The following is a 144,179-nucleotide window of genomic DNA, read 5'->3' on the forward strand; positions in this document are numbered from 1 at the left end:
AAGCATATGAGGAGATCAAATCACATCACCACAAAGAGAAAACACAGGTAAGACAAAGAGTCACATTAAGATCCAGATAATGGCAATAAGGATCATGAACTTTGAATCAGGTCATCTCTATGGCTGCACATATATCAACAGGTTAGAGTAAAAACTTTCATGGAGAACTGGAAGCATTAAAAAGAAGCAAATGAAAATTTTATTGTGAAAAATAATATGTAAAACCTTGAAAGAAGAGCTCAAAAGATGGTGTAATAGCAGATTACACTTAGTTGAGGATAGAATTAGTTGCTCTACAGGTCAAAAGAAAATATTCAGATTGAATTACAGAGAGAAAAAAAGAATGAAATACTGAAACAGTATCATACATATCAAAAAATATAATACTAAAAATAAAAAAGTATGACTCCTAAAACATTTCATTGATATTTTACTAGACATTATAGCCAGTACCATAAAATTAAAAAAAAAAAAAAATTAAAGAAAAAGTTATAAAACTGTAATTTTCACATATGACATATTTCATAGAAAATACAAACAACCTATAAGAAAAATGTTAAGCTTAACACATACATTATAAAAGATATTAGTTGCAAGGCCAATTAAAAAAAAGGCATAAAAAATTTAAAATGTAATTTAAAATAGATGACTTTTAAATATCATAAAACACCAAATATCTAGGCACAAATGTAACCAACCGTAAACACACAATACTTCTATATTTCTATGGAAAAAATTTAAAATAGTATTGAGATAATTTTAAACGTGCATAAGTTGAAAGATACAATAGAATCATAGACTGAATACTCATTTTTCAAAGACATCAATTTTTCACAATCTGATCTATGACTTTAGTGTAATCTTAAAATTTCTTGTTATTTTAACACAAAAATCAACATTGATTCAAATTTTATGTAAAAATATAAAGTGTAACAGAGCAGGATATACTGAAAAAAGAATGAAGTGTGAGGACTTAATCTGCTAGATCTCAAGTTTTTACAGATATACACCCTAAAGCAAGTTTCTCAACCATGTCATGATGGATATTTTGGGGAGAATTTTGTGGATTGCTTTGGGGGGCTGTCTTATGACTGGAGGATGTTTCTCCACAGCCCTGTTCTCTACTCACTTATGCATCCACAGTAACCACTCTTTACAGTTGTAACATACATAAATGTCAACAGATGTCAAATGTCTTCTGAGGCAGGGGAGGAATCACCCCCGTTGAGAATCAGTAGAAAACTTCATGCCTGTATGTAACAAAAACCATGTAAAAGAACATTCATAAATTAATGTTTGTATTAGCCAAAAGCATAAACAATCCAAATACTTATAAACAATAGAGGAATCAAATAATTAGTATATTATTATAACTGTATTCAGAGTCACAGGGGAGATTAGAAGCCTTCTTAGCAGAGGAGAGAGTACAGTGTCCTGGTCACCAGCAAGCACTTTGGTGCTAAACAGTTTGACTTCATATTCCATGCACACTCTTTCTCACTGTATGTCTATGAATATGATCATTTTCTCAGTGTCTTCATCTTAAAAACATGAGTAGTGTTTTCACAGACAGGTGCTCATATACAATTAAATTACATAATGTGAACAAAGAACAAGACTTTCGAATAAGCATTGTCAATAAAAGTTAATTCTACTTCCCAAAATTCAGAACTGCCATTACTGAGTAACAGTTGAATATTAATCAAGCAAACATCACACGAACATTGGACACTTAACTTTTACAATCCTGTGAGATAAGCAGTGTCATCCCCACATTATGCATAGTGAGACTGATACTCAAAAATACTAAGTAATTTTTCAAGAGTATAAAGATGATAAGTGGCAGAGGCAAGTTTTGAAACTAAGCTTATTATACTATAGCTAGGAAACTTTTCAATATGCCCCACTGCCCTACCTGGTAGGAATGAGCTCATAATAAGATAGAAAAATATGAAAAGCAGTTTTTCTCGAGGTGATTATATTATTGTTTTATCTACCATGAGCAAAAAAAGATATTAGTCAGCGATGTCATTTGATTTTGAAGAAGAAAGAGAATGGAAAAAGGCTATAAACATAAAGATTATTAATTTGTAATCCATTTCAGATATGATCCTAGGATATATATATATATATATAAACTTACACAATAAATATATATAAATATATATTTAAATACTTATAGTGCAAGTTTACATATGTATATACCCTATATATGTATAAATATTTCAATATGTATATATTGTGTAAGTTTACATATGTATATATAGAATTTTTAAAATTCCAAGATCTATATATTTATATATTTAAATATATAAATTACACATTCATAAATATATAAATATATAATATATAATTATAAATATATACCATATATAATTATATATAATATATAATGATATATAAATATATATTTGTAAGCTTAATACTGCTTAATAAACTCCCATATATATACACACAATAGCATATACATATATAAAATAGGGTATATACACACATATGGGAGTTTATTAAGGAGTATTAAGTTTACACAATCAAAAGGTCCCACAATAGGCCATCTTACACAATCAAAGGTCCCGCAGTAGACCATCTGAAAGCTGAGGAGCAAGGAAGCCAGTCCGAGTTCCAAAGCTGAAGAACTTCAAGTACGATCAAGGGCAGGAAGCATGCAGAATGGGAGAAAGAGGTAGGCTGGGAGCCTAAGCCTGTCTGGTCTTTTCACATTATCCTGTCTGCTTTATATCCTAGCACCACTGGCAGCTGATTAGATGGTGCCCACCCAGATTAAGCGTGGGTCTGCCTTTCCCAACCTGCTGACTCAAATTTTAATATCCTTTGGCAATACCCTCACAGACACACCCAGGATCAATGCTTTGCAGCCTTCAAGTTGACATTATTACATAAAGTTAACAAAAATTAAATGCTGATATGAAGTAAATAAATCTTATATAACATGAAAAGGAAAAAGGAAATAAAATGAAAATATTTTCTAAGCACAAGTGTATACATGAACAAACATGTTTTTAACAAAAGGAGGAGAAAATACTTATGACAGTTACAGTCCTCGTTTCTGCAGCTGGTCATGTGGTATTGATGACTACCTTTTTCTACTTCCCATTCTGTATTCCCTTTGCTATCAGCAAGTACCTCAGCAAGTCACGTTTCTTTTTTCCTGGTAGAGTGACCCAAACCTTCCTTCCTGAAGGGTCTGGACCATCTGTAGTGCTGCCTGAACTGGGCTGTTGTAGTTTCCCATTGACCTTAATCACAGGGCATGATAATACTGAGAGATGCCCTAATGGATCTCCTGTATTCCATGCATACTTTTCCTTACCTCCCTTGTGATAGTAGACTGATTTCATCATGGTAGTTCAGGTCAATCATATCAACAAACACTTTAATTCCTTTCTTATCTTGTTGACTTAAAAGTAGGAGGATTCCAAAGTGTCCAGGTGGCAATCTTAACTCCAGGTTTAATGAAATTGTTGTGTCCCCTAGTGGCAGCATTTCTCCCTCTAGAACTAAGACCTCTAGGCCAGCAGAACATAATTTCATGGTAACAGGAAGCAAAATGTTTGCTAGTGGATCACTAGGGGTGACGGTGAGTTGTGCCACTTCTACTTCCACACTTTGATTCCTGGACTATAAATCTTGGCTATGGGAAAAACAGTATCATATATTGGATGCTGATTCAGAGCATACACAACCTTCTGGAAAACTTTGCCCCAACCCAAAAGGCTATTCCACTGTTCTATCAACCCAGCTGCTTCAGGATGATGGGGAACATGGTAAGTCTACTGAATTCCATGAGCATGAGCCCACTGCCTCACTTCTTTAGCCATAAAGTGAGTGCCTTTGTCAGAGGCAGTGCTGTGAGGAATACCATGTCGGTGAATTAGACATTCCGTGAGTCCACAGATGGTAGTCTTGGCAGAAGCATGGCGTGCAGAATAGACCAACCCGTATCCACAGTTAATGTCTATCCCAGTGATGACAAACCTCTGCCCTTTTCATGATGGAAAAGGTCTAATATAATCAACCTTCCACCAGGTAGCCGGCTGATCACCCTGAGGAAGGGTGTCATATCGAAGGCTCAGTGTTGGTCTCTGCTGCTGGAAAACTGAGCACTCACCCGTGACCATAACCAGGTTAGCCTTGGTGAGTGGAAGTCCATGTTGCTGAGCCCATGAATAACCTCCATCCCTGCCACCATGGCCACTTTGTTCACGGGCCCATTGGGTGATGACAGGGGTGACTGAGGAAAAAGGCTGAGTGGTGTCCACAGAATGGTTCATTCTATCCACTTGATTATTAAAATCCTCCTCTGCTGAGATAACTCACTGGTGAACACTCACTTGGGATACAAATATCTTCACAATTTTTGTTCACTCAGAAAGGTCCATCCACATACCTCTTCCCCAAATTTCTCTGTCACCAATTTTCCCATCATGCTTTTTCCAAGCCCCTGACCATCCAGTCAAACCGTTGGCTATAGCCCATGAATCAGCATATAATCACACTGCCGGACATTTCTCCTTCCTTGCAAAGTGCACAACCAGGTGCACTCCTCGAAGTTCCCCCTGGGAAGATTTTTCTTCACCACTGTCCTTCAGAGATGTCCTAGAAAGGGGCTGTAGTGTTGCAGCTGTCCACTTTCGGGTGGTGCCTGCATATCATGCCCAACCATCTGTGGACTCATCCCTAGTCTTCTTTTTCTCTGTCATCTGATCATAGGAAACTCCCATGAGGCCATTGTGCAGGCTGGCAGCGAGAAGGCAGGGTGGCAGTCATGGAGACCATGGGCATTTGAGCAATTTCCTCGTGTAACTTACTTGTGCCTTCAGGACCTACTCGAGCCTGATCATGTATATAACACTTTTATTTGATGAGGGAATGCTGCTGTACACAACCCACTTTATGGCTAGATAGATCAGAAAGCATCCAGTTCATGATAGGCAGTTCAGGTTGCATGTTGACTTGGTGACCCACAGTCAAACGTTCAGTTTCCACCAAAGCCCAATAGCAGCAAGAGTTGTCTGTCATCAAAATGAGAGTAGTTATGTGCAGAAGATGGCAGAGCCTTGCTCCAAAATCCTAGAGGCTTCCACTGTGATTCACCTATGGGTCCTGCCAAAGAATCCAAACAGCATCCCTATTTGCCACTTACATTTCAAGCACCACTCTATCTTCTGGGTCATATGGCCCAGGTGGCAGAGCAGCTTGCACAGCAGCCTGGACCTGTTGCAGAGACTTCTCCTGTTCTGCACCCCACTCAAAACTGGCAGTCTTTCAAGTCACTTAATAAATGGGCTTGAATAACACACCCAAATGAGGAAATTGTTGTCTTCAAAATCCATTTAGGCCCTCTAGATGTTGCGTCTCTTTCTTGGTTGTAGGATGGGCCAAATGCAGCAACATATTCTATACCTTAAAAGGAATACCTTGACAGGCCCCACACCACTGGACCCCTAGAAATTTTACTGAGGTAGAAGGTCCCTGAATTTTAGTCAGATTTATTTTTCATCCTCTGGCATGCAAATGTCTCACAATAAGTTTAGTATGTTTTCTACTTCTTGCTCACTGGAACCAATAACCATAATGTCATCAATGTAATGGACCAGTGTGTTATCTTGTGGAAGGGAAAAGTGATCAGTCTCTCAGAATAGGATTATGACACAATGCTGGACAGTTGATATATCCCTGAGGTAGGCCAGTAAAGGCATATTGCTGGCCTTGCCAGCAGAATGCAAATTGCTTCTGGTGGGCCTTATGTACGAGAATGGAGAAAGACATTTACCAAGTCAATGGCTGCATACCAGATACCAGGAAATGTGTTAATTTGGTCAATCAATGAAACCACATCTGGTACAGCAGCTACAGTTGGAGTCACCACTTGGTTAAGCTTATGATAATCCACTGTCATTCTTCAAGATCCATCTGAATTCTGCCTGGGCCAAATAGGAGAGTTGAACTGGGATGTGGTGGGAATCACCACATCTGCAACTTTCAGGTTCTTGATGGTGGTACCAATCTCTGCACTCCCTCCAGATTTGTGAAATTGTTTTTGGTTTACTATTTTTCCAGGTAGAGGCAGCTCTGATGACTTCCATTTGGCCTATCCCATCATAATAGCCCTCATCTTACCAGTCAGGGAGCCACTGTGAGGGTTCTTCTAATTGCTAAGTATGTCTATATGAATTGTGCATTCTGGCACTGGGGAAATGGACACAGGAAGAGTCTGGGGACCCACTGGACCCACAGTAAGTTGAACCTGAGCTAAAACTTCATTAATTACCCGATCTCCATAAGCCCCTACTGTAACTGGACGACCACAATGACGTTTTGGGTCCCCTGAAATCAACATCAGCTCAGAGTCAGTGGCCAGCAGCCCCCAAAATGTATGATCATTTTCCTTTTCCCAATGCTCAGTTACCCTGGTAGAAGTCCAGAAGTTTCCTTGGGGAAGAATTGGAGAAAGATTAACAGCAAAAATTGTCGGTAGTATAGTGTGTAGTGAGGTCCTTCCTTGAAAGAACCTGGCCTCTTTTTCATTCAAGGGGTTCTGGGTCTGTAAACTGGCTCAAGTCTGCAAATGATTGAGGGGCAGTGACTCTGTTTTTATAATTTAATTTGGCCTTTTGTCCATTTGACCTGGAAGTTTTCTGCTTATATAAATTAAGCAGGAATGCAGTAGGGTTCCTATCAATTTTACTTCTAGAACACAGTGATTAATTAGCCAATGTCAGAGCTCTACATGAGTCAGACTATTCTGCCTGCTGCTTTGCCTCTGCTATCCATTACGGTAGCTACATCCACCTTGCCTTTGACGTTTTGAGTGCTTCCACTTGGCCCCTGCCACCTCAGGATCCAGGATCTGATTATTCCCATTGTATTTAAATTTTGTAGTTGAGTGACTGTAGTTCCCCCTGGTAGGTGTGACATACAGAGAAGAGCAATTACAGGGCTCTTCAAAGATGAATGTGCTGCCCTCACAAATCTATTTTGCAAAGCACTGGCCAAGGGTAAATTCTCTGGACCCTCTCAGCTGGAATAAGTAGTTCTAAAGTGACTAGTCCACTCCACCATCTCAATCTCCCTAAGCCTTTGGATCCCTTCCTCTACATTAAACAAGGGAGATCAGGCATTTGCAGCTTGCTCACAGTGGTCTATCTTTTAGTCTATATTTCAGCTAACTAAGCAAATAATAAATAAACTATTAGAACTTCTTTTAACTCACCAAGCCCCAACATTAAATGCAGAATCCCTAGTTAGTGGGCCTAAATCAATAAATTCAGTCTGATTTAACTCTATGTTACTTCCACCATTACACCACACCCTTAATATTCATTCTCATGCCTATTCTCCAGATTTCTGCTTATATAAATTAGAAAATGTAAGCAATTGTTTTCAAATGTAGTGCCCCTCCTCATGGGTCACACTATTAACCTCACCTCTAGGGGCCCACCAGGACTTTAGTCTAGTTATAAATCTAGAAGCAAACAGCCGTGTTGGGGAGAATCAACATTATCTTGACTGGCAACTGCCTTGAGGGAGGCCATCACTGTTACCTCAGGCACCACAGGGTTTGCCTCCTAAAATCATCTGATATTTCTCCTATTTGCTTATGAAAGAGGAGAAATATAGCTCTGTTCCATCCGGCTCACCAGCGGCCAGTTCAAAGTTACCTCTCTTGTTCCCTGAACATCACTGTTACCCTGTTCTTTTTTTTTTTTAAGATGCCTAGATTTCATATTGTTCAAACACACATGTTCTACAAAAAATTTGTGCAGTTGACACAATCACAGGGTCCTGAGGCAACATTCATCCTCCTCAGTTTACTAAGGTGATGGGATTAAGAGATTAAAGACAGGCATAGGAAATCACAAGGGTATTGATTGGGGAAGTGATAAGTGTCCATGAAATCTTCATAATTTATGTTCAGAGATTACAGTAAAGACAGGTGTAAGAAATTATAAAAGTATTAATTTGGGGAACTAATTAATGTCCATGAAGCCTTCACAATTTATGTTCTTCTGCCGTGGCTTCAGCCGGTCCCTCTGTTAGGGGTCCCTGACTTCCCGCAACATCTCTCCCTTTCTTTTTATATAAATGTGCCACGGCGGGAGATACCCCATACTTTCAATATAAACCTGCAAGAAAACCATGCCCTAAAAATTTTGAAGGCCCATCGAAAACTTTAATTTAGGAACACTGTGTTAACTCACATGCAGTAATATTAAAAAAAAAAAATGACTCATATGGTTTAGTAATAGACTGAGCACCAAAAGGCTATTTAAAAAACAATTACTCCTCTGGCAGAAAGGAATGCCTAGAGGCTGCTTATTTTATTTCTTATCAGGAGAATGAGAATCATCATTCTACTTTGCATAGGAGGTTCAGCTCATTCTTTCCCTTAAAATAGGAAGATAAAGGCATTCCCCCCACTGCCCCCCCCCCCCGAGGCCACTTATGATACTCCCCATTCTGAGCCCAGAACACCCAGAACTTTGGAAATTGGCTATTGCCATGTCTGAACTACGAGTATGGGAAGGCGAAACTATTCTGTCTTTTGTCCCTACTGCTGCACCCATCTCTCAGTATCAACATAGATCCAGACATTCTGCTTTACTTACCTCCAACATGACTGTTCCCATACAGAGTTGTGTTAAGCCTCCTTACATGCTATTAGTGGGAAATATCAAAATTTGGACGAACAATCAAACTGTCCAATGTATTAATTGTCATGTATACACTTGTATTAACTCCCATTTTGATTCCAAGAAAAGTGTAATGTTAGTTCGAGCTCAAGAAGGAATCTGGATTCCAGTAACTTTGCCCAGACCTTGGGAATCCTCTCCCTCAATAAATTTAATTAATGAAGTGTTACAGCAAATTCTCAAAAGATCTAAGAGATTTGTTTTCACTTTAATCGCTGTGATCATAGGCCTAATTACAGTCACTGCACTGGTCACCACTGCCAGAATGGCATTACATCAATCTATTCAAACAGCTCATTTTGTCAATAATTGGCAAGCCAATTCCACCCAAATGTGGAATTCTCAACAAGGCATTGATCAAAAATTGGCTAATCAAATTAATGATTTAAGACAGCCTGTTATTTGGCTTAGATGTTAGATGTCAGGTAGTGAGTCTCAAACATCGCATGCAAATGCAGTGTGACTGGAACACCTCTGATTTCTGTATCACCCCATATTCCTATAACGAGACTGATCATTCATAGGAAATGGTCAAAGGACACCTTCTGGATAGGGAAGATAATTTATCATTAGACATACTAAATTAAAGAAACAAATTTTTGAAGCCTCTCAATCTCACTTATCCATTGTGCCTGGAGCTGAGGCATTATATCAGGAGGCAGAAAATCTTTATGGATTGAACCCCATGACTTAGATCAAGTCTACTGGGGGCTTTACTGTAGTAAATTTTAGAATTATGTTTCTCTGTTTAATAGGCTTGTTTTTAGTGTGCCAGACCATCAAATAATCCTGCATCAAAATCGAGAGAACGAACAAGCCTTCAACGCCATGGCATATTTATATAAAAAGAAAGGAAGAGATGTTGCGAGAAGTCAGCAACCCCGAATGGAGGGACTGACTGAAGCTGTGGCAGAAAAACATAAATTGTGAAGATTTCATGGACATTTATTTGTTTCCCAAATTAATACTTTCATAATTTCTTATGCCTGTCTTTACTGTAATCTCTGAACATAAATTGTGAAGATTTCATGGACACTTATCACTTCCCCAGTCAATATCCTTGTGTTTTCCTATGCTTGTCTTTACTTTAATCTCTTAATCTCATCATCTTCTTCATAAGCTGAAGAGGATAAATGTCGCTTCAGGACTCTGTGATTGTATCAACTGCACAAATTTTTTATAGAGCATGTGTGTTTGAACAATATGAAATCTGGGCATCTTAAAAAAAGAACAGAATAACAGCAATGTTCAGGGAACAAGAGAGGTAACTTTGAAATGACCATTGGTGAGCTGGATAGAACACAGCTATATTTCTCCTCTTTCTTGATAAAATAGGAGAAATATCACTGAATTATTTTTCTCAACAAGGAACATCCCTGAGAAAGAGAATGTGCCCTGAGGGTAGGCCTATAAACGGTCCCTTTAGAAGTGTGCAGTCTTTTATGGTCAAAGCCAAAAGGATGAAATAAGTTCCGGTCTCCTGTAGTACTCCTAGGCTTATAAGGAGGAGGAAAATTCCCGCCTAATAAATTTTGGTCAGACAGGTTGTCTGCTCTCAAATCCTGTTTCCTGATAAGATGTTATCAATGACAATGCGTGCCTGAAACTTCATTAGCAATTTTAATTTTGCCTCATCTGGTAGTCCTGTGATCTCGCCCTGCCTCCATTTGCTTTGTGATATTTTATTACTTTGTGAATTATGTGATCTCTGTGACCCACACCTTATTCGTGCACTCCCTCCCCTTTTGAAAATCACTAACAAAAACTTGCTGGTTTTAATGGCTCAGGGAACATCACGGATCCTGCCAACATGTGATGTCTCCCCAGGACACCTAGCTTTAAATTTTTCTGTCTTGTGCTCTTTCCCTTTATTTCTCAACCCAGTCGAGACACTTAGGAAAGAGAAAAGAACCCGTGTTAAACATCAGGAGCAAGTTATCCTGATATCTTCTGACAAAAAGGGTTCATCAGAGTTTACAAGCTCAGTGCCCCAGTTTCATCAGGATCTTCCCACACATCCCCATTCCAAGTTGCAGTGTTCCATTCTTTTCCAATCAATACCCTCACTTTTACATTAGACACCTAGTGAGGCTATGCATGTACCTTTTTTTGCAGATCAGCCACTCGCATGATAAAAGTTTGGGTCTGTTTTTCCACATTTTCAGCTTTTTCTCTATAGCAGATAAGACTCTCACTGAGGGAAATCTTAGTAGATTTGAGGCTCCGTATCCACTTTTGAAGCCAGGAGTTAGAATCCCTGAGTTCATAATTTCTTTCATCTCTTTGTCCAGTGAACTTAGGAGCAACCAACCAGCTTCATTATGTTCCTTGGTTCTGCACATATGGTCAAAGTTGTTATGCTTGGAGTCAATAAACTCCTTGCCTCTTATGAGCAGTGAATCAGGACTGTCAAATGAATTTATTTTGCATAACTCTCTAAATAATTCATGCCAAAGACTATCAGTGTTCTCCATACTATTAGAAGTAGAGGTCAAGAATGGTGGCTTATGCCTGTAATCCCAGCACTTGACTCCTCACGAGGTCAGGAGTTCAAAATGATCCCAACCAACGTGGTGAAACCCCATCTCTACTAAAAGTACAAAATTAGCCAGGTATGGTGACACGCACCTGTAGTACCAACTACTTGGGAGGCTGAGGCAGGAGAATTGCTTGAACCTGGGAGGTGGAGGTTTCAGTGAGCCAAGAGGGCACCATTGCACTTCAGCCTGGGCAACAGAGTGAAACACTGTCTCAAAAAAAAAAAAAAAAAAAAAAAAGGATACAGACCTTAGCATTTTTGGGTTTAATCATATTAAACAACCAACTACAAAAATCCCAAAACCAATGAAAGAACACCATTCCTAATATTATATTCCTCCCAAACCACTCCTGGTACCAAAAATCTGTATTTGTCAGGGTTCTGTAGAGGGCAGAACTAGGAGGATGTAGATAGATAGATAGATAGATAGATAGATAGATAGATAGATAGATAGATTGATAAGTTTATTACGAAGTATTAAACTCACACAATCACAAGGTCCCAAAATAGGTTGTCTGCAGGCTGAAGTGCAAGGAAGCCAGTCTAAGTCCCAAGATTGAAGAACTTTAAGTCCAATGTACAAGGGTAGGAAGCATCCAGCATGGGAGAGAGATGTAGGCTGGGAAGTTAATCCAGTCTAGTCTTTTCACGTTATTCTGCCTCCTTTATATCCTAGCTGTACTGGTAACGGGTTAGATGGTGCCCACCCAAATTAAGGGTGAATCTGCCTTTCCCAGCCCACTAACTCAAATTTTAATATCCTTTGGCAACACTATCACAGACACAACCAGGATCAATATTTTGATTCTTAAGTCCAATCAAATTTACCCTCAGGATTAACCATCACAACTTCCAATTCTGATATTTCAAATAGTAATCTGCATTTCATAAACTGTTTTTTATATCTATTCTGATACTTTCAGAATTTCACACCATAGAAATTAATATTATCAAATAATAATTCTTATGCTCAACATCACTAATTATCACAGAAATGCAAAGCAAAATCACAATGAGAGATCATCTTACCTGAGTCAGAATGGCTATTACTGAAAAGTCAAAAAGGAAAAACAAAAAAAACAAAAAAACATATGTTGGCAAGGATGTGGAGAAAAGGAAATTCTTAGACATTGCTGGAAGGAATGTAAACTAGTACAGCCACTATGAAAAAGAGTATGGATATTTTTGAAAAAAAACTAGAAGCTGAATAATTCAATTCAGCAATCCCACTACTAGGTATGTACCCAAAAGAGAAGAAATTGATATAACAAGGTGATACTTATACCCCATGTTTATTGCAGCACTATTCACAACAGCAAAGATATGGGATCAGCCTAAGTGTCCATCAAGGGATGAATGGATGAAGAAAACATAATATAAATACATAATGGAAAATTCTTTAGCTATTAAAAAAAGGATTAAAATAATGTCCTTTGCAGCAACATGGGTTAAACTGGAAGTCATTATCATTAGTGAAATAAACCATGCATGAAAAGTCAAGCATTGCATGTTATTGTAAGCAGCTTAACTCCAGAATGCATTTTGACACATTTTTTCCGTTTTCTCTTTTCTTCCTATTCTCCATCTAACACTGAAGCAAACTGCAGAAGCTTTTCTTCTTAACCTTAAAAGAGACTTCACATCCCTCCCTTGCCCACTGTATATTTCCTTCACATTCATCTAACTGTACACTAGTATCTAATCATGTGCTTACTTTGATGTTTCAGTTGCTAATCTTGAAATACACAGACTAAGCCCGGAGACCTAGCCTGCAAAAAGAGCAGCTAGTCAACAACCCAGCCACTCTTGAGATGATGCCAGCAGGCACTTCAGGTGAACTGAAGCCCAAGATAAGCCATCAAAATAAGACACACAGACCTTGTACTCAGCACAATTCCTGCATGCCTTCTATGTCATTTCCCTTTTTAAACCCTTGCCTTCTCCACAGAAATTCCAAATGGTTACTTTGGATGTAACTCTGGCCGCTTCCTCAATACTAGTTTTCATAAAGTCACTTTCTTCCTATGATACTTCATTCTTGCTATCTGGCTCTGCAAGTGCTGAGTGGCTGGACCTGCATTTGGTTACATTCTCATGTATATATGGGAGCTAAAAGGATTTGAACACATGGAGGTGGAGAGTGGAAAAGTAAATCAGATATTGAGAAGCCTGAGTAGAGGGGAGGGGAAAGGATGAAAATAAATGTGCTAAAAGGCACAAACATCCAGTAAGATAGAAGGAAAACATTCAATGTTTGATAGCACAGTAGGTTGACTATACTTAAAAATAAATTGTAGTTGGGTAATGACATTCTAAATAACCCCCTTGATCACTATGCATTCAACTCATCTAATATTGGGAACAAGCCCCCCAAAATCTGGCCATAAACTGGCTCCAAAACTGGCCATAAACAAAATCTCTGCAGCACTGTGACATGTTTGGGATGGCCATAACGCCTATGCTGGAAGGTTGTGGGTATATGGTAATGAGAGCAAGGAACCCCTGGCGCTCCTAGGGTGGAAAACTGCTTAAAGACATTCTTAAGCCACAAGCAATAGCATGAGCAATCTGTGCCTTAAAGACATGCTTCTGCTGCAGATAACTAGCCCAATATATTCCTTTAATCTGGCCCATCCTTTAATTTCCTATAAAGGATACTTTTAGTTAATTTAATATCTATAGAAACAATGCTAATGACTGGCTTGTTGTTAATAACTATGTGTGTGAATCTCTGTTTGGGGCTCTCAGCTCTGAAGGCTATGAGACCCCTGATTTCCCACTTCACACGTCTATATTCCTGTGTGTGTGCCTTTAATTCTTCTAATGCTGCTGGGTTAGGGTCTCCCTGACCGAGGTGATCTCAGCAAGTGGCATCCATTAACAGGGGCTGGAATCCAGGTTGAAAGGTCGCCGGGGCCGGCATGATGATTGGAATGGAAAATTAGCTGGAGGACACCCGAGTACTCCCAAAGAAATCCCTGTGGTGAGTAAGAAGGGGAGCTCAGAAGCATCAGGGAAACAATAGGAGAAGTGTGGGGTCTGATTCATTTCACCTTGGAACTTTTTCACACTGGTGATGAGGAGGAAGGAGAGTATAACGAAGTAACAGAAGAGATTACAGAGCAGGTTTATTTACCAGCTAAAGCTAAAGCGGCAAAGGAGGGAGAGGTTCATCCCTACCCTTCTGCACCCCGTCATTATTATTTTGAAGAAAAAGACCCTCCAGATCTTTCTTTTCTGGAGGACACTAGGCAAAAATAGTTGCCCCAGTGACTGTTTGAGCAGTGCCTCAAGCGACCGCTCTTAGTTCTATTCAGGCAGGAATTCAGCAAGCTACGCAAGAGGGTGATTTAGAGGCTTGGCTGTTCCCTGTTAGAATACACCTCCCAGATCAACAGGAAAATATTACAGCTACATCTGAGCCTTTTCCTTTTGAATTATTCAAATAATTTAAACAACCTATAAATCAGTATGGACTAGGTTCTCTTTTTGTAATGGGACTGTTAAAGAATGTTGCTGTTTCCAGTTGGATGATACCTACTAACTGGGACACTCCTACTTGAGCTTGTCTAACTCCTGCTCAGTTCTTACAATTTAAAACTTGGTGGGCAGATGAAGCCTCCATTCAGGCTGCTCACAATGCCCAGACCCAACCTCAAATTAATATAACTGCAGACCAACTTTTAGGGTTTGGCAGCTGGACTGGTTTAGATGCAAAACTGGTCAAGCAGGATGATGCCATAGAACAGCTTAGAGAAGTGTGCGTTAGAACTTGGGAAAAAATCACTTCAGGTGAAGAACAATACACTTGCTTTAGTGCTATAAAACAGGGACCACGAGAACCATACGTTGATTTCATAGCTCAGTTACAGGAGCAGGAGTTTCTTAAAAAGATGATTGCAGATTTGGCTACTCAGGATATAGTGTTGCAGTTATTAGCTTTCTACAATGCTAATCCCAATTGCCAGACTGCTCTGTGACCTATCAGAGGGAAATCACATTTAGTTGATTATATCAAGGCCTGTGATGGTATCGGAGGTAATCTGCATAAAGTTACTCTGCTAGCACAAGAAATGGTAGGACTAAGAGTAGATAAAGGAAATACTCCATTTCCTGGAGCTAGTTTTAACTGTGGGAAGCACGGTCATACTAAAAAAGAATGTAGAAAAAAATCAGTGAGTCAGGCCATCAGATAGGGGAAAAAAGAAACTGCTGATCCTGAAATATGTCCAAAATGCAAGAAAGGAAAACATTGGGCTAATCAGTGTCACTCTAAGTTTGATAAAGTAGGGAACCTGATTTTGGGAAACACCATGATGGGCCCATCTTGGGCCCCGTTCTAAACTGGGGCTTTTCCAGCTCAGGCCATTCCCTCACCCCTGTACAATGTCTGTCCCCCACCACAGCTGGTAGTGATGCAGTAGATTTATGCTGCACAAAAGCTGGGAGCCTTCTGCCTGGGGAACCCCTGCAAAAGGTCCCAACAAGAGTCTATGGACCCTTGCCAGCAGGCACAATAGGATTACTTTTAGGAAAGTCTAGTTTAAGTTTAAAAGGGGTACAAATACATACAGGAGTAATTGATTCAGATTACGATGGGGAAATTCAAATTGTTATATCTACTTCAGTTCCCTGGAAAGAAGAGCCAGGAGAGTGCATAGCACAGCTCCGGATTGTGCCATATGTGGGAATGGGAAAAAGTGAAATTTAATGAACAGGAGGATTTGGAAGCAAAAATAAACAAGGCAAAGCAGCTTATTGGGTAAATCAAATTACTGGTAAATGTCCTACCTGTGAAATAACTGTTCAGGGAAAAAAAAAAAAAAAAAAAATTCAAGGTTTGGTAGATACAGAAGTGGACATGTCAATCATTTCTCAACAGCACTGGACATCTGTGGCCAATTCAACCTGCTCAATTTAACATATTTGGAGTTGGTAAAGCCCCTGAAGTATATCAAAGTAGTTATATTTTGCATTGTGAAGTACCCGATGGACAACCTGGGACTATTCAACCAATTATAACTTCTGTACCTATAAATTTATGGGGAAGAGACTTATTACAACAATGGGGAGCACAAATTCTAATTCCAGAACAATTATATAGTCCTCAAAGTCAACATATGATGCATGAAATGGTGTGTGTCCCTGATATGGGACTAGGGAAAAAAAAAAAATTGCAAGGATTGAAAGTAATGCTTCAAGCAGAAAAACATAGTTCCCGCCAAACATTAGGAAAAAGTTTTTGATGGTGGTCATTGTTAAGCCTCCAGAACCTATACCTTTAAAACGGTTAACAGATAAGCCAATTTGGATTTAAAAGACTGTTTCTTTACTATCCCTTTAGCTGAGTAAGACTGTGAACGATTTGCATTTACAATTCCTGTGGTAAACAACCTACAACCTGCTAAGCATTTTCATTGTTTTACAGATGGGTTTAGTGATGGTAAAGCTTCTTATTCAGCTCAAAAAGTGGAGCTTGTAGCAGTAATTGAGGTATTGACTGCTTTTGATATGCCTATTAATGTGATTTCTGATTCTTCATACATGATTCATTCCACACAATTAATTGAAAATGCTCAGTTATGATTTCATACAGATGAACAACTGATGACTTTATTTACCCAATTGCAAACAGCAGTTAGGAGTAGAATACACCCTTTTTACATGACTCACATTAAGGCTCATATACCTCTTCCAGGACCTTTGACTGAAGGGAATCAAATGGCTGATCACCTATTTGCTAATGCAATATCTGACGCTAGACACTTTCACAATTTAAGCCATGTTAATGCCTCTGATCTCAAACAGAGATATGGCATCACCTGGAAAGAAGCTAAAGCTATTATCCAGTGATGCCCAACTTGCCAAATGGTACATTCCTCATCTTTTACAGGAAGAGTTAATCCTCGAGTACTGGAATCTAACTCACTTTGGCCAATGGATGTCACACATGTTCCCTCGTTTGGAAGACTAGCTTATATACATGGATGTGTGGACACCTTTTCTCACTTTGTCTAGGTTACATGTCAAACAGGGCAGTCTTCTGCCTGTGTTAAACGTCATCTTTTGCAGTGTTTTGTGGTGATGGGCATTCCAGCTTCTAGTAAAACAGATAATTCCCCAGGCTTTACTAGCCAAATCTAGCTACATTTTTCTCTATGTGGGATATAAAACACATTACTGGTATCCCATACAAGTCTCAAGGACAAGTCATAGTGGAAAGAATGAATCTCTCCCTAAAACAGCAGTCCCAAAAGCAGAAAAGGGGACATCGATAATATGGAACCCCACAGATGCAACTGAATCTAGCATTAGTAACTTCAATTTTTTTGAGCCTGCCCAAAAGCCGTATTTTATAAGCAGCTGAACAGCATCTACAGAAACCAGCTACAAAGACAGAAGCAGAACGACTGATTTGGTGGAGAGATTTGATAACAAAAAGCTGGGAAATAGGTAAAATAATAACTTGGGGTAGAGGTTATGCTTTTATTTATTCAGGCAAAAATCTACAGTCAATTTGGATACCATTGAGGTACCTAAAACCTTATCATGAGCCACATGATGAGGAAGAGATTCTGATAGGATCACAAGGACCCCCTGGTTGCAGCCATGTTGAGACTGACACTGAAGAGGACCCCAAATGTCATGAGCAACACCCGTCAAACACAGCCACCCACCTGGGGACAGATCAAGAAGTTGTCACAGATGACGGAAGAAAACCTGAGGAAAGCGGGACAGCCAGTTGCAATGAGTAATTTAATGGTAGCTATGATAGCAGTTATCACCACTGCCATGAGTATTCCTTCAACAATTGCTGACACAGAGAACAATTATACTTATTGGGCATATTTATCAATCTTGGCTGGTAATAATGCCTGGATATAAATCACTCTATGACACAGTTACACATGCTTTCTGATCTCAGTATTTACCATAATAAATCTGCTCCTATAATTGAGGCATACCACCCTCAAAAACCTATTTGTAAACAAAATAGAACATGGCCAGAAATAATGAATGTACTTCTTTAAGAAGATTGCATTGCAAAACAGGTAGAGGTGCTGCACAACGATTCCTATGGAATCCTTATTAATTGTTCCCCTAAGGGGATGTTTAGTTTAAATTGTACCTCTCAGTCTGCATGCCACAGCCACACTATATTCACCTGATCTGAACAAAATGGTCACATGGTAGATATAATAAGAAGCATGGTGAGAGTTCCTATTATCTGGAACCATGGTAGTATAGTGCCAACTCAACTTCAAATGAAATGGCCCGCCATAGGAGCTAAACATTAAGGATCTGTTGAAACTGTTAATATCTCTTAATAAGATCAAAATTCGGAAAGAATAAAAAAGCATCTAGAAGGACGCTCTACAAACTTGTTTTTGGATATTACAAAATTAAAAGAACAAATATTTAAAGCATCCCAGGCACACCTGACCTTAATGCCAGGAAATGGAATGCTTAAAGGAGCTGCAGACAGATTAGCAGCTAATGACCCATTGAAATGGATAAAAACACTTGGAAGCTCTGTAATTTCAATGATGATTGTGCTTTTAATTTGTGTTGTTTGTCTTTGTATAGTCTGCAGATGTGGATCCTGACTCCTGAGAGAAGTAGCTTGCCCTGACAAAGCGGCCTTTGCTTTTATTGCTTTGCAAATCAAAGAAGGGGAGCATGTTGGGAACAAGCCCCCCAAAATCTGGTCATAAACAGACCCCAAAACTGTCCATAAACAAAATCTCTGCAGCACTGTGACATGTTCACACCTAAACCACCCAGGGCAGAAAACCGCTTAAAGGTATTCTTAAGGCAAAAACAATAGCATGAGTGATCTGTGCCTTAAGGACATGCTTCTGCTGCAGATAACTAGCCCAACCTATACCTTTAATTTTGCCCATCCCTTCATTTTCCATAAAGGATACTTGTAGTTAATTTAATATCTATAGAAACAATGCTAATGACTGGCTTGCTCTTAATAAATATGTGGGTAAATCTCTGTTTGGGGCTCTCAGCTCTTAAGGATGTGAGACCCATGATTTCCCACTTCACACCTCTATGTTTCTTTGTTGTGTGTGTCTTTAATTCCTCTATCACCTTCTCCCCAACCAAGCTGGTCTTGGCAATCTAAAAGTCTTCTTATGCACCACAGAAATTTGCACAAATAAAAAAAGGAAATAAATAATTTTATCGTTCAATTTAATCTTAATGAATAATAGTTTTTAGCATTGAATTGCAGAGCTTGAAAACTCACTAGCCCCTAAAACTTCAACTGTTATACCACATAGTAATTTGCTTAGTGAATTGCTTGGTTTACAATCATTGTACTTCATGATTAAAATTAGGATTACTTAATCCATATCTTCATTCCATTTGTCATCACAACTTATTTCTATTTCCTTCCTCATGATGCATGGAAAACGATACTGGTCACAAACATATTCAGAATACAGAGTTCTGCATTCTGGTTTTACAAATAGATAATTCTGTTTCCTGATCACCAAACCATACACTGTTATAAGGATTAGAAGAGATCACATCTATTAAACTGTTCCTTGTCAATTATAACGTCTTTTAAGAGAACAGTTAATAACTTTTACAATCAGTATCTGTATCTTACTGAAGGAGTATTGCTGCCAAAAGCAGACTAGATTGGTTTATGCAGAAATGAAGGAATTGCATGGCATTGAACTATGACAGTATCCTTCTAGAATTTTAAAAATTATTTCTATTGTCAGATATTGATATTAAAAATTTTGAGACGTTAAATATGTTGCCAAGTGTCCAAAGATATCATTTCCTATTCACCACATTTATAACATAATAAATGTAGGAATTTAGTAAATTATGTCATGATAAAAAACAGAGTGGCAACTGGAATAAGGTTCGTTACTTTTAAATTTAAATTTGCTGATCTCTATTTACAATTAATACATGGAAATAGATATTTATATATCAAGATGAAATAATCCAACATGCATAGCTTCATCACTGAATACTCTGCCATCTTTCAGTAATGGCTATATTCACACAATGCTCGCTTCTTAGCCAAAACAGATAAATTACGAGTACTCTCCTTGTGCATAGAATACAACTACAGTTTAGGAAAACACTAGCCTATAGTATGAAATACAATTCTATGATACAAAATGCCACAATAAATTTCTCTAGAAAAACCTGCAGTTCTTTTAGCAATGCACAGTTAAATATTTCTTTGTATAACCCATTATCTCAAAAAATATTTCAAATTTTATAAAGCATTAAGGAAATAAACTAAAAGTCATTTTATTTGAAATAAATTGTATGTTAAATGAATGACCTGCTGGCTAATTGATCAATTTGTTTCTAAAGCTCAAATGAATCAGATGTACCAGTGATAGGGTACAGGGCTAAAAATTAGCAGAACTTATTATTTTATATTATTAAGTCTATTCTCAACTCTGCTCTTTGCTGCACCTTTTCTACCAATTTGTAGATGGAGAGAGAAGATAAGTGACTCCAAACTTTTTCAATTTATATTTTAAGTGTTTGGGACGCAGACACAGAAGTTTCTGTTGCCCTAGGAACAGTGTAAATAATGATAATAACAACTGAAGGCAGAAACTTGGGGAATTTTATGGTTACACAATCCTCCCTGTGGCATGAAAATTGGATCTGAAGAAAAGAAACATGAGGTGGATTCACACTTCAGCTATGACAGGAAATAGCCTCTCCATTTACATAGGGCGTTCCCTGAGTAAATTACTTTACTTCATCCTCTTCATTTGCATAGGGCATACACTAAGTAACCAAAGGAAACCTCTACAGTGTATTAAAACTCCCCAAAATTCTGTTCAGGGCCCTTGAGCCCCTACCCTTGGGCCCACTCCCATACTGTGGAGCATATTTTCATTTTCAATAACTTTCTGCTTTTGTTGCTTCATTCTTTCCTTGCTTTGTGTATTTTGTCTGATTCCTTGTTCAAGATGCCAAGAACCTGGTCACCCTCCACTGGTAACACTCCCAATGTGGTGTGAGTCAAGCAAAATCTCAGATAAATTTAGAGAGAGACTTTCACAAAACTTTACAAGCCAAATTTACTCTCCAAATTGTAACTCCATTCCAATGTAACTACACTAAGATGAAACTAAAGGACATAGTTCTTGGAATAACATTTAAAAATCATCTCCTTGTCAATGATTTATCTTTGATCCTGGTAACTCTTCACTTGTGTTACATTGGAATTTTATATTCTTTAGCATCTAATTGAAAGGAGGTGTTCACTGGGCTTCCTGGGTGGAGTAGGGGCTCAGAAAACTGTGAAACTCACTCATTTCCTGCATCAGGACTTACTTTGGTCCTGGATGAATAATATTGAAGATATATATTTAAAATATTCCTAACATCAGAATGTGTGCATGTGTTTCCTTCCCCAAGAAAGCTATAAACTGAAAATTTTGCGGTGAGCTTCCCTGTGTCCTCTCTCCCTCTTCGGCTTCCCCTGCCCAGAAACTAAAAGGAATGTTAATTGTCCATTTACCTATGCTTCCAATTCCAATTCCTTGTAAACATACTTTGTAAAATCCTGTGAGATTCCGTCTCCTTTGCCACTGCAAGGTCATAAAGTAGATAAAACCTAAATTGCAATTCCAGTTTTCCTCAAGATCTGAGACATGTTAATTGTCTTTGTTTCTGGCTCTGGTAACATCTCCCCATATCACATATTTCCCTCCTTGAAGAGTTTAAAAGGTGACTGAAGAATCTAACACTAGCTACCCACTCCGGACCCCTTCCATGCTTTGGAAGCTTTGTACTGTCACTCTGCTTAATAAAACCTATTATTTGTTTTTCATCTTGGTCCCTGTCTCCATCACTCACGGTGGGCAGCTGCCACACCAATTCTTTGGCATGGCTAAGGTGAGAGACTTTGGCGTTACATGATGAGAAGCAAATTCACTGTGCATTTCCTAAAAATTTCAGTCCAGTGAAACAGGACACACTTATCCACAAGGTACATGAAGCAAATTTACTAAGTACAAACAGCCAGCAAAGGACAATGGAAGCCTAGGACTCATTGTGAACTGGTCCTCCCATGGTCAGAAAACTGCCTAGGGTGGATGGAGTCTCAAATGCATGTGCCCCACTTGCACTGCCCATGAGAGACTCCAAAAGGCAGTCTGTTCAGGGTTACATGCCTCAGGAAAAAATGTGATTCACTGGGTAAAGCTTGGAAGGACATACTGCTTCCATGGGAGACAGGAACAAAGCCCAGTTGTTTTGGGCTCTTCTTCCCTATCTCAGGATAGGGAGATGGGGGATAGGGTGAACTGTCCTGGGCAGTTCTTCCCTGTCTCAGGATATTTCATTGTCAGCACATTCTACAATTACTCCCAGAACACTCTCCAAGAAGGAGAGGGGAGAGAAACATGGTGGGCGAAGGCTATCCAGAGATCAACCGACATCTGGATTTACAGAAATCGTGGCACATAGATCCTTTCCTCATATTCAACCTCCATAAGGCAACAGGAGGCTGAGCCATGACAAGAAAAGTCAAACAGAGAAACGTGAAAAACTATCTTTGTTCATCGGGCAAGGAAATACTGAAGGAAGAGCCAATGTTGTTTATTACAGAAGGAGAAGGAGCTGAAACTTTGCTGAATTTTGGAATACCTGTAATGGAGTCTATGTGCTTACCTGATGAGCCATGGGCATACTCTATATTATACGAAGTGCCCTATAAATTATAATAATGAAAATAACAACTTTTGAGCATAATGATATTTTATATTAGGCCCTTGTAGCATTGTATAATAGAACAAACACTGAGATAAAATGGGAGAACAGGTTCTATTACCAAACATATCTTTTATTATTATTTATTTATTTATTTATTTATTTATTTTTAAATATATACTTTAAGTTCCAGGATACGTGTGCAGAAAGTGGAAGTTTTTCACATAGGTATACACATGCCCCCCAACCCCCAACAGGCTCCAGAGTGTGATGTTCCCCTCCTTGTGTCCATGTGTTCTCACTGTTCAATTGCCACTTATGAGTGAGAACCTATGGTTTTTGGTTTTCTGTTTCTGTGTTAGTTTGCTAAGAATGATGGTTTCCAACTTTATCCATGTCCCTGCAAAAGACATGAACTCGTCCTTTTTTATGACTGCGTAGTATTCCATGGTGTATATGTGCCACATTTTCTTTATCCAGTCTATCATTTATCAGCATTTGGATTGGTTCCAAGTCTTTGCTGTTGTGAATAGTGCTGCAATAGGCATACATGTACATGTGTCTTTGTAGTAGAATGATTTATAATCTTTTGGGTATATAATCAGTAATAGGATTGCTGGGTCAAGTGGTATTTCTGGTTCTAGATCCTTGAGGAATCACCATGCTGTCTTCCACAATGGTTGATCTAATTTGCATTCCCACTAACGGTGTAAAAGTGTTCCTATTTCTCCCCATCCTCTCCAGCATCTGTTGTTTCCTGACTTTTTAATGATCACCATTCTAACTGGTGTGAGATGGTATTTCATTGTGATTTCAATTTGCATTTCTCTCAAGACCAGTGATGGTGAGCTTTTTTTCATATATTTGTTGGCCACATAAATGTCTTGTTTTGAGAAGTGTCTGTTCATATCTTTCAGCCACTTTTTGATGAGGTTGTTTGTTTTTTTCTTGTAAATGTTTTTAAGTTCCTTGTAGATTCTGGATATTAGCCATTTGTCAGATGGATAGATTGCAAAAATTTTCTCCCATCTATAGGTTGATTGTTCATTCTGATGATAGTTTCTTTTGCTGTGCAGAAGCTCTCTCATTTAATTAGATACCATTTGTCAATTTTGGCTTTTGTTGCCATTGCTTTTGATATAGCCAAAAGAATCCTAAGCAAAAGGAACAAAGCTGGAGGTATCATGCTATGTGGCTTCAAACTATACTACAAGGCTACAGTAACTAAAACTGCATGTTACTAGTACCAAAACAGATATATAGACCAATTGAACAGAACAGAGGCCTCAGATATAATGCCACACATCTACAACCATCTGATCTTTGACAAACCTGACAAAAACAAGTAATGGGGAAAGGATTCCCTATTTAATAAATGGTGTTGGGCAAACTGGCTAGCCACATGCAGAAACTGAAACTGGACCCCTTCCTTACATCTTATACAAAAATTAACTCAAGATTAATTAAAGACCTCAACGTAAGACCTAAAACCATAAAAACCCTAGAAGTACACCTAGGAAATACCATTCAGGACATAGGCACGGGCAAAGACTTCATGACTAAAATAGAAGCCTAATCTTAAACAGGCATATGACCTGGGAAAGTCAGTTAATCTTTATGGGCTATATCCATTCAATAAAATGAAGTCAGGAGAAAAACTGGGCAAATTATGAGACTTAAAGCTTAAAACATATAGCTCATTTTTCTTCCCCCCCACAGTTAGCATTCTATTTCACATTTTGTTTTCTCTACTTGCATACTGGGAAATTGTCAGAGCTTCATCACTGCATTTTCTCTATATTCATTTCCTCCTCATCCTGTGCAATTTGAATTATGCACTCCACTAAAACTGTTTCTTGATAGTGTTACCTGAATGTTTCCCCAGTATCCTTACATGCTCTTTATCCTGGGTTTCATAGGTATTTGAAAATTTTAATGATTAATTTTATGACATAGTATCCTTCCATCTATACATTTGTACCATTATATTGTAAGTAGTTTTGACTGCACCTTCTATTACTTTCCTTTATTACTCCTATATCTCCTTAAAAAGTGTGTGGGATATATTTGTGTGTTAGTAATTATTTGCTGAAACGCCAATGTTGTTGGACTTTGTGGGTCTCATTCTTTGGACCATTGGGTTTGAGTAGTACATTCAAAATCCTAATAATAATATCAATATTATTTGGTTCATATAATAAATATGTGCTTTTCACTCTAAATATGTTCTGTAGTTTATTCAAAGTTACTAATATTCTGGATATTTGGAAAAAATATAAATTGGTTATTGTGACATCACTAACTGTGCTATTATGGTACTGCATATTTTGGCTTTTACTTGAGATTCAAATATTCTATTTTATTTAATACACAAAGAATCAAAGAAATACTTAGCTGTATCAGTATCAGCAAATAAAAAAGGGAAAATTGCAAAGTACAAAAGAACAGCATAGACTTTTAATGTATTTACATGGTCAGAAATATATACCAATTAATTATCATAAATTAGTGGAATATTATAATTTTAAAAGGTGATAACTGTCCAAGTAATATCAACTCTTTCATCTTTCACTCAACACATTCCTATGCACATTTAGGAGGACAACAGGATGAGAGTTCGAATTAAGTATACTCACACTGAATTTACATTAAGTAGAAAGAATGATGGAGTTAAATTTAGAAACATAATCATGTTAAATATACATGCCAACCTGTGGGGCAACATGGACAGCAAGAAAAGAAACCGAAAGGCTTTTGATTCACTCTCGTTTTCAGCGTGAACCTTGGATCTTCATTCTCTACACTGAAGGGTTAGTCACAACTGAGTCATTTGAGAAGAATATGCCAAGAATAAAGTACTTCAGACAGTATTTCTTGGGGGAAAGGTCATTGAAGGTAAAAAAAAAAAAAAAAAAAAAAAAGGAGAGGGAGCTGGTAAAAGCCTCCCAAATTCAGGAATAAAGGAATAGCAAAGTGAATTTGGAAGGAGGAGCCTCAGAGTGCGCTGCAGCTCTGAGAAAGTCTCACCCAGGCTGATGGGAGCTTCAGAGTCAAATTGCTCATTAGGGGAGTCCACATTTGGCAGGAATAGCCACACTTAGTGCCCCTATTGTGCTCAGTCATTGACTGGCATCTGCTTGGGCATGTCTGGGCATGAACACTACAATGGATCTGAAGTTGCAGTAGTTGCAGACAACTTTTTTTTTTTACTTCAGATTTTATTTTAAAACCTACACCTGTAGAAGAGTTGAAAGAATCAGAAAACAAACAATATTAAATTGTACATCAATTATTAACATCTTTTGACATTTTATTTATCTCTTCTTGTATATTTTACTATGAACAACAACAAAGAATCAAAACCTAAGTATCACATGTGTCTGTGTGAAGAGACCACCAAACAGGTTTTGTGTGAGCAATAACGCTGTTTATTTCACCTGGGTGCAGGTGGGCTGAGTCCAAAAAGAGAGTCAGCAAAGGGAGATAGGAGTGGGGCCATTTATAAGATTTGGGGGATAATGGAAAATGACAGTCAAAGGAGGTTTTTCTCTTGTGGGCAGGGTCGGGGGTCACAAGGTGCTCAGTGGGGGAGTTTCTGAGCCAGGAGAAGGAATTTCTTTCTTTTTTCTTTTTATTATTATTATTATACTTTAAATTCTAGGGTACATGTGCACAACGTGCAGGATTGTTACATATGTATACATGTGCCATGTTGGTGGGCTGCACCCATTAACTCGTCATTTACATTAGGTATATCTCCTAATGCTATCCCTCCATTCTCTCTCCTCCCCACAATAGGACCCGGTGTGTGATGTTCCCTTTCCTGTGTCCAAGTGATCTCATTGTTCAATTCCCACCTATGAGTGAGAACATGTCACATTTGGTTTTCTGTTCTTACAATAGTTTGCTGAGAATGATGGTTTCCAACTGCATCCATGTCCCTACAAAGCACACAAACTCATCCTTTTATGGCTGCATAGTATTCCATGGTGTATATGTGCCACATTTTCTTAATCCAGTCTGTCATTGATGGACATTTGGGTTGATTCTAAGTCTTTGCTATTGTGAATAGTGCCACAATAAACATGCTTGTGCATGTGTCTTTATAACAGCATGACTTATAATCCTTTGGGTATATACCCAGTAATGGGATGGCTGGGTCATATGGTACATCTAGTTCCAGATCCTTGAGGAATCGCTACATTGTTTTCCACAATGGTTGAACTAGTTTATAGTCCCAGAAACAGTGTAAAAGTGTTCCTATTTCTCCACATCCTCTCCAGCACCTGTTGTTTCCTGATTTTTTAATGATTGCCATTCTAACTGGTGTTAGATGGTATCTCATTGTGGTTTTGATTTGCATTTCTCTGATGGCTAGTGATGATGAGCAGTTTTTCATGTGTCTGTTGGCTGTATGCATGTCTTCTTCTGGGAAGTGACTGTTCATATCCTTTGCCCACTTTTTGATGGGATTGTTTGTTTTTTTCTTGTAAATTTGATTGAGTTATTTGTAGGTTCTAGATATTAGTCCTTTGTCAGATGAGTAGATTGCAAAAATTTTCTTCCATTCTGTAGGTTGCCTGTTCACTCTGATGGCAGTTTCTTTTGCTGTGCAGAAGCTCTTTAGTTTAATTAGATCCTGTTAGTCGATTTTGGCTTTTGTTGCCATTGCTTTTGGTGTTTTAGACATGAAGTCCTTGCTCATGCCTATGTCCTGAATGGTATTACCTAGGTTTTCTTCTAGGGTTTTTATGGTTTTAAGTCTAACATTTAAGTCTCTAATCCATCTTGAATTAATTTTCGTATAAGGAATAAGGAAAGGATCCAGTTTCAGCTTTCTACTTATGGCTAGCCAATTTTCCCAGCACCATTTATTAAATAGGAAATCCTTTCCCCATTTCCTGTTTTTGTCAGGTTTGTGAAAGATCAAATGGCTGTAGATGCGTGGTATTATTTCTGAGGGCTCTGTTCTGTTCCATTGGTCTATATTTCTGTTTTGGTACCAGTACCAGGAATAGGCAAAAACTGGAAGCATTCCCTTTGAAAACTGGCACAAGACAGGGATTCCCTCTCTCTCCCTACTCCTATTCAACATAGTGTTGGAAGTTCTGGCTAGGGCAATCAGGAAAGAGAAAGAAATAAAGGGTATTCAGTTAGGAAAAGAAGAAATCAAATTGTCCCTGTTTGCAGATGACATGATTGTATATTTAGAAAACCCCATCATCTCAGCCCAAAATCTCCTTGAGCTGATAAGCAAATTCAGCAAAGTCTCAGGATACAAAATCAATGTGCAAAAATCACAAGCATTCTTATACACCAGTAACAGAACCTCTTCAAGGAGAGCTACAAACCACTGCTCAGTGAAATAAAAGAGGACACAAACCAATGGAAGAACATACCATGCTCATGGATAGGAAGAAGCAGCATCAGTCTTCAGCCGTTAAGCTGAGAAGATCTGGGAAGGAGTCAGTCAGAGCCTTAGGCAGGAGTTCCAGGGGCTCTGGGAGTGACTGCCAGGAGAGTTGGACAGTCTGATTTCCAGCGGGGTCCTGCACAGATGAGACACAGCTTAGGAGGAATCCTTGGCTGCTGGCATTCCTTGGCCCAGTGGCCAGATTTCGGCATTTGAAGCAAGATCCTGATGGAGGAGGTCCTGTAGGAATGTTTGACTGCTACAGCTTAGACATTTTTAAGTTCTTGTGTGCTGGAGATGTGGCTGGGGTTTCTGTCACAGTGGAGGCAAGGAATTGCAGCTCAGAAATATGTTGCTACTTGGCTGCCTCTACTCTATTATTGTACACCCTTAAGTCAAGGTTAATTAAGTCCTGTTGTGGGATTTGAGTGCCAGAATCTAATTTTTGGAGCTTTATTTAATGTCGGGAGTGGATTCGGTAATAAAATACATACTGAGAATAAGACAGCCTTCTGACCCCTCAGGGTCTAAGGCTGTAAAATGCCTCAGGGTTGCTGCCAAATGAGCCATGAACTGGGCTGGGTTTTTATATTTGATGAAAAAGAGCCTAAATGCTAAATGACTTGGGAGAGGTCAGATAAAGACAAAGGGGCATTAACATGGACTCTGCCTTTAGCTCCAGTCACCTCTTTAAGAGGAAATTGTTGGGCAGGTGGGGGAGGGCTAGTCATGGAACAAAACTATAAGTCGGACCAGGTGTGAGGAGGGGAGGTGATAGAAGTGTTATAGGGTAGGGGAGCGGAGGCTGAGTAAGAATTGGATCCTGAGTCAGCCTGGCGGGAGCAACCTGAGGAGTAGTCTAGGGAGGAGGGGAGAGGTCAGATGGATCAGTAGAAAAGGAAGATTGACAAGACTTAGCGAAGCTTGGGGTTGGGACTGACAGAACAGGTGGGAGGGAAAGAAGAAAGATTTGGGACAAATTGTATAGGGAACAGAGACTAGGGAGGTACCGATGTGTAAAATAATGCCTAGACGTCAGGCACCTCAGACCATTTGTCCATTTTATGAAAAGAATTAGCTAGATCTTGTAGGATGGAAAAATCAAAAGTGCCATTTTCTGGCTATTTGGAACAATTGTCGAGTTTATATTGGGGTTAAGTGGCATTGAAAAGAAATCAGGCACATTCCTCAGCCCCTGGCTCAACACAAACAGGCCCAGTACAAACACATCCCACCATATATCTCTCAACACAAACAGGCCCAGTACAAACACATATCTCTCAATTTCCTGAAGCCCAGTACAAACACCACCTGGAAAATCTCCGATAAGGACACAGCCGTTTGTAGTTTTACTGAAAGCACGGGAACCAATTAAAAAAACAAAAAAAACAACAAAAAAAAAACTACTACTAAATGTAAATGTAAACCAATTGTAATGCTGTAACCAAAAGAATTCCTTTGTTCCTCTGTAACTTTGCTATCCTATCTACCTCGGGCTATAAAAGGCAAGCACTCGCATTGTTCAGGGCCCTCTTGTATGCTGTGGAATGGAGGGACCAAGTTCGAACTTGCAGTAAAGATCCTTGCCGCTTGGCTTTGACACTGGACTCTGGTGGTCTTCTTTGGGGAACAAACTGTCTGAGCATAACAGCATTGCAGAAGAAAATAAGGCTTTGAGGTTTTAGATCAGGTGTGAGTTGAAGAGGTTTTAAATTCTTGAGAACACAAGCTAAGGGAGTAGAAGGAGGAATGTAGGGTAGAAGATTGCCTATAGTGAAGGAAGCAAGCCCAGAGAAAAGGGAGGGTAGAGACATGAAGAGAAGAGGTAGGGGGTGCTTGCCCCCCAGGAAAGTGGTGCTTGCCACTAAGGGTGAAGGAACAAGACAGGCATCCCTGCAGTGATCAGACGCCTCCGAAAAGTGGGTAAATAATCAAGTAGGTGTCCCCACAGTGATTAAACACCAAGGGAAGACTGTCTTCTGGGGTCCGTGACCAGCCCCAGAGTTTTGGATTCAGGGATAAAATGCATCTCCTCTGTCTCTACCAGAAAAGGAAAGGAACTGAAATTAAGAGAAGGGAGAGATTGAAGGATGGCACCAAGATTGAAAGGAGAAAGAGGTTGAGGGATAGTGAGAGAGGTTGAATAAGAGAGTAAAAAGAGGCTGCTTTCCTGATTTAAAATTTGTGAGATGTTCCTTGGGCTGGTTGGTCTGAGGACCGGAGGTCATAGGTGGATCTTTCTCATGGAACAAAGAGCAGGAGGACAGCAGATTGATCTCCCAAGGGAGGCCCCCTGATCGGAGTCATGGCACAAAATGTCACACATGTCCATGTGAAAAGACCACCAAACAGGCTTTGCGTGAGCAACAAGGCTGTTTATTTCACCCAGGTGCAGGTGGGCTGAGTCCGGAAAAGGAGTCAGTGTAGGGGGATGGGGTGGGGCTGTTTTACGGGATTTGGGTGAGTAGTGGAAAATTACAGTCAAAGGGGATTTTTCTCTTGCCGGCAGGGTCAGGGGTCACGAGGTGCTCAGTGGGGGAGCTTCTGAGCCAGGAGAAGGAATTTCACAAGGTTAATCGGTCAGTTAAGGTGGGGAAGGAACAAATCACAATGGTGGAATGTTATCAGTTAAGGGAGGAACCGGCCATTTTCACTTCTTTTGTGATACTTCACTTGCTTCAGGCCATCTGGATGTATACCTGCAGGTCATAGGGGATATGATGGCTTAGCTTGGGCTCAGAGGCCTGACACTAAGGATGCACTGACGACCTTTAAAAGGGAGCAGCAGTTTCTCTCAAAGGGTATTCTGCATGGTGTACCCCCATGCGTACCATGGTGTACCCCGAAAAGTCACAGATTGAAATGTGGCAAACTAATTCAGATCTGCTCTGCATCATGCCATCTCTATAAATTCGTAAAAGAAAATAATTCTGGAGGGATGTGATGCAAATGATACTAGCTACAAATAGCTGTTGTTACATCACAGTCTGAGTGTATCATTAACAGGGAAATTGTTATATGGACAGGGATAAAGCAGAGAATTCCTGCGAAATCTGCCTGTCATGTGACCAGATCTGGAAAGCACTGTACCCGTCAGACAAATAAACTGCTTGAGTCCTTAGAAAAGCGAGGGACTTTTTTCATTCCTACTTGGGGAGCAATTGAACATCAGAATCAAGAAGAAGGTCAAGTAGAAGAAAGACCTCAGCTATGCAAAGGATTTAGAATAGAACCCAAGTTCTTTCTGTTGGCCTATATTTGCTTTTGCTTTTGCCTATTTTTCTAAGCTTATTATGTTTTTCATTTCTCAAAGATTGGAAATTCTTCTACCCTAGAGACTTTGCATTAATGTCTCCTCTTGTTAGAAGTTTTTTCCAAGGCTTTTTACCGTGGCTGGCTCCTTCCCCTCTTACAGGTCTCAGAGACCTGCCTTGAATATCTTCTGTAAAGGGGTACCTCTGTTCTCTGTTCTCTTCTCCATTATGCCATCACGTGAGCATCCTTCAGAATGATTTGTATTATATAGTTATGCACATACATGTTTTTATACAGGACTTTAAATGCATTAGGGCAGCAACAATATAGTTTTGTATACATATATACACAAAATCATAGCATAACAAAACATATCTGTTGAGAAATTATTCAATGAACTAATGAAAAGTTGTGTATATCTTAATATTTTATATGCATCACAAAATACAAAACACTGCCCTCTAGAAAGGTGGTAACATTTGATACTCCTAGAACCAGTTTATGAGAGTCCTTATTTTCTTCTTGTTCCTTAACAATACATTTTATGGCTTAAAAAACTTGTTCATATAAACAAAAATAGAATTTGTTACGGTTTTGATTTGTGTTCTATTGAATTTCAGTCAGATTAAGTATGATTTCATGTATATGGAAAATTTGTATTTTTTCTATTGTAAATTATCTCTTCACTATTTAAAAATATATTCAAACTATGTAATTTAGTTAAAATATATATTATGTCTATAAATAAAATTGTATGATGTCATAAGAAAGGATGATGGAGATCATTCAATGACATGAAACATCCACTGTGTATCAAAATAGGACTTTGTTATTATGCAGGAAGGAAGAGAAAGAAACAATCTATCACCAATGCAGCCCTTCTCTAAAAATGTTTTTCTGAAATTTTTAAAATACTTGAATGCATGTGATAGTTTTTAAAATTTCAATAGTATATGGTGGACAACACTAAGTAGTACTAAATAATTAAACTCAAATGATTTTGTGTTGTGGAAAACAAAGTGAAACAAAGAAAAATTATTATGCTATAAAGCAATGATACCAGTAAATGATAACGATTAGTTTGCTTAAAGAAATTATGTGAAAAGTGCTTAGAATTTTGGAGGCATTGTTTTCTTTTCTTCAACTTTTAATTGAGCAGCTTTCTTCAATGAGTCTCCTGGTTTCTTCCTCCGGTTACTTGCAAAACTACTTCCTGGAATTTTAATTCACCTACTTTTCTCAAAATTTGTCACTCTTTCTCATTGTTAATTTCAAAATTTGTTAAACCCTTGATATGTTGAGACTAAAAACGGTCATTTAGTAGATTCTGTCTTAAAAGTTTGTATTACTTTGAAACACACTGTCTTCTTTACAAAGCCACCATCAGTATATCGTCTACAGCAGGAGATTTCAAAGTGTGATCTGTGGACCCCTGTAGTTCCTGGAGTTGTTTTCATTATAATGGCCTCAAGTTAATAATTTCTTTATATGCATACTAAGATTTTTTTTTTTTTTGGCTTTTTATTTATTTATTTATTTATTTTATATTGTGCAGCAATTTACACGATGGAGCAAAAGCTGTGTAAAACTACTGACATCTTAGCATAAATCATGGTGTAGGTCTAAAACTGTACTGGTAGTCATTGTGTTCTTTACCACCTCACACTCACAAAAACAAAATACCAGTTTTATTTAAGAATGTTCTTGATGAATTATTTAAAAGTGTCATTTTATTAAATCTCAATCCTTGTGTACATATCAATGTTCTAGGTGATGACATGGGAAGTAGGCACACAGCACTTCAGCTGCACACTGAAGTATGACGGCTGCTCCGAAGAAAACCAATTAGGCAATTATTCAAGTTATGAGCTGAACTAGCTGCTTCTTTCATGGAATAGAATTCTTGAAATAATTATTAACAAACTATAGCCACACGGGCCTGCATACTGAACAGCCATTTTATTAAAAGTTGAATGAAATGAGTCTGTCATTTCAAGTAAACAACTGAGAATATATTGCCAATCATATATTTCAAACTTTGTATCAGCCGGTATAAGCTTGACATCTTTCTGTACATAAAGCTTTTTCTGACAACAACAGTGGCAGTACTGTTACTAGAAAGGTGTCCGATCCAGACCCGAAGAAAGAGTTCTTGATCTGGTGTAAGAAAGAATTCCGGGCAAGTCCATAATATGAAAGCAAGTTTATTAGAGAAGTAAAGAAACAAAAGAATGGCTACTCCATATGCAAAGCAGTGGTATGGGTTGCATGACTGAGTATACTTACGGTTATTTCTTGATTGTGTGCTAAATATATAATCAGAAAGAATTTTAAGGCGAGTAACATGTTTCATCTTCCAGCTCAAGAGCCACCGTTCTTATCTACAGTTGTGATCTCAAGGTGACTGCAAACTCAATAACTTTTTCTTCACTATGGCTTGGTATTTTTGTAACTCACATTGCTTCCCTGGATGCAAGGACACTATATTTAACTAATAAACAATTTAAAGAAGTGGAATTTCATTATACAGTATATGCCCTTTCTTGTGTAAATATACAGAAGCAACTCAATAAATTTTATTTAAAACTCAGAGGCTAAAAAGGCAATTCTGAAAGTGTGTACCAAAATGAAGTTCTCTATATCTAGGACACAGATTTGAAACTGTTATGCTCATAATTTGGTTGAAGTGGTAAAGTAGCATTAACTTAAGAGATGTCAGTTTCAAGATGACAGAGAGTGACTTAGAGGGAAGTGAACAGTAGTTTGGGGAAGAATAGAGACACATTCCTGACCAGAATAACTAGTTTTGAATTTCTGAAATAAGTTACTATTTTCTTGGGAATCTCATAAATACCTTAACAAGAAAAGCTGGTCTAAGACTTTCATAATCAATTATTCATTGAGCATCTTCCATGTGCCAGATGTTGCATAAACTCTCAGTGATACAGCGATGAATAGGACAAAGGCCCTGTGCTTATACATTTTGTATTGTCATATGTAAATTCCATGGTTAAATCAGATGAGGTTTTTAAAAATCATAAATGTTACGTTTATTAAAAATGTAACTGATCAAAGACTGACGACACAAAGAAAATGGAAAGAAATGGGAAAAAGGAGATTAGAATATAGGGTCAAATTCAGTCCCACAATCAGCATACTGTTTTAGGTATTGACTACAGCATATTAAAGACTCATTGCTATGCTAGGGAATTTATCATCAGGATACTACCATTGTATAGACACCTTCCCTTAAGCTCATAACGCTCTCAAATTGGATTCACACATACAAAAAAGAAACTAAAAATAAAGCTTGACTAGCATTTAAAAATGTTTTAACTCACTCTGAAAATTCTGGTATTCATAAAAATATAGAATTGTAATAATCATTATTCCTAGAGATAAGTTTACAGCAGGCTTAAATTTTGTGTCGTTCAATGTTCACTTCAATGCATAACTATGGAACACATACTATATGATAAACACTCTGTAAGTCTATAAGAACTAAAACATTGATAAGGCATTTTGTCTATCTACAGAAAGCTCCTAGCATTATAGGGAGGAAAAAAAGTAGATGGAAAATTACTAATATATCTTAAATACTGTGACAAAGGTCTACAGAGAATGCTGTACTGGAGAGTCTTAATTGTTTGCATGGCATTTTTATATTATTTTAATTATAAGCAGAAGTAATAAATATTTAATAGCAGATAAAGCATAGGCTTGACCAATCAGAATGGATCCTATGGAAAACTATTAAAAATATGTTGGGTCAAACTTGATTCATGTCAGCCCTAATTATGAGCTATGGGCTATCATACTCCTATTTTTCTAGAAATAATAAGGTCTTGAGTCTAATATTTGTGATCTCAGTAACTATTCTATATATGGTAACTAAGAAAGATGCTAAGTACAAAGAAGATGATAAGAAAATAGAAGAGATATAAATTAGTGAGGTTACACTTTAAGTTTTAGGGTACAAATAAATTAGTGATGTTTACTTCACCATTAGCAGTAGCTTAAATGTTGCATCAAGCTGAGGATTCCTTTGCATTTAAATTCCCATAACTCTATACACAGATGAAGAAAACATAATTGCCAAAACATGCTTTCTTCTCACAATTTTTACCTATTAGTTGTCCAGAGATAATGTGTTATTAATTATAATAGTTATCAAATTTAGAATTATACTTTCATCAGTACACAACTGTTTTTAATAGATGTTGTGATCTTATTGTGTTTACAATTTGATTGAAACATTATTCAGAGATTTTCAAGGAGAAAACATAAAATAATTTCAGTCACAGGTCATCACCTGAAACAGAAGCATTTTAAATATCTAATGACTAATATTTCATCAAATTTATCTCGTATTTTCTCTCTCCTGGAAACATTGCTGGTTTGTTTGCTTGATTGTTTTGTTTACAACTCTGGGTTTTATGATTAGTTTTAACTAATAAAGCTTGAATTCATAACCAGATTCCACAGCTATTGACTAACACTGAGTATGTTACATAGACAATATATGTACCTCAGTTTTTCCAGCTACAGAGTATGGATAGTGGCATCAAAAATTAGAAATGTTATGCTATGGATCATTGTATGTGCCAAATAAATAGTAGCTGAAAACTGTACAAAAGCCTTTTTGAAAAGTGTTTTTGCAGGTATTTGAAGAATGGAGCTAACTAAAGTTGTTTGCATTTGTTAACATTTAGTATTTCTTAGTTTAAATTTATTTCTGCAGCATAAACAATTGATATAAGGCGGGGGAAAGATCCCTCAAAGATTACCTTTTGAAACCTTCTTGTAAATGCAAAAAATAACTCCTTTACCTAGGGAGAGCTTGTGAAGATTAATGAGTTGTTTCTTTGGGTTCAAGTTTTCCACATGCACTGGGTCCACTATGGTGATATAATTAATTTCACAACACCAGGGTTTTGTCATCCAACATTCTCGTACCATGCATCTATGATAAGTATTCTTTAATTAAACCTCAAAATTTGCCACGCTGTTGTTACATAGTGCAGCTGGAACACAGATATACCTCTGTGGATCACAAAGATTTTAATATGCAGCTGGGGAAGCTTAATAATAGAATGTTTACAAGAAAGCCTTCTGGTTGGTGTCCAAAGTTCTTAAAACTTTTAATAAATACTTCTATCTAAAAAACAAATTATAAGAGGGAAAGTAAGGAACTTGTATTTCTGTTCATAGCTTACAGAGGGCAACAAGGTATGCTCCCTGCCCCAGGAGGAGAGAACTTTCTTTCATGATTCTCCTCAGCTCCCAGCTTACTGGCAAGCACCTAGATAATTACTTTCCTGTGAATACATCCGAGGATAACTCTTCTTTTAAGGACTTGGGTACAAGGATGCACACTAGATAGGGTTGGTTTCATCTGATGGTCATTATTCCAGCTTTATAAACTTAGTAAACATTTATTTGCATCTCAATTGAACAGTTTTGATGGATGTTTTAATCACAGTTCAGCACCAGAATGAAAGTATATATTCATTTAAAGGTTTTGAGGTCGGGCATGGTAGCTCACGCCTGTAATCCCAACACTTTCAGAGGCCAAGGTGGGCGGATCACCTGAGGTCAAGAGTTCGAGACCAGCCTGGCTAACATGGTGAAATCCCGTCTCTATTAAAATACAAAATTAGCCAGGTGTGGTGGCACATGCCTGTAATCCTAGCTACCCAGGAGGCTGAGGCAGGGGAACTGCTTGAACCTCAGAGGTGGAGGCTGCGGTGAGCTGAGATCACACCATTGTACTTCAGCCTGAGCAACAAGAGTGAAACTCAATCTCAAAATAAATAAATAAATAAATATTAAAATAAATTCAGGTTCTCAGTAATAAGCATCATTTGTCCTTTTCTTGAATTCATAATTTTGTTCAATTCCCTTCTAGGGACTCACTGAAAATTAGGGTGTAAAAATGCAATCTGCTGCAATGACTGAGAGCAGACTCCTCTTTCCATTACATATTCATCATGCAATCTTACACAAGCTACTCAAATCTCTTGTCCTCAATTTCCTTATCTTTATAATGGGAATAATAGTCAAATTTATCTCATAGAGTTGTTACGAGGATTAAAATAAATAAAAAGTGCTTAGTAAGGTAAGAGGTACATAGTAACCATTCTAGTAATGGTGATGATGAATTAAATGATAACTAGTGAAAGTGTATAATGAAGACAGAAGAAAGATGAGCTACAGAAAAAATATTTTAGCAATCAATTATAATGAGAAAATGGTAACATCTGTTACAAACAGTATTTCCATCTCAGAGTGTCTGGAGAAAGACAGAGTGAAAGGTAGTTTTTCTGTCCTCACACACCTCTGTTTCTTTGCCTCAGAGGACTGTTGCTACATGTCTTTAATGAATTCTAGACCTTGAGAGGAAACTATGCTGGAAGGGTAAGTGACAAGTATGTAGTTAGTTGCTTGTCAGGTTGGAGGAGTGAAATATACTTAATGGCAGAAATACCAGATGAATTTGAGTTGCTTCTGAGAATCCAGGGAGAACATTAGATTTCTGAGGACCCCAAACTAGGAAGGGTACATGGTGCATCTCTGGAGGCTGAAAACTGAATCTTCTATGTAAGATAAAAATACTTAAGTCCAAACTTGATATGTTCACAGCAGAACTGCATCTTCAAGTGTAATGCAGGTTTGAACATGAAGCCTGACATGTGTGGTAACCAGTGTGAAGTGAAGACAAGTTTTTCTCCTTAAAAATTTCTGGACTGCATATTGGTAGAATTCTAGAGAGACCTCTAAAATGCCTGAGAGTGAGCCTCAGAAAATCAAATCAATAAAAAGAAATGAAGTCAACCTCGATCCAAAAAGAAGTTAGACTCAGGCATTCTCTCTCTCTCTCTCTTTCTTTTTTCTTTAATTTTTATTTTTATGTATGTATGTATGTATTAATTAATTAATTTATTTATCTATTTATTTTAACAACAGACATTCAGGATACTGAAAAGAAAAGATAAAGCCTTCAGGCAGACGGCAGCAACAAAAATGGTGGGTGACTCTTACTATCTGAGATCTTGCTTCCTGAGACCATAGAGTAAGGGAATTACTTCGAAGATGAAGAAAACACACTAAAATTTGGGTCACGGGAAGAGCTCTGTACACTGAATGAGAATGAGTATTGATTTAGTTGACATTAACCCAAAGAGAGTTGTTCTTCAAATTAGTTAATGCAAATTAAATGATTCTCCAGATCCAGAATATATTTTCTCCTAGGCTTAGTGTTCTGGGCTAAAAAAATAATTTTGAATAAATAAAATTTTTCATTGAATCTTCTCTTGTAAAAAGGAAGGGATTGATTTTTAATATATACTGCCCTTAGATATTCTTAAGAGATTATCGTTCACACACCCCTATTGGCTTTCACATGGAAATATTTGTCCTGGTGGGAAACTGATTCAGGACAAGATGTACATGTTAGAAGGATGCCTCCTCTATGGTTGGGAAAGGATGTAGTAATACGGGCGGAGAATGTAGGCAATGTTTTTTCAAGTTCTATTGTTTACCAATAAAAGAGCAGGGCAGAGTAGTCTATTGAGATATTAAGCCATGTTGTGTTCCCTCTGATGGTAGGAGCCTGGAACACATGAGGGATGCACTTTATAACACGTAATCAGCTTCCGATTACCCTTACCCCAGTGTATTAATAACAAGCTGTAATTTTTGAAAATTTCAGTTTAGCAGGGAAATAATTTTGTATTTTTATAGAATGAAAAGGATTAAATATGAGTTTCTATGGTGGAATGTAAATGACAGGAGGAAGAATTTAGGGGATGTTGTACAAAATTGGATCCTCTGCCTAGATATCCTTTCAAGTAATGACTTGCTGGGCATCTACTGGGGGTGCAGGCAGTAGATTGCTTTCATTTGTCTGATTTATCATACTCTTCAGCAGCTACAGAAATATTCCTCCTGCCCCAAAGTTATTCAATGGAGAAATAATTGTCCTTTAATCAGATGGTGCTAGCACAATGGGTGTGTATATTTATATATAGATACATATCACCCATACATTATTAAAAATAAAATTATTACACATGGATCATATATCCAAATGCAATATATAAATCTATAAGACAATGAAAACAAAACAGGTAAAAAATTTTATGAACTGGAATTAGGTATGGCATTTTTTAAAGTGTCACCACAATAAATCCATAAAAGGAAAAAGTAACTGAAAAATTGGACTTCATCAAACTCAGACTTGGAGAAAATATTTCAGTCATATATCCAACAAAGGATTTGCATTAAACTATACAAAAAAAAAAAAAAAAAAAAAAAAAAAAAAAAAAAAAAAAAAAAAACCTCTCAAAACTCAACAGCAAGAAAACAAGTAGCCAAACTTTAAAAAGGAGTAAGAGGTTTTTGTCAAGACTTTTGTAAAGAGGATGTATGAATGATACAAAAATCTCAGAAAAAGATCTTCAACAAAAAATGCAAGCTAAATCCATGTACATATTAGAATGGCTACATTTTTTTATGTTGATAATATTTAGTACTGTAATTGATGCAGAGCAAAAGGAAACACCATATATTACTGGTAAGAATATAAAATCCTATAGTCATTCTAGTAAACAGTCACAATTTATTTTAAATTCAAACATTCACTGATCATATGACCAAGTAATTCCATTCCTAGGTATTTACCCTAGAGAAATAAAAACTTACATTTACACAAAATCGTTGACATAAATGTAAAACTGAAAACAACTCAAATTTTCTTCAATAGGTGTTATGAACTAAATGTGTCCCCTACTCCAAATTCATATTATGAAATCATAACCCCTAATATGATAGTATCAGGAGTTGGGACCTTTTTGAGATCTCTTAGTTTATTTTATGCATCTACAACAGAATAACACAGACTGGATAATTTATAAAGAATAGTTTATGTAGCTCATGTTTCCTAGAGACTGGAAGGTCCAAAAACATGGCTTCAGCACCTGGAGAGGGTTATCCCGCGGTGGAAGGGTTGAAAGTGAAAGCAAACACAAGAGATAGAAAGAAGCACCAGGAACCACACTCATTTTAACAACTAACTTTTGCTGATACTGACATTAATCCACTCATAAGGGCTCCAACCTCATGACATAATTGCCTCTTATTAGGTCACACCTCCCAGCACTATTGCACTGGGGATTAAGTTTGCAATGGGTAAATGTTTTGAGGGCAAATTCAAGCCATAGAAGGAGATAAGTCATGAGAGTGGATTGTCACCAGTGATGTTTGTGTCCTCATAAAAGAGACAACCAGAGAGTTCTCTAGCTCTCTTTCTGCCATATGAGGACACAGTGAGAAGACAGCCATCTATGGACCCAGGAAGTGGGCTCTTATCAGACACCGATAAGGCAAAATTTTAGTGCCTTAATTTTGGACTTTCTGGTCCCCAGAACTGTAAGAAATAAATTGTTGTTTAAACCACCCAGTATATAGCATTCATTTGGAGCAGCATGAACTGATTAAGACAATAGGTAAATTAATAAAATTACTGTTGAATATGCATACAATGGAATACAAGTCAGTTATAAACATTAACTGGTATACACAACAACTTGCAGAAACCTTAAAGTCATTACGCTCAATGAGAGAAGCCCTGGCCATAGATATCAAAACTTATGATGCTATGTATTGTATATTTTTGAATAAACTTAACCATAGTAATGGGGCAAAAAAAAATCAGAGGTTGCTAAGAGTTAATCACACGGGCAGATATGACAAAAAGGGACAGCAAAAGGGAGGTTTTTGTTGTACTATCATCGAGATGGTAGTTACACAAACTCATACATCTGTTAAAATGCATAGAACTGTGCACTAGAAAAAGTTAGTTTTACTACATGATGGTGTAAGCTGTAATACAAATTACACATATAAGGAATTGCCTCTATTGTCCAAATGATACCTGAAATTGTAAGTATAATTTTTTTTGAAAAGAGTTAGGTGGTTATTGCTGATTTAAAAAATAAATGTAGGACTTACTCAGTTTATCTATTTTGTCTTACATGACCTTGGTAGCATGTATACATTAGGAAATTCACTTATTTTATCTAAATTGTCAAATTTGAGGGCATCGAGTTGTTTTTGGAATTGTTTTATTTTGCTCTTGATGTCTATCGGTTCACTAGCAGTGTCTCTTCTTTTTCCTGATATTAGAAATCTACTTCTTTTGATTATTTCTCTTAGTCATTTTGGCTAAGAATTCATCAATGTTATGAATATTTTCAAATACCCAACTTTTCATTTGATTGATTTTTCCCCTTTTTCTATTTGCATACATTTATAGGGCACAAGTATAATTTTGTTACATGAATATATTGCACAGTGGTGAAATCAGGCCTTTTTGATTTTCTTTATTCTTTTCCTTTTTAACTTCTTAATGATTTCTAGTTTCGTATTTATATTTTCTTGCTCCTGCTTGCTTTGGATTTAACCTGTTCTCCTCTTAGTTTTTTTAAGATGAATGCTTATGTTACTTATTTTAAAACTGTCTTCTTTCTAATAAATAACATTTAGTACTATAAATGTTCCTCTCAACAGAATGTAAGTAGCATCCCATATATTTGATTGGTTGTATTTTCATTTTTATGATGGTCTAAATAATTTAAAATTTCTCTTTACATATTCTTTTTGACTCCAGAGTTGTATAGAATTACGCTGTTTAATTGCCAATATTAGGAGGTTTTAAAATATCTTTTTATTATTGATGTCTAGTTTACTTCCATTATGGCTCAAGACATGCTTTGCATGATATCTTTGCAATAAAATTTGTTTTGTGGGCCAGATGTATATTGTTTAATGTTCCATGTACACTGCTGTTGTTGAGTAGAATGTCCTGTAAATGTCAATTAGTTCAAGTTTTCTGATGATATTATAAAGGTCTTCTATAACGTTATTGAATGTGTCTGTGTAATTGTTCTATAATTGCAGAGAAAGCTCTGTTGAAATATCAAACTATGGATTTACTTATATAACTTTTTGGTTCTATCTTTTTTCTTTCTTTCTTTCTTTTTCTTCATGTGTCTTGACACTGGTTTTAGAAATATGCACATTTAGGATTGTTATGTCTTGTAGAATCAGTCTTTTCAGGTAATATCCTTTCCTTTTTTCTTTTTATTTATTTTTAAAATTATTATTATTTATTAAGTACAGAAAGGGTCTCACCATGTTCCCCAGGAAGGTCTGAAACTCCTTCCTCAGCCTTCCAAGAGCTAGGATTAAGTGATGATCCAATGCACCCACACAGGTAATATCCTCTTCCATGCCAAGAAATATTATTTCTTATTCTGAAGTTTACTTTGTCTTATATTAGTATAGAAATTTTAGCTTTGTTTTCGGTTGATAATTTCATTGCAAGGATTTTTGTCCATTACTCAATAGATAATAATTGATTTTAATTAAATGACTCCCAATATAGAAATACATTTATACCAGTACATTTTTATTTAGCTCTATGCTGTAGTGAAAGATATTTGATTACTGACTATGCTTTTAAATTTTGGATTCTGTAAATGAAATATTAAGATTAAATTTTGAGTCTACTTATTAGTATAGTATGTAAGTATCTCTAGATCTCAAAAAATGTAACATGCTGAAAATATATTTTCAAATTATATTTTATATTCTAGTAAGCCCTTTATTGATTATCACCAATCCTATCGACACTAATTTGGTTTTCTATGTTTTGCAAAATTTTGACGTGCACTAACACATATATGTGAAGAATGAATTATTTTCTTTAGTGTGAAAATCAAAATTTATCACTTAAAATCTTGTCTCTGTAGCTAATTGTCCACTATTTAAGTTGACTATAGTAGTACAAAGGATAAAAATGAATTGCTAAGGTAATAAATTTTAAAATAAATCGAGATTATACAGGTATACTGAAATTGAAAATTAAAGTAAATGAATGGTGGATGACAGAAGCCAAGTTATTCACTGTTGGAGTGTTAGTTTACTGAGAAGCCAGGGAAGAAGACTCGAATAATCTACCAGGTGCTGTGGCTCATGCCTGTAAACCCAGCACTTTGGGAGACTGAGGCGGGCAGATCACCTGAGGTCAGGAGTTTGAGATCAGCTTGACCAACACAGGGAAACCCCATCTCTACTAAAAGTACAAAATTAGCCAGACATGGTGGTACATGCTTGTCATTCCAGGTACTTGGGAGGCTGAGGCAGGAAAATTACTTGAACCCAGGAGATGGAGGTTGCAGTGTGCCGAGATCGTGCCATTGCACTGCAGCCTGGGCAACAAGATTGAAAGTCCGTCTCAAAAAAAAAGAAGACTGGAATTATCCATGTGATAATGGATTACATTTAGAGACATCAGAGTGAACTCCACTTTTGATTAATATAAATATAAATAACTACATATAAATTAATTTCTAGATATGTAAATATATATGGGTTAGCATAAACACATACATTTCCTTGGTTCTGTCAGCTTAGAGGTTCTAGAAACAATGATGGGCTAGTATCATCAAGCCCAATCTAATGCTAAGACTCTGCTTTCTTCATTCTTTAAATAAAGAAACCAGAATCCGTAGAGTAATGGCTCATTCTAGGACAGGAACAGGAAATATACAAAATAAGGCTGAAACATCTTGTAGTGCCATAAATAAGGAGGTACTCCAAAGAATATTTACGTTGATGGGGGAATGTCAAAGGGACTTAGGAAAGAACTCCCAAAGGCCTGATCTGGAACAATTTGAGTACAAAATAAATAAAGAAGCATTGAAATATAACCTGAAATTTAAAATATTCTTAAATCTATAGCAATATAACCAAATAAAGTAACAAATTATTCTTGCAGAAGAATTCCAAATAATTTATCTAGAGACTTTGACCTCAAGGATTTGGAGCCTATTTCTTCATACTCTAAGTGTGATGATGTCTTCCAGAGACTACAGTATGGAAAGGGTGAAAAGAATAAACTTTCAGTGAAAAAGACTGAAAAACACTGCCTCAGCCAAGTGATCAAGGTCAACATAAACAGTGGTTTATCATGTTAATAGTATGTACCTTTGATATGATAAAATTAACATGGAACTTTTATGTGGTCTTCCTTCCCAAACTTTATGACTCTAGTCTAACTGTGAAAAAAAAAGAAAAACCATACCAATTCCAATATCAGAGTATTCTAAGAAATACTGGACAAGTACTCTTTAAAACTCTCAAAATATTCAAAAACAATGAAAGTCTGAGAAACTATCAAGAAACTCTAAGAGTTGTCAAAGACTGATGACAACTAATTGCAATGTGATATCTCAGATAAGATGTTAGAAGAGAAAAAAGGACAAGGGGTAAAAACAGAAAATCTAAATAAACTATGAAATTTTAGATCATGATGATGTGTCAAGATTGGTTTATTAATTGTAACAAATGTAGGAGACTAATATAAGACAATAATAGGGGAATCTAGATGTGGGGTATATGGGAACTCTGTACTATCTTCTCATTTCATCTGTAAATCTTAAAAGGATGTAAAAATAGAATTTATTTTAGAATTATTATCTTTCTCTATATATAAAGAGGTAAGAGAGTTTCAGTAGGTCCTCCAGTAGGTAAAGATCAATATTTTAACAGAATGTAATTTAAAGAAGCAATGAGAAATATAAAAATAGAATTTAAAGATGCAGTAAAAAATTATGAAAATTATCTTCTTAAAGGCAAACAACTAACAAGATAGTGAAAAATGACCAAAATTCAGGGTTAGACAGAAGCCTGGGGAGATGAGCCTGGTTTGGGAGTAGCTTTTCCCCTGGAGGTGTTTGTTGATTCTGGGGAGAACTAAACATGAAAAGAGCTTTACTTAGGACAACTGAGGAATAAAGGGATGTAACCTAGCTATAGATTGGTACTCCAAAGCTAAAAGCTAGGAAAAAGAAAGATTCGCAAGTAAATGGGTCCCTACAGGGGCTGTAGCTCAGCTTGTAATCATTTCCTCTCTTGAAATGGGATTGTTGTATGGAGGAGTTTTTGAATTTCAAAGAACAACAGCAGAATTAAATGTACATATTTTTGGAAGAAAATTATTTTACCTAGTTCTGTAGTTATCCCCACACTCAGCATATATACACTCCTCTACTCAGTGTGACACAGAACTGAAACACAGAGATATGAAACATTTTTGAAAAGCCAATAATAAAACAAAAAGCCCACTGTGATGGTTAATATTAGGTGTCAACTTGATTCCATTGACAGATGCCTAGATGGCTGGTAAAGTGTTGTGTTTGAGTATGTCCATGAGAGTACTGCCAGAGGAAACTGATATTTGAGCCAGTGGACTGGGAGAGGAAGACCCACCCTCAATGCGGGTGGGCACCATCCAATCAGCTGCCAGCATGGCTAGAACAAAACAGGTAGAAGAAGGTGAAATAAGCTGGCTTGCTGAGTCTTCTGGTTACCTTCTTTCTCCCATAAGGGATGCTTCCTTTGTTCCTCCCACCCTTGGACATCAGACTCCAGCTTCTTTGGCCTTTGGACTCTCGGACTTCCCCCAGTACTTTGTTGGGGCTCTTGGGTCTTCAGACACAGACTGAAGGCGGCACTGTCAACTTCCCTGTTTTTGAGGCTTTTGGACTCAGACTGAGTCACTACTGGCTTATTTTTCCCTAGTTTGTAGACAGCCTATTGTGGGACTTCATCTTGTGATTGTGTGAGCCAGTTCTCTCTAATAAACTTCCTTTCATATTTACATATATCCTATTACTTCTGTCCCTCTGGATAACCCTGAACAAACACCCACAGATATTAAAGCTTTTAGATATAGATTTTATAATAATAATTGTATTTACCTTGTTCAAATAATATAAAATAAGATTTAAGAATATCTACTCAAACTCAAATATATAAAATGCAAAATTGAAATGTTCTAGCTAACTAAATGCAATAAAACCATTTAAGATCTCAGTGGTTGTGTTTTAGCTTCAGCTTAGACACAGCTAAAACATGAATTTGAGTACTGGCCTGGAGTATGAGGTTGAGAGACATAGAAGACATAATGAAACAATGTAATGTATGCTAAATTGGGGCCCTAGACTAAAGCTTGCAAATAGTAGACATTCAGAAAACATACATTGAATGAATAAATAAATGAAGTGGAAAGATATGCAGTGGACTGCCATTCAACAAATAATTTCTAAATTTTTATTTTACTTTGCTTAATGTGTGATTCAAAGAAAATTAATTCAATTATTTGGTCCTAAAGAAATTATAGTTTAGAACAAAACAAAACCAAATATTATCATACTCAAAATCTCTGAGAATGATTAGGAGTACTATAGGATATTAGCTCAAGGGCTGAAATAGGTTCATACAATCTCTGCCTTTACACTTGCTGTAAAAACAATTGATCTGATTATCATACTCTTTATGTATTTTCCTATTTGACGCCAATATCCTATTAACAGCATTTATATGGAGCCTAAAAAATGATAGTGACAACTCCATGAAATATGTGTAAGAAATATTATCTCTATAGCAGACAGTGTTTCAACTTTATTCAAGATAACTTTTAAAGTAACCTTTAAAGTAAATTATATTGCTATTTAATGAGGTCAATGAAAATTATTACATTTATTATAGAAATGTTTATTTCCTCCATAAAGACAACCTCTGAAAAGTCGACATTATTTGAAACTGAATGCCTGAGTGGTATTCATGACTAATGGTTTTAAACCAGAATTTACTTTCTCATGAAGCATATCGTTTCCCCCCACTTCTACATCAATAGGGCAATGTTTCACTTCCAAAAAGTACTTAATTTGGAGAGCTAACTTCATGTTGCACTAAAAATTTCATTGAATAATTCCTGCATTTTACCTACTCCTATTCCTTTCCCAAGGTATTATATATAGAAAAACATGCTCAGCTGGTTTCCTTAAACCCAATCCCTCAGGCAGAAAGAAAAGATAACTTGGTCTGAATGATTTTTTCCTCTTCCTGCCTTACTCTCTTATAAACTGACTCTACCTGGCTGAAAATAGATGAAAGAGTGTATTAAATTAACTTGTGCTCTTTTATTTCTGGCTGCTTCAGGAAATGAATTATCAAACCTGAAGTAAACTTATCTTCTTCTTCCTTCTTCCCTGCCCTTCAGGAAAACCTTCTTGCAATATTGTTTCAGATGAAAGGACTAAAAAGTCTATCAATGACTTTAAACTTCATTATGGGATGAGCATCAAACACCACTTGACCGTACTTGGCTCATTCGTCCAGTTACATATCCAACTTAACTACCGTTTATTGAGGAATTAACATATATTAGCACTTACTGCAATTTTTTGATATATACTTATTCACATGCATGCCTTTTAATTTTATTGCAATGTTATATAAAATATTTCACTGGTCCTTAAAATATTTTATCACCAGAAGAAATGGAGAATCATAGTTCCCAGGTGGTAGAATAAGATTTAGAAAATGAAACATAGTGCTAAAAGAGAGCTTAGCTGTTAGTGTATGATATGGTTTGGCTGTGTCCTTACCCAAATCTCATCTTGAATTATAGTTCCCACAATTCCCACGTGTCATGGGAGGGATCTGGTTGGAGGTAACTTCATTATGGGAGTGGTTACTTTCATGTTATTCCCATTTTATAGCAGGCTTTTCCCCGTTGCTTGGCACTTCTCCTTCCTGTTGCCATGTGAAGAAGGAGGTATTCTGCCATGATTGTACGTTTCCTGAGACCTCCCAAACCATGCTGAAGTCATGCTGTGAGTCAATTAAACCTCTTTCCTTTATAAATTACCCAGTCTTAGGTATTTCTTCATAGCAGCATGAGAACAAACTAATACAGTGCAATTACCTCATTTTTGCAGAAGAGTAAAATAGGGCTAAGGAAGTGAAATGATATTATTAATATCAAAAGAACGTAAAGTGTAATAAGTTTCTCTATGATCTGTCTCCAATACAAAATTCTTAATGGCATTAATCACCTCATCTGTTGGTTTCTCTCTGTTCCTGATACCTATTTTTACTGTTTGTTATGTTCACTCATTCTAGCTAACATTTATAAGGGTCGCTTCTGTGTTTAATATTTTTCTAGGCTGTGGGAATATAACAGTTGGATAAAAGGTAAATATTCCTCATTATTTAGAGTTTTTATTCTGGTTGGGGAGCTATAACAAAGTAAATATATCTACTGTTGAGAAGAGGCAGATGAACCATAAAGCTAATGAAGCTTAATTATCAGGGCTACTCACTTACATAGGCCCCTTCCAAGACTCAGAAGGGGCACTAACAGTATTTCACATGGTCATATCATTTTGTGTAATTGCAAATTATGCAATATTTATGACAATGGGATAAGATTTTGCCTCATTCTACTTCAACTTCTCCAACCATCATACTTTTTCTTGTCTTGTCTAGACTTACAGAGGCTGCAGGCTTTCTCTGCTTCCAACGAAGGGGAAGCTGATGAAAGAATATATTTGGGAAACATTACATTACCAATCCAAATTTATTTCAATCAAACAACAAATTTGGGAAGCAAAATACAAGGAAATACAAGTATATTTAAAGATACAGTACAGACACAAATATAATAAAATATAATAAAAATATTTTAAGCAAAACAAATACATAAATATATCTATCTCTTTAGATATATAAAAATAAAAGATAGATATATACATCAATTGATAACTGAGTAGGTGAAAGATATGGATATGGCTATACATGTGCTGAATAATTCAGAAGAGAAACAATCCAGTAGAAAAATCACTAAGATATTTGAATAAGTATTTTGAGACTGTCTAACTAAATGATTAATAAAGTTATGAAATCATGATTATTCTCTTTAGTAATCAGTAAAATGTGAATTAAAACCAAATTTAAGTACCCTTACATACAGATGAAAATTGCTAATATTAAAAAAAAACACGCACACACACATTTTGGAGGGCACGTGACACATCAAGAAATTTTATACACTGTTCTTAGGAGTGAAAATTAGTATAAACACTTCAGAAATCATTAAAACTCAATTATACAAATGAATGATACAGCAATTTCATTCATATGGATCTTCCCAATAGAAATCCATTCACTTATTCACCAATAAACAGTGCAATTATGTTCATTGTAACTATTCTCAGAACAAAAACATTTTCATTACAACTATTCTCAGAACATAAACAATGCATTGAAAATTTAAATAGATTTTAACATTTCAGTAGAATGCCAAATAGCATTACACGTACTAATATGTATAAATCTAATCAACGTAATGTTTACCAAAAGAGCTATATAAAGAAATAGTTTAATTCATATGAAGTACAAAAATAGGCAGATTCAGAGCAAAAAAAAACAAAAGAAAAAAAAAAACTCTTATGAAAATCAGGTACTATTTAAATTGAGAGGAAAATGAAGTTGTGATGTTTTCAATACCGGGTATTATATTTGTTTGCTGATTTCATAGATAAAAACATATTTTTTCCTGAATCCCAGTACTTTGGAAGGCCGAGGCAGGCAGATCGCGAGGTCAGGAGATCAAGATCATCCAGCTAACACGGTGAAACCTCTTCTCTACTGGAAATACAAAAAAAATTAGCCGGGCACGGTGGCGGGCGCCTGTAATCCCAGCTAGTTGGGAGGCTGAGGCAGGAGAATGGCGTGAACCCAGGAGATGGAGCTTGTAGTGAGCCGAGATTGCTCCACTGCACTCCTGCCTGGGCGACAGAGCGAGACTCCGGTCTCAAAAAACAAACAAACAAACAAACAAAAAACACAACAAACATTTTTTTTTTAATTTTGCATTTCCAAAATTATCAGCAAATGAGAACACTTTTTTATAGATACTAACCATTTGAATCTCTTGTGAGGATTGCATATTCACATCATTTAGCCAGAAATCATTAAACCTCAATTATACAAAAGAATGATACAGCAATTTCATTCATATAGATCTTCCCAATAGAAATCCATTCACTTCTTCACCAATAAACAGTGCAATTATGTTCATTGCAACTATTCTCAGAACAAAAACATTTTTATTGCAACTATTCTCAGAACATAAACAATGCACTGAAAATTTAAATAGATTTTAATAGTTTTATTAGAGTTTACATATATAATTATGATTAACCCTTTTTTCAGGAACTATTTAGAAATACTTTTATTTATTATATTTATTATATTTCTTTAAAATTTTGTCTTGTTATATTTCTACTTGCTTATTGATACTGAGTTTATTTTCCTTTTGCCATGAAAGCTTTTAAAACATAGGATTTAATTTCTCAGATGATACGCGGTTTCAAAGCTTTCATCATACCTGGAGTGCTCTCCGAATTACAAGATGATAAAACTAAGCTTTTACATTTTGTTTAGTATGCATAGTTTTTAAATATCTAAATCTTTAATCTACCAGAATTATAAAATGGCCAATGAAATGTGTATGTAAACACACACACACACATACACACATGTGTATGTGTATGCACATCATAAGCATTCACTTAGATATACACATATGAATTAGCTAAAAGATCTTTAGCATCATACATGGTATACTGGAATGAGAGTTATCCTACGTCATGTGATCTTAGTTCTAATCTCATTTTATTCACTATTTTGTCCTTAACTTGAGGCAAGACACTTTATTTCTCTGGGTTTGTTACTTTAACTGTAAGATAAATTGATTGAACAAAATTAAATCTAAGGTATCCAATAATGTATTAGATAGGAACTGAAGAGTTCACTTCTGTTCTGACAGTTTGTGCATGCTATGTGTGGACCTGATCTCTGCAAGATCCTCCAAATCCATAATGTTCTGCCAAGTAAAATTTATTCTCACATCTGCAATTAGAGGGAAACTAGTGTGCACATTATCTGTATTAGGCACATCTATTATTAGTTGCTTAGCTCTTGAGTTATTTTGTCTAGGTGGAATATCTGACCTCATATTTCCAACCATTGGTGATTTTACCAAGGTACCACGATATACAAATCCATTCAATTTTTCAGGCTGTATGTATTCTAACACTTATAATCCTCTAAAACAGAGGATTAATTTGAGAAATTGGTTTCATTTCTCTGGTAAGTACAAGAAAACTGTATATTTATGGATAGTGTTTTTTGAAAGTTATATTCAAGCTGTCAAGGGAAAACAAAATTAGGTGATGTTAAGTAAGAGGATGATGGAAGAGGTAGAATAAGATAAATTGAGGTGAAAGGATAAGAATCCCAGTGAGACAAGATAATATCTTCTGTTTTTCATAGCTTTTGAGCTTAGATGAAGCATATGTGCTTAATTTATTATACTTCTTTTGGCTTCTAGGAAAATATTCTTTAACATTATGTTCTACCAAATTTCTTATGTGAGTGCTATGGAATGCACTACATCCTCAAAATTCATATGATGAAGTCATAACCCCCAATGTGATGGTATTTGGAGATGGGGACTTTCGAAAATTATCAGGTTCATATAAGGTTATGAGGGTGGACCACTCATGAAGAGCTTAGGACTCTTCAAAGAAGAGACACGAGGGAGCTTGTACTCTCTCTCTCTCTCTGTGCCTCTCTCTCTCTTCCTACCATGTGAGGATGAGTGGGAAGGCCTGTAAACCAGGAAGAGAACCCTCACAAGAAACAAATTCTGCTGGCACTTTAATTTTGGATTCCCTAGCTTCCAGAACTGTGAAAAATAAATTTCCATCATTCAAGTCACCCAGTCTATGGCATTTTGGTTATGGCAGCCAGAGTTGACTAAAATGGCTATTACTTTACTCCCATTATCAAAATCTGTATTAGTCAGGAGTCTGAAGAAAAATAGAATCAATGAGATATGTGTACATGTATATCTATATCTGTATCTATATCTAATACTAATATTTATCTACACCATATTGATATCTCAGTATTTGCAGTCTGCAAACTGGAGACCAAGGAGAGTCAATAATATAGTTCTAGTATGCATACAAAGACCTGAGAACCAGTATAAGTTCTAGTCTGAGTCTGGGTCTAAAGGCAGAAAAAGATGAATGGATGCCTCAGATCAAAGAATCAGGCAGAGAGAGTGAATATTCCCTTCCTCAGATTTTTTGTTTTATTCAGGCCCTCAATGGATTGAATGAGGCACATCCACATTGGGGAGGAAAAGTTGCTTTATTCAGTTTATTAATTTAAATGTTAATCTTATCCAGATACACCTTCACAGAAACACCTAGAATATACAGAATGAAATACGTGGGCACCCTATAGCCCAGTCAAGTTGACACATAAAGTTAACCATCACAATGAGCTAGGTGGATATAGTTTTTGTCATTTTCAAAACAAATCAGCTGTGAGCAAATGCTTCTTCCAATTCTCAGTCTCTAAAACCATTTGACTAAATAATTATTCTAATTTCCTTTTTCTCAATCACTCAAACAGTGAAATAATCTAAAAGCCAAAATGTTCATAATATATTTGTCCTGCATCCTCTCACTGCCCACTTTATACTGATCCATAATTATATCTCTAAGTATTTGACATGTTATACTAGTTTGCTTTCTTCTTCATAGCAATTTTCTTTTTTAAGTGCTATACAATACTGGTACAACAACAACAAAAAACTACTTACCTTAGAAAATGCTTGCTCCTAGAATGTGGTGAATTGAAATGATTAAAATCTTTCTTCCTAATGCTAACAGCTTGATCATGACAGCTCAGTTCAAGACATTTGCCTCACTGAACTGACCAACCCAAAACTATTTTGTCATAAACTCAGTTTTTCCAACCAATTGCCCAATTTTTAAGACCCTCTCTGGCCCTAAAACTTAACACATATTCTTCACTAATTTCCCCAATTTGAGACATGGCAGACCTCAAGATAGTTCTTGCTTCCTTCAGTAGGTCTAATAAAGTTAGCTTTGCTTTTTGAAAAGATTTTTTTTTTTTTTATGTTTGTCAATAGTATCCAGGCAGGTATAGAATACCAGAAAGGAAAAGACTTGAAAAAAAAATAATAAAGAAAAGGAAGATAATTAGATCTATCTTAAAAGCATGACCTTATAAGCAGAAGAAACTATTGCATTTCTGTAGAAAAGTCAGATAATGAGATAAAATTAGAATATTTTGTGTACCCTATAAGGCAAGAGGGGATACTTTGGTGAGGACAAAGTAGTACAAGCATGTCTGTCACCCCCTTTGTTTTGTAGCATCACTTCTTCAACCTGTACAAAATTAAAATTTCTTAAGAATCCTAGTGAGAGTTTATGTGCCAGTCTCTTTAAATAAGGCATTCTTAATTTTCGCCATTTTTTTCAAATTGCAAAACACCTATTTCACCATCTACTTTTTTTCTATGAGTATTCTAATTTGAATATTAATATTCCTATATATTTGGTTTATATTTATTTAAAGCTAACATTTTTTCTAGTGAATGTATATTTATTAATCATTCAACTTAAAGCTACAGAATATAAAACCATAGTAATACAATTTTTAATATAGAAAAAAATACTGGTTTATCAAAAGCATGAGAATCTAGAAAATGCACAAGTGTTTTTTCTTCTAAACCTTTAACTCACCATCTTTGACTTAAATATAAAAAAAAAGGAGAAAAAGAATTAGGTGGTCCCACTACTAAATCAGGAAAACTAAATTAAACAGTTACTCTAAATAAGCTGGATAAAACAGACACTTTTTTAGAAGAAAGACCTAGGTCAGAAGAACAAAAGAGAATCATAAGACTACATGTAGACTACATGTAGCTCAAAAATACTGGCTATGCAAACTGTAATGAACAGAATTCAGGGTTTTGAACTCCAACTTTTCTTCTTCTTTCTTCTTTCTTCTTTCTCCCCCTCCCCCTCCCCTCCCTCCCCCCTCCCCCTCCCCCCCTCCCCCCTCCCCCTCCTTCTCCCTCTCCTCTTCCTCCTCCTCCTCCTCCTCCTCCTCCTCCTCCTCCTCCTCCTCCTCCTCCTCCTCCTCCTCCTTCTTCTTCTTCTTCTTCTTCTTCTTCTTCTTCTTCTTCTTCTTCTTCTTCTTCTTCTTCTTCTTCTTCTTCTTCTTCTTCTTCTTCTTCCTCTTCCTCTTCTTCAAATTTAAGTTCTGAGATACATGTGCAGGACATGCAGGTTTGTAACATACTATACATGTGTCATAGTGGTTTGCTGCACCCATAAACCCGTCATCTACATTAGGTATTTCTTTTAATGCTATTCCTCCCCTAGCCCCAAGTCCCTCAGAAGGCCCCAGTGTGTGGTGCTCCCCTCCCTGTTCCCATGTGTTCTCATTGTTGAACTCCAACTTCTATTTTTGCTCTAGGATTCAAGGAATTGGTTCTAATTCAAACAGGTCTTAAGTTCAAATTTGTAAACCAAGATGTAGAAACCCAGCTCAGGGATCAGTGCAAAAAAAAAAAAAAAAAAAAAAAAAAATCCAAATGAGATGTTCTTAAGAGCAAAGGAGCAGGCAATAGAGAGGTCCATCCACACATGGCAAAAAATTGTTTCACAGCATGTAGAATTTACTAAATTATTTTCAGTCTCACTCGAATTTAAAATATATAAAAATAAATACCTGCAATATATTGAGCAGCTACACTATGTTAAGTAGTACATGCAAAAGTCTTATAAACATTACCTTCATAGGCAAAATTGTGGCAAATTATTTCCTACATCTGTATTTTACAGGTAAGAAAAGTGAAAATATAAATAGCAAGTTTTTTGTTCAAGTTCACATACAATGTGACAGAATTCAAAACCACATCTGTCTGATTTCACAGCTATAAACTTTCACTGAGTTAGATGTTCATAAACTTTTCCAAAAAAACTATTACAACTTTTTTTGTCGTTTTTCAGTTTTGAAACATCCATATTAAGAATTCGATTTCAGTTTTTGGCAAGATTTTGACATTAACATGCAAATAAAGTCAAGATGATTTATGGTGTTTTGTTTTCTTTCTCCCAAAACCTGAATAGGATTCATCCTTTATTTTCGGAAAAATTTCAATTGTAGAGCATACCGTACCACTGGACATGACTCTCTTTTGTGATGTCCTCTAATTATCACTTGAAATTACAGCCTTCGAAGGCACAGAATCTATTAGACCTCTTCTGTCTGAATATTCTTCCCAATAACCCATTCTACATTCACCACTGCACAGCCATATGGAGCTGTTCAGTCTTTTATTGAGACTCTTGATTGAAAAGCCTCATGGGACCGTGAACAGCCAAGGAAAGAGAAAAGGATTAGTAGTAATAATACTAAGATTGGACCAGAAAGACTGATTCAGCAGATATATGAGCCATAATTTCACATTCTACCATCCCAGCAGCAAGGGAACTAATTACATGGCAGACACTGGACTTCAGGTACATTTTTTATTTCACTTCAGTTGAAGTCAAGTATTCCAAAGAATTTGCTACACAAAACAATGTGTTTGCTGCCAAGATGCACTAAAATATGTATGACAAAATTGTAATATCAGGCTATCCATGTTACAACAATTCCCAAAGCTATGAAATTGCAAATTCCTTTCCCATTAATGAGGGAACTCTATCTCAATCAGTGAGTTGCAATATCCTTGTTTATTGTGATGCCTTATAGCATACCATATGCAGTGATTGTGCTTTCCAATAAAACTTACTTGATAAACTTTGGAGTATAGAAAAATGTCAAGTTGATGTTGTATGGTGCAATTTTTGCATTATGTATATTTTAAAGGGAATGTTTTGTTTCTGAAATATAAAAATTATCAATGACTGTAAAAGTAACAGTTTCTCATTCTTTAAATCCTTATGCTAATAAAATGTGAGTGTAATTTTTTTATTTAAGGTTTTTAATTTTTTTGAATTTTCAATCAACTGAAAGTGTTCATTGAATATGCAATATGTGTGTGCATATATATTATGTTGAGTAGTACAAGAAAACCTTACAGATATTACCTTAGTAGTTAAAATGGCTGCAAATTATTTCCTACATCTATATTTTACAGGTGTGAAAATTGAAAATATAAGTAGTAATACACACACATTTGAAATACCATTATCAGCAGGTGATATTTTTTAAATGACTGTCACTAACATCAAGTGATGTTAATAATGTATTGGAAGAAAGTTTACAAAATGATTTTAAAAAGCAAATAAATGAATCATATATAGAAATAGTTATTAGAATGCACACAAAACTCTATGCAAGTAAAGAAATGGATTTGGGGGGTCTCTTCAAATTGATTCCTGTTCATTCGTTTCATCTCGTCATGAACATCAGTCCTCACCAATGTAAGTTTTAATTCCATGTCAGTGATCTACTCATCATCAAATCTTAATGATATCCCTAGTCCCATGACCCATCTATTTTCACATACCTTTTGATCCCCTTCCCTTTGCCTCACAAGCAACTATGCCAAATAATAGCCACTTTTATGAATATTCTTAAATAATGACTACTTTTTTTTTAAAAAAAGCACATTTTATAGCACCTGCTAAATGCTAGGATTATAGTTATATAAAAGTCAGACATGATTTCTGCCTTTTCAGAGGCTACAATCTAGCTGGTATTGCCACTAGGTTAAAACTTACGCATCTTAAATAAATATCTAGAACTTAATAGCCTATTGTGGGCCGGGCACAGTGGGTCATACCTGTAATCTCAGCACTTTGGGGGACTGACGCAGGTGGATCATTCGAAGTCCGCGGTTCGAGGCCAGTCTGATTAACATGGTGAAACCCCGTCTCTACTAAACATAGAAAAATTAGCTGTGCATGGTGGCATGCTCCTGGAATCCCAGTTATTTGGGAGGCTGAGGCAAGATAATCTAATCAACCCAGTAGGCTAAAGTTGCAGTGAGCCGAGATAGTGCTCCAGCCCTGCAACTGAGGGAGATTCTGTCTCAAACTAAGAAAAAAAAAATGATGAGAGCAGCTAATGGTTCACCAAAGACTTCTTATCTTTATTTTGCACAAATATCAAATCTATTCTTCACAACCTTTATTTTTTGTTAAATATGACTGTGTTATTGAGCGACCACTTTACTGAGTTCTAGATAATAAAATGCATGGAAATGATGTGTACCACATCTGGCAAGGTTCATTGGTATTACCTATGTATGGTTCTCTCTCACTCGCCCTTCCATTGAAAACTACCATATCTTTAATGGTAGAGAGTTCATAGGAAAGTAACAAGAGACCCTGAAGCACTGATAAGAAGAGATCAACCTATTGACCAGAACCCTCCTTTCTCTTCTTATGTAAGTGATAAATGCACTTCTACTGACTGCAGTCACAGAGATTACAGGGGTTAGATTTGATTGCTCTGATGTTACTGTAACTAATGCAGAACTCGATGAGATGAAGGTATAAAAATAACTCCTAAAATATGTGATATTGGCTTCATAATAGGATAAGTGAAAACAAGGAAACACACCGGAGACCGAAGAGATGCAAAACCATCATATGTAGTGATACAGTATTCATTAAAAGTATTATCTGCCATGACTTGTAAGGCAGTTCACATTGCCTATAGCTCCAAGAGAAGTACTTGAAGTGATAATATATGTTGACTTTTACTTTCATGTTTAGACATATTTTATAAGAAATTCATGAACATTGATCAGACAATTTGTAAACATAAAAAAGAGAATAGAGAAAATCTATAAATTTCAGGATACAAACAGTTGGAAGAGGAAAGGACTATATATCACCTAATGACTTAAAACTTTGAGCTGGGGCAATGACTGGATTGGATTTTGGGCAGACACCATTGCAACTAGGGTGTGTTTCTAATATACAAGAAGATGATAGTTGGTGGCCAGAAGGAAAAAAAATATTTTCTAAAATATAAGGGAGCCTTTAGATAGAAAATATATGAAAATTTGATTACTGATTGGAAGATAGAAACACTCTTTTTGAATTTAAATGAAACTAAACGAACTTTTATTATCATTTTAAAGATTTTATTTGTTACAGAAATTAACATTAACTAAAACTTTTATCCTTCCCTCTCACACTGCTATGGTTGAATGTGCTCCCAAAATTCATGTTAAAACATAATCTTCAAGGCAACAGTATTAAGAGACAGGGATTTTAAGAGGTGATTATGTCATCAGAGCAGAACCCTCATTAATGACATGAGAGGCCTTACCTAAGGGCTGGAGGGAACTAGCTAGGCCCTTTTGGCTTTTCTGCCTTTGGCCATGTTAGGACACAGCAACAAAGCACCATCTTAGAAGCAGACAGCAGCCCTCACCAGACAACAAATGCTATAGCCTTCATCCTAAGCTGCCCAGCCTCCAGAACTAGGAGAAATAAATTTCTGTTCTTCATAAGTTGCCCTGTCTCACATATTTTGTTATAGCAGTCCAAACTAGACTAAGTTGCATACTTTTGCTATAATCTCCCAAATATGCATGTGTATATGTTTGCATGCATTTATGGTGTGTAAAAAAATATTTATCTTTATCTGTCTGTTGATCTCTCTAATCAACTATACCTGCTAACAAATTTAATGTATTAAAATCTAGATTTTCCATAGAGTAAGTCTTAATTATTATTAAGAGAAAGTGTCCCATTGTCTGTTTTTATTTGCTTGTTTTTTAAGGTCAAATTAGGTTTATTTTTAGCACTTCTCCTAGTAGCTCAGGAAAAAACTGGAGTTTTGAATGAATTGATTGTTCAAAGAGGAGAAGAAGCACCCATTTCCACATACTTCCCAAGTATTTCTAAAGTATATCTTCCAAGTATCTTCCTCTCTTTTCTTCTATCACTCTATAGTGGGAAAGAATTAAGAAAAGGTAAGTATACGTTATCATAACAGCCTACAGTGAGGTTGTTGTACCTCCTTGGCACATCAAAATTCTGCTGTCTTATCTCATTGTCTACAGGTTCAATACAGAAAAGTCCAGTTATTGAAGAGCTTTCTAGCAAACAGCCTTCTAAGGCACTGGTGCTCCTTTGTGAATTGGCTTCATCTTCTTTCTGATTTGCAGGCAGCACCCATGTGTTGCATTTCTTTTAAATGTATATTCTCCTTTGTCTTATGCTATAGAAGGTCCTACTAAGACTGTGAAAGAGAAGAATTAATAATTATAGAAGCAGTAGTCATGAAGTAACCTATATTGAGAATTTACTAAGTTCCAAGAACTAAGTTCTTTGTTTTATTTTTTATTTTATTTTATTTTGTTTTTTGAGACGGAGTCTCGCTCTGTCACCCAGGCTGGAGTGCGGTGGCCGGATCTCTGCTCACTGCAAGCTCCGCCTCCCGGGTTTACGCCATTCTCCTGGCTCAGCCTCCTGAGTAGCTGGGACTACAGGCGCCCGCCACCTCGCCCGGCTAGTTTTTTGTACTTTTTAGTAGAGACGGGGTTTCACCGTGTTAGCCAGGATGGTCTCGATCTCCTGACCTCAATCTTTAATCATTTTACTATTCCTATGAATACTATTTTCCCCATTTTATAATGTGAATACCAAGAACTCTCACAAACTGATCAAGAAAAATGAAGAGAACTCTTTAAAACTCCAATGTCAAGGGTACAATGGAAGACAGCATCTAATATGTGTTAGAAGTTAATAAGGAAATTGAAGAAATAAGTTCAAGAGAGCTATTGTACAACATGAATTTTAAAAAGAAATAAAAGGGTATTATTTGTAAAAAACAAAACAAAACAAAAAACATATATGCCAATACATTTAAAAATATCTACATAAAATGGGCAAATTCCACTTACCAAATATGACAAAAATGATAGCATGCAGTTTCAACATATGTGGAACTAATAGAGCAATTCAATCATTAATTAAAAGCATTTTATGAAGAAAAATCCCAGCCCAAATGGCTTTATTAATACATGCTACCAAACAATCAAATAGAAAAACATGTAATATTCCATAAATACTTTCAGAAGTAAGAAAAATAAGGCACACCAAACATCTCATTTTGGGAGACTACTATAATATTTTTTGGAAAATCTAAAAAAAAAAAAAAAAATCAAATTTTAATATCATTAATGAAAGTAGATGCAAAAACTCTTTACAAAGTTTCAAATCAAACGCCCAGCACGGTGGCTCACGTCTGTAATCCCAGCACTTTGGGAGGCGGAGGAGGGCAGATCACAAGGTCAGGACATCCAGATCATCCTGGCTAACACAGTGAAACCGCATCTCTACTAAAAATACAAAAACTAGCAAAAATTAGCCCGGCGTGGCGGCATGCGCCTGTAGTCCCAGCTGCTGGGGAGGCTGAGGCAGGAGAATGGCGTAAACCCCGGTGGAGGAGCTTGCAGTGAGACGAGATGGCGCTACTGCACTCCAGCCTGGAGGACAGAGAGAGACTCCGTCTCAAAAAAAAAAAAAAAAAAAAAAAGTTTCAAATCAAATCTAGAATTATGTAAAAATGATAAATAAGATAGGGCATATTAAAGAGCAGTAACTGGCCGGGCGCGGTGGCTCAAGCCTGTAATCCCAGCACTTTGGGAGGCCGAGACGGGCGGATCACGAGGTCAGGAGATCGAGACCATCCTGGCTGACACGGTGAAACCCCGTCTCTACTAAAAATTACAAAAAACTAGCGGGTCGTGGTGGCGGGCGCCTGTAGTCCCAGCTACTCCGGAGGCTGAGGCAGGAGAATGGCATAAACCCGGGAGGCGGAGCTTGCAGTGAGCTGAGATCCGGCCACTGCACTCCAGCCTGGGCGACAGAGCGAGACTCTGTCTCAAAAATAAAATAAAATAAAATAAAATAAATAAAGAGCAGTAACTAATAAAACACAGTATATGTGCAAATAAATACGATAAAAATATCCAAAAGATAATTTGCAATTAAGTTTAAAATCTGATATTCAAGCAATATCCACATTAACAAAATTAAAGAGCTATATCATATGATTATCTCAATAAATGCAGAAAAGCATTTATAAAATTAACAGGTATTATTAATTGAATACATCAATTAGAAACAAAACAGAACACCGTTGTTGCTGTCACCGTTGTTGCATGTCAAAAGCATGTCTTTTAAAAATCTACATCAAACATAATGAAAGGTTGAAAGTCCTTTGTTTGAAATTGGGAAAATGACAAAAAAGGACTAATTCAACACATCTATTCAATAAACTTGAGGATACTACCAATGCTGTAACATAAGAAAGCAATAAGAGCTATAGAGACTTAAAGGACTAACAAGCCCATTATTATTTTAGAAAATAGTTCGTCTTTATAGAAAACCCAAAAGAGATTATAGTCAATATACTAGAATTAAAATATGACATTCTAAGTGCTCATGGAGATAAGATTAACACAGGAAAATCACATGTACCAATATATAGAAAATTGATAGGTATATATAGAAAATATATATCTATATATGTATATGGGCAACAAAAATATCAAAAACAAATACTTTTTACAACAGCATTACAATTATCAAAAATTACTAATAAAACTAATAAAAGATAAGCAAATCTGCTACAAAAAATAAAATTTTAAAGATATTTTAAATGAATTAAACTGAGGAATAAGCCACAATCATGAAGCTGAATGTCTCAAAATTTATAAACTTTGTTTCTCATAAAATTGATCTCATTATTCAATGCAATCTTCTTCAAAAACGTAGCTGACATTTTTCTTATGCATATTAACAAATTCTAAAATCCATATGGAAACTAAAGTGTCATGAATAGCTATGAAACTCTAGAAGAGGAAAGGAAGGAAGATACGGAAGAATTAGAGGTGGAAAGACAGCGGGCAAGAGGACTTGTTATTGATATCACTTATATTTCTGAATTTTTACTCTAAAATCTCAGTACTACTCATTTATAAGTTAAAATATTATTAAAATCACCAACTTATTTCAATCACAAAATGCCACCACTTAAACCACATAAAAAGCTACAAAAAGTACTTAATGTTCTACTACTATTACTACTACTACTACTAGCTAACATTTATTGATGACTTGCTATATGCTAAGCAATCTGCCAAGTACTTTTATAGATTATCTTATTTAATCCTTAAAATAAATTTATATGGCAGCTATCATAACTGTTCTTTCTTTTCTTAGGTGAAAATGTATTAGAGTGCATAAAGTACTAACAGATGCTAGAGCCAAAATATGAAGCATTTCTATCTTGTTAACACTGAGATTTCAATCATTGATGCATCAGATATCATTTTAGTAATAATGACCAAAGTGAGATTATTGGTTTTAACTTACAGATTCAACACGGTGAAACAGAACTACAATTGCATTGGTAATCAAGAAAGAAACTAGACTGGACTGAAAAGTCCCAGGTTTACAAATTCATTTTAAGTGATGGTGAAATACATTTTTTATTGTTCAAAAAGGTAGAATTACAGTGTTAGGAATATGTCCATTTACAATGACCCAAGGGTTTTCAGTGTATTTTGCCCTGCTGCTCAGTGAGAAACATGTGGTATTTAATGATTAAGGTACAATAGAGTTTCCTTTTATCTTCTCAACCATATGTCCTGGCATACATAGTGCATGTGAATAGAACTCAACATGCTCATCCAATATCTTTCTTGGCAAATATAGTTTTACTGCACACTAAACTTGCATTATACTGCTTGTAGAGTAAGAGACAATACATTAGAGTACCCTGTCCAAGAAATGAAAATGACAGATAAAAGATTTAAATATGAGCTACAGTACCAATAAAGGCTAACAAAATGCTTGAAAGAGATGTCTAAGTAATAACATTTATTTTGATGTAATGTTAATTTAGAGCTGAGGATAAGGGCCTCTGTTCATTCCAGGAAATGGATTTAGTAAGAGGAGTCAATTAAATGCTGCTTCTCAGAAATAGGGGTCAATAATTATTGGGCCCTAAAGGCTAGTTTTCTATCCTGCCATTACACTGGGGTTTTCTGACATTCTTAGGAAAAAGCATTTTCCTTATTTTGAATTCTATTACACTTTCTTTTTATCACACTGTACATACTTCTAAAATATTTCTTATATAAAAGTAAATCTATTTTTAAAGGGCAAATAGCAATATTCAGGAAGATTATTTATTTGAAGAAGACATTGGGATTTTTCTAAAGATAGAATTTCTGTGTCTGCAAAAGCTCATGATTTGAAAGCAGATGACATTTATATAACAACAAAATAGAAATTAATTTGCTTTGCTCTTAAGACTGGAAATGCAGGATGTATTAGAGGAATAAAAGATGGAAGAATTGTCCTTTGAAAAATCCTACAATTTTATATAAGGGCAAAAGTAAGAACCAGATTTGAGTTTTAGTACTGGTTTGTAACTAATTAGGCTTTCATTCTTAACTAAGTCCTTCATCTATCATGGGCTTCAAATTAAATGGTTTGATAACTTCACTCAGTCAATGAAAATGTATGTGATCATGTTGGTCAAATTATGTCTGCTCTGTCCAAATCCCTCCATGAATTTCCCATCACTTCTAGAGTAAAAGCCAAAGTTTTGAAAATGAAAACACCGCCTAATCTCAATTCTTCCAAACTTTGCGCAAGCCTCAGTGGCTTCACTGCTAATGCTAGACTAAGGCCAGTCACATTGCCCAGTGTGGCCACTGGCTGCACACACTGGCTGTACCCTGTGTGCCTGGAATGCTGTCTTCCCTGGAGAAGAGTCTTTGCTTGACTTAACTTTAGTCAGGACCCTAAAGTTTCTTCTAGGTCCATCTGTGCACTTCCTTATAAAATTCAGTTTTAGCAAAGACTACTGCTAAGTTCGTTTAGTGAGAAACCCCCACCCTTGATGTCTGATCCCCTAGGTGATGTCTGATCACCCTAGCCTGTCTTCAGCGAGAATTTTGTTAGGTCATCTTCACTAGAATCCTCTGCAATTATGACGTTTCCACTTATTAACTTGCCATGCACTGATCCTTATCCTGCTCCTTGGCTATAAATTTTCACTTGCCCATTCTATATTTGGAGTTGAGCTCAATCTTCCTCCTTTAATGCAAATTCCCATTGCAGTGGTTTAAAAACACACAGGTCTGATTAAACTTAGAAAGCATCAGCAGATTATCACAGGAAAAAATATATATGCGTATATAATTTTTACTATATTTTACTATATTGCATATATAATTTTATTACATATATTACATCTATTTTTTCAATAATAAAAAGGCATGATAAGAAAAGATAACTTAGTACAGTCCCTGGAGGAGGTAACACTGTAGAATGCTCATTAGAGGTGTGAGGTAGAAATCTATTGTTATATTTTCTGCTAACCTATAAAACTACATCTAAATACACATATAGTTATTCCAATATATGTGGTCATTGGAAGTAATTATATATCAATAGACTCATATTACCTTAATTTTTCCCATTAGTATTTCTGAGTGAACCATACGGTTAAGGAGTAAAAGCCAAAGTTTTAGATTCTAGCAGGAGATAATTCTTTGGTTTAAAGATGTGGCTGAGAATTACAGGTATTATGAAAGCCTCGTGACTCCACTGCCCTCTCTTTATCTTCTACTGATAAGGAAGGCCGAGACACACTTGGAATAAGAAGTAAAATACTGGTTGCTCAAAGCGGTAAATAAATAATAAATAAACATGATAATTACAGAACACTGTATGTTCTGTGAAGGAAATAAAGCGGGGTAATTGAAAAGTAAAGTGAAGAGGACACTTTGGGTATTCACTAAAATCTCTTTTAGCTAAAATCACTGTGTACCTCTGCTTTTTTTATAGAAAGAGGAAAAGAAGTCCATTTGGTTTTAACTCAGATCAAAGGATGAGTCACAGGATAGAAGTCAGAGAGGTTAAAAAGAGTCAGAATTTATTGCCACTCATAGCTTTATTACGATTCATTGTCATTGTAAGGTTTTCTGCAAAAAAAAAAAAAAAAAAATGTTATTTTCTTTCTGTTTTAGAAGAATCACTTATGTGGCTGGAATACACTGAAGAGAGATCAATACAGTAATACTACTTAGGAGGCTACTGGAATAATTTGAGTGAGAACCAATATAAGCTTGGACCAGACGATAGGAGAGTAGGTCATGAGGAGTGGTTGCATTACGGGTATATTTTGAACATAAAGCCAGAAGAAATTATTAATGAATTAGCTATTCAATGTGAGAGAAAAATAGGAGTCAAGAATGACCCTATGGTTTTACATCTTAGTACCTAAAATAATAAAGGAGTTACTAACTAAAATTAAAAATGTATATATATGGGATAGACCTAGAAGAATAAAGGAGTTTCTAACTGAAATAAAAAATACAGAATAGGACAGGTTTCTGAACAGAAGATCAGGAACTCAATTTTGTACATATTAAGTTTAAAATGACTATGAGATATCCAAATGTGAAGGTTGATTAAAATAGAGTAGTCTGAAATTAACAAAAAACGTTAAGGAGTAAGGATGTATAGATGTTTTTAATTCCATGATACTAGATGATGTTACTACTAAAGTGGTACCAAATGGAAAAATATGTCCTCAGTAACAGTAGAGACCTATGTAGAAACATGTTGTCCGTAGTCTCACAGGCTGTGCACTTGCTTCTGTTTAGGTTCCCAGTTGTCAAAAGAAATAATTTGCTATAGCCCAAAGGTCATAATGGACAAAATCATAGGTTGAATTCTGGCTCTATATACAGTTAGCTGTGTGAATTAGGGAAACTAAATTAAACTCTAAGCTGTGTCTTTATTGATAACAATAGGACACAGATAATATCTCCCTGATATCTGATAATATCTTCCATTCTGGTAGTAAATAATTCTTGTGAAAAGTTAACTATTTTTGAGATTAATAAATATATATAAAATACAATTTCTGTTTTGCCCTTAACGATGTGTAAACTAATTATCTTCCTCCTTTGACTATTAACACTCTTCTCTAAAGGGCTTTTTTCCTTAATAAAAATCATAACTATTAAAGCATAATGAAAAAATTTTGTGATATGTTCTGATTGGTATTTTTTCTTGATTATGTTATTCGAAGAATTTTATTATTGCCTCACTTCAATAATTTGAATTTTTTTTTTTTTTTTTTTTTTTTTTTTTTTGAGACAGAGTCTCACTCTGTCACCCAGGCTGGAGTGCAGTGGCGGGATCTCAGCTCACTGCAAGCTCTGCCTCCCGGGTTTACACCATTCTCCTGCCTCAGCCTCCCGAGTAGCTGGGACTACAGGCACCCACCACCGCGCCCGGCTAGATTTTTGTAGTTTTTAGTAGAGACGGGGTTTCACCGTGTCAGCCAGGATGGTCTTGATCTCCTGACCTCGTGATCCACCCGTCTCGGCCTCCCAAAGTGCTGGGATTACAGGCTTGAGCCACCGCGCCCGGCCAATAATTTGAAATTCTTAAACATGCTGGAAGCTAAAAGAAGATTGAAGTAATTCAAGATAGTACTGGTCACAAAACAGATGGTTTCTATATAATCCAATAATGTCAAAGGCTATCAATAAGATGTGGTGTATAAATATATACTTGATATACATATACAAAATAAATAAATATATATACAGATATAGAGAGAAACAGAGAGAGAGACACACAGCACTATATAATATGTATGTTACTGCCAAGAAAATGTGTTTGTTTCTGAGTATAAATATATAGAGATTTGGTGTTTACATTTATACTTCAATTTCTTCTGTTTGGAAAGTGACTATTAAAAATAAAGGCAAAAATAAAACCTAGGAGTTTTTGAAACATTATTACCATCAGTCAGTTCTTATAGAAAGTATACTTGATGATATGAATAAAGAGTGAATTAGTCAAGGTTTTATAGTAATTAACTTTCCACGTGGTCAAACTACTAAATTCCTCTACACTGTATCGTTCTCTAAATATACAAAACATCTAAAAGTCCAACAATCAATGAACTATGCAAAATTTTTACATATATTCTCTCAAGTATGTGATTATTCTTATTTTCTAAATGTGTATAAATAAAAATTAAATTTGAAGTAGTATAGTTGAATATTACATATATATAGACATACATTATATATATGTGTGTGTGGTTTAGGAATTTAGTGTTAAGTTCTCTTACAAATTCACATTCAACTAATTTATAATATTGAACTATTACTAAAATTTAAAAATTATAATCCTTTAATCTAGGCTTGGTATTTTTAATTATTTAATATTAAGTTGGTGCAAAAGTACTTGCAGCTAACCGGCTAACAAATTCAATTAAATGCAATTACTTTTGCACCAACCAAATTCTAATATTAACTTAATACTTAAAAATATTTTGAAACTTCCACATAATTCAAATTCATGTGTATGTGAATTCAGTAGTGTCTGATTATCTTGCGAAAGAATGTTACCTGAATATAGTGCTTGAGTTTGATATCTCTGGGTTCAGATTATTGACTCTCAAGGGACTGAAGATTTATAGGTTAAATTTATAATAATGCTTAAAAGCCAGGAAACAATACAGATGAAGTCAGGAAATACTAAATTAATCGAGGTTCTAGATTTTGTGAGAAGTTGGATTGGTTGAAAAAAAACAAGACTATATGTCTCAGAAGCTTGCCAGAAGTTAAAATGTTTTATGCAATTTGTACAATATTACTTAAGGTTTAAAATGTTTTTTTGTAAATAAATAACATTTTTCTGAAAAGTAATTTTTTATTTTACTTGGAGGCTTACATATGCATTTTTCACCTGAGAAGTGAACCACTTCCAAAGAAAATAAACATAAGTAAAGTTTAAGTGCATAATTGTTTGAAAATCCAAAATAATTCAATAGTAAGAAATTGGACTACATGTATAATGATTTATTCATAGAATACACTAGCATAAAATCATTAATATATTTTCAAAGAGCTTTTAATAAAGAAAAGTTTATTTAAAAATGCACAGTTAAAAAGTACAAGGGAGATTATCATTTATTTTATGTTCATCACTCTGATTAAATTACAAAAAGAAAAACTATATGCAATCAACCACGTGTGCTTTTTGATAACAATGTGCATTTTGTAAGTTATATTTTGAATAATTTACCTTTCTGAAATTTTCCAGACCTTGCACAGTTAATGTTTTTTGTCATAAGAAACAAGTAATTTATCGAAAAAATATATTATTGTCTATCTTAATATTTTGTTATTTATACAAGCAAGAATACCAAGTAGGTCTCGTTTGCTTTTATTGTCTCAAAACTTGGTTTATACTCAGGAAAATCAATCTGTATTTATTGATGAACTAAACCATATTGTGTAAGACCTCTTCTATACACTATTCTGATAAAAAGCTATAAAAAGAAGAAAGAAAAGCAAACTTTCATAAAACATTTGTTTCTCTGAAGTCATTTAGACTTAGCATTTTTCCTTGAAAAGCTGCATGAATAATTGAGCCTAATGTTCATGAAAAGCTCTGGCTGAATTCTAAAACTACAAAAATGTATACTGTTACAATGGGCTTATTAAAGCAATTTAAATTTGATATGAAATGGATCCTAGACTATGGAACAGAACTGACTACTGGGTAAAAAGAACTGACTTTGAAGAAAGGTGATTTGGGCTTATAAATGTCATAATGAAAGTGCTGATGTAAGGGAAAGCCTAATGTGTTCATTAGAAATTTTAAAAGAAAATAATATTTGAAAAATAGAGATTGTAGAGATTGTAACTCATTTAGAATTTGTCTAGCAGGCTTACTGGCTCACTGCCTCCGCACACTGCCCCACCCCCCACAAACACACCTACTGATGGAAGAACTGGGTTCCCAGTTGCATCTCTGTTTTTAGTAGCTGTGAGATTTTGAACACATTACTTGAGGTCTCCTAGTTTCAGGGTCCTAATTCATTAAATGGATTAATAGTAGTATCTAGTTCCATCTTATGTGTTTTAGGGTGCATTTAATGTGCTAATTCTTCTATAGTTCTTAGTATTATAGCTGGAAATAGTCATTTTTATTACTATGATTATTTACTTACTGTCTATAGTTTCCTTGTACAGGAAAACCAAGTAAATGTATTATTCAAGGCTCCTAAAAACAGACCAGGAACCACAAGTGAGACGGTTTTCAAGCTCAATGGAACAAGAACAAACTGATCAATAGGTTTCTCTTCATTAAATAGGAGAGCTTTAATTCATGTTGAAATATGTGTTGAACATCTATTCATACTTGAAGTTCCAATTAAGATGAACTGAAGTCATACAGGCATAGGATGTTTATAAACTGTAAAGTTCAGTGCAAATATTAGAGATGATTACTAATATCACCAGGATTTATTTTTAAGCATAGCAATTGACATTCAAGTTAGCAAATACCTTTTGTAGCATACTAAAGCACTTTAAGAGTTAGTTTTTTCCTTAGAAAAATATATATCTTATTTCCTAGGAATAATTTACTAACTTGAACAATTTAGCAGAATTTGTTTATCAATTATTTTAAAAGAGTTTCATTTTAGGAAAGTCCTTTTTAATGCTATAATATTGTAGTGCATCCTTATTTTAAATGGTATAACTTCTATACTGAATTAATATTTTAATTTGATTAAAACTGCATTTTTCCCTAAACATACCTTTTCATGGACATATATCTATATGTAGTGAGGAATCAGTTTCAACTTAGGATTCATCATCATAGAATATATTGGGCAAAAAAAAAATGTGAGTGTATTTGCCAACTCAAAGCATTATGAACATTGGTGCAGTGAATATGTATTAACTCTCCAGGGAAGGTTTTCTGACAGTAGTGCTTATATGACACATACTATCTCTTGACCCATGAAATGCATTGCACATCATAAATTTGTTACTTGAATTGTCCTAATGGGAGAAGGTTGTCATTCACTCACTGAGATAAATTAAGAGTGTAATAAATAATTTCATTGGTGGCATCATTGATATTTTATTACTTATGCAAATAAGAGCAGAGCTTTATATCAGTTTTACACTGAAATACTATTTGATATTTATGTGGTTTTAGTAGAGCACTTAAAAAGACCAAAGAAACACTATATTTTTGTTTTTTTTTTTTTTTTTTTTTTTTTGAGACGGAGTCTCGCTCTGTCGCCCAGGCTGGAGTGCAGTGGCGCGATCTTGGCTCACTGCAAGCTCCGCCTCCCGGGTTCACGCCATTCTCCTGCCTCAGCCTCCCGAGTAGCTGGGACTACAGGCGCCCGCCCCTGCGCCCGGCTAATTTTTTCTATTTTTTAGTAGAGACGGGGTTTCACCGTGTTAGCCAGGATGGTCTCGATCTCCTGACCTCGTGATCCGCCCGCCTCGGCCTCCCAAAGTGCTGGGATTACAGGCGTGAGCCACCACGCCCGGCCGAAACACTATATTTTTGTCATATTTTACCCTTAATATTGTGATGAGTAACTGAGATTGAATAACCTAAATAACTTGTGACTGGCCAGCCCTTGAAAGTGAAACAAATCTATTTTATTCTATTCTGTCTTTTTCTACCATATTATGAATTTCTTCATACATGATTATGCTTTCTCAGACTCAGGTTAATAAAGATACAAAATGACCATAAGATCATATTGGACAGTTTACAAAGTACTTCCACATCTATTTGAAGTGGGCTCTGACTTTTCTGGCTGAATGGGCTCTGACTTTTCTGACTTTTCTTTCTTCATTATGAATTGACTCAGAATGCAAGTTGTCAGGGCAGAGAGCAAACAGTTCACACTATTTTGCTCAGACTATATTGAAAGTTACCAAGGAAAAATGAACTGAGTATATGAAGCAGTTTGAATCATCTAAATCTCAACACCTGTTTATCAAAGGAATCCGGCAGACTGTACTGAAAAATCTAAGCATGAGTTTTTTGGGTATATTAAATTTGGATTTGGCCGTTTTCAGTTCAACCAATTTTATTTTTTTGTACTGCCATAAGCTTGAATTCTTCAAGAAAGGTAGATATACCTTATTCCATGAGATGATTTAAAGAAACGAGATAATGTGTGAAATTTTCAGCAAGTGTCTCTTTGAACCATGTTCATATGCTTCTCATTTCCCTACTACAATTTACTGTAATGCAAACTTACTTTAAGCCTTCTCTCACAGATTATGAGCTATTTAATTACATGGGAATTATATTCTTCTTCTCTGTGTTTCTAGTGCACAGCATTAAATTATACATTCACTCATTCTTTCATTAACTTCCTCATTCAACAAATACTTTAGGTCTGGTGCAGTGGCTCACACCTGTAATCCCAAAACTTTAGGAGGCCAGTGTGGGAGAATCACTTCGGAGCAAGAGTTTGAAACCAGCCTGGGCAACACAGCAAGACCCTATCTTTACAAAAAATCATAAACAAATAAAAAAATATTTTAACATCTATTATATGTGTGATATAGCAAATTGCATAGTGTTCAAATTATCTAAACCTAGATTCAAATCCTACCTTTTTAAAGTACTAACTTTGAGACATTTGCATTATCACATTAACTACAAAAGATTTAGTTTTGAAAAAAATTCAGGAAATACAAGCAAAATATAGGAGACATTAAGGGCTAAATAGTGTGGGTTAGTTTCTAGCAATAAAAGCTTATCAAGAACTAAAATTAACAACTTGAGACAATAGGTCTATCAGTCATCTTTAGTTAAATTATGTTGTAGTAATAAAAAGTCAAAGAATTTCCTAGGATTATTTCCACAAAAGTTTAACTCATTAATATTATATGTCCATGTGGCAAAGCTATGGCTTTGCTCCATGCATTCTTTATTCCAGGATTTAGGCAAAGGGGCATACCCCATCTGACATTCCAGCTGGCATTCCAGTTACAATGCTTCAGTGAACAAACAAGGATAAAAATCAACAGTGGCTCTTAAATCTCCTGCTATCTATCACTTCTATTTATACTACATTTTTTCAGATTAAGTTAAAATGTATCTGATTTCTGTGAGGCAGCTAAATGGGAAGAAAAACATAACCTACAACAATTGGTAAGTGATACGTGTAAAAAAAAAAAAATCAAATTCTAGGGTGGAAGAGTAATCAAGGAAGCCTCTGCATGGGATAAAATTTGATCAGCTGCATGGGAGAACCAAAGGATATATGTGGAACGGAGAGAGTATCTGGGGATCAAATGAATAGAGCCAGTAAGATGATAGAAATTTCTACTGTAGTATACTTACTTATTGTAGCAGGCGTCACCAACCAGCGCTGTCCAAGCTGCTTAATTTTGGCAATTCATTTAATAACTGAAATTCAGCGAAGACACACAGGAGCCTTTAGACATATGAAAATCACATCCTAGTTGTAGCCTTACACACAATGGTCACTCTACTTTAAATACATTTCTAGAATTTGTCTCTATCACTGAATCCCTACTTCATATCTCTGAGCAGAAAATGCCTTTGATGGCTCAATGTATTTTCAAACTTCATTTTTTATTACCTCTTCTTCTCATACAAGTGAATCCCTACATAGTTTTCAAGTAGTTGATCCTACAGCCTGAATTATTTTTTTTGTATCTGAAAGAAACATTTTCTTTGGCAAAGCAACATCTTGGGGGTAGCAGGGGTTGGCTTTTAGACTCATATACTCAAGTATGAGTGCTGGGATCTCTCTGGACCTACAAAGTATCTTGAAATCTAATGTCATAAAGATAAAAAGCTATTGGAGTAAATACTTTTGAGCAAGGGAAGAGCTCAAGACAAATAGTGGTTTAAAAAGATAGAACTAACAATGATATATAAAAGAAACAAGGTGGGAATATGGAGAGAGTGATCTTATTATTGAATACCTACCAAGGTTGCAACTGATTGCTTCACTTAGTTGTGACAACGACAATTATGGTGAAAAGTTCTAAAGAGACTTTAATCTGTCAAGGCCAATTGCTGTCAAAACCAATATTTTTAACTATTATAAGATTAATGGAAAAGTGGAAATTTTAGAATTAAATCAAGGTTATATAATCATAATAGTCAGTGTTATCTTAAGTGGTGTTACTGTTATGTAAATTCCTCTTGAATATATAAACTCTGCCTTATATATTAAACAGATAAATGAACAAATAAGTTATGAATAAGTCATAAAGAACTTTAAGAAAATGTTATAACTCACAATATGTAAAAGGTGATAAACAACAATATTAAGTCACTTGCTTTCAAGGAATTTAGTAACATTGATGGTTTAATTCATAATTCATGTGTCGTATTTTACATAAACTTCAAAACATGATAAGGTGCTTATAAAGAGCAAAATGATTATATAATTAGTGATGTTATACCCAAAATGTGAGACAAAGAAAGCATTTAGTTATCTAAAAATTTTGGTATATTGAATCTTTTGTCATTCTCGTCAAAAGAATTACCTAAATTCCCCATTTCCCACAAAAAGTCATGCCACAGTTAAAAAAAAAAAAAACAAACAACAACAACAAAAAAAACAGGTGCTTTTAGGAATTAACACTGCATTGTTTGAAACACAAAAATAAAGACAATTATTTTTATTTTTTCATAACATACTAAAGAAAGAATAATCATTTTGCTTTGCTAAAAATGTCGGCAATGAAACCAGGCATATAATAGTATAAATTAGGAAAAAAAAAAAAGTTCAATGACATGAATTTGTTATCCAGCCAAAAATTATATAGAATTGTAGCTGAACACACTTATTTTGAAAAGAGTTCCGGAAAGATGAATCTTAATAATATCAATCAGCATGCATTTTAAAAATACAAATCCAACTGCAAGTAAAAATCATAACTTTTTTTAAAAACTGGAACTATTTCAATAGATACAAATTTGTTCATGAAAATTTAAACAGGATATTGTTTCAATGGAAAACTGATTTCCAAAGAAGCAGTAATAAGTATTCTCCATAAAATTATGAACAGCTAGCATCATCCCTACTATAACCTTTCCAGAATATGAATGTGTTGATTAATTGCATGAGACATGACACTTGAATTAGCCTTCAAAGCACTAAGATCTATACTTATGGTGAATCTAGTGCTACAGTCCAACATGCCAAGTTTTGAATTTGATTTCTATGTGAACTTTTCTCTTTCACTCCTGTGAATGTTTCATTGGCAACTTTATTAGTTTAGATGTTAAAAAATATGTTAAAATCCTGAAAGGCTTATATTTTTCAAATACTACTTTATAGTTGATTAATATATGCCTTTATTGCTGATATCAATAAGTTTGAAGAGTTGTACTGAAATAAACTATTGTCATGAAGGTCACAGAATAAGGTCATTTTACTGTAGATAATACTTTTATCAAGGGACTGGCCATTTGTTCTAAATTATCTTAAGAAAAAGAAAGATTTTAAAGGTTTAACTTCCTAGTCACTTATGCAAGCACGTCAAGTTATCATCTATTTCTGCTTTCATTAAAGAAACCAATAAGTTGTGTATCTGCTATTACTATTTCCATCAAAGAGGAACCTGGAGTCAGAATGCCAGAATTTAAATCTCACCTTTGCTCTTTAGCAAAAAAATGTCTTTCAGGACAATTGACTCAAACACTGTCAGTTTTTTTGCTTTTTCGTTTTTTTTTTCATACATATAAAGCCTTTATTACACTCTGAATCTAAGATAAATGAGATAACATATGTAAAACTTTTACACAATGTGTGCCATATGCCTACCATTCAGTCAATGACAATTACTATAAATGAATATAGTAGCTACCCTGATGATGTAAGTGGACCGACCAGGATTTATACTGGGGCCTGTCCCATTCTAACCCCTATTATCTCCCCACTGTACAACACTGCCTCCTGATAATGAATATCTCATTAATGAAACTGTCCTCTACAAAAGGGTTGCTGAAGATGGTAATATTACATTTGAAAATAAAACTTAACTAGGACACTAAATTGAAAAGCTGTCTTCTTAGTAATAGAATTTGTTATAAAAGGCCTCATCTAGTCTGTTTCCTCTGTAGCCAAGTCAGGTGAATTTGCTGGAGAAAAGAAACGCTGATGAGACTATGTACTGACCCATTCTGTCTCCCTGCAGATGGTCCCAGCTGGCATAGTGTGTACTTATTGTCCAAATGAGACTTTTTTTTTTTTTTTTTTTTTTTTTACTTTTGATTGTATCTCTCCTAGGAAATACAAATATAAATGTTGCTGTTGTGTTATCTGCAGAGGAAAAAGAAATTGGTGCCTGATGTTTGAAAGAAACAAATCCCAAATGAAATCATTCTTACATTAAAATAGAAGCAATAGATTATAGCTGCAAATATAAACCAGGTGTCTTTCATCATTTTTTATTCTAATCTCATTACAGACACATGAAACTTTGAAGTCTGTCTTATTTGGATAAAAACACTTTTAAATTTATTTGTATAAGCACATGGTTCCAAGGAATGTCTTAAAAAGTGGAAGTGTGATGGAATGGCAGAGACAGAGACATAGAAAGTGAAGCTCTGTATCTTGCTGATACTTATAATATGCTAAAAATGTCTGAATTTCAGACACTGGGGTTCCTGTTTTGCTTACAAACAAAAGAAAAAGAATAGTGCATCTTCACAGAACTGTTTTGAAGGAAACAGCATGAAAGGAGGTAAAAGAAAGAGACAAAGATATGGTGTTTCAGCATAATTCTAACTCTGAAATAAAAAAGAAAAAGACAAGGTAGGGGAGACGCATGCCATAAAATATCTTTAGGTACAGGAAAAGGCTCTCTGTTTATTGTTACACCCTGTGCCCTAAATCGGCATATTCACTTCTATATACAGCTGGATCTTTTGAGGAAAAACAAGTTAACTCAGATAAAGTTAACTTGTTGAAGTCGTTACTTCAACATTTTTATTGATTTTACACTTGCTTCATTCATTTATGTTTAGATGGTATAAAGACAAAGGAAATGCCACCGATATTAAAATATTTGGAGGGACAATGTGTAGAATTGAGGTACACAGATCTGTATTTGAGATAATAAAATTAACAAAAGATTTGGACAAAAATAATGAAGAGTAAAATTGTGATTAATATCACCAATAGATGAGAGTCTCATGGATAAGGTACACAGCTGAAGAAAAAAAAAAAAAACAAACTGTAAGAGTTATTCATTTATTGTATTTTGCTCGTTTGTTTAAAAAAAACACCCATACTGACCATGTATTATATCTCTGGATTTGTAGACAGATTTGGTTGAGAATACCTACCTTGTATTTTGTGACTGCCGTATACTTGAATCTGTGAGTATGTGGCTTTAAGGTACTTGTGTAATACAGCAAAAACCTGCAAGAAAATACAAATAGGCCCCTATTTTCTTAATAATTTTGCCTATGGTAAAGGGTTGCCATCAATACCTACTCTAAAATGAGCTGTTTTTTATGATGACGATGATGTTGATAATGTTGATATTGATGATGTTGAGAAGGAGGAAGAGAATGTTGCTGTATCATTCTCCCCCACCGGGTCACTTATGTAGCTGTACAGGATGAGGTTGCTAACCTCAATAAGCTCATTATTCATAATTCAATGGGATACACACACACACACCAATAAGTACAAAAAGCCCAACACCACAGATTTACATGCAACTTTCTAGAGGCAAATAGAAATTAAAATACCTAACTCTCTCAAACATTTTGTCTCACATATATAGTTATATTAAAACTATGAAGAAAAGACAGAAAGATAAATAATTCTACATATTTGGTAAATTTGGTACATTTTTTTATGACTCCTTAGGAATTCTCTTTTCTTCCATTTACTATTGGTTTCCTTCAGTTATTCCCCATATGGGAAAGTACTAAATTCTCTTATAAAACTTGTCAATTTCCTCTGAATATATTAGAGTTTGCTTATATTACTTTCAAGGTGTAGTTTTATGAGAGAGTGCAATATTTAAGTGATGTTAAAGAGAACAGAAGAAATAATCATAAACTATATTTTTCTACATACTACTCTTCCATTATTATACCCAAAGAAAGTAACACAGGTAAAATCTGGTAGACAATTAAACCTTACAAAAATGTTTAGAATTTTTTGGCCTCAGTTCATATGATGTGAAAATGAATGTAAGAGAAATAGATCTGGGATGTAAATCATTCTCATGTAAAATAATTGGAATGAGAAAATCAAAACTTGAAATTATTAAGGTGAAAACTGACATAGTGCTTTAAAAGAGAAATCTAAAATTTCCCCTAATAAACCATGAAAGAATGAATATTTGCACTGTTGACAAACATGGAACACTTCAAACAACGAGTTTATGGTGGCTCAGGAGCCTGTGACTACAAATATAAACTTCAAGTATACATTGTATTTCTATTCATATGTAATAGAATTAGTATAATACAGCTGACCCTTGAACAATATGAATTTGAACTGTGTGGGTCCCTACTTATACATGAATTTTCTTCAGCCTCTGGCACCCCTGAGGCAGCAAGACCAACAGTCTCCCCTTCCTCTTTCTCTTCAGCCTACTCAACATGAAGGAGATGAAGTTGAAGACCTACTTTCACTTGATGGATAGCAAATATATTTTTTCTTTCTTACAATTTTCTTAATATATTTTCTTTTCTCTAGCTTGCTGTATCATAAGGATACAGTGTATAATACATATAAAAAATACGTGCTAATATATTGTTTGTCATCTGTAATGCTTCTGCTCAGCAGTAGGCTATTAATAGTTAAGTTGTGTGACCTAACTACACAGCTCCCCTAAACCCTGTGTTGTTTAAGGGTCATCTGGATATGAATGTGTATATTATAGGGATTTTTGTCCTAGCACAAATAAACATGACACCCTTTCGAATATCTCATTTCTAGAACCAAGGTGTTTTTATCACGGTGTAGGGATAGATCTCCTTTGGTTCCTCCTATAGATACCTTCTTAAGCCCTCAGGGCGGATGTTCCGCTACCAATTACTGTCTTGAGAATAATACTGTACTGAATATAGTCATTCTTTACAGGTCTCTCGTGCTTTACTTATTTTTTTTTTATTTTTATTTTTGACACTCTCACTCTGTCTCCCAGGCTGGAGTGCAGTGGCATGATCATACCTAACTAGCCTCCACCTTCTGGGTTCAAGCAATTCTCGTGCCTCAGCATCCCAAGTAGCTGGAATTACAGGGGTGCGCCACCACACCTGGATAATTGTTTGTATTGTTAGTAGAGACACCATGTTGGCCAGACTGGTCTCTGACTCCTGAGATCCAGTGATCCACCCACTTGGCCTCCTAAAGTGCTGGGATTATAGGCATGAGCCATCACACCCAGCTGTTGCTGGTTTACTTCTATTTTCACCTCAAGTAAGTCACCCTGCATCTCTCCCACTCCCACCCCCATACCATATTCTGTCAGGGTCTTTGCCTCAATTACTCTTGAGAAACTGAAAAAAGAAAAAGTCTTGGAATGAAAAATTACATGGAATCGTCTGGCTTTATGTTCAGAGATAATGACAAAAAATAACAAAAATATATAAAATATTTTAGAAGTATTAATGTGTTTGTACAAGTCCAACCATTTTAGCAATGTTACTAAGGAAGGTACCCAGCTTAACTTTTCAGTGCATCTCCAGTTTCCTAGAACACCAGTAAAATGACTAGACCAATGCTCTAGCAACCCTCAGCTGCAGTGCTCCCAGCTGATCAGTCTTTCAATTCTCCAAGAAATCATACATTTTCAATTTTAATACTATGCTTGAATATGCAATATAACATTCACAGATCTTATTAGTTCCATCTGCATTTAATTATTCACTTTCTTATCATGTAAATAAAGTTCACCTATGGTGACCAAAAAGTGTGGAGGTACTCACAGGTTATACAGACAATAAGATTTGACATATTGCTCTCTGAGCCCTCCAAATTATTTTGTTAAATTATTGAAATTATATAAAAAAATTAAAAGATAATAACAAATTCAAATATTTGTATTGGAATGAGAATATGGGTGCAATGGTTATTCAGTTACCTAGTTTCCCAACCTAATATCAGGGAATATGAACTACAATTTTTAAAACTCCATTTCACATTTAGGTCAGCAGAAATGAAATGAATGTGTTCTTTGTGCCTGTGTATTAAATGCAGAAAAAGATTTTGGGGAACATAATGGATCTACAGCTTATAACAATATGTTTGTGTTCCAAATGCTAATGAACAATGGGTACATTCTAGAAAGGTAGGAAAGAGGGAGATTAGTAATTATGGTTTTGAGTGTATGCCATAAACCATGCATCTATCTACTGAGCAAAGTTCTTACGATAAAAATTTTATAAACTTTTAGGAGCCTATGTCTATTAGCCTGTTCTCACGCTGCTAATAAAACAGAGACTGAGAAATCTGTAAAACAAAGAGGTTTAATTGACTTATAGTTCCACAGTGTTGGGGAGGCCTCACAGTCATGGCAGAAAGTGAAGGGGAAGCAAGATATGTCTTACATGGCAACAGGCAATAGAGGGCATGTGCAGGGGAACTGCCCCCTGTAAAACCATCAGATCTCGTGAAACTTACTCGCTATTATGAGAACAGCATGGGAAAGACCCCTTGATTCAATTACCTCCCACCAGGTCCCTCCCACGACACGTGGGAATTATGGGAACTACAATAATTTAATATGAGATTTTGGTGGGGACACAGAAAAAGCATATCATTGTTCAATAAAAATTGTATTTAATATCATATGTGCCTTTACTGGATGCCTCTAGGTCACTGTTGTTTTCACATTCTTGTGAAATTTCCTTTTCCAATAATGTCAAAAGATTCAATTTTTACTTAGAATAGGGATGAAAGTTTCTTCCCCTCTATTATTGCTGAATTAATACATGTCAAGAAAGAATAAATTAGCACTGATAATTTCAATAAAAATATTAGCTATAAAATTATAAGGCAAGGATAAAATTGCAATATAACGTTTTTATTCCAATGAAGCATGGGCAAAGACCATTTTTAAAATCGGGTGAATTGAAATTCAATTTTTTACCAAGCCTGCCTTTTTCACAAGAGTTTGATTACAGAAAAGAAATTACTTGTGGTAAGGAAGAAAAAATATTTGTCAGATACATAGCATGTTCTAAAATCTCTATTGTGTTTTTCCTGTATTATCTCAGTATTTAAATGAAATTGAATTCTTTAAGGAGTGCAAAATTACTAGAATATTTAGTTTAGAGGACAGAGTGCAAAAACTCAAAAGTGCAATGAAACTAGTAAATGGAGAAGCTGATATTCAACTTAAGAGCCATCTGGCTCACAAATTTGTACTTTTTGTGCTATTTCAAAATGTTTCTTCAAAATAACAAAAAGCAACATTAATTTAGCAATAGCCAGTGTGACAGGTGTCTGTCATATTTTTTTCTAATGTTCACAAAATCCTGGAAGGCAAAATCTCTGATCTTTGTTTAAAAAATCTAATCAAAATTTTCCATAATTATGGAGAGAAGCAGATTTAGAGTATTCTATAATTTAACAGAAAAAAATTGTACATTTACTCTTTTGGCCGATTTCAATAGCAACTATAAAAAATTCAGACTAGAAAAGGCTCAGAAAATATATGGTTATGTCCAAGAGTGTTTATCCATCTGAAGTATCAGAAGGAAGTCAGTTAAACTAGCAAATACAGCAGAGATACCAACAACATTGTCCAACACCAAGGCTCAAGCTAGCTGTCCCCCAAAGCCCAGCCAGCAGGTAAATGTCAGAGCAAGAAAGGACCAAAAGATCACATACAAACTTCATTTATAACTCTTCCTACAGTGCTCCATATATCATATATCTCCTTTTGGATACACTTTATCTTGCCTAAGAACAGGTCCGCAATCTATGAATTACAAGGAGAGAGATGTGGGGGGTGGGGGAGAGAGAGAACAATGTAATTTCTGGGCAAGAGTAAGCAGCACATATAGACAGCATGAAGACTACCCTTATCCATCAATCTATCATTCTCAGACACTATAGACTACAATAGACTGACTCAGGTACCTCCTGATCCTGTTACTGAAAAATAGAAAAAAAGACAAACACTCACTGTAACTTTGAGAGGCAAGCTAAATAGATAAGGTTTAGAAAGGTCAAAGGTCTCATATAGCAAAAGGAAAATTGAGAAGATAGGTTAGAAAAAAAAATGTGGGAAACATTTTTGTTACTGTTTTCATACATATTTATGATAGAAACCCAGTATCATTGTAAAACCTTTCCATTTTAAACAGATTTTTTTCAGCTTTAGACATTTGATGTCCACTTATTGATATCATCCTTCCCACATTCATTATAATGGCTGTTAATTATAATGTTAATTATAATGACTGTGTGTGCATGTGTGTGCATGTTGTGTGTATGTAAGCACACACACACACACACACATATATACCTATATACACACTTTTATATACACACATATACATATATTTATACACACACACATATATGCACATTTATTCTATTCTATCCTTTATTAGATATTTGTGCAATTTTTATCTCTGACTAAATTTCTCCTATTTTCTCAATTTGACAGTATCTTTTAAAATTCCAAAGTTTTTTAGTCTTGATAAAGTCCAATTTGTCAACATGTTTCTTTTATGGCTCATGCTTTTGTTGTCATGTCACAGAAATATTTGAATAATCCAAGGTCTCAATGATGTTTTCTATGTTTCTTTCAATAAATTATGTAATTTAGATTTTTACTTGAGCAAATGATACATTTGAAGTAATATGAGGTCTCAGTTGAGGTCTTTATTTTGCATTAAAATGTCCAAAATTTTTTAGCATCATTTGTTGAAAAACCTATACATCTTTCAATATTGTTGGCATTCAACTCACCATATATGTGTAAGTGGCTTTATTTTTCTGTTCCATTAATCTATGTGTCTATCCTTTACCCTGTATCACAATGTCTTGTTTACTATAGCTTTGAAGTAAGTATTGAAATCAGTGTGCATTTTTGTTTTAGTTTTGTTTTGTTTCAGACACAGTCTCACTCTGTTGCCCAGGCTGGAGTGCAATGGCATGATTATTGTTCCCTGAAACCTTGAACTCCTGGGCTCAAGATATTTTCCTTCCTGAGCCTACTGAGTAGCTGGAACTACAGGTAAACAACACCATGCTCAGCTAATGTTTTTATTTTTAATAGCAATGAGGTCTCGCTATATTGCTCAGGCTGGTCTTGATCTCCTGGTCTCAGGTTATCCTCCCACCTTGTCCTCCCCAAATTCTGGGATTTCAGGTGTGGGCCGCTGTGGTTGGCCCACTGTGAATTTTGGAAGTTTACTCTAAAAATTCAAGCAGAAGAATCATAAAGAAAACCCTGTCTTGGCACATTATAATCCTATTGCTAAGAAAAAAAAACAAAAAAAAAAAAGGGAGAGAGATAGAGATGTTATGCACACAGGAACAAATATATGTGCAAATGACAGCATGCTATTTATCAGAAACTATTCAATCCAGAAGCCAGTAGAACCAAATATTTAACATACTGAAAAACAGACATGCATACAAAATTTGTAACCTAGAATTCTATATCCAGTGAAAATATATTTTTTAAATAATGACTTTTTTTTCAGATAAACAAAAGCCTAGAGAGTTTATCATCAACATAGTGCAGGGAATTTGAAAGCATTTTTACAGGTAGAAGGAAAGTGATACTAGATAGATCTACAAACTAGTAAGTCTCTCTCTCTATCTATATATATATGTATGTATATATATGCAGTATATAAAAAACTGATAAAATTAAAATAACTAGAAAAATTCACAATCATATTAGGAAACTGTAACACTCCTTTCAATAGTTAATGAAACTAGAAAAACAACATTTTAAATATAATAAAATATTATCAATGAGATTAAACACATTAACATTTATGGAAAACTTTTCACAACAAAAAGTATTATTTTCAAGTGTACACACAACATTCACCAAGATTTAAAAAAAAAAAAACCCATAATGAATTAAAATGTCTCAATACATTTTAAAATATATTTATACTAAGTATGTCTTTGGATCCAAATATAAATAAAATAGATGTTGACAAAAATCTGAAAATATTTTTAAATATTTGAACATTAACCAGCATACTTATAAATAAACCTTGACTAGAAGAAAAATAATAAATGAAATCACAAAGGAAATTATAATGTATTTTAAACTAAAAGTAAAACAAAAATTTTTAGGATACAGACAAAGCAGTGCTTAATATAAACTTACAACTTAAAAAATAAGAACTGAAGAGAAAATTAGGTCTAAGGTAAACAGAAAGTAAGTTTATAATAAAGATAGAAAAGAAAAATCAATAAAATAGAAAATGGAAAAAGGAAGAAAATAAGTGAAACTGAAAGCTAATTCTTTGTAAATATCAATAAAATTAATAAACCTCTAGCCTAACTGATCAAGGAAACAAAAGAAAATAAAGTTACCAATATCAGAAATAAAAGAGAAAACCTTACAACAAGCTCTTTTAGACAATTAATGACAATGATTATTATAATGAATACACACATGTCAATAAATTCAACTTTGTTGAAATGAAAAAAATTCTTGAAAACACTAACACTTGTTCAAGAAGAAATGAATAATCTGAATAACCCTATTTTCCATTATTATGATTTTGATTATTAAGATTTAGTAGATGAAATTCTTCCCTAGTAACTAAAATCTGAGCCAAGGTGATTTAATTGGTGATTTCTATCAACCATTTTTTAAAAGATAGCTAATCAATGCAATTCTACATAAATCACAACACTAATTCTACACAAATTCTTTCAGAAGATGAACTAAGGAAACATTACGCAACTTATTTAGTGAACCCAGCATTATTCTCATACCCAAAATCAGAAAAAAATACCTATATAAAAGAAAACAGACTTGTATTCTTCAGAATGATTAATAACATATACTTAACAACATTTTAACAAATTGAATATTGCAGTATAGTAGGGACAAAAAACAACATAATGAATTAAGATTCATCCTAAGAATACAGAGTAGTCTAACCCAAAATGAATCAATATATTTCAGCATATTTACTAACTAAATAAGAAAATAAACGATTATCCCAACAGAATCATGAAAATTTATTTGTAAAAATATCAGCATTATTTCACGGTGAAACAAGAACTCAAAAAACTGGGAATGGAATAAAAGCCAAAGACACAAAGTCAATTATCCCCAGGTGATTTTATGATCACTGGAATATTATTAGCCCTTAGGGCAATGCAATATTGAACTACAGAAAAAAAAGACAAAAAAATTCATTAGAATGCTTCAAATTTAAAATACCGACAACACCAGATATTTTTGAGACTTCAGAGTATTTTGAACTCTTGTGGTAATTCAAAATAAAGCATTTCTTAAAGAAACAGTTTGGCAGTTCTTTATAAAGTTAAATATACATTTATTATGTGACCCACCAAACTGATTTTAAGGTATTTTTCCAAATAATCACAAATATATGCCCATAATAAATGGTCATATCCATATATTCATTATGTACTTATTCACTAGAAAGAAATAGAAAATAATTCAAATAAATATCAACTAACAAATGGATAGATTAGTTGTGGTACACCATGAATTAGAATACTACTCACCAATAAAAAACAAACAAACTCAAGGTAAAGGCACCATCAATAAATCTCAAAAGCATGCTAAAAAGAAACCAGACACAAAAGGATATTTACTATATGGATCCATTTATATGAAAAACTAGAAGCTGTGTTAATGGTAGCCTGGGCACAAGGATGGGAGAAAGGTACTGTCCCAAAAGAGCAAAAATCCACTTTTTGGGGTGATGAAAATGTTCTATATGATTGCAATACTCTATGTATATTTTAAAACACATTAAAATACATACTTACAATGTATACATTTTATTTCATGTACAGTATTCCTTAATGAAGCTCTTAAAAAGTCTACCATTCAACTATGTTTTTGTCAGACATTGTTCTTCGTCTAGCTAACAGACACTGACCACCTTTTCTGATTTCCAATAGAACACCAATGGTGTTCATTCCCTAACAGTGATTTGCTTCCCAAGAGACTGGGACTCTGTCCAGTCTCAAACAGTTAAATCTTAATAGAGGTATTACAATCATGTTAATCTTCTCTCCTTGCAAAGTAATTGTTACAAATATGTACAAGTGTCATAATTCTGGCCAATTGACGATATCTTCTTAGAAAGTTTCTCTTACTCTCTAACTGTCCTTATTTGAAAATGGACAATTTTCAAATATTTATGTATTGTTTGTCAAACATGTGTATCTTTACTCTGTCATAGATTGCAAAATTAACTTAGAGATTAAAGGAACAGGGACTATAAACAGATACATAAAATCTAAATAAGTATTTCTCAAAATATGTTGATTGAAACCAAGGAAAAAATATTTGCATACAGTCCAGGTGCAGACATGAACATACATATGCATGTGAAAAAAGAATGGTACAAAACAATGCTTCCACTTACCAGTATGTTAGATATTTTCTATTCTACTATACCCTATTCTACTGTATTAATTTATATTTTAATTCCGGGGGGAACCCAGTAAATTTATTTCATGCAGCTAATATGATTCATAATTTGAAAAACAGAGGCATTGTAGTCTTATTCAGTAACACTCAAGCAGTCCATCAAATCTAGTGCTTGTGATTTTTATAGTGCTTGTGATTTTTAAACCCATTTTTTTTTCAGGTCAGTATCATGAAGGCATTAATTAAATACTTCATACTTTAAAATTTATTAAACTTTCCCAATAATGAACATATTGACAGAGTAACATTACAAGTACCTTAACATCAATACCAATATGCATTAAAGACAAAATAGTCTCAACCTTTTAGATATTTAAACACCTGGAGATATATAATACTTTTACTGCAGTATTTTGGTGCAATGAAAATATTTGTATTTTACACCCTTAACACTAACCTCTTGTTATAGAAAAGTGTGGGAAAAAAGTCTTACAATCGTCTATAATGGTTTAAATAAATTTTAACTAAATTCAATATTCATCTATTAGCTTCAGAAAATCTGTAATTTTTCTATGTAGTTAATAAGCAAATGTCATTAAATCAATAAAGGTTTTTACAGGCTGAACTTAATAGAACATCAATTTTAACCTAATAAACTACTTTAAAAATTACTGCTATTTTGATGGAAAATATGTAGAAATTTATTCATGACATATCTCCTAAGTATAGAAATATTCAGAAATTGGATAATCAAAAAAACATTATAACTATTTAAAACCATATGGTTGCATATGAATACTCATTCAGTGCTAATTCTGAATTGAGAATAAAAAGTCCAAAGAACATCAAATACATCAAAGCTTAGATTAATTTATGAATATGATGCTGTGATTCCCAGGTGTAATGTTTTTAGCATTTTTAGTTCTGTTTTTAATCTAGATGAGTCTTATTTGGAATCAGAATCAGGTTTTCAGAATACTTAGTATCAATTCCCATGTCCCAAGAATGCCAGTAAATTGCTTAGACAATCCAGCTAATTAAATTTAATTTGATTATGAGACCGACTTTACATAATTATAAAAAATAAAAGAAGAAAGAAAAAAGATGAAAATAAAAAACAAGCTATCAAAAGTTGAGAAAAAAAAATTAGTAATCTCACTGTCTTTTCTACAAAAAGTACCTCTGCATCATTGCACATTTGTAGCAGCATGCTTTTCTAGGCCATGGAAAGATCATTGCACATCCCTCTATCACCTTCAAAACATGGAATCGTTAGAAGTCTGGTTGTTAAGATGAGCACTGATAACATTTTTGTAAAATGCCCTGAGAGGGGCATCAGTGAAGTGTCAAAAATGAGAAAGCCCAGAGTTTCAAGAGGTTACAGGTAGTATAACTTCACACAAACATAATGTGCAAAAAAGGGAACTGAAACCCCTACTATTTTCACCATCTATCTCAACAGGGCATTTAGTTTCTAGAATATATCTAATCTGTATTGCTGAGCTGTGTGTGTGTGTGTGTGTGTATGTGTGTGTGTGTGTGTGGCAGAAATTATCCCTAATCCCTATACCACACTACTTAGCAAACATCCACATGGAGATTTCAAGTAGGCAGATACTACTCAAAATTGGGACTCAGACATACAAATGCAGGTTATTAAACCATAAATGGTATTTAAATTCAAAGGGTTTATTGAAATATTTTGGATTACTAAAGATAGAAAAGAATATATAATTAAACCTAGTACTCTGCAACGCTAAAGTCAGTGAGAGGACAAGTCTTCTAATGGGATTTGGAGGGAGGTGCCAGTGAAAGAGGAAAATACATAATTCTTAAGGACCAGTTATGGAATTGAATCAAGAAAAAGCCACATGATCAAATGTGTTAACTGCTGATAATTCGAGTAAGATGAGAGCTGAAAATAAATAATGGATTTGGCAAGAGGAGACCTTGCTAAGACTGGTTTCAGCAGACCAATAGGCATGAAAGTATACTTGCCGCATGCTAAAAACAGAATTGGAAATGTAGAAGTGGAGAAAGCAAATTTAGACAGCTGCTCTGAGTGTTTTGTAAGGGGGAGTAAAGATATAGGAATAAAGTTGTAGTTTAAACTTTTGGCATAGTTTGACAGTGCTTAGTATCTATCAAAAGAGAAAAGATAAGGATGCTTATTACGTGTATTTACAAGAGTTGACAAAATTAAGTAAATAGTAAATTACATATTTCAAAAATCTGCTTTATTTAGTTGATAGTCTGTGATGGTTTCTTCAGAGCTGTTATACACTATTATGTAAATACCTAATCACTAACATGCTGTGCATTACTTACTCTATCCTACGTGAAGACTCCATTGGAGTCATTATGGATTATTGTGTAAAAGTCTAATTGCAGGCATTTGAAGATAGACATTATTTACTTGATAGTTTATAATGGATTTGTCAAAGTAAATATTTCGTACAACTATGCATGCCTCTTAGTGTTCAGGACCTGCCTATGAAAAGAATATATAATTCCGTGTATGTGCGTATGTAATATGCATACCCCAAAATCAACATTATCGTAAAATATTTTACTGAGTTTTAATGATGCTATGCTTCATCATCTGTAAACAGAAGTCCTATTGGAGTCACACAGACATGAGAATAAGTGTGATTCTCCTACCTACTAGGTGATTTTAGCTTTTTATTTTCACTCTCTCTATTGCCTACTTAAAATGGAAACTATCCACCATGAAAATGCTTGTTTACTTGCTCTTTTCTTGCATGTGCTTTTCATTGCCTTAGGGGTAGAAGAGACTATGAGTGGGTTAGCGTGTTGCTATAAATCTGCTTGAGTTGCAATGAAGAACTTTCTGGATTGGATCTCTCTGCATCATTATAGCATTATTATATTTGGTATATGTTTCAAGTTATTAAACTATAATTTTTCTCTAGAGTACAACCTTCCAGACCAAGATTTGTTTCTGGATGTATGCATTACTTAATGCACTAAGTATTTGAATGATTATAGGGTAGAAATTGAGATATCAATATAAAATAAAATGGCCAGATTAAATCTTATTGACAAGATAAAATTTGAGAAAAGGCTCTAAATATGTTAGCATTGTAAATAACTATGTGTAGAGGTATTATTCCAGACGGAAAAACTCGCAGTCAGCACAAAGTCACTAAGGCAGAAGTGTGCTGTATATTCAACAAAGATCAAGGCAGCAGTGGGAATGAACTAGAATAAGCAAGTGGAAGTATATAGGAGATAAGCTCAAAGAATTAAGGGTATGAAGGAGAAATATTATTTGGTTCCATGTTGAATATTCTGACTTTTGCTGTGAGGGAAGGGGAAAGACCACAAAATTTAGGACAGAGGGTTGCCCTGGCTTCCAAGAATCAACTTGTAGGGATAAAAGAATTGAAGTAGAACAGTCAGTTTTTCAAACAATATAGGAGCAATAATGATGAACAAAGGTGATAAAGGATTGAGAAGGGATGGTCTGGCAAATTGGATGTGATATGAGAAAAATAAATAAAGATAATTTAAAGTTTTTGGCCTGAGCAAGGGATTGGGTGCATTTGTTATCAACTGAGACCAGAAAGGCTACTAGAAAATCAATTTGGGGTATGTGGGAAAGGAAGATAAGGAGTTCAGATTTGTACTTATTGAGTTTGAGATAACTGCTTAATCTTTATGTAGAAATTTGTATATATGAAGCTGAAATTTAGAGGAGGGATTTGAGGTACAGACATAAATAGTGAGTTTCAGGCACAGAGATGGCATTTTAAGCCAGTGCACTCCATATAATCACCAAATGAGGAAGAGTATATAGAGAATGATATTGAGGACTGAGTCCTGGAATACTTTAATATTAAGTTTTAAGAAGAATAGAAAAAATGGTATCAATAATAATTTATGAATGACTTAGTAATGAAAACAAGAAGATTATTTTCTCCCTCAACCCGATTAAAGAAAATATACCAAAACTAACTATCAAATTCTGCAGAAAGATTATAGTAAATGAGGACTGAATTGTGGAGCATTGGATTTAGGGATGTGTAAGGCAACAGCAACCGTAATGAAATGAGCATGAAAACCTGATTGGTGTGAGTTAAAGAGTGAATGGGAGGAGATAAGTTGAAGACAGAAAGAACAAACAAGTTTTTTGAAGAGATTTTGTTGTTGCTGCCACTAAGAGGGGTATAGAAATTGGGTGGTAACAAATGGAGAAACTAGTTTACATAAAGTTCTTTTGCTTTTTTTTTTTTTTTTTTTTCAAAATACATAGTGATAAAAGCATGCTTGTGCAGTATAATATTTTTCTGTTGCTCTGTAACAAATTACTACAAATGTCGTGGCCTAAAGCAACAGAAACTTATTCTCTTACAGTTCTGGATGTCAGAAATATGACATAAGTCATACAGGGCTAAAACCAAGGTGCTGACATGGATGATTCTTTTTGAAAGCACTGAGAAAGAATACATTTGCTTGCCTTTTCCGGCTTTTAGAGTTATATCCCTTACATTCTCTGGTTCGTGGCCCCTTTCTCTGTCTTCAAAGCCAGTAGCGTTGTATCTTCTATGTCTCGCTGTGTTTAACATCACATGGCTTTCTCTCCCTCTGATATCTTATCTTCCTCTTATAGGGAGTCCTGTGATTACATCACATCCACCTGGAAAATCCAGGCTAATCCCTCATTTTAAAACCCTTAATTTAACCACATCTGCCAAGTCTGTTTTGCCATCTAAGGTAACACACTTACAGTTTCTGGGGATTAAGATGTGGATATGTTAGGGGAAATTACTCAGTCTAATATAAACATTGATAAAAATGATTCTATAGGAAGGAACATTGTTGGTAAAGGCAGAAGAGGAAAGAGTTACTGGGGCAATGTCTAGAGTTGGCTAGAGGTTGTGGCATGTAGTACCCAAGCAAAATGTATAACATTAAATAGGCGTGGAACAGGTGAGAAGGAAGATTATATAAGTGGTGGTAGTGGTAGACAAAAATGATGTGGTGGAAGAAGTGAGCATATCTTCTTAGATTAGTCAGATTTTATTGATTACTAGTCTGCCTCTAACGATGACTGATATGACTATGGATTATAAACTGAACTAGTTATAAGCTTTCTAATCAACACTTCCAAATAGACATATTCATTGACTTATCAAAAAAAAAAACTTAGTGAGTATTAGATAATAAATACTAGGTAATACTTCCTTTAGGTAATGTGTTATAACATCTAAAAGTGTTCTTTGCTACCCTTGCCTGTTTTAGTAACTCTCTTCCAGGTTCCCTCAACAACCACCCTCTAAACACATTAAATAGTGTATTTACGAATAACAGTGCAGAAGTGACATCTGCTATGGTTCAAATTTGTTTCCCAAAATTCATGCATTGGGAACTTAATCCTTAATTAAACAGTATTTAGAAGTAGTACCTTTAAGTGGTGATTAGGTCATAAAGGCTTCACCTTCATGAATAAACTAACACGATTATCTCAGGAGTGGATTAGTTATCCTGGGAGTGGATCCTCAATAAAAGGGTGAGTTTGGCCTCCTTTCTCTTTCTCTTGCCCTTTCACCTTATGCCATAGGATGATGAAGCAAGAAGGTCCACACCAGGTGCTCAAATGCCGACACCTTGATATTGGGCTTTCCGGCTTCCAGAATTGTGAAATTTTTCTTTCTTTTTTTTTTTTTTTTCTGTGAGATGGAGTCACACTCTCTCACCTATGCTGAAGTCGGTGGCACAGTCTCAGTCTTCCCGGTTCAAGCAGTTCTCCTGCCTCAGGCTCCCTAGTAGCTGGGATTATAGGCATCCGTCACAACACCCAGCTAATTTTGGTATTTTTAGTAGAGACATCACCATGGTATTTTTAGTAGAGACTTCAGGTGATCTGCCTGTCTTGGCCTCCCAGAGTGCTGGGATTACAGATGTGAGCAGCACACTGGGTCTTCTCGCCCCACCCACCACCCCCGACACTCCTTTTAAGTTACCTAGTCTGTTGTAGTCTGTTACAGCAACACAATATGAACTCATAGTATCTCATTGAGTTATAGCCCTGATGAAAAGCTCGCACTTAAAATACGAACAAAAAATTTGTCTCATACATCTAGTAGTGTTTGTTCTTCTTCTTTTTAGCATATTTTTTTCTTAAGAGCATATTAATTTCCTTTGTGTGAATTTCCTTCCTAATATTGTTTGCAGTCTTGGTGGTTTAGTAAACAAAGTAGCTCTATCCTACCATTTCAGAAATTTAAAAGGATCCGGAAGCTATCTTGATCAAAAAATGTCTTCTGATTTTCCTGGTACAGAAATAGAGGGAAAATAATGCAATCTAAACTCAGCTAACTTAACTAATTTTTCCTGCTGGGACTGAATTTTTAATGGAGAGATTGAGGGCAAGTGAAAACAAAACACATCAAGGCAGTAGTGCTGAACTCACACCTGGAAGGGAGCCAGACAGTATCTGATTGTTTTGTTTTGTTTTGTTTTCTGTTTTTTTTTTTTTTTTTGAGATGGAGTTTCACTCTTGTTGCCCAGGCTGAAGTGCAATGGTGTGATCTTGGCTCACCGCAATCTTTGCCTCCTGGGTTCAAGCAGTTCTCCTGCCTCAGTCTCCTGAGTAGCTGAGATTACAGGCAAGCGCCACCGTGACCGGTTAATTTTGTATTTTTAGTAGAAACAGGGTTTCTCCAGGTTGGTCCAGCTGGTCTTGAACTCCCGACCTCAGGTTATCCACCTACATCGGCCTCCCAAAGTGCTGGGATTACAGGTGTGAGCCACAGCACCTGGCTAGCTATTCTATTTTCTCACCTGTTTGCAAGTTAGTAACCTATTCAATAAATACAACATGCTTCCCAATATATTGCCAATAAATTATCTTTTTTTTTCTAAAGTTGGGCAAAGTTAATTCCTTGTTACTTGAAATCAAAAGACCCTACTCATAGACTGATTTCAAGGGACTTATATTTCATTCTTAGAGAAATAGGACATATAATTGAAATATATCTATATGAGCATCTGTCAGTAAGTACTAGCAGTCAGTCAAAAAGGAATTTGAGCTAGACCCTGAGGCAAAGTAGAATTGGATTCCTTTGAGAGGAGGTGGGTGAGCACTACAAAGTGTGGAAAGAGATTCAAGGGATACAGTGGGGCTTGAGAGAGACCAATGTGAGGACCAAAACCAAAAGACCGAATAAAGCAGAGCGTTACCTTTGAGAAGCTGCCAAGAAAACAGGATAATTTTATTTTGAGTTTGAAAGATGACATTTAAATACCAACAAATAATGTGGCCAACAATAAGTCTACATTTAAATCATTGGCTCAATATAGAAACAGGCAGCGATGCAGATTTTTAGGCTTGCAATAAAATATTGAAATTAGATATAAAATATATTAAATATATACATCAAAGAGAGTGAGAGAGGGAATAAAAGAGAGAAAAGAAAGTGAGCAATTGTAATTCAAATCTCTTCTTTTCACAAAGAGAAGGAAGAGTAGTGGAGAGGACATTTATCAAAAAGAGAAAAACAATACGTATTTTCATTATTTCCCTTATTTTAGTGTTTTGTTAATGCTAAATATAAATAACAGTATTCATTTTGCATTGATGAAGAAAATGAAGCAGAAATGTTAACCAGCTTGCTGAAGTCAATGAAGCTGGTAAGTGGAATTGCCAGTTTTTCCAAGGTCAAACTTTGATTAAGACAATTAATTAGATTCTATTGTTGGAAATTTTGAAGGGCATGCACATTCAGTAACATAACTTTGTGCTGGACCAAAGACTCAGAAATACGATTGTAATATTATATTGTGTGTTTTCTAATCCCTTTTGCCTCAAGTATTCCTCCCTCGGTGTAAAATATGGGGATAATAAAGGGTAATACTGTAATGTAAGACTTCTTGATCAATTAGTAAAATAATTAGGCATGAATTAAAAAGAAACAATTATGTATGTTTCAATACAAATAGTCCCACAATATTATCAAACATCAAATGTCTATTTTATTCACAAGTAAGCAAAATTCCTAATTTCTTCTTGTTTAACTTAACCTGCAGCTTATTTTACTAAAGGCATATGTGGGTTATTATTCACTGTGATGTTTAATTAATTTTAAACTCCTCTCTACTGATATTTCTTTATGGTGTCACTTGAAGGACACCATGAGATTTTGATGTTAATTAAGTCATGATTCTATTGCAGTCTTAAACTTGGATATTCCCATTCAATTAATCTTGATTTTGTTCCCTAGATGAAACATGTACATTATTAACAAAAAAGTTGCAAGTCTAACAGGATTTTCTTCGGGAATTCCTTATATAGAAATAATGTTTATGATTAATTTCTTGTGCACTACGTTGCATTTATTTCTCTTGAAATGACCATAATATACTTCCATTCAGTGAAATAAACAAACAGCATGCCCAGCTTAAGAAACTAAACTTTTGTTCCTAACAAAGGCTACAGATTTAATTAAATAAATTCAACAGTTTAAAAGGTTGTGTATGTGATTACCAGTATTGGTGAAATGGTGTTGTAGGTTATTATTTACAGTGAAATAGATGATACTTGAAAAACTGAAATATTCTTATTAAAATATGCTGTATTCTCCACATGATGATATAGTACTAACTGACATTTAGAAAAATAACACACACATTGATTAAAACACACGCACACACACTTCTTCCTAGTCCCATTTCTTTTAAGTTCTTTGGTTAGGTGGGAAGCCTTACAGATAACTATTTGTCATCAGTTATTCCCTTCAATCTTAGGAAGATAATCATATGGATTACTGACATGACCCTCAGGAGTCCAAAATGTGTTTCAGTGGGCTAAGATCAATGAGTATGCAGAGCTGTATTCTTTCCGGAGGATCTAGAGGAGAAGGTGTTTCCCTGCCTCTTCCACGTTCTGGAGATCACCTTTGTTATTTGGCTTGTGACTGCCTTCCAGTTAGCAATGGTATCATTCCCGCTTCTGCTTCCATCATGACATCTCCTTCTTTGACACTTCTGCCTCCTTCTTTCACTTAGAAGGATTTTTATTATTTATTACATTGAGCTCATCTGGATAATCTAGGATAATTTTCTTATCTCAAAATCTTAATCACATCTGCAAAGTCCCTTTCACCATATATAGTAACATATTCACATATTGCAGGGATTAGGACATGGGCATATTTGGGGGACTAGTTTACTGCCTACCACATGCATCAGTTTCTAAAAAAATATCTGAACATGTTTCTAGCTTCACTTTTTCTTATAAGGCATTATTTTTCTTTCTCCACCAAACGAGTGCCTATATGAAATATTCTCTATTTGAAAGATGATGTTTGTTAGAGCAGGTCTACACATCCTGCCTTCTCTCTACTGTTTTTATCTAATTGAAACATATCTTGGTAATCTTACTACTTTTATCATCTGTATGAAATTTAGGTTGGATTTATATACCATAACCCTGGAAAAATCATGTTTGTGTATTGATTGAAATTACATTGAGTTCAGAAATTAATTGGGAAAAATTTTCATCTTTATTGTGTAAATCCTTCCAACTCATGTAAATTATTTGTATTTCTATATATTTTCATCTTTTATCTCTTTTAATAAAATTGTGTAATTTTTCATAGTGAGATTTTCCATCGCTTAAGTTTTCTATGTTTTTTTTTTTTTTTTTTGCTATTATAATGGTTTTATGATGGTTTTTAATTGTTTGGAGTTGGTATACAAATTTACTTTATATGTTTATAAACTCTTGCATAATTATTGTTTCAATGTGTATTTATTGAGTATATTAGACACAAATATTTTAGGATTTGTTCTTGGTGCTCCAAAACACAAAGAATAAAATAGAAAAAATTTGAACTTCATTAAGTTTAGTTAGCTTCTAGCAGAAAGACAATAAGGAAATAAATATGCATAAGATATGATTTATTAGATAGTATGTAAAGCAGGAAAAAAAGCTCTAAGAGTAAAGAGGGAGTTGGGCATTGGGTTAGAGTTTTGGATTTTGGATTGGGTAGGAATAAGACCTCACTGAGAAGGAGACAGTCGAGTAAACATTTAAAGTAACTGAGAGAAATCCTATGGGAAATTGTACCAAGCAGAAAGGACAACAAATGCAAAGGTCCTGACCTGGGAGAATGCCTCACATACTCACGGAATAGCAAGGAGGTCAGTGTGGCTTGTGGTATGCAAACGAAGGGAAGAGAAACAGAAAATGAAACGAGGGAGGCAAGAGGTCGGGAGCATAGCATGACAGACATTTTAAGCCATTGCTAAAATCTCAGTTATTGCTATTTGTGAGCAAGAAAACTAGCAGAAAGTTCTGAGAAAAGGGGTTACGTGACTGAAGGTTTAGCATGTTTTCTTTGCCTCGTAAGAGGGGAACACTTCACAGTTGGCACTGTGGAAGCAGTAACAATGATTTAGGAGCTCTCAATACTTTGGGCGAGAGATGAGAGTTGCTTGGAATGGACTGTAGTAGTGAAGACTATAAGAAGTGGTCAGGTACAGGACATATTTGGTAATCATTTTCAGATTGTTTCATTACCTTACGCATTTGAGAACTGAAGGACTAATTTTCCTACTTGTCTCTCTTACTGATTCTGATCACAATGGCTTGTAAGTTTTCCTTTTTCTTTTCTTTTCTTTTTTTTTTCTTTTTTGTTTTTTTTTTTTTTTTTTTTTTGAGATGGAGTTGTTCATTCTTGTTGTCCAGGCTGGAGTGCAATGGCGCAATCTCAGCTCACCGCAACCTACACCTCCTGAGTTCAAGTGATTCTCCTGCCTCAGCCTCCTGTGTAGCTGGGATTACAAGCATGTGCCACCATGCCCGGCTAATGTTGTATTTTTAGTAGAGCTGGGGTTTCTCCATGTTGGTCAGACTGGTCTCGAACTCCTGACTTCAGGTGATCTGCCCGCCTCAGCCTCCCAAAATGCTGGGATTATAGGCATGAGCCACCACGCCCGGTCGTACATTTTTAATGTATACTCATTTTTTGCAGATGTTTGTTTTGTATGATGGGATAAACGTTTTTCAGGTTGTGGCTACATCCTTTGACAGTAGTTATTGTTGTTTTGTTTTGATTTTAGCAAAGTGCCTTACGAATTTTATGTTAAATTTTGTCCCCGTGTTCTCCTCCATGAAGAAGCTTTGTAATTTAGATTTAAGCTCTATAGTTGATGTACACTTGGTTTTTAATGATTTCTTTGTATTCCACAGTAGACTTTTATTTGTCTATCCAGGATTTGAGTAGAGATAAACCTTGTGCTACCTCCCTGAACAAACAAGTAATGGTTTATTCTCCTTTTCTTGAAGACACAAGTTTTTGAAAACCCCACCACTAGGACAAGATCTTTACTTCCACTCTACACATTACAGTTACAAATCACAGTTTGTTTTTTAGAGCTTAGATTTAGTTTAGGTTACCCTCTCCTCTACCCCTTCCCATACTGACCAGTGGCCTCATCTTGTCAACTCATAAGCCCACAAATCTGTTGTTGGTTTGTCTCTATTTACAATACCTGATTTTTATTTATTTATTTATTTATTTTTTCTCTTTTGGTAGGATCACTTATACATTTTTGAAATGCAATATTTTATTTCTAGATTGTCTAATGTTTACAGGGAAAGGTTATAAAGGGCACTCAGATCAGAGACTAGTTTTATTTCGCATACATGTATCTTTTGACTGCAGTATAACCATAGATAAGTGAACACTGTTGTTCGTGTTCTTATGCCTCTATTATTAAACACAAATACACACACAGAGAGATGCACACACACACACACACACACACACTTACTTACTTACACAAAAAATTAATCCAGAAATACAGAATAACTGCAAGAAGATTTCTGCATGGTATTCATTAACATTCCTGACCTTAAAAAGTACTCAAAGCCCAGTGACACTAACCAAATATCCTTGTAAGCAAATTTCATTGTAAGAAGGAAAACTGTTAAACACATATACTTTAAATATATTCCTTATAGATACTTTACACACATTGTGATGTAAACAATATGAATAAACAGGTATCTGTGTATATAGTCATGTTACCTGGTACATTTATTTTAAAAGAAGACTCTTTATGTGGAAGCAAATTGTAGGCCACAGAAGTTTAGAGAGAGATATTCTTTCATATTTTTAAGATGATTCAGCTGATGCTGTCTTTATTGCCTTTGCCTGAAGCAAGTCACAATGTAAAAGCTGAATATATTGTCAAAGACAAAACGCTACAGCAGAATCAGATTTTAGAGATAGGTGGATTAAAAAAAGTGAAGTAATGCCGTTTTCTCAAAATAAACAAGTAAATAATAATCTAAACTGAAAATTCCCAAACAGAATGATAACACCATGAAGCCCTGAATACTTGTTGTGTCTACACCTTTTCAATAAGAATGTCTTTGTTAGATTAGACATTAAACAAATATTTGATAATAAATGAATTATTGTGTTATTTAAAAAGAATAGAAGGTGGGGTAATCATGTCTTGAAAGTTAAAAACTAACTACACTTTAAGTTATCTTCAATATTCAAAAATTTATAACCATGAAAAAGTAAAAGGCAGAAAAGAAATAGTAAAATGCTGCAATTTCCAGCTCCGTTGTACCTTACAAGTACATGTTTGATTTAAATAATAACAATTTAGCATTTGCACTTTGAAGGATGACTATAACAAATCACTTCTATTGCTAAATTATAGAAAAAGTCATTAAAATACTTTTAATTAAAGCTTTTAAGTTAAAATGTTGCTGGACTAGAAATCCCAGAAAAAAAAATTAAGTTTTCTCCCACTTTTTAGCCTCTCAGCTTTCTTATGAAAAGAAAATCTTTGTGATATAATAGCATATAAATTAAGATAGTCAAATTATTGAATTGGTGAGGAATTTTTTCTTCTACTAATAGTATGGAAATTAAATGAGAACTACACCTTGCATATTTCAGAGCAGAAACCCCTCTTAAACATAGAAATACCTTTGTTTTAATAGGAGGTAGGGAAAGTTGTTGATCTGGTGGTATTTTTCTGACTGTTCAACAGCAGGCTTTGCAGAAATGCAAGCTCTCATTTGTAGTATTTGCCTCTCTCATATTGTAAATATTTCCACAATGTTCCTGTTTAAGCCACCAGTGTATCATTCATGAACAGGAAGTTGGAAAGACATGTGCTCAACAGGCTCGTTGAAAGCCTGTATGAGCCGTCACCATTACACCAACAGTGCCTATAGACAAGTAGACAGGAACACAGGCAAGGAGCATGGGAAGTGCAGTATGTGGAGGAAAATGTGACTTTTCACATATGACATCTGAGATAAATATCATTTCCAGGCAACAGAAGAAGAAAGTTCTGATTTGTTCTATCAAAATTGCAAGTCTTCATTAATAGAATACTTGCCAAACACTGGCAACTGGGAGTGGAGTTCTACAAATTGCTCTGCTCTCTAGCAGAAAATTTTAGAATTCTCAGGAGCATCGTAAACAAAGATAACTAATTTTCATCTTGATTCTTAAAAGGCATTAAATTTATACAAAACTCTTTAGAAAAGTATAAACAAATATGTATATTTTTATATTTACTGTAAATATGTATCTACATATTGTATTTACTAAACATAGATACATAAAATATGCTAAACATAAGAATATGGCAAAGACAGTGTAACTCTGATTATGATTGCCAATAAAAAAAGAAAAAAAGTAATATATCTACTCGATCACTTAAAGACAAAATCAAGAGACCACTGGAAAAGAACAAAATAAGACTCAATGACAAAAGTTTCATTTCTATTGAAACGAGTGTTGATGTAAGGAAGTTCTGCAAGTTAACCACAATGTAATAGCAAAATTAAAATTAAATTATTGAAGTCAACCATAAACACAATTGAAATTCAGGTAATCAAATTATTGGTGTGGAATACTCCCACTTTTTAAATTAAAAAAAAAAAAATTAAATACTCATTTTAAAAGTCCTGTGAGGAGGCTGGGCACAGTGGCTCACACCTGTACTCCCAGCACTTTGGGAGGCCAAGGTGGATGTATCACCTGAGGTCAAGAGTTCAACACCAGCCTGGCCAACATGGTGAAACCCTGTCTCTACTAAAAATACAAAAATTAGCTGGGCCTGGTGGTGGGTGTCTAACATCCTGGCTACTCAGGCAACTGAGGTGGGAGAATTACTTGAACCCGGGAGGCAGAGGTTGCAGTGAGCCGAGATTGCACCACTGCACTCCAGCCTGGGCAACAGAGACAGACATTGTCTCAAAAATAAATAAATAAATAAACAAACAAACTAAATAAAGTCCTACGATAATGGAAAAGAAAAGTAGAAATGAAAATTATAAAAGATGTGATAGTTTTAAACCCTGTATAGCAAAGATCCAACATCTGGATAATACATGTTCCTGGAAAGAAATGTTTAAAGAAAAGAATATATAAAATATTGTAAAAATCAAATGCGTACTGAGAGGTAGCCTCCCTTTCTTCTTTGCATCATGCTAGCCCCTTTTGCGAATCTGGCAAAATTAAGCACTACTCTTGTTTGATGAGGTAGATAGAGTAGGCCCTGACTGAGGTGAAAACTGGCACGGTAGGGGCCAGTTTGGTTCAGACTGAGGAAATGGTAGTCGTGGTTGGGATGTTCGTCACATATACAATGATTGATAAGACAAATACATAATGTTTTGATAAAAATGGGTGCCATATCTTTTAGTAATGAGGAAATTTACAAAAAGAGAAAGAAGATTTGAATGAATCCTGTGGTGTTGAAGTAGAACTTTAGAGATAGTGACAGGAAGGCAAATATATAGATGATAGATAGGTAGATAGAGAGAGAGAGAGACATACATGTACATAAAATATATACACATACAGAGAGAAGAGAAGAAAAAACAAATGTAAATTATAACAGGGAAACTCCTACTATGCATGAGTTCCTTGAATCTTGCTATTTTTCTCTTGATTTATATTATTTCAAAATAAAAAGCTAAAACAATGTATTTGGAAGAGAAATTCCTAAATACAATAAAATATTTGCAATTAGAAGAGATTAGTTGAAATAAGGCATTCTTCTAATTTCTGCCTTAAAACACAACATAGCCATGCTTTTATTTAATATAATAAATATTTACTAGGGAAATTTTTGTAATACATGTAAGTAAAAGTGTACAAATTTAATTCTACTACCCAGAGAAAATTGCTACTGCCATTTTGTTTCTCTTCTTTCTAATGTTTTCCAGTACTGTATAGCATGCAGTTCAAAGGGAAATTTTTGTGGTCTAGAGAACTCAACTGAAATTCAGATTCTACCACTCATTACTGCTATAGACTTGTCTAGCTACTGAGAGTTTCGATATCATTTTCTATATATACAGTATAAATAATGCTATTTATATTAAGTTATAGTAAGAATAAAATACATTATAAAATATGCTCCAGTATCCCACTTATAATCTATTAAAATCTATTTCTTGTCATCTTGCATATATAGTAATCTGATCATGGCTAAAATTTTGAACTTTTGGTAAATTCACCTTATAGGGCTAAATGTTTTACTTCTGGAAGATCAAAATATTTAAAAACATCATTCTTATTATAAACCAAATTCATCTTCTTTTATAATTTTTAACCATCGTTCTTAGTATGTTACTTCGAGGTGACAGAATGGATTCACTGTTCCTGCTTATTGAAAAGCAATTCAAGTATTTGAATGCTGCTACCATGTCATTTAAGTATTGCCTTTTCAAGGTTAATATTCCTAATCTAGTCAGTCATTTCTTCTGTCTTCTCTTTCAGACACTTTCAGTTATTTTTTCTAGACACTGTCTAATTTACCAAAGTGTCTCTTAAAATTTGTATCCCAAAACAACAGATACTGTCTGATCAGAAAGTTTAGTAAGACTGTTGCTTCACTTGATAACTAAATTATCTTAATTTAACTTTATAAAATGTTCAAATGTTTACTATTTCTGTGTCACTGATTCACAAATAATATTAGGTGAGGAAGTTTACAAATGGTTGCATCCAGGAAATCAAGTTATTAAGTGATTATGCGGAAGCATGGACTTTTGAATGGGAACATGTGGCTGGGCAGGTGAATAAGGGTTATGAAATTGTCAAGGAAATGAACACAAGATGCCAATAATTGCTTACCAGTCTCCTGGACCTTATGAATCCTAATAGAAGTTTTAAAGAACATTGAGAATGATTGTACTTTGTCAGAACAATCAAAGCAATATTCCAGTTTTCAAAGTGCAAAGGAAAGATGCATCTCATATGTACAGCTTCATTCACCTTGGTTCTTGGGGTCATCTGTGTAATCAGTTCCTCTGGACTTCAAATATTCTTTCCCTGCTCGGCAAACATCTCTTTCCCACTTGTCAACCTCAATTGGCACTGTGAAAACACATCCAACTTCATTCGATTCAGGAACCTTGTCAATGCCTCTCTTTATATCTGGTGCCCCTAATTGGACAAAAGATTTTGGATAATATTACTAGGAGAAGGTAGAGTGGATTAGAACGACTACTTTTCATATTTAGGAAAATCTGCTGCTTTTAACCTAGTCTTAGATTTTATTCTCTTTTTATAGTATATGATTACCTTGAAATGTTCCATGTATTTTTCAGCAAGACCCTGTTTATTACCATCCCTCAGCTGGGTTCTCATTGCTTCTCTATAATAAGTTTTTTATCTTCTTCTCCTTTTTTTTTTTTTTTTCTACCAAGTATATCACTCCATTTGAAAAGGTGAAGCAAGAAGTATTATGGTGACAGAACAACAAAATAAGGACAAGAAATAAACCCATCATTAGTGTGTTAGTTCATTTTTGTAAACAGGTACTCATTAAGCAACTATTATGTGAATGGAGCTGTGTTAAGCACTGCAGATACAATAATGCACTACACTGTTGTGATGCCAGCCATTTTAGGGCTTATAACCAAGTGAATATGAACAGTGATTCTATGAGACAGTAGCAATGGTTTCACGAAGTACTGGAACTCAAATGCTATTAGTAAACGGATATTGGATAATCTGATATTTTATTATTATGTACATAATACATTTAGACTATGTGAAAATAGAATCAGTAACACTCATCAATGGTATGTAGGGGTATTTTATGAAGAAAATAAGCCAAATCTATTTTGTGAAAGCTGATTTATTGACAGTAAAGCCCACTTCAAACTAGAAAAGAGAAAGGAGAAAAACAATACTGTACCACATATGAATTGATCTAGGCCATTTGGTGCTGTTACATTTTTTGTGTGATAAAATATACATAACATAAAATTAACCATTTAACCACTTTTTAATGTACACTTTAGTGTCATTAAGTGCATTCACTACATTGTGCAATCATCACTACTACTATGCATCTCCACATCTTTTTCATATTCCTAAACTGTAACTCTGTACCCATTAGACAACTTCCCATTCCTTTTCGCTTCCAGCCCCTTGTAACCTCTATTCTGCTTCCTGTATCTATGTATTTGAGTATTTTATGCACTTCAGATACGTGAAACAGTAGTTGCCTTTCGACTCCGGTTCTGGTTTATTTCACTTAGCATAATGTATTCAGGATTCATTCACGTTGTAGCCTTTATCAGAATTTCATTTCTTTTTAAGGCTGAGTTGTAATCTCTTGCATGTATATACCACATTTTGTTTATCCATTTATCTGTTTTTGGACATTTGGATAGCTTCCACCTTTGGCTGTTTTGAATAATGCTGCTATGAACATTGGTGTAAAAATTTCCATTTGAGTCCATGCTTTTAATTCTTTTCAATATATGTTTGGAAGTGGAATTGTGGGATCTTATATGTGCTATTAATTTTTAAGTGACTTTGTATCAAAAATAATGAATATAAATTCAATTAGTAAGCACTTTTATAACAAATTGTGTTTTTAGTTTTTAAATACTTCTGCATAAAGTAATCTTCTAAGGAAAATTACATGAAGCAGTTATAAATCTGTGAGAACAATGAAGATGGGAGGAATTATATATTCATATAGTTGTAAGTGAACAAAGTTTAAATTTGGGTTCCATAGAAATAGAGTAGACTTGCCCTACATGCTTGCAAAATTGAACTGGTCTTAGTTATGCAAACATAGACTATTTTTTAAAATTTTAATAGCAATGTGCTACCACAGCATATTGTTACCCCACTTGAAGTCACCATATATAAGAAACAAAGCAAAATAAAAGCTCCGAAGATGCATCTAATTATTTCCTTGTAAAGCTTGATACTGTAAGATTTCCCTGGAATGGTGATTTTCACATGTATTAAACTATCACAAGTTGGTGGGTTGATCTGGTATTTACTGAGCTAAATGCTCCCAAGAAGCAAATCACAGCAATATTTAAAAGCTTAAGGGCCAGGTGCGGTGGCTCTCACCTGTAATCTCAGCACTTTGGGATGCGGAGGAGGGTGGATTACAAGGTCAGAAGTTCAAGACCAGCCTGGCCAATATGATGAAATCCCATCTCCACTAAAAATACAAAAATTATCTGGGCATGGTTGCAGGTGCCTGTAGTCTCAGCTACTCGGGAGACTGAGGCAAGAGAATTGCTTGAACCCGGGAGGGGGAGGTTGCAGTGAGCTGATATTGCACCACTGCATTTCAGCCGAGGTGACAGAACAAGACTCCATCTCACAAAAAAAAAAAAAAAAAAAAAAAAAAAAAGCCTTAGTAACTATTTTACACCCTCTAAGGCATTTTACAAATTAGCAGTAAATCAATAAAATTTGAAAGTGGGCAGCATGTTTACATTTGAACCCATGTTTTACTTTAGGATTCTATTTAATATATAAAGTTTGAGTCTGTGTATTATACAATTGTACAATTTTAGGTAATGAGAGATGAGTTTGGAGAAGTAATGCTGGTAGATGCAGTCTTTCTCTACTTTCTGCTATGCAACTTGATTCTTGCCCAGTGCTTCAAATACTATCAAAATACTGAACCCTCAGTCAGTATTTCCAATACTAAATCCTTAGTTGATATAGGTTCATGTATCAAATTGCTTTCTGAACAGCTCCACTTAAATGTCTAATGGGTGTTTTACATTTAACGTTCTCAGTACACTCCTTCCCTCTCCCAAACGTTGCCCCAGTATCAGTCGGTTTTAGAAAATGGCCAAACCATGAACTCCAGTGACACAAACAGTGGAATAAATCCTGAGTGGTATGATTCCCTGACAGAAAGTGCTTCATTAGCAAGTCTGTACCTAAATCTCATTACAAACCCATACACTTTTGGCTATTCATAGCTTTTCTAGTCTAGTCTATGTCATACTAGTCATATTTTGTCACTTGGACTTAGGAAAGTAGTCTCCTAATTAGTTTCCTTTTTTTCTCCGATTCTCCTCTTCTTTGTCTCATCTATAATCCATTCACCACTCTCCTTAACTGCTGCTATATTTTTTTCTCACTTATTTGAAAATCCAAAATCTTTATTACGGTTCTTTGTATGAATGATTCCTGCCCTCTTTTCCAACGTGCATCTTAACATGCATGCAGACTTCAGAGTAATTAGCATTTAAAAAATTTTAATGTGTTAGTGTTTTGTTTTTCTATCAGTTTTCTTCATCATCTTCTTTAATGTTTAGGTGATTAATCTGAGTGACAGCACGCCTATGGAATAAATCATAACATTAAAACGTGGTCAATTTCCGATCAATTTATTTTATGTATGATGGGTTTCAGTGGGTAAATGATTCAATTTTGGCCAGAAGTGTGCTGAGTGACTTCTGGGTAAGATTTTATTTTCCTGAAAAAACAAATAAGAGAGAAATGAGGAAAAGAACTATCTTTTCTTCCTACCTTGAGTGCCATTATAACAATAAATGGTGCTTTGAAATGTATCCGTCATCCTGTCAGAAAGACTGGCAGTGTAAAGACAAAAAATAAAAACAAATGAAAAAACAAGCAAAAATATGCTGAAGTTGGCAGAACATCTGGGTCCTTGGTGATATTGGTATACAGAGTGAGCCGATTTAGAATTTCTTATAATGTGAAATTAAAAATGTATTATTGTTTAAGATATTGTATCAATTATCTATAGCTGATTAACAACTCGCCTTAAAATTTAGTCACTTAAAATAACAATTCCTTGTTGCGCCGAGATTCTATATGTTGGGTCTGCAGTTCTTTTGATCTTGATCAAGCTACATTGATCTTGGCTGGAGTTGATCATGTAACCATGGTCATCTAACAGATCAGCTGCATTTCACCTTGGCTCTTCTTGGCTGGGCTTTCTTATATAAGTTTTGGGTCCATGGCTTAGACAAATGAGATAAATAAACTAAGTTCTGCGTAATGTTTTATCTCCCAGCAGGCTAGCTTGGGCTGGTTCTCATGGAAATAGCAGGAGACCCAAGTACAAGAGTTGCAGTGTCAAGGCCTCATCTTAAAACTGGCACATAGTCACTTCCACCATATTCTTTTTGCTAAAGAAAGTCACCAAGTCAGCCCACATTCAAGTAGAGGGGGAATTGACTCCACCACTTGATGTGAAGAGTTGGAATGTCATAGTTATTGTTTCCTGTGACTTGCCATAGCGTACTTCCTCACGCTAACAACTCTGCATTTCTTCCCGAATTCTGACATATTCTTTTGTTGGCTCTTCCTATACTTGATTCATTACATTAAGTTTTCCATTTAAATGTTATTTCCTTAGAAAGACTATCATTTGTCAAGTAGCTCTATTCTCTTCATCAGTTACTCTATTTTCTCACTAGAATATGAATTTTGTAAAAATGGGAACTTTTGTAAAAAAAAAAAAAAACTTTGTTTATGCCAGTAGTTTATATATATTTTCTGTTATGTGAAAAGTACAAAATGTTTTTTTCATGGTTAAAGAAACAAAAGAATAAATATGTAATTACTGCAATGAGAAGAGTGAATTTTTATTTTCCCGACTTGTTTTATGTGTTTATGAGAGTAGATATTATTATTAGTTTGGAAATGGATAATGAGGGGAAAAATACTATAAATCTCAATCATTTTGTCAGTCCTTTGCCATTTACACAAACACACACACACATACTACATTTATATATATATAGTCCCAACTACATGAGTTGCAGGAGTCCCAACTACATGAGTGTGTGTGTGTGTGTGTATATATATAGAGTGTGTATATGTGTATATATATAGTGTGTATATGTATATATGGAAAACATAATTATATATGCATATATACATAATTATTTTGACAAATTAGAAAAAATACATTCACTGTTCTAATTCTTGAACTTTATTTACATATTTTTCTACTAGTATATAGATTTTTCTTTTTTATTTCCAAGCAAATATTATCTTTTAAAAAAACTTTTGTGTTCCTACTAGGTAAGTTGTTTTCCTCCACTGGATCCCTTTAATTATCTCTTTGTATACCTAATGTGGAACTTGGCATACCTTGTTTTTTCAGTTATCCAAACATTGATTTATGTCCCCGTAAGTTGAAATGTAATTTTCTGAAAATCTGAGTCTGTCTTACTCTTATTTCTTTATTTACTATAATTTATTACATGTATACAGCAAGCTAACAATAAATAGTTATTAATTTGAGTTTAAGTATGTGATATATAGTCAGCCTGATAGCATAGATGCCTAATTTAATTTTGAAACTAATTGTAAGATAAAATGCAGTTTCTATTTTTGCCTTATTGAATTTGATTCTGCTACTTAAAACTTAATGTCTCTGTGCAATCTCTCTAAAGGAGGTTCTTACTTTTTGTAATTTCACAAGCTTAAATAATACTGCATAGGCACATTGATACAATGGCCTAGTTTGCTTTCTCCTAGCAATTGTTTCAAGCTTGTTCCATGTTCCTACTTTGTTGGCTTTGTCTCCTTCATTATATCTTATTTCCCATTATGTGGACTTCTAATCACTGAATTCCATTCCCACTGGCTCAGGGCTGGGACCTCGTCTTTCTCAAATTCCCAGAACCTTCCCAGATAAACACCTTCAATTACAGTCACCCCTTTCCTCTTCAACAGAGGCCCCTAACAATAAACAACTTACTTAATAGGTAGCTGAAGAATGATTCTCAGATGACCTTAGTGTAACAAGGAACTGGGATGTAATATGTTTTTTACTCTTTGAATTCCCATTAGTCTCCTCATTGTAGAGGAGTAGACTGATATTGGCCATAAGCAGAACTGAGGCAATGTGATGTCTAGTACAGAAATGTTCTGCAGTATTAAATATATCCCATCATGTACTAAGAAGATACTTCAGCAGCATAATAAACTAAACACCACTATAGTGTCAACATAAATGAGTAAACAACAAATAAATATTTAACATATAAAAATAAAATTTTAGATTTTGATGTATTTATATAAGGTATTTATAAATGTGCCCCCTTAAATTTAAAGTAATTTTTTAGGATAAAAAACTGAAAAGTAGGTTCCAAATGTACACAATTTCAAGAACAAGAGGATTCAGAAACTTCCATTTATAAATACCTCTAACACAGACAAAAATATGAGCTTGAAGATGTCTACCAACTTCCCCATTCTGTCTATTGTCTTCCTTTTTGCTTTGAGAATCTTAGACTCTACATCCACATACTATCCTCCATTCTGTTCCTGAAGTGTGTTGAACTCAGGACCCAACAGATTTAAAGTTATGATAAAAATCTTATTTTTTACAAAGCCATGCAAATATTAGTTTCGTACAACTGAAAGTCGAATAGATACCAAACATTAAAAAGAAAGAAAGAAAGAAAAAAATGACATACCATAAAATAATTGACAAAGGTTTCACTCTTTGGACAGAGAATGCTACCTTCTCACTCCTTTAGATTTCTCTATGAAGGTCATTGTCAACTCAGCCTACGTATTAATTCAGCTGCTTAGCCCAAAGTTGTGTTTCCTTCTTTATTACAAAAAGCCATCTGTGTGTGTGTGTGTGTGTGTGTGTGTGTGTGTGTGTGTTATGTGACAGAGAGAATGAGAGAGAGAGATGAAAGGGAGTGAGATAACAGAAAAAAAAAAGAAATAAAAATAATTTTAACAAAATCTACACTGACATAGGTAAAATTCAAATAATGCAAAAACTATAATAGTATATACTATATTATGAAATTGTGAAAGAATGTGAGTCTGTTTTAAAATAACTATTCTCTCTGTGTCTCTCTGATGCATTCACATACACACACACACACACACACACACATACACACATACAATTATACACACATACTCAGAAGCTTTCATTCTCAAATAGTAGACTAGAATGCTCAGATAATACCAGGTCATTCTGAAATCTTACTGGAAATCTTAATGTTTCATCAAAGTCTCTAACTATGCGCTCTAGTGGTAGCTCCCCTATCTCTTATTCTCCAAAATGTTTTACTACAACCTTTGAGAGATTGTTCCTTTTCCTTTATCTTCCATTAAAAAATCTGAAAAGGACTCGAGAAAATATGTCCTCCTTCTGGGGGAGCAAGGGAGATTAGGATACATTTTCCAACCTTTATTCTGCCTGTAGAATATTAGACGTTCCAAACTAATTTTAAGTCTTAAATTGCCATGGTCCATTTGAATCCTGTACTGTGGTCCTGTTGGCAGAACCATTCTCTAAAACTGCAAAGGAATTTTTAAAATTGTTTTTCTTATAGTCATCTTAACATACCTGTAGTTACATCCATGATATTTTGCATATGCAAGCCTATCTCTAAATTAAAATATAGTTGTATTAAATTACCAGACTTTCTTGTAAAATTCCATCCTTAGTCTCTTTTCATTGAGCCCTTTTGTCCAACTGAAAGGAATTATGGCATGTTGTTTAATTAGTTGGTTTCAAAGAGGATATGAATGCTATTCTCTGGATTTTGTCTAAATCAAATACTGAGTCCTAACTGGACTTGTCACCCAAAACATTTCTTAATTTATCTTTTACAGACTGGAAATGAAAAATACATCTTAATCCTGCAAGTCTGATAATTTCTGGATTTTTTCTCTTTTAATTCTTCTGAACTGGCCATGCTTTCTGAGTTCATCTTTTTCTTGTAGCACTTTTTGTAGCTCTAGTAAATGTTGCTAATTAGTGGTTGGGGGAGAGAGTGATATGCTAGTAACATCACCAGGAGCCTGTTTGCTTAATCAATTGCCTTTTAGGTACTTGCAGCTAATAGTTTTACCAAATAGTTTGATACTGCATTTTATTCAACCTTTAATAATAAATCCCTTGCTGCCTGGAGCCTGACTCCAAAACCAAAGCCACATAATTTAATAAAAGCTTTCTATTTATAAGTAATGATTACTTTATTACTTAACTCTTGCTGGGCAAAGTTGTGACATCAAGAGAAATCAAAGTCTCGAAATCATAATGGTGAAAACAAAAAGATTTACTTGATTTTCTCCTTACATGGTGCTAACAAGTAGATTACCGCTCTGTTCAATGTCCTGTTTAATCCAGAGCCCAGGGTAAAGAGGCAGCCCTGTTTGAGTACATGGTGGCCTCATGGCAGCGGAAAGAGAGCTGTAGCAAAACCATTAAATGGATCTTTCATCTTTTACTTAGAATCTGCAAAATCTTTAAATCATGTTCCATTAGCCCAGGTGTTATGAACTAAATTCTGTCCCCCCAGAATTCACATGCTGAAGCATATAACAGCCCATGTTACTGTATTCAAAGACACGGCTTTTAAAGAGGCAAGTAAGGTTAAATATGGTCATAAAGGTGGGGCCCTAATCCAACAGGACTAGTGTCCTTTTAAGAAGAAAGCAAGAGATACCAGGGATGTGTGCACCCAGAAAAAAGGCCATGTGAGGACACAAAAAGAAGGTAACCATCTGCAAGCCAAGGAGATAGGCCTCGAGAGAAAACAAGCCTACAGGCACTTTGATCTCAGGCTTCCAACCTCCAGAACTGTGAGAAATGAATGTTGTTTTAGCCTCCTCGTCTACGGTAGTTTCTTATTGCAGCACAAGCTGACAAATACACCAAATAAGTCACATCCTCAACCCTGACAGTTGCGGTGTGAAGTATATTCCTCCCACAGAGAAGCAGTGGGTGTTACATGGTATTAGCAAGGAATATATGAGCTGCTTTGATGAAGACAGCAATAATTCTGAACAATAATCTTATCTAGCATGGGTATTTTGCTGGCTAAGAGTGAAGAGATATAAAAATAATTTTAAACTTGGCTCCAATTTTCACTTGACCTAGTATTTTAATTGTAATCAGCATTTATTATCTAGACTGGTATAACACACATCCAAATTCCTAAAATCTGTGAGCTTTTTAATGCAATCAAAAAGATGAAAACAAAACAGACTCCAGAAACACCTGAAAACATAATAATTATTCAAAAGCAAAATTTTTAAAGTTATACTTCAAGTTTACATTTTTAGACATGGGTCATTAGTTGTGAAAATGTTAAGTTGTATAATAGGAGTGTCTTTGTTAGGACTCATAGGTGAAGCCTCCAATATCAAAAAGTCTTGTATGATACATTCATATTTTAACAGTTAATACATTGTCCCATATAAGTTAACACAGATATATGAATATTCACCAATCATGAACCCTGTTCTTCATAGAATGTTTAATCTTGAAGGAGAAACGGAGGTGGGAAGATACTTCCAGTTATGAACATTGGCTAATAAAAGCAGAGACTTAAGGGATAAGTAAGACAGCAGATCTCCAGAGATGGTAGAAATGGACATTTTAAGAAGAAAAGGTTAATAAACCCCAAAATACATCTCAAAGCTTTTTTTCATTAATTTAAGTAGAAGAAACAGGATATTAAGAGCTGCTTATTCATCTTAGAAATTCTCGCATGGTTTAATCGGCCCTGCATATACATGGAGTGATAGATTCCCTCCCTCCTGCTCCGAATTAGGGGGCCAGAATAGCACTTCCCTTCTTTTCTCATGGCCTTACTGGCATTACATTGTGTTTTGATGATAGTTAGTTTAAGGCAAAAGACATAAAGGGAATTCTAATGGTCTCAATTTATGTGGTTTGAAAAAATCATATATTGCTATATAGTAAAGGTATCAATGTAAATCTAATTATGCCCTTTTGCTACTTCAAAACTTGACTGTAACATTGAGGGCTATGGTTTTAAAACTGGTTATGTGAGCAGAAATGCATGGTTCCTGAAACTATTCCCACATGACCTGAGGTTTAGTAGAAGCTTCAGATTTCCTACTGTTTCTCCAATTGAACTTCAGTGCTTATCTAAGGTCCATGTTAAAGTAGCTCAAAAGCTTTCTTTTGGGAAAAAAAGAAAAGATATCCATAGCTAAAGTGTAGTTGGAAACCTCCACGAAATTCTTTACCTTCATATACCTTATTTTTTATGTTCTGTTTCCTCTTTATAACCATTTAAAACAACCTTGAAGAATTTTGTTGACTTTATTTTGTTTTCTTTGCCCAAATGCTTTCTTCAATCTACAACTCCCACGTTTTACATATCACATTGTAATTTACTTATCACATTGTACATTTATTTTCTTAGTAGTATGGAGAACAAAATTTCACAACTGGCCATGAAACAAGGGCACAGGGAGAACTGGGGCAAATTTGGTATTTGGGATTGTACCTTGGTGAGATAGATATAGACAAGGTCTAGATAATAAGTAAGAAGCAGGTGTCTCTTTCATGCACAATCCTCCACTGAAAGAACTTGAAAGAGTTAAATTTTGAGACAAAAGAGACAACTCTAAAACTTCAGGATCTCAGCTTACTCTCTGTCATTGTTCATGCTCTACCAGACATTGTCCCAAACAGCTAGAAGTGTAAGCCTTGATCTCTGTGGTATTTTATAACTTCAAAGCAAAGGAGCTCAGAGATGGAAAACTGAGGCTCAAAGAAGTCAGGATAATGTGGTATTGGAAAAGAGCAACCCTTAAAATACCAATTGATCTTTCCTCCTACCTTTAAGTTGAATGGCTCATAAATTATCTCACATGTCTCTACATCTTACAAGAAATAAAATTCTATGGTTGCATGGTCCTCTAACTAAAATTCCCATTGGAAATCTACAGACAAAAATCTCTTCTTCATGTCTCTCATATTAAGTCTAAGCTACATCTGACTTCAGTGAAGATGGCAAACAGCTGTTCCTCTTCCTTAAGCTCACCGTATATTTAACAAAAATTCTACTAAACAGCCCTTCCTCTCTCTACCTTGAGCTAAAATCAAATTATATTTTATCAATATTTTAGGTTGGCATTTATCTTACACAATTAGCCTCCTTCTCTTATTCATGTTGTGTGACTTTTTACAAGGAGTTTCGTAGGTCATAATATGAATCAGTGCAACACGAAGATAAATTGCTCAGAGTAGGGAAAAAATAGCAAAAAAACAAAAAAAAATGGGTTTGACGAAGAGGAAAGGAAATTGGTCAGGTTAGCTAATGAGCCAAGAATGTGAGAAGATGTATTTACTGATTTTTTTGTCTTCCTTTCTGCATCTATAAAGTATCTCAATTTAACAACCTCCTGGGCTTACAAATGTATAACAAGAAAAAAATATTTGAAGAATACTTTACTGTCCCTAATTACCAATTTTGCCCTGGCAACCATCTACTAAAACTAATAATAAAAAGAAGCATGATTTGTTTCTCCTACAGTTGGCTGAATTTAGTTAAATTAAAAATAAAGTGTTATTGACATTAGCTTCAGAAGATAGAGATCCAAAGCTGACTTGAGCAGTGAGTTAACCAGAAAGTGATTAAATTCTGTGAATATATATGATGGGCCTTATGTCTGAAAGATTTTTATATTGACTCTTCTTATGGGCCTTGTTTTAAAAGATCCCAGAACAAATATCTAACAATAATCTAAGGCAATGGCTAATGGAAATGCTACTTTTACAGCTCAAGGGTAACATATTTGTTTAAGAAATAGGTGTACTAGCCTTGCCTGAGACTCTTTTTCCATAATTAATGAGTTGATTAATTGTATGTGTACTATAAATGATGGTGTCTAGATAATGATTACTGACCCATATGCAGCTCCCAAACCACAGCAAACTTTGAAAATTCAATTACAAGGTCCAGATGCTGTATACTGCATATGTAAACTGTTTCAGGAAGGAAGATTACATATTAATAACAGTCTATGTGGGTTATCTCTGCAGTCTAGTGAATATTTTGCAGAAATAGTTCTTGGGGAAAGCAAAAGGTGTACAGAAACTACTGTTTCAAGTTTATTTCAACCTATGGCTACCTTACATGTTTACTCTTGTCATAATTAGTATTTTTGTTTCAATTATTAAAATCTCTCAGATTTTTCAAAATTACTTATTTGATTAATATCTTTCAAGGAAAAAAAATAAATCTGAAGTATCAAGCCGTGTATTTTTGATACTGCAGAATATTATGTCATTTTTATGTGTTCAAACTGACTCCCTTCTGATTGTATAGAGTACAGAATAGCAATTGACATTTTTTGGAAAAGTGTAAAAACCAACACTTTGGTAAATGAAGAACACCACCAACCAAAATTTATATCTAGTAGTAGATATGTACGATTTTTTTAAAAATAGCATTTATTAAGTTTTACTACTTATTATAGTTATTAATTCAATTTAACTATTTATCAATCACGTATTTTCTAGGCCACCGCCTATGAACCAGGATCTGTACTCGGTGTCCCAGTTATAAAGTAAAACAGCCTGTCCGTCCTGCACTCAAGGAGACAGCTCTATAAGTGGGAAGCTTGTTAAAAATGCAGAATTTGGGGAACGATTCATAGAGATTTTTGTTAAGTTACATTGAAAAAAGCCTGGGAATAGCTATGATTTCCTGTCTGGTGATTTGGATGTGATAGTCTCTTAAACATATTTTGAAATATACTTGCCCAAAGAATGGAGACTCAGCTGAGGGAGATGTATGTATAATAAACCACTGTCCAAAACAAAGTCTCCTGTCTTTTTTTTTTTTCCCTTTATTTTCTTCTACCACTTCAGTTCACATCTTATTTTCTTCCATTTAATAGTTTTCTGCTGTTAGCCAAGATAACAGGAAATTTGGACGCTCCATTCCACACCAAATGAATCAGGACTTCCAGGTGAAAAAAAAAAAAGAAAAAAAAAAAAGTGGACATCTACTTTTTCTTCTTTCTGCTTTTTCTTTCTTCTTCTCATTAATCTCTATTTGGAGAAACACTGGTCTTGAAAATGAATTGACATACTAAAGTGACCTTAGACAAATCAATTAAGTTTCTTGACCCCTGACTTTTTTTTTTTTTTTTCATCTGTATAATGCTATTTTTACTAAGGATTTATTAATGTCCTTCCAGCTCTAATATTTTCTTATGCTTCTAATTTCATTTCAGCTTTCTTCATTTTATTTTTGACACAAATGCCTTTGATGGGAATCTCTTTAAACAAAAGCTTTGAGATTTTAAAAAATTGTAATCTTTGATAGCTTCTAAATTTATCATCCTCCTTATAGTAAATTTATTTTCCCTTGTTTACCACTACCTAATCTTCAACTCTTGAAATCAGCTCAGATTGGAAAATATATGAAAGCCTAGTTCTTGTTTCTTTCCTATTTGCATTTGCTTTTTATACAAATCTGGAAAAATTAACAAATTATAAAATGCTTTGTAATAATTATTTCAAATATCATTTCTAGGGTTTCTAATTACTTTCCATTCATTGGAGATGACAGTTCCAAATATATTCACCTTTGTAAATGAAGAGGATAGAATTTTAATAGGAAGAATGAGAAAATAAAAATGCTATGATTAGAAAAACTTGGGTATTATTCTATCCAGCAAGCAAAGATCTCTTAAAAACATCCGGGAAATTGCAGAATTGTTTGAAAAAAAGCATTATATGGCAATAACTCTTGATTGGATAGATAAATACAGGTAATAGATATCTTTGAGGTAAAATAGAACCTCAATTTAAATAGATTAATGTAACAATTTAAAAAATGCTGATGAACTTGATATATTACAACAATCCTTTCTGGGCTGAAGGAAATGGAAATAAATAGTAGGAGCAAGCCACAGTAGAAAATCATACAATCTGTCTCACTGGGTAAAAGGGTTGTCCTGAAAACATCTGACTTCTGGTATGCCCTTCTCTCCAAGGATGCAAGTCCTCCAAATATCCTAAGGCTAATATAATGCCATCAAGTAAATGGACTTTGTTTATATACATGGTGATTTTTTAAAGAAATCAAAACAGATTAAAATTCCAAAAGCAGTATGATTGATCAATAACTAAATCTATCCATAACTGAGAATTTGCACAACCTGGGCAACAAGCATTTTCCAGGAATAAATTGCTATTCATCCATAGTGTGTAAATGACTCTTCCAAAACGATTTTAACAGATGTCACAATTTTATCTTATTTTTTTTTTCTTCCTGTTCCATCTGCCACTGTCTCAAACTCTCTTTACTTCATTCCTCAGGAACAGCTTTCATCTGCTCTTATTTCCCTTAAATATGTGATAATCTTTGTTCATTGACTCTATTTTCCTGAGATATGGTTGTTCTAATTAATTTTACCTAAGCTGACATTAGGAGCATTGTAAAAATTTGTAACAGTCTTACACAAGATCTTTCTTAATACTATAATATATAATCAGGTTTACCATTTTCATAAATGTCTTTGTTTAGAGTAAAACAGGTGATGATATGGTTTTATCATCAAGGGACTCACCTCAATGCTAACCTAAAAAGACAGGAAATTAGTTCTGATATAGGATCCAAACACAATTAAGCATTTTAACTCATGCATATAACAATCTCTTTGTCTCAATCAACTGCTACTTTTCTGTTATACGATGAATTTCCTTCTTTCAATTATTTTCTAAGAAGCATTCTATTTTTGGCATAAAATATTGATTTCCTTAAACAAAAATTCATGAAGGTACAGCATAAGCGTGAAGACTTTAGATTTATGTATGATTTCTGAGCAGGGGCTATTAATTTTGGTTGGCTTTGAGAGAACATTTGAATTGATTAGCATTAACTATTTTTAAATCAGTAGAGACTTTGTTATCATATATATAGGTGCGTATATGCATATGTATGTATTTTTCTTCTTTTTTTTAAATAATAGGAGTAATGGGGTGAGATAAACTTGTATCAACTAAAGAAAATGTGTTGGCATATTTGAATTGTAATATACAAAAGTACAACCTACTATAAATGTTTACATGTATTAAGTATGATTAGTAATTACTGCTGTAATAACTATGTCTCTGAAAATCCTTCTTGGAAAATTGTTTTTTCCTAAACGTGCTGCTGCAGTTAATTCGTATTTTACTATTGAAACACTATGGCAATATACTATGTTGCTTGCTTGCTTGAGTACATGTTACTTGAGTAAACTTTGTGACAGCAGAGAGGGACCACACCTCTCTTTTTCTCATTCTTTTTTCTCCAACACCTTGTCTAATATATGAGCAGAGTTGTGGCTTCATAAATACCCATTGAAATAACTGAGAGGCATATTTTAGGCCCTGGTCATTCCTGCAAAGTCATGCTCAACCTCAACGCCAGTAATCTGGTATGTTATTTTTTGTTATATTTTTTTCTAACAGTAGAATAAGTATTGCAGTGATTTCATATTATTATGTCCTATGTTATTTACCCTGCCACTTCCATTGGATACTTTAACATCATCTGTTCAATGCATCACTACAGAGAAAGATTGATACCTGTTCTCTTAGGAAGTCATTTGTGCACTGGTTACACAATTACAGGTGGGATGATAGTCTCTGAAAAATGTCAATTTTCCTTTTGTAAAGCAATTCTGTTACTTATGTCATGTCTCCATTGATGAACCCACTGCCTCTCAAGCTATTCACTAACCACTTTGTAATTTTATAATCTCCACACCTTTGGAATTTGCCAACACAACAGAGCATTAGATGATTTTCTTGGACTTCATGCTTGATCTGCTTCAATCTATACTATTTGTTACAAACCCTGATGACTGACAGATCAGACCTATCATCTTGGATCCTCTGTAGTGGCATAATTTTGGCTTTGATAGATTATAACTTAAAATGGCTGAGAATACTTTGTCAACTTTAAAATGTATCTGTAATATTTACAAGTATATCATTTTTGTCTTAAGTACTACAAAATCCCTTTCCCTTATGAGAGTCAGTTAACTATTTTTAACTAGTTGCATTAAAAAGTGACAACTACTTTTCATTTCTAAATATGCTGTTCTCTTCTAAGTAAATTAGGATAAAGTACTTTCTGTTGAAAATCAAAATTATAAATCTGTTATCTTCAAACTTGCTATGTACTTGTGAGGTTTTTATGTTAGGGAGTGCTTGAGTATAATGGGAGATCAATATAAAACCTCACTTAAGAAACATTTTTGCATCTAAAATCATGCCTAATAGAGCTGACGCAGTGAAAGTGGTGAGCGTTCCTGATAAAATTCTTCTTTATGAGTAAAAAAAAATTCAAGACAAATGTATTATGAATCTGATTTTTTTCATATTTATACCAAAATAAAAAATGTTACATTATGTAATCATGGATGGTTTTTACTGAGAGTGTTAAATTGTGGAGAACTAGTCATTTTCTCATAAGACTTTTTGTCTGTGGTTACTGTTCAGTTACAATTGATGTCCTTAACTGCAGCAGAAATGTCCATATCCACCATATCAGTCACATTCCCAGCAGCTGACTGTTGAATACTTGGTGCATTAAGTAAGAGGCATCGGCCAAGAATGTTGAGAAAATTAAAGGGTTGTTAGAATAGAAAGAAAAAAGTTGAAAAAATATGGTTAGTGAGAAATGTTATACAGTATCATTCTTTAAACTTGACAGAAAAGTTGATTTCATGGAGAGTAGAAGTTTGGTTACAGTGTCATTTTTAACATAAGTTGAATATGTACTTAATTTTTAGCAGAAATGGTATGTTCTCTGAAGTTGTAGATAAAGCTATCTTTAATCAGTTTATACAGCCTTTCACCTTTCTTATGATCCACTTTATTATAAGTATCTATAAATGTTTATCATTTATTATCATTTATATCTTCTTTTAAATTTTCTTATATGGATTTCTTGGAGTGAAGTGACACTTTTTATGAGTAGCTGTGACATGGGAGTGCTGGAAAGGGAAAGACATGGTCCCTTTAAATGACACAGAAGTGGGAAAGGGAAGTGCTGGGTAAAAGAGGGCATGGCGTGGTCCCTGGCTAGGGCTTCACCTGCCTTCTGCCCAAATGTTGCATTACCTAAGATCACCCTGGGCCGCTATGCCCCCATCCTGTGCCTATAAAAACCCCCAGGACCCTAGCAGGGAGACACACAAGTGGCTACACATTGAGAGGATGTCAAGAGGAGCACATAGGTGTAAGACACCAGAAGGCCAGCAGGCCATCGACCAGCAGAATGATGCAGAATTTGGCCAGAGCAGTTGGAGAAGCTCCATGGCCCCACACCAGGGAAAAACCATCTCCCTTCTGACTTCCCCATCTGCTGAGAGTCACTGCCACTACATAAAACTTTACACCTATTCTCCAAGCCCAGGCCTGAGCCAATTCTTCCAGTACATCAAGGCAAGAACCTGGGGTACAGAAAGCCCTCTGTCCTTGCAACAAGGTAGAGGGTGTGATTGAGGTGGTTAACACAAGCCTATAGACTGCAAAACTAAAAGTGCACCCTGTAACACTTGCCCACTGTGGCTTCAGGAGCTGTAAACATTCACCAATAGACACTGCTGTGGGTTAGGAGCCCTACTTCCTGCCCATGTCTATCCTCCTGGAGAGATCTGAGCAGCGGGGCACTGAAGAAACAATCACATGCCCCACAAGGAGGACAAGAATTTTGCATTAGAGTCTCAGTAGAGGAATAATAAGAAATTAGTCACTACAATATACAGACATTGGTGAATAAAGAGTAATAAATTAGACCTATATAACGAGTCTGCAGAACAAAAACAAAAATTTCCTTACCAGAGCCTTGGGGTGGTGAGAGGGACACAAGGAGAAGCATATGAATACACAGCCACACTTGGATTGTTTTAATCTCATTCCAGTAGAATTGAATGACTGGCTTCCAAGAGCATTGTTAAAGGTCAAAAGCTAAGGCTGCTCCAAAGTAACCTCTGAATATCTAAAAGACGCTGTGTAAATCAAGCCCTCCAACGTGATTGTTTTAATAAATATGTTTAAATGCATATGCCAGGCAAAGACATGTTGTCTTATTTGTTAATTACTTCAAGGCATTAGGTCTTGGGTTCACTAAATTTCAAAGCATGGTATTTTTATATGTTACTGAATCTAAAAAGAAAAGCAAAAAAAAAAAAATATGAAAAAGCAAAATCAAATATTTCATAATATAAAGTTAAAAAAGGGCATTATATCAAATTTGATGTATTATGATACCCACATGTCACATCTAGTTTAGTCAGATGTTCTGTTAGGCTTCATTGCCTACATGCTACCATAATTAGAGGTGACAGTTTAGAACATTTTATGTTTTAAAAGACACAAATAGAAGTAAATTCTTTACCATATCAGGCAGGGAATTCTAAGTCAATTGGTCTGGGCTATCAAATACAAGTGCAAAAATTTCTAAGTTGCACTGGAAAAAGGAAAAGCTTAGCTCCAAAAGTTGTGCTAGTGGGGTACTTTAATTATGCTATCAAATTATATTTGAAAGAGGACTGATTATTTCAATGCTGAAAAATATACACACAAGGGCAAAAGATCATTTTTAAACACAGCAGGCTTCTCTAAGTCCTCTTACAGAATCCGACTTAAAATGGCAAATGCTGATTTCATTGTGATGTTGATACTCTGTTCCTTCCCTCAAGGCTTGCTTTGCAACTTTTCTTGCTTGCAAATTTTCATCCTATAGATTTAAGCAAGCATTTAGAGGATTTCACTTGGGATAACTCATTCTTACAGTCAGACTCAGTTATATGTGCAACAATGGCCTATCTATTCTGACATTATGGGAAATGAAGAAACTTTTTTTATTTTTTTCTTTCACCAGAGGATAAGCTTCATAAAATCTTTGTTTCAAACAGATTAAGAGTCCCTATGCATTTCCTAGCTACTTTTAGCTTAAAGTTTTGTACTATTTGGTGACATGTTCAGTGTAAATGGTGTCTTACATCCTACAGATTCAAATAAAAAATTGCTATAAATCATAGGCAAAAATTAATGGTTAGATTATCTGTTAGAATATCTGCCAATCACAAGGTTATTTCAATATCTAGATTGATTTTATATGTTGAAAAATAAAATGCTACAACCTTTTTCTCTGGAGGGCAGATTAAAAAATAAATTTAACCTATTTATGGGGCATTAATTTAAAAATCAGTTACTTGTGTTACAAATGAGATCTGGAAGAACTATAGAATGTTAGAATTTAAGTTTTTTTTTTCTTTAAGTATTGAGTCTACTTTATCATTTTATTTATGTGTTTTATATTGGGATGAATATACATTTAAACAGGGACAAGTAATTATTCTAAAGTATAAATTGAAAAGATGAAAGTGGGACTCTCCAACGGGCAGACATAATTTGAGCACACTGATATCACAAGTTTTAATACCTAGCCTTATAATTTCTAAAAAATACATTATTAAAATAAGTAAAGAAAATTATTATTTAAAAAATAGAGTCACCTTTGCTCCCCCAGGCTCACTTCCGATGTCCTTGTTTTTTTTTTATACTTCCTAGTTTAGATAATTTCATCTTCTTCTTCTTTTCTGTTCATAATATCTTATGCTTTTAACTATGTTGCTAGCCATATTTCATCTACATTAATATATATCTAAAGATATCCAGTGACCTTTAGATTACATCATTTTCATTGATAACATCCTAATTCCCAGCCCCAAGTTCTTCCTTCAGACAATATTGGGTCTAATTTTAAGAATTTGAGAGAGTAGAAGAATAAGGAAAAGACTTGGCGTTCGGGACAAGGGATACATGTTATAGTGTCATAGTTGAGAGTATCTGAAAGTGTACAGAACTAAATTGGCCCCACAATAGTAGAGGGCCCTCATGTTTAACAGCAATGACCCCTACATAGCAGAATTTCAGGTGACAATTTTATTCTCAGATTAATCTATTAATTGATTACTTGGCTTGCCTTTATCGGATAATTTTACTATTCTGCACTTGTATTACCTATAAAATGTTGGCAAATTCATTTTTTAAAAAAACTCTAAGAGATGACGGGGATTCCATATGATATTTGGAGTAGCAGAAAAATCCCTAATTATACAATGATTACAAACTATTGGAAGCAAATCTAATGAAGTTTACTGTATCTACCTGGAATATATTAATTTGGGAAGAAAAGCTTAATCCAGCCATATAGACTTAAAATAAACAAAAATAAAGGCATTTGCAACTTTTTCCTCAGTAAGTTTTTTGTACTAATTTTTCATGTGTCCCCAGCTTCAGCCCATTACTTGCCACTCTAGTCTTATCTTTCTTTTTTCATTTTTCAGACTTAGTCAATCACGTTTTTGTCTAATCAATTTACTATTTATTGATCTCCTAAAGAAGACATTCTTCATACATTAGAAACATGTTCTACTCTTTTTACCCTAGATTGATAGTACCTCTCACTTATTTTCATGTCCTAGGCAATGGGTAGCTTTGTTCTGCAGCTAAAATATTCTATGACACTATGATCAAAAGGGCCATGAACAAAGGTGAATGGACTTTTAATGTTGAGAATATGGAGTTCACTAAGTGTGTTGCATTCTTTATGTAAAATGTAAGTTTTGGAGTCAAGATTGGAATACAGATATTAACACATATTACAATGTACCATTACAAAGTAAAAGTAATCTGCCATTGCTTTTAGTGGCAAAACCACAATTGCTTTTGCCCCATCCTGATACTTTCCATATGTGATCTTAAATAAAAACATATTACTAGAGGCTTACTCATATTCAAAATGAAGAGAAATAATAATATGAATGATAAAGTTGTATTATTTTGTCTAATGAGATAATATATAAAAGTATTTAGCACAGTGTTTGAAATACAGTAAATTTTCAATAAACATATTATCATTACCAGTTAGTATTTTATACTGTAGGTACATATTTTTGGAAACAGTATGCAGTAAATGTTTAGCAGTTCTTTTGGCCAATTTTCTTTGATGGAATAATGTTTTTAAGTTTGAATCAATGAGGTTTAGGTGAACCTGATAAATCTGCAAATTCTAGAAGTAGTCCATGACCCAGTTCTGACTAGTGTATTCCAACTGGATGGTTGTAATTAATTTGTACAGATATGAGCATGTGACCCAATCTAGACATAAAATTAAATCTTAGCTATTCCCTAGATGAGAGAAATAAAATTCTGACCACATCATTTTATTTCCTGACTCTAAAACTAGCTACAATTCTAGACTTTTCAGTTATACACAATTGTGTTTGAGAGCTATCTCATATCAACTTGTGAGATCCAACTATTAAATTTTTAGAAATTTTTTGATGCAGAAATTATTAAAATTAAACATGTTGGTTTATAATTAAATTACATTAAAAATAAGGAAAATAGATTATTTAAATTCATCACTTCCTAAGTATTTCGCTATATTTTGCTGTGATTTATGCTACCAAAAATATTTACCTAGATGACATTTGTGTCATGGCAACACTACATAATGGCAAGCTAATGTGCATCTCTCCAACTTCCTATTAGTGGCCTCAGGGTGTAGCTTGTAATTCATTCATTAAGAGAATATTTACAGCATGAAAATTAACACCGCATATCAGGGCTTGATTTAATATTTTGTTGATTGTGTAGAATAAAGTATTTAATAAAAACAAAAATAAAGAATGAATAAAAGTAGGTCAATAATGCAAATTATGTTTTATATTGTATCTGTAACCATTACATTGTGAACCGCCCCAACATACAAGGACATATTATCTTTGTATTCAAAAATTATGATTCTCAGAAAAGTGATTGTTTGTATCACTGGTGAACAAGTAAAGGTTTTAATTAATTTTACTTTCATCTTACCACTAATGTAAATAAAAATAGTAACCAATATTCATATTGAAACTCCATTCATTTGCTAATTGCAGTCAGTTATCTATAGTTTTAAGAGTTTGGTGAAAATTAACAAAAACTCCCCCTGAAAAGGGAACTAATATTTTATTACTTGTGTGTTGTATGCTATGCATCTTTATATTAGTAAAACATAAAAAAGTTGCATATAAAACTTTTTTGAGAGATGATTCTTAAATATTTACTAGCTCACAGTGGTTATAAGCTAGTTTTTTTTGTTTTTTTTTTTTTTTTGGAGACAGAATCTGACTCTCTGGCCCAGGCTGGAGTGCAGTGGTGAGATCTCAGCTCAAGATCTCGGCTCACTGCAAGCCCCTCCTCCCTGGTTCACACCATTCTCCTGACTCAGCCTCCCAAGTAGCTGGGACTACAGGTGCCCACCACCATGACCGGCTAAGTTTTTGTATTTTTAGTAGAGACAGAGTTTCACCCTGTTAGCCGGGATGGTCTTGATCTCCTAACCTTGTTATCCACCTGCCTCGGCCTCCCAAAGTGCTGGGATTACAGGCTTGAGCCACCGCGCCTGGTCTATAAGCTAGTTATTAAGAGAGTTAAGTAGTATTTTTACCATATGTTCCTGAGTCAGTTGTACTTGTTAAAGCAGTGTTGCAAGTAATAAACTTTAGCATGTACAATTAGATGTATTAATTGAGATGAGATGTGTAGCAGGAAAGTGTTTAGTTTCCAAGTAGGAAGTGGATAATACCTATTGAATGATGTACATTAAATATTAATGAGTCACCTGATAAAGCTTAGATATCAGATCATGCGTCCACCTATAAAGATATTTGTATGTGTCTTCTTATAAAATGCCAGACTATTTGTAAAAGAAAAGAAAAAAAAATGAATATGCTTGCCAAGAGAATTTGTATCAAACCAAGACAGATAAAACAGTATTTTTTAGGATTAGGAAAGCTGAATTCTCCATTTTAAATGAAATACTGTACAAGGAAATTCAAAGAGGAGGGAGATATAGCAGAAAACAAAATTGGCATCTGGGGAAATCTTATATTAATGTTCCTTACTAGTTCTTTCTGGCAAGTTTATAACCATGCCTGACAAAGTGACAGTTACTCAAACTTTAAAGAGTCAGCTTCTGTGACCAGCATGGGGTGCATGGGAAAAGATTATTTGTATCTCTCTCTCTGGCCTAATACTTCACATTGCTCTTGGACAGAGAAAAATGAAGATCATTTAAATGACGTCTGGCAACATGCACTGAGTTCTAACTTCTTTTATTAAGAGACGGAAACCTCCAGATTGTGGTTTTGATTCAAGAACCATGGCTCAATAAAATATCTACCCCTTTTGTTATTAATTTATGATACAAATAGAAATAAAATGACTAGAAGTGTAAATTTTTAGGAGTTGATTTTTTTTTTTTTTTTTTGACAGGAGTCTCGCTCTGTCGCCCAGGCTGGAGTGCAGTGGCACAATCTCTGCTCACTGCAAGCTCCACCTCCCAGGTTCACGCCATTCTCCTGCCTCAGCCTCCTGAGTAGCCGGGACTACAGGTGCCTGCCACCACGCCCAGCTAATTTTTTGTATTTTTTAGTAGAGACGGGGTTTCACCGTGTTAGCCAGGATGGTCTTGATCTCCTGACCTCGTGATCTGCCCTCCTCAGCCTACCAAAGTGCTGGGATGACAGGCGTGAGCCATTGCACCCGGCCAGGTGTTAAATTTTAAGAGAAGCTACAAGCCTAGTCAAAAAAAGGCTATTATTGCTCAGCCTCTAAGGCAAATTCTGTGATGTGAATCTGAAGTTGCTAGTTATTAAAGTATGGCATTTATCAAGAAGAAAAGTTTTCTCAATACCTTTCTAAAATATGATCAACATTAAAAAATACCCCAAGACCCATCTATTTAATGTCTTCAAGAGACCCATCTCACATGTAATGGCATCCATAAACTCTAAGTAAACGGTTGGAGAAAGATCTACCACACAAATGGAAAACACAAAAGTGCAGGAGTCACTATTCTTACATCAGAGAAAACAGAATTCAAATCAATAACAGTAAAAAAGAACAAACAAAGACATTATATAATGATAAAGGATTCAATTCAAGAAGAAAAGTAAGTTATCTTAATTATATGTGCACTCAATATTAGAGCACCCGGATTCATGAAACATGTAATTCTAGATCCACAAAAATTATTGTGTGGGCCCTAGGCAGCCCACACAATAATTGTGGGAAACTGCAACAACTCACCAACAGTATTAGATAAATCATCAAGGCAGAAAACTAACAAAGACATTCTGGACTTAAACTTGACATTTGGTCAGCTAGACTTAATAGACATCTACAGAATTTTCCATTCATCAGTGACAAAATACACATCTTTCTTATCTGCATATAGAAGATATTTCAAGATGGACCACATGTTCAGCCATAAAGCAACTCTCAATAAATTAAAAAAAAAAATAGAAGTCATATCAACCACATTCTCAGAACACAGAGTAAAAAATATAAATCAATGCCAAGAAGATATCTTAAAATCACAGAATTGCAAGGATATTAAACAACTTGCTCCTGATTAACTTTCAGGCAAACAACAAAATACAGACAGAAATGAAAAATATTATTTGAAATAAGTGAAGAGAGAAACAACATACTAAAATTTCTGGGATATGGTGAAAGCAGTGTTAAGAGTAAAGTTTGTAGCTAAACACCTACCTCAAAAAATTAGAAAGATCTCAAACTAATGGCCTAACATCACATCTGTAGGAACTAGAAAAATAATAGCAAGCTAACTCCAAAGTTGGCAGAAGAGAAGTAGTAACTAAAATCATTGTGGAGCTGAATGAAATTGAGACCCAAAAACCCATAAAAAGAATCAACACAACCAAAAGTTTATTTTTTGAAAATATAAACAGGATGGTTAGACCACTAGCTAGATTAACAGAACAGAGGGAAGGTCTAATTATGCAGAAATGGAAATGACAGAGGTGACATTACAACCAATCACACAGAAATACAAAAGATCCTCAGAAACTATTATAAGCACTTCTATGCACACAAACCAGAAAATCTAGAAGAAATAAATTCCTGTGAACATGTAATCTTATGAGATTGAATTGGAAAGATATTGAAACACTGAACAGACCAATATTGAGTTCTGAAATTGAATCTGTGATTAAAAACAAAACGAAACAAAACAACAAAAAAAGAAACTACTAATCACAAAAACTCTGGACCAGGTGGATTCACAGCCAAATTCTACCAGATGTATGTAGAAGAGTTGTTACAAATTCTACTGAAACTATTTCAAAAAATCAAGAAGAAGGGACTCCCCCACAAGTCATTTAACAAAGCCAGCATCACCCTAATATCAATGCCTGGCAAAGACACAACAATAACAAATAAAACGACAGACCAATATCTCTGATTAATAGAGATGCAAAAATCTTCAACAAATTACTAGGAAACCAAATTCAATAGCACATCAGTTAATTCACCATGATCTAGTAGGTTTCATTCCTGGGATGCAAGGTTGGTTCAATATGTGGGATTTAATAAGTGTGATTTATCACATAAACAGAATTCAAAACAAACAAACAAACAAACAAACATATGACCATCTCAAGAGATGCAGAAAAATATTTCAATAAAATCCAACATCTATTCATGATAAACATTTATCAAGACACTAGATACTAAAGGAACATGCTCCCTAATAGTAACAGCCATCTTTGGCAAACCCACAGCTGACATCATACTGAACAGGTAAAAACTGGAAGCATTCCCCTTGAGTGCTGGAACAAAATATGGATGGCCACTCTCACCACTCCTATTCAACATAGTTCTGAAAGTGCTAGCCAAAGCAATCAGCAAGAGAGAGAGAGAAAAAAAAAAAAAAAAAAAGAAAGCATCCAGATAGAAAAAGAAGTCAGCCGGGCGCGGTGGCTCACGCCTGTAATCCCAGCACTTTGGGAGGCCGAGGCGGGCGGATCACAAGGTCAGGAGATCGAGACCACGGTGAAACCCCGTCTCTACTAAAAATACAAAAAATTAGCCGGGCGCGGTTGTGGGCGCCTGTAGTCCCAGCTACTCGGGAGGCTGAGGCAGGAGAATGGCGTGAACCCGGGAGGCGGAGCTTGCAGTGAGCCGAGATCGCGCCACTGCACTCCAGCCTGGGCGGCAGAGCGAGACTCCGTCTCAAAAAAAAAAAAAAAAAAAAAAAGAAAAAGAAAAAGAAGTCAAACTCTCTGTCTTCACATGATATTATTCTACACCTGAAGACTCCTACAAAAGTCTCCTGGAACTGATAAATTATTTCAGGAAAGCTTCAGGATACAAAACCAATGTACAAAAATCAGTCACAATTGTGTACTCCAATAACATCCAATAATAACACAATCTCATTTAAAATAGATATGAAAATTAAAATACCTGGAAATACATCTAACCAAGGAGGCAAAAGATCTCTAAGAAGAAAACTACAAAACGCCGGTAAAAGAACTCATATATGACACAAATGCAAAATTATTCCATGCTCATGAATTGGAAGAAATGATATTATTAAAATGGCCATACTGTCCAAAGCAATCTACAGATTCAATGCTATCCCTACAAAACTATGAATGCCATTTTTCACAGAATTAGAAAAAAGAATTCTAAAATTCATTTAGAGCCCCTAAAAGCCTGAGCAGTCAAAGCAATTCTATGGAGAAAGAACAAAATATAAACATCTAATATCCAAATTGTAGTTGTAGGAAAGGGCATAGGCAAGCCATGGTATTTTGCCTATGCCCTTTCCTTTTTACTCCACAGTAGGTTCTACAATTGCAAATGTCTCATGTGTGTGCATACATATCTGTCTATGTATGTGTGTGCATGAGTGTGTGTAAACTAAGAAAGCCCTATTAGTCCATATTACCTGGGAGCAATTCATAGTCATATTATAAATAAAAATAAGTATAAAAAATAAAAATTACCTTTACAGAAGCTGAAAATCAACAGAGAGTAAAAGTCAACACTATTAATATTCATAGAAATGTGGAGACACACCCTCTATTTCCATAAGATGTCCAAACAATGTTTGAGTTAAGCTTCTAAGATTCTCAATAGTTTACACAAATGTCAGTTCATAAGCAGTACACATAGAACACTGAGACTAGTATAATTCTTGAAGGGTTAATTTACAAATGGATGGATTAGGGTTGGGGTAGAGATACCACAAAGAATAGTGAAGTAACTGTCACTTCCTAGCTGCCATTTCCTTACCACAAGCACATCTGAAGGAGAAGGTGCATCACTCAAAATCAGAAGTCAAACATCCTGTACAGTCGGTGCTTTGTTTGAATCAGTGGTTAGAGATGTAGCTACTTACAGGGAAGAAGCAAGATGAATTAGTATATTGGTGTAACTCTTCATCCTTCACAGCTCCTGCTAAGGGCTCACCGTTAGCTGAGGCCATTTAGAACTCAGAGGACCCAGAAGACATAATGTACGTTAAAAAAGGCAATGGAAAAAGGGGCACAAAAATTTAAAGGAGCAAATAAGGTATCTTTCACAGTTTAGAAGCATTAGCTTTCACAGGGATAACTTTTCCAAACATATACATGATATGGTGTCTCTAAAATGCTAAGACAATGTCTGGCTTGCACGAAAGAGGTTCTAAAAAATTATTAGGTTCGGTTGGGCACGGTGGCTCACGCCTGTAATCCTAGCACTTTGGGAGGCCAAAGCGGATGGATTACCTGAGTTCGGGAGCTTGAGACCAGCCTGACCAACATGGAGAAACACCATCTCTACTAAAAATACAAAATTAGCCGAGAGTGGTGGTGCATACCTATAATCCCAGCTACTCGGGAGGCTGAGGCAGGAGAATCGCTTGAACCCAGGAAGTGGAGGCTACAGTCAGCCGAGATTGTGCCACTGTGCTCCAGACTGAGCAAAAAAAGTAAAACTCAGTCAAAAAAAAAAAAAAAAAAAAAAAAAGAAAGAGAGAGAGAGAAAGAAAATTATTGGATTCATTCTTCTTCCTATATTAGCAAAATTTTCCAGCAAGAATGAATAAATAGAAGAATCAAGGCCCCTTTTCTCTCAGAAGAAAGCATTTACTATATTAAAGGAACACAAGCTGCATTTGGTGATACACCATTACATAAATATCTGACAATATTTGCTCCTTTATGAAGTAATTGGCATCAAGATTTAAACTGTCAAATACATTTACTATGTGCCATTTTGTATGAAACATATTTATATTGCTTTGAAATGAGCAGATATTTGCAATGATACTGTCCCTGGGTGGAGATGTTGTGTTCATATTACTTTAATTTGGTCTGATAATTGTGGGTAGCAAAACCTAATGGTTGAGGGACACTAACTCTGTTAACATTGCTAACTGAGGCATGCACTCAACTATTGTTATATATACTTAATAGTCTTTGATGCTTCCTGGTGTACCTCTTGCTGCAGATTTCAAGCCAGTGCCAAAGATTTTATTTGTATATACATATATTGAGGAGATATGGCAAGGTAGTTAGTTTCTACAGGACTCTATGTCATTGATTTCACACGGTGATAGGCAGCAGTTGTTCCAGGATCCCTGCTAAAACTCCTCTTATCTAATAACACTGCAAAAAACAGAATGGATTTTATTCATACCAAAGTCAAACAGAATCCTGTAAACATTTAAGGGAATAATGGTTTTAATGCAAATACTTCTTTTTAGATTTCTAAAATATAGCTTTAGAAATTTATTGAAAAAAGTGTATGGTCTACTATTGATACCTTGAAGAAAAATCTGTCCTGAATTTTTGTACATTTTTTTTTCTCTAGACATAAATGAAAAAGAATTTTAGAAGACTACTTTACCAGAACTGTTAATATCTAGCATCTTTCAGTTGTGTGTGATTTGGGGAAAGAGATGAGGAAAGAGATAAGGTATTAGATACATTTTTGCCAATGACAGTTATTAGACAAAATTAAAATAATATGAACATAATCTCTAGCCAAGGACAGTTTCATTGCAAATATCTGCTCATCTCAGAGCGATATATTTTATACAAAATGTTATAACAGCAAATATATTCAATAGCTTCAATCTTGATGACAATTACTTCATAAAGGAAAAATACTTCAAATATTTATGCAATGATATATTGTCAACATGCAACATGCCTATGCCAAATATGCACTTCATCGTTTCATTATCAACAATAATTCCTTAAGTCTCCTCTTGTTCTACTGCCACTTAATTTGTCAGCAGAATTTTCTGGAAAGATGTTAGAGATCAAGAATGTTTTTTAAAATGCTGACCATAGAGAAAAAATACATTGTTAGGAGAGAACAGAGAGACAGTTGTAATAATCAATTTTAACATTTTTCAGAATACAAAAGGAAAAATTTTTAAAAAATGATAGTAGATTAATTTATGACATGTAAAAAAATGTATGCTTAAGAAGAAGTGTTTCTATTTTTTGTTTTGTCTACCTACTGGCAACCTCCTCTGCCTGCTGTAAAATTATACAAATATCTATAAGTCCCTAGCAAGGAAAATATGTTGTAGAGAACTTATAGTTATTTGTATAATTTTATATATTATTTTAAAAAGTATGCCAATGACCAACAGATGTATACTAATTAAGGTAATCTGCGTGGATTAAATTGAGCACCCCAGATTTCAAAAGATATTCAAAATCATTTACCTATGTATGTCTGCAGACTTGGTGGTCAATAAGTAATTACATCATAGTAAAAATAATGTGGGTTCAATTAAATAAAATATTATTCATTTAAAAATATAACACTATGCCTCAAATATGTATGAAATATATCTCTACTCTGATATATAAAAACCCAATTTTCCAATACATTGTGTACAAGAAGCATGATGGTATGATGTTGGAAACCATAGTTGGGTGGTCTGTTAGATTTTACAATAAACATATAGCTCAGTGGGATCATAAAGGAATGTGTGAGAATCAGAAAAGAGAAACGAGGTGAATATATTGGCAACCTGGTGGTTTGAAAAAGACATCTGAGCAATTCTTGTAATTCTTTATATTTTCAAACTATATAGCAAAGGCAGAATTAAGCACAGAAAAAAAAACATGGTAATAAGGCAAAAAGAAGGAGAAAACAAGATATCCTTTCATTGTCTAGCATGATTTTTTGCATAATCCAAGGAATAAAAATATAAAAAACTAACTTTCACAAGCAATATAATCTAACTTGCTTATAAACAAAAAAGCTGTCTTGATCATTAAAATCATGCTTAATCTAAAATAATTTTCATTTAGGGAATGTTATAGATTATTTGAAGTATCAAAATATATCTGTACTTAATTATAGCACCAATTATATGAGTCATCAACATAAATTCTGCTTGAGAAAACATAAGAGAGCATATGGTTTTGTTTTTTTTTGTTTTTTTGTTTTTTTGCTTCATAGACATTTTTTCTTTTTAGAATAAAACTCTCTTCAACCAGAAAAATGTATTTCAATATGGTTTTTAATTTAAAAATGAGTCATGTGGTTCTTCATGATTAGTCCCTGATTTGAAAGCTTAGTCATTTGGGAAAAAATAAATTTTGTTCAGTCAACACAGTATTTTCTTATTTAAACTTTTTATTCACATGTCTTTTAGTTTACCAGTACCAATCCTGAAATACCTAAGACTGAGGATTTTAAAATTCTCATTTTTAATATTCTTTTTTAAATTAATGCCCCTTTTAACACCTGGAACTCATTGCCTAGTGAATTCCTTAATGTAGTCTCCAATGCGTAATACATGGCTAAGCTTCCTTTGGACAGGTAATACCTCCGTTTGATTGATTAAAAGGAAGGAATACAAAGTATTAAGTAAAACACTAATTGAAATATAAATATTTTAGATTATTAGATAACCATCATAAAAGTTATTCATATATAAAATTGAAGCCATTTCATTGCACGTATTTTACTGATTACAGAATTTGTAATGCATGTTCTACCCTGTGAAGAATAAAAACATTATCTTTCCAGAGTATCAAACGTGTCATTGAAAATTTTATAGAATATGCTGCCTGGGAAGAAGTAGAATCACCTGACATTGTTAAACATTGGCAAAGACAGAAATAACAGCTTGTGCCAATGCAAATTGCCTGGAAGTTTGTTGATATAGATGAACATGGACAGATGGTCTTTCGGAAGCAGTATCATCATTGGTTTTCTACTTAACATAAATGAAGGACCTCGTATTTATGACATATTAGAAATCATGAGAATGAAGCTGTTCATTTTTCTTCTAATACTTTTCTCTATCAAGCAGAGAAACTACTAGGAGAGTGCCTAGTGAGTACTTACACCCAGTGTAGAGTTAGAGTTATCCATTCTGTTTAGGTGATCTATCCCATAATCATGGTCCAATATAGTATTCCAGTTTTTCAGTGAAGAGTGGTTATACAATGATTTTAAAAGTTCTAATTCTTTATCCTTATTGGAAGATGTGGACAGAAGAGGAAACTGTTGTTTGAAGTTTGTGGGTGTAGTAGAGTAAGGAAAAGTAGCACATGCTTGAATCTTACTTAGAGTTGTCTTGGTGGTCATAAAATCAAACCAGCTGTTTAGGGATAAGAAGTACTTAGTGATAAGAGACATCAAGCCGGGTGCGGTGGCTCAAGTCTGTAATCCCAATACTTTGGGCGGATCACGAGGTCAGGAGATTGAGACCATCCTGGCGAACACAATGAAACCCCATCTCTACTAAAAAAAAAAAATACATAAAACTAGCCGGGCGAGGTGGCGGGCGCTTGTAATCCCAGCTACTCGGGAGGCTGAGGAAGGAGAATGGCGGGAACCCGGGAGGCGGAGCTTGCAGTGAGCCGAGATCGCGCCACTGCACTCCAGCCTGGGCGACAGAGCGAGACTCCGTCTCAAAAAAAAAAAAAAAAAAAAAAAAAAAAGAGAGAGACATCAATAGGACAGAACACATCTTCAATGACCCTATAAGGAGAAGATGTATAAAGAGCTATCATAAAAGGTTAAACCTAAAGGAGAGAAGAGGGATCAGTGAAACAGGAAGATGTGTACAGTGACAGTTCTGAGAAAGATTTTTATCCTAAAATGGCGTTTAAGTATCTTCTTGAATGAAAACACCGGATATATTCAACAGCAATTCTAACACAAAAAGACTTGGCAGCTGGGCGCAGTGGCACACGCCTGTAATCCCAGCACTTTGGGAGGCTGAGGCAGATGGATTGATTGAGGTCAGGAATTCAAGACTAGCCTGACCAACATAGTGAAACACTATCTCTACTAAAAATACAAAATTAGCTGGGCATGATGGCGGGTGCCTGTAATCCCAGCTACTCGGGAGGCTGAGGCGGGAGAATTGCTTGAACCCGGGAGGCACAGGTAACAGTGAGCCGAGATCGCGCCACTGCACTCAAGTCTGGGTGACAGAGCAAGATTCTGTCTCAAAACACAACAAAACAAAAAGACTTGGCAAACAAACCATTGTCATTCTTTGGATAACAGGTTTTTAACCATTTCCAATTTAAGGTCCAAGTGTCCAGACCCCCACATCTGTAAGAGATCATTGCTAGTCACAAACGTTCAGGAAAACAATAATCCTATCCTAGCTTGTTGTACTTCCCAATAACTAATAAGAAGTGTCTCTTCTGCAATTTGGTTGAGTCAGCTCCAAGGAAAAACACTGTTGTAAAAAAACCCATATATATCTTTATCTATATATCTCTATATATGTATATATAGGTACAATTTTAAATAAATTTCATTAAATTGACATACACTAAAAAATAATAAACATGGAAACTAAACTCCTAACTGTTGCTTAGACAATACTATAGATACATGTAGTCAATAACCTTTCTCCTGAACTGTAATCTCAGTGAAATAAACTGATCTTTAAGCCAAAGTAATGTGAAGATCATCAGTATGGGATTACATTTCCTTTATAATGACTTTAATGAAGTGTAACTATACTGCTGAGCATAACTGCAATTGCATTAAATTACGATTTACTTAAGGATATTCAGGAGTCCTTAAATTTTCAAAATATAAATAAAACCTAACAATATTAAAACTTAAACAGAAAATGTTTTTACCTTGTGTTAAAATTATTAGAGACACTACAATTACCCAACTTAAATCTGTTCCAGTTTGATATTTTTCTGAATCCAGAAGCTAGTAACATATATCTCTGTACATAACATCTTTACAAGACAGTTTTAAATGTAACATATTTACAATAACTTAAATTTTGTTTTTGCTACCAATTGACTAGTGAAAATTCCTACAATATCCTCATTTTCAAGTAATAAGCTATTTTATAGTAGTTAGCATTCAGATTGCTCCACAATCCATTTTCCTCAAACTATATTTTCTTCCTCTGAAATCCAAATTAATCATAGCTGGTAATATCTTTTGTGGAAGTAGAACTAAGGAGGAGATTTAATGGGTAATTAGTGGACAATTATCTTAGTTCTTTTTACAAAATTAGAAGACTTAATTTTAAAAACAAAAATCCTTTTTATATTTGAATACCTTATCCACAGCTTGGATATGAAAACTTATATATTTTCTGTTTCTATAATCTAGTTTTGAGTTCCCTTTGTACTATAATCTACTATGGACTAAAAATAAAAATACTTACAGAGCATAAAATTCGAGAAGGAAAGAAATATAATTCTTACTCCTTCATCCTTTCTGAAAAAGATTAAAATAACAAGAATGATGATAAATATGCATATGTAGCATAAAAACTATTTTCAAATTCTGATTCTATTGCTGATAATAAGGATATGGCATCTCTTTAAAAAGAAGATAACTATGGCATTTTTAAAATGCAGCCACAAAATACTTTGAGTGTCCTCACATCAAAGGGTAGACATCATGTTTCTTCCCCCTGAAGTCAGACAGGCTGTGATTGCTTAAACCAACTGAGCATTAAAGTAATTCTATGTGACTTCTGTGGCAAGATGATTAAAGGCAATACATTGACCCATTAACTGAAACACTCAGACAAGTTACCTGTATGATTCCATGCTGTGAGGAAGTTCAAGTTACATGAAGTTACATGAAGAGGCAATATGCGGACACTATGGTTCAGAGATTATCTTGAGCCCAGCCTTTAAGTCATACCAATGCAGAAGCCAAATACAAAGCTTCAAGTTAATTAAGAAGCTTTCAGAAGATTTCGTTGTTCAGTGTTTAATTCTTTCCTAGACATCCAGGACTTCTCAGAGGCCCCAAATACTGTAGACCACAGAAATGTCACCCCCCTTTGCATTTTCAACTCCCGACCCCAGAATATATGAGAATGACAAGATGGTTGTTGAATCACGCAACTGCATTTGAGTAGTTTGTTTTGCGGAAATAACTAGCAGAAGCAATCACAAATGTTTTTTTTTTTTCTTTCTCCACAATTTGGAAGACCATCACAAAAAGGAAAGAAAATAAAATGTGGCATAGCACAAACCTGAGTCTTCCATTTGATAGCCGTAAATTTTGGCAATTGGTATTTAAATCATGGATGATATTCTCAAATTCTGGGCATTTATGAAAGGTTAAATTAGATAGCATAATTAAAGTATCAGACACAACTGTGCTTTCAACAAAAAATATGTAGTTCTTTTATCCCTCCCCTTATTATTAAATAAATTTTAATAGATCTTTTTATAGGTACACATTATGGCCAGAAAAGAGTTTCAAACAATATAAATGAAAAAGAAATAATTTTTGACTTTTTTGAAATTAAAGAAAATTTCATAGTGCAAGAGGTGTTGGTAATGCAGCCTATAGACATACAAATTTCATTCATTTTAATAAATGCATGGCTATCTCACAGAAAGAATACAAAGTTTGAGATACACAGGTAAATAAAAGGGTTGCGTTTCCAGTCCTCATGGAATTTAGAATTTAGCAGGTAACTAAATAGGAATCACGGACAATTTTTAGCCCAATGAGTTTTTAATAAAGAGAAAACCACAATACTCTGGGAATATAGAGCAGCAAAATTTGCTCTTGTCTCCTTGAAAATAAACCATTAAACTGATTGAAAATAATAGACAGTAGCTAGTAAATATTAGAGAAGTATTCCTTGAAGAAGTAGCAATAGAGGTAAAAGCTGTGAGAAGAAAGAATGCAAAACATCGTAGCGAAATTGAGAGATGACTAGCGTGTTTGGATCATAGACACCAGTACCGGCACGTGACTGGAGAGAGAAGTCAGGGCCATATGAAAAGACCTTTAATAGATTAGCAAATTTCTCTTAAGGGCAATAGTATATTATTGAAAGGTGTTAAACAAGTGATTTCAGATATTTGTTTTAAAATGTTAGCTAAAGAACACACAATCTATATGGCTCTCCAGAGTAAAACTCTTAGGGATTTTCATACTTTTTTTTCCCCTCTTTTGATGCTCATGGCATGCCCTCACTCGAAAAAGGTTTGGGCATTATTCTTCTACAATTATACAATGGACATAAGAATACTTGATTTATGACTTGTACTCTCATGCCCTGATTTAGGAATCAAAACTATAATGCCTTTTTATCACATACATACGATTCAACTGGCAAAACTATTTAAAGTTATCACTATGTTGTTTCATGATTAGAAAAAAAAAAATCCTACAAAATGAGTTTACACTGTAAACTGTATCCCAAGTATAGCAAGAAATTTCATAGAAATATATTAAAAGAGGTTTGGTTACGTTTTGAAAAACTAGTATGTAGCTTTACATAATTACTAAACTGAAGAACAAAATATTAAATTATATTATGATAAACCTCTCATTTTTTTGTCATAATATCAAATGCCTATTTGATGCTTCACATTTAACTATTGACACTTGTAGTTTGAAAGCCTCTTAGTCTTTCTTATTGTCTAATGGATGTTTGCATAATAGGTCTTGATACTATTGTAGACTTGAATTTATATAAATCTTACATGCAATATAATAACTACCTATCCTATACAGAGGGTCCAGGTAGTCTACCTATGTCTTTCTGATCTCATTCATAGAGCTTATTTCTACTACTAGTACACTCTTCTCATGAGGACAGTATTCATGAGAAAACAAAAACAAAAAAATGTCTACTTCCTCTTCACTCTTTTGCTTCTACTACCTGTCTCATGAATTCAATTTGCTGCTTCTTTGCTTATGGAAACGATGCTTGGATCCAGAATGTCACTTTGCTTTCTGTGGTGCCGGCTCTTCTGTTAGCTTCTTTCCTTTTATCCTTTTATTAAAACTTATTCTAACATTATATTTTATTTTCAGCATATTTTCTACTGACATTCATCAGAATTAGTAAGGAATCTCTGGCTAAAGTTAAGCATTATGGTTACGTGAGTTAAATGAAAGTTAAATATATTCAACATGTATAAATATTGGCATACAGCATAGAATCCAAGGACACAGTCTTGCAAGATAATTAAAACACTTAACTTTGATATGTGAGAGCTTGTTTTGAAAATGAAACTCTACACCCACACACAAACATAACATTTACCAGAAGCATTTCAAGTTACTTTTTCAAAGGAATATCTCCTACTATGATCACAAAAATTGGATGTCGGGAGTAATTAATTATCTCATACTTTTAGCCACAGTGCTTAGACAGTAGGAATTAAAGTTTTAAATTGGGACATAAATCTGGAAAAAAATGTTAACTTGGATCTGTGGGATCCTATGTATAACTAAAAGTGCTTATATTTTTCATCAAACTATTCTCTTTTACAGGTTTGCTTTATAGCCAATTAGTTGTGCTGTATTCTGAGTCATATATTTAATAATGAGAAAAAAATGTTTTCTATATGTTGTTTTAGAAGAGATGGAAAACCACTTCGGAATTTTGTCAGAAAAAAAGAAATATGTATCAAAGTAATTTTTCACTTTGTTACAAATTCGAGTGTGTCAAACTCTATATATTAAAGCAAAGTCTATTCAACACATGCATAAATAATGGAATTAATAATATAAAATATAAATGACTGTGCAAATAAGTTGACAAATTGTTGAAAATTATTTGCTAGAACATGAAAATCAAATAATAAAAGTTGAAGAATACCAAAATATCATGTGCTTTTTTGTCTGTCTAGGGAGATTTATTATTTAATCCACTTCTTTTTAAAGCTTCATGAGCACACAAATACATTGTAACTCTTTCTGAATGAAAAGATAATATTAACACAATGAATGTGAGAGTTTCATGTTGATCTTCCTATTGTCTTTTAGCAACAAAACAACCTTTCAAACATAACAATATAAAACAAAAATTATTTGAGTATCTAGCGGACTTCTCTCGGAAAAAGAAATAAACTGAGACCCAATTTGCTATAGAGAGTAAGATTCCAAAGCTTATTTTAGAAGAAAGAAGAGAAATTAACTTAAAAAACTCTGAATTTCCTTGTGTAAGAAATAAATGCAGAAGTTCCACCTCTAGAATGGCAATGTGAAGAGCTTCATGGACCTTTTTTTCCAGTAAAATTGTTGAAAATTATAAAACAATCATCATCTATGTCACTTGAAAAGTCATAATGGTACATAGAAAATGATGAAGTATTTATTCAAGAAAATATACTGAAACTCACTAAGAACAGCAAGAGTTTTTTGCATTTGATCCACAACTCATTCTTACCTCTCTTTCTTACAGCCTATCTTGATATAAACTCTACTCAAGGCAATGTAGCCAAGAACACAGGACATTTACCAGACCCCACTGGGGGACTCTAGTATCTTTCTAGTAGTAAAAAGAATTTTTCATTTCAACCCCCACCTGCTGCCACTATCTGTTCTTGAGGTTAAGCTTTTGTTGAATGTGGTCAAGAAGTAGGATGTCACTTCTTCCTACCGGCTCTAATTCACGGAATGAGGGCACTGTTTTGGGTGCAACACAGTGAGAACACTGAGCCCTGATTACCTTCTTTGTGGTTTGTCTGTAAGGCAAAGTTCTCATTCCAGGAGTAGCAAGCTGAGATTACCAATGGGTTCCTCCTCATCTCAGTGACCCAGTCTCAACGTAGGGCTGTCACTCTGAGAGGAGAATGCTGCTCTCTCTGCTGCAATCACCAGAGTCAAAGCTTAGAAGTTTTGCCCAAAGGAAGGGGCAGAACATACAGCAGAGAGTGATAAAGGTTTTCCCAAAAGAAGAGTCTGGGGAAATTCAACCATAAGTGTACTTTGAAAAACAATGAAGGGATGGTAAATAATGAGAAAGCAAATAAGAGAGACTGACACTTTATTAGAGACATATGCTTTGAAACAAAGGTCAGCTAGTTTGCCAGGAATAACCCAGGAAAGAGACGGCTAAGAAGAGCCCTTCTGGTGTCAGGAAGAAGTTTCAAATGCTGAGCAAATGAAAAGACCTGAAATAATAATTAAGACTGTTAATATAAGAAAAGCTGTAAATACACAGTACGTTTTATTAATCTCTTTTTTTAAGACAAAAAATTATTTCAAGTGTTTTAGTCTGTTCGTGATGATCTATACACACACACACACACACACACACACACACACACCAGAGACTGAGAAATCTGTAAAGAAATTTATTTCTCATAGTTCTGGAGTCTGGAAGTTTAATATCAATTTGCTGGCAGGTTTGGTGTCTGCTGAGGTACCTTGAATGCTGCATCCTCCAGAGGGGATGAATGCTGTGTCTTCACATGGTGAAAAGGATGAAAAAGCAAAGGGCCCTAATTGCCTCCAGCCCTTTTATAAGACTCTCATACCATCCATGAGGACAGAGCCCTAATAGCTTAATCACGTCCTCAAGGTTCCAGCTCTTAACATTGTCACGTTGAAATTAAGTTTCAACATGAACTTTGGAGAGGACAAAACAACAAACCATAGCATCAAGTAACAGTTCTAACAATAAATTATTGGGTATATAGCATATAGAGATGTAATGTGTACAACAATAATAGCACAAAAAGGAGAGACAAACTATACAATAGTGAACAAAAGTGAAATTTATATATACACATATATCACCAGAATTGTTATGAATCTAAAATCGATTCTGATGAGATATACACAGTGAACTCTAAAGTAACAATTAAGTGAAAAATTGAAAAAAAAAAATAGATAAAAAAGTATTAAAATTTAATTATTAAAATTAAAAGTTATATAAAAAAGCTAATTCAAAAGAAAGCAGTAAAGGAGGAATGGAGGAATGAAAAGACATAAGGTATACAGAAAACTGAAGTAAAACGATGGATATAAATCTAACTATACTAGTAATCTTACGTGAAAATGAATTTAAATATTCAAATAAAAGAGATTGTCAGACTGGAGGAAAAAAATAAATAAATAAGCAAGATCCATCTACATGTTGTCTGCAGGAGACACACTTTAGATCCAAAGATGAAAATTCATAGAAAAAAATAAGGATGGAAAAGTTATATTCTGCAGGCAGTAACCACAAGACAGCTAGAATTGTTATACTAATATCAGAAAACAATAGACTTTAAAACTAAAGGGGTTACAGAGGTAAAGAGAGATATTTCATAAAAATAAAAGGGCCAATATCTCAAAAATAAGTAACAATTGTAAGCATATATGTGCATGATGAAAATACATCAAAATCCATTGACATAGAAACTTCCAAAAATGAAGATTAAATAGACAATTTAAAATACTTCTTGCAGCCTTTAATACTCACTTTCACAAATGGATAAAATGACTAGGCAGAAGATCAACAAAGAAATAGAACACTTGAACAATACTATAAAATAACTAGACTGATTAGATATTTAAGGAACACTGGAACAACAGTAGATTCTCAAGTGCACATGCAACATTATCCAGGAATACCATATCCCAGGGCATAAAATAGACATCAATGAATTTAAACATTGTAATGATACAAAGTATATTCTCAGATGATAATTGAGTAAAATGATAAATCAGCAATAGGAAGATTTGGGAAATATGTGGAAATTAAATAACATGCTCTAAAATAACTAATGAGTCCAAGAAGAAATAATAAAATAAATTAGAAAATACTTTAAAAAAAGATAAAATACTTTAAGAACACATAACAATTCTTATGTGATGCAATAAAAGTAGTTCTCATACTCAAAAATAACATTCTCTAACCTACCACCATAAGGCACTGAAAAGAGAAAAGCAAATTTAAACTAGAGCAACCACAAGAAAGTCTTAGGGATATACAAATTAGTGACATACAAAATAGAAAAACAATTGAGAACCTCAACAAAGCCAAAAATTGTTTCTTTGAACATATCAACAGTGGCCACAATTTAGACAGACCGACCAATAAGAAAGAGAAACTATTCCAGTATTAACAAAATTTTTTAAAGGACACTAAACTTAAAGAAATAAAAAAAAAATTATAAAAGTACCTATGAAAAATTATATACTAAAATTTAGATATGTTGTATAAACTGGACAAATTCTAAGAAAGATTCAAATTAGCAAAAATGAGTCAAGGAGAAATATAAAACCTTATCAAGTAAAGAGATTAAGTTAGTAATCAAAACTACCACCCCATGAAACAATAACCACAGCAACAAAATCCTCTAGCCAAGAATGCCTCTACCACACTTTTAAAGTTGAATTAATACAATTTTTTACAAACTCTTGCAAAAAAAATAAATAAATAAATAAAAGAGAATACACTTCCCAATTTATTATATGAAGCTAGTATTACTCTAATACTAAAACCAGACAAAAGCATCAGAAAAAAAAAAAAAAAAAAAAAGAAAAAGAAAACAAAAACACAGAACAATATCTTTAACAAAAATAGATGGAAAAAATCCTCAGCAAAATGCTAATGAATGAAATCCAGCAATACATAAAACATATAATATACTATAACCAGGCAGGACTTATCTCAGGAATGCAAGACTGTTTCAACATCTGGAGGTCAATTAATGTAATATACTACAATATTAGAATAAAAAACAAAAACCATACAATCATCTCAATAGATATAGAAAACCACCACCAACAACAACAACCACAAAATCACTTTACAAAATCCAATGGTATTTAATGATAAAAACACTTAAGAAACCAGGAATAGAAGGAAACTTCCTCAGCCTGATAATGGGCGTCTGTGAAAACCCAAAGCTAATATCAAAATTAATGGTAAAAGGCCAATTTTTTTTTTTTCCTAAGATCAACAACAAGACAAGTATATCTGCTCTTGATACATCTATTTAACATTGTACTAGAAGTTGTAGTTAGGATTAGGACAATAAGATCAGAAAAAAAAAAAAAAAAATCCAAATTGAAAAGGAAAAGTAAAACTATATTTGCAGCTGAAATGAGTTTGTACTCTGATAATCCACTAAAAACTTAGAACTTAAAAAGGAAAGTTGCTGGGTGGGGTGGCTGTGTGTGCGCTTCAGCCGACTTAAACGTTCCTGCCTGCTGGCTTTGAAGAGAGCAGCGGATCTCCCAGCACAGCATTTCAGTTCTGCTAAGGAACAGACTGCCTCCTCAAGTGGGTCCCTGACCTCCGTGCCTCCTGACGGGGAGACAGTTCTCAGCAGGGGTCGATAGATATCTCATACAGGAGAGCTCCAGCTGGCATCTGGCAGATGCCCCTCTGGGATGAAGCTTCCAGAGGAAGGAACAGGTAGCAGTCTTTGCTGTTCTGCAGCCTCCACTGGTGATACACAGGCAAACAGGGTCTGGAGTGAACCTCCAGCAAACTCCAGCAGACCTACAGCAGAGGAACCTGACTGTTAGAAGGAAAACTAACTAACAGAAAGGAATAGCATCAACATCGACAAAAATGACATCCACACAAAAACCCCATCCGAAGGTTACCAACATCAAATACCCAAGGTAGGTAAATCCACGAAGATGAGGAAAAACCCGCACAAAAAGATTGAAAATTCCAAAAACCAGAATGCCTCTTCTCTTCCAACAGATGACAACTCCTCTCCAGCAAGGGAACAAAACTGGACAGAGCATGAGTTTGACGAATTGACAGAAGTAGGCTTCAGAAGGTGGGTAATAAACTCCTGCAAGCAAAAGGAGCATGTTCTAACCCAATGCAAGGAAGCCAAGAACCTTGAAAAAAAGTTAGATGAATTGCTAAACTAGAATAACCAGTTTAGAGAAGAATATAAATGATCTCATGGAGCTGAAAAACACAGTATGAGAACTTCGTGAAGCTTATACAAGTATAAATAGCCAAATCGATCAAGTGGAAGAAAGGATATCAGAGATTAAAGATCAACTTAATGAAATAAAGCGTGAAGACAAAATTAGAGAAAAAAAGAATAAAAAGAGAATAACAAAGACTCCAAGAAATATGGGACCATGTGAAAAGACCAAACCTAAGTTTGATTGGAG

General features: G+C 34.8%; 1 pseudogene; it reads right to left on the reverse strand.

Moving 5' to 3' along the window:
• Positions 1 to 3,052: 3,052 nt before the first annotated feature.
• Positions 3,053 to 105,746, reverse strand: LOC141410254 (uncharacterized; annotated as a pseudogene).
• Between the last annotated feature and the right edge of the window lie 38,433 nt (positions 105,747 to 144,179).

The sequence above is a fragment of the Macaca fascicularis genome, chromosome 5 (genome assembly GCF_037993035.2).
Source record: "Macaca fascicularis isolate 582-1 chromosome 5, T2T-MFA8v1.1".
NCBI classification, from domain to species: Eukaryota; Metazoa; Chordata; class Mammalia; order Primates; family Cercopithecidae; genus Macaca; species Macaca fascicularis.